Source organism: Phocoena phocoena, chromosome 12, assembly GCF_963924675.1.
Source record: "Phocoena phocoena chromosome 12, mPhoPho1.1, whole genome shotgun sequence".
Lineage (NCBI taxonomy): Eukaryota > Metazoa > Chordata > Mammalia > Artiodactyla > Phocoenidae > Phocoena > Phocoena phocoena.
In genome coordinates, this window is record NC_089230.1 from 24,546,139 (window position 1) to 24,690,317 (window position 144,179).

The following is a 144,179-nucleotide window of genomic DNA, read 5'->3' on the forward strand; positions in this document are numbered from 1 at the left end:
CCTGCATTGCAAGAAGGAAGGAAAAGAGTACTCACCGCATCATAATTAGGTGACCACCACACCCCTGTTTTTTAACACATCAAAATGAAAGGCTTTCCTTTAAACATAATTTCAACCTTAGACCCCTTCTTAGAATTGCTTTGTGATCAACAGCAGAAGTGGAGCCTCATGACACTCAGGTAGGGGAAAGGAGAACTCATGAGCCTTAGAGAAGAAAATCAAAATCAAATCAATCAAAAACTAACACTAGGGGCTTCCCTGGTGGCGCAGTGGTTGAGAATCTGCCTGCTAATGCAGGGGACACGGGTTCGAGCCCTGGTCTGGGAGGATCCCACATGCCGCGGAGCAACTAGGCCCGTGAGCCACAACTACTGAGCCTGCGCGTCTGGAGCCTGTGCTCTGCAACAAGAGAGGCTGCGATAGTGAGAGGCCCGCGCACCGCAATGAAGAGTAGCCCCCGCTTGCCACAACTAGAGAAAGCCCTCGCACAGAAACGAACACCCAACACAGCAAAAAAACAAACTAATTAATTAATAAACTCCTACCCCCAACATCTTAAAAAGAACTAACGCTAAAAGTGTTAGTTACCAAACCTCAAAAAAAAAGCTATTTGAAAGAGATGCTTTTGGCAAACCTTTGAAAGGAGGCACAGTGCTCGAATGGCAAAACACCATGGATCTATCATTTTTGGAGAACTGATTCCTTTATTTAACTATTGGCAAGCAGTGCTGTCTTATTAGGAAGGGCTGATTTTTTTTTTTTTTTCATCAAATCTCATCTACCTGAGGATGGATCAGGGTGGCTCTGGACAGGACCTCTGAGTCCAAGGGAGGTGAGAAGATGATCTGTGGGATCCCTTCCCTTGCCAAGATTCTGCAGATGCCACTATAACCATCAAACCCCAGAACAAGGAGGAATGAGAAGAGGGGACGGAGGAAAGAAATACACCTGACAGTCAAGTCCCAGTGCAAAACCACAGGTCCTCAAAGTTGGGAACATCAGCAACTGACATTTCAGTCAGTCTGCATCATTGCCTTCTTGTCATTAATTTTGGTATCTTATGACCAGAGTTCTTTCAGAAGGGATATATTTCCCAAGTCTCCTGTGGGGAACATGAGCCAGAGGAAGTGGGACACCACGAAGTGACTGTAACCCTGGAGTTCGGGAATTCTGCCCCCAGGGTTATGCTAGAGTATTCGAATGCCAGCAGGATTTTCCTGCCAAGCTGCAGCAACAAGCAGACCACTACCCAAAATAGTATCCTAGAACTCGGCTGGATAAACTGTTAGTAACACAGGTTTAGACAGGATGGAGGGGAGAAACATCACCATGCTTCAGCCATACGGTCTTCCAGCCCTTGCCGGCAGGTTAGAACAGTGAAGCCTGTTCTGGAGAATGCCATTGCTGCAGTCCTTGGTGGCCATGAAAACTCAGCTCTACCCACAGTGCACACATTTCATGTGAACAAGGCAGTACACAGTCCCATGCTCCTGGGTCTCTACTACATTCAGCAATGCAGTAGGGAGGGACTCTTCAGAGATGAATCCAGTATTACTGCAATATGACAGATTTTATTCTGACCTTCCTTGAACAAAATATTGACATGAGCCAAATCTCCCTTGTGGAATGCATGCAGCAAATCTTTTTAATTGAGATCAGAGAATCTGTGTAAAGGAGCTTACTCTCAAATTTATCTGCATTATTTATAAGAAGAAATTCATGATTAAATTGTTATCATGAAAAAATATTTAAGTGTAAATATTTTTACACTTAAGAAGTGGAGTTCTTCTTTCCAAGTGTGGCACCCAATACTTATGCAAATTTCAAATGATTTATTTTATTTGTGAAAGCTACTTCACATTGCCCTTTAACAGAGACAATCCTTGTTTAACTAATTCTCACTTTAAAGTAATAAAACTAAATTCTTTTCATAGGGTATGAATCATACATTTCACTTCTGGAGACCATCTACACACAACTAGTACAAATTAAAGAGGTATCACCATAGGAATCGAATATTGTAACTTGCTCCATGGTTTTGTATTTAGACTAATGGAAAATAATCTCTGCTTGACCACAAGCCCACACTTTCTCCTATTCTAGAAACACAAAGGTGATGTCTGCTGAGGAAAACAGAGTGTACAGACTTGCTCCTTACCCCAAGACAAATCTAACCCAGGTCAAGTGTATATATATATATACCAAGACCAAGAAATGATAAAATAGATTCTCACACTTAAACTCGATTCTAAACAGCAACAATTTCAAAATGCTATTAGTTTAGAAAATATTAATTCCCATTTCACAGGCTTGACTTAAATGCATCATTACTGGAATTAGTTAACATAGATTAGTGTTCATTACATAGATCATATTTACTGTGTTAATCTCAGATCAACCGTATAAAATAGGTAGTCCCATTTTACAGAGTAAGAAATTAAAGCTGAAGAAATTAAAATAGAGCCTAAGTAAAAGAACTGGAATTCATATGGAGGCTGCCTAATTTTCAGGATTATAGCCATAATTATTATATGATTTCTGCTTCTCTTAAGCCCGTGGTATAATTCATAAACTCTTATATTTGAAAGAGATCGTAAGTGAGTCATTTAATCTAATCCTCCCCCACTGCTCCCACCATGCAGAAATTTCTTCTTCAGTATCTTTAAAAGAAAGAACCACCAGGCTTTATTGGATATTTCCAAAATTGGAGCTTGTTTCTTTGGAAGATAGTTCATTTCATTGCTGGACTATTATAATGGTTAAGTAGATCTCCCTGAATCCAAGATGACATTATAAAGATTTTTTTCTGACCTCTTTCTCCTCTAAAACTCACTAGCAAACAAGAACAAGAAACAGAAATAGAAACTCTAACATCAACGAAATCAGAAGAACTGAATCCATAAACCCCAAACCACAATGAGGACTACAACACAAGACATAATGGCAAATGATCCCACAGAAAAAGTGTGCTTGACAGAAACAGGGTTGGATGGCCACAGGAAAGGCAGTGAGAAAGTGAAAAGCAAGCTAATTTGCCGGGTAGACTCTGAAAAGACTAAAGAATTTCAAGTTAATACTCAGCAAGCGGTGATACTATCAAAAGTAATAGTAAGGCAGGGGACTACAATGGGATCGCTTGATGGCTAGTCTTTTGTTTGGCTGGTTTTTGTATTTGGTTTTTTAACTAGGAGAACAATTAAACCGAAGGGTCCCCAACTCCACATCACAAAGTCAAGTAACCTCTCTCCACCTTTTTGGGATACCTGAGGATTGTTCTCTGGAGAAGGTTAACCAAAAAGGTTCTGGACTCAGGGATATGAGGCCCAGAGGAGGACAAGGTGAGAACAAATTATAAAGTGGGAAGGAGGTTAAATATATGAGTCTCCAGATTTAAAACCCATTAAGCACCCAACACAATAAATGAAAAAAGGCCCACATCAAATTTTATTATTGTGAAGCTTCATGATATCAGAGTAAAGAGTAGATTCTAAGAGGTTCCAGAGAGGAAAAAAGAAATAGATCATACAAAGGACCAGGAATAAAATTTTAAGAAAAAAATTTGAAATGAATAGACAAGGGAATAATGCCTTAAAAACTTTGATAGAGATGTAAAAACGTTTTATCCAAAATTTTTTTTACATTTTGTAAAAAGGTTTATATCTAACCAATTAATCAAGTAAGTACAAGAGTAGCGAAAAGGCATTTGAGGCGTACAAAGTTTCCCATAAATGCGTTCTCAGGAAGCCAACAGACAATATGTTTCACTAAATGCGGAAGTAAACCAAGAAAGAGGAAGAATGGAAATTAGGAAACATGAGAAAGGTAAAGGGAATTCCCAGGATGACAGCAAAGGAAGTGCTAGCACCACAGCTGCGCAGCAGACCAAGAAAGTTACCAAACTGGACCAGAGCAGGAGGTCAAGGCTCTGAGGGTACTGGTATGTGGAAGTGACATCTCCAAGAAATATTAGAATGTATAAAATTACCTGATAGATTTGATCTTGGAGGAAACTGCATAGAGAGGTATTTTACAGAGTTCTTGTACAGGTTGGGAAGACAGAGTGTTCTCAATACTAAACAAATAAAAAGAAAACGTAATCATTAACTCCAGGAAAAACAGAACATTGCCAAAGAATGGAACTATTATCACAGTGTTCTACCTGATTTAGCATTGAACTTTATTTCAATAATGAAAACATAGATATGAATTAAAAATTGAGATGTAATTTTCTTGAGAAATAAGGAAAGGAAAAGTGGTGTAAATAATTTAAATCTTTCCCTATCATTATGGGAAGACAGTAGGTAATGTCAAAAACTGATGAGTTGACAGATAGCAATCTAGGCATCTTATTTACAAATGAGAAAGTAAATCACAGAAGCAATATCTGTAATAGTTTAATATTTTTGCCTGGGGAGCTTTGGGGAGCATGGCAAAGTTGGAGGAAGGGATAGTGGGGAGAACAAAGGAATACCGTTTCTCGTGATAAGCTTTTTAGTATCATTTTCAACTATTTTCTTGTAATACTTACATAACAATGTTATTTTCAAAAAATAAATTTATTCCTTACAGTAGCTCCAAGATTGATTGATTTTATAATAAAACACTGAGCTCTATTGATTTGTCTTTTTAGTTGCCTACTCCAGTTCTTTGAGCCTGTACCACGTTACAGATAGATTCTTGGGAGTCACTAGTTAGTGTGTTTGTATATTCATTTTAATTGTAATTAATATGTACAGGCATACCTCATGTTACTGAGTTTTGCTTTACTGTGCTTCACATATATTGTATTTTTTACAAATTGAAGGTCTGAGGCAACCCTGCATCTAGCAAGTCTATTGGTACCATTTCTTTCTAATAGTATTTGCTCACTTCATGTCTCTGTATCACATTTTGGTAATTCTCCAAATATTTCAAACTTTTTCATTATTATCATATTTCTTATGGCAATCTGTAATTAGTAATCTTTGATGTTATTATTGTAATTTGTTGGAACACCACAAACCACGCTCACATAAGATGTGGAACTTAATGGATAAGTGTTGCTTGTCCACCGACCAGCTGTTTACCTGTCTCTCTCCTTCTCCTCAGGCCTCCCTATTCCCTGAGACATGACAATATTAAAATTAGGCCAAGTAATAACCCTACAATGGCCTCTAAGTAAAAGGAAGAGTCATACATTTCTCACTTTAAATCAAAAGCTAGAAATGACTAGGCTTCGTGAGGAAGCCCTGTTGAAAGCCAAGACAGGCTGAAAGCTAAGTCTCATTAACAAGTTGTGAATGTAAACTTTTTTTTTGCGGTACGCGGGCCTCTCACTGTCGTGGCCTCTCCCGTTGCGGAGCACAGGCTCCGGACGCGCAGGCTCAGCGGCCATGGCTCACGGGCCCAGCCGCTCCGCGGCATGTGGGATCCTCCCGCACCGGGGAATGAACCCGCGTCCCCTGCATCGGCAGGCGGACTCCCAATCACTGCACCACCGGGGAAGCCCTGTAAACACTCCTGAAGGAAATTAAAAGTGCTATTCCAGTGAACACATGAATGATAAGAAAGCAAAACAGCCTTCTCACCGTTAGGGAAAATGTTTTAGTAGTCTGGATAGAAGATCAAACCAGCCACGATATTCCCTTAAGCCAAAGCCTAATCCAGAGCATTAACCCTCTTCAATTCTATGAAGGCTGAGAGAGGTCAGGAAGCTGTAGAAGAGAAGTATGAATCTAGCAGAGGTTGGTTCATGAGGTTTAAGGAAAGAAGCTGTCTCCATCATATAAAAGTATAAGGTGAAGCAGCAAGTCCCTCATATAGAAGCTGCAGCAAGTTATCCAGAAGACCTAGCTAAGATAATTAATGAAGGTGGCAACACTAAACAGATTTTTAGTGTAGACAAAACAGTCTTATATTGGAAGAAGATGCCATCTAGGACTTTCACAGCTAGAGAGGAGGAGTCAATGCTTGGCTTCAAAGCTTCAAAGGACAGGCTGACTCTCTTGTTAGGAAGAGAAGTTGAAACCAATGCTCATTTACCATTCCAAAAATCCTACGGCCCTCAAGAATTATGTTAAATCTACTCCGCCTGTGCTCTATCAGGGGAACAACAAAGCCTGGATGACAGCACATCTATTTACAACATAGTTTACTGAATATTCTAAGCCAACTGTTGAGACCTGCTGCCCAGAAAAAAAGACTCCTTTCAAAAGATTACTGTTCATTGACAAAGCACCTGGTCATCCAGGAGCTCTGATGGAGGTGTACTATGAGATTAGTGTTGTTTTCATGACTGCTAACAAAACACCCATTCTGCAGTCCATAGATCAAGGAATTATTTCAACTTTTAAGTCTTATTATTTAAGAAATATATTTTGTAAGGCTACAGCTGCCATAGATAGTGATTTCTCTGATAGATCTGGGTAAAGTATATTGAAAACTTTCTGGAAAGGATTCACCATTCTAGATACCTTTAAGAACATTCATGATTCATGGGAAGAGGTCAGAATATCAACATTCACTAGAGTTTGGCAGAAGTTGATTCCAACCCTCATGGATGACTTTGAGGGGTTCAAGACTTCAGTAGAGGAAGTAACTGCAGATGTGAAATAGAATTAGAAGTGGAGTCTGAAGGTGTGACTGAATTGCTGCAATCTCACGGTAAAACACTTAACATGAGGAGTTGCTTCTTATATATGAACAAAGAAAGTGGTTTTTTGAGATGGAATCTACTCCTGGTGAAGATGCTGTGAAGACTGTTGAAATGACAATAAACGATTTAGAATTTTACATAAACTTTGTTCATAAAGCAGCAGCAGGGCTGGAGAGGACAGACTCTAATTTTGAAAGCTCTACTGTGGGTAAGATGTTATCAAACAGGATTGCATGCTACAGAGAAATCATTTGTGAAAGGAAGAGTTAATCGGTGTGGCAAACTGTGTCCCCTGCATCGGTGTGCCGATGCAGGGGACACAGGTTCGTGCCCCGGTCCGGGAAGATCCCACATGCCGCGGAGCGGCTGGGCCCGTGAGCCATGGCCACTGAGCCTGCGCATCCGGAGCCTGTGCTCCGCAATGGGAGAGGCCACAGCGCTGAGAGGCCCGCGTACCGCCACAAAAAAAAAAAAAAGAAAAGAAATTACCCCAGCCACCCCAGCCTTGAGCAGCCACCATCCTGATAAATCAGCAGCCAACACTGAGGCAAGACCCTCCCCTCCATCAGCAAAAATATTCCAACTCACTGAAGGCTCAGATGATGGCTAGCATTTTTTTTATCAAAACAGTATTTTTTAATTAAGCTATGTACACTGGTTTTTTTTAGACATAATGCTATGGCATCCTTAATAGACTACAGTACAGTGTAAACATAACTTTTATATACACTGGGAAACGAAAAAGTTCATGTGACTTGATTTATTGCAATATTAGCTTTATTTTGGTGGTCTGAAACTTAACTCGCAATATCTCCAAGGTATGCCTGTGTAAGTCAATGCTGGATTATCTGGGTAGCTGTCATTTCGGTGTTACCATGTGTATCGTTCATTTTTGTGCCTTCATTATCATGTGTACATCTAGTTAAGTTAGCACCAATTATTTTAATAATTGCAGGAAGATGAGAAAGAGCAATAAATGATGCATTAATATCAAAGGAAGTCCAGTTGAAATTATGGCAGGTCATATGAATGAAACTTACGTAGTAATCTGAATGGACCAAGTGTTGATGCAATTGAGTCATTTCATAAAGCCTATTGTAGAAGAGTGCCAGGAACTCAAAAGGACCAGTAGCCAGTACCATATTCATGTTGCAAGTAGCAATCTGGGTTCAGCAAAATATTATCAGTCACATAAAAGTAATGTTATTTTGAATTGTATTTATTGGTTCTGTAGGGTTTTCTAAATAATATTTTTTTAATTGTATCATATAATAACTAAGTATCAGAAGTTTATACCTATTTTTACATCAGTATATATTGGTACAAATAATAATATAATTTGTTTCGGTCATGGTGAGTTCTCTTTCTTCCTTTAAATTAATTTCAACATTAAGTTATTCTGTTAAGAGAATATGTACATTACTTAAATTTGAGAAGCACTGACTTATTGTTTGTATTTACTGAGAGATCTCTCCGGGCTGGTTTGCTACAATCCAATATGAAATATCACTCACTGTGGCCCTCACCAAGTACTCATTAACTTCGAAGGAAGGAAGTACTTTTTTCTCTCACCCATTTTAATTCACCAACTTTATTATCAAATGATGCAGTAAACAGCTTCACTGTCTTCCTCTCTGGAATTTCTTTATCCTGACCTCCACTTACTGGGTACTCATCTGTCTATAACCTGTGCCTTCCCTGAACTCGGAGAAAGGGGTGAAAAAAGTTGGGGAGTAGGATTATTTCAGTTTCCTTTTGCTACTATAACAGGTTACCACAAATCTAGTGGCTTATAAGCAACACAAATTTCTTCTTTTACAGTTCTGGAGGTCAAAAATCCAAAATGAGTTTCACTGGGCTGAAATCAGGTGTCAGCAGAATTGCATTCCTTCTGGAGGATCTCAAGAAGAATGTGCTTCCTTGTCTTTCCCAGCTTCTCGGGGGTCCTCACATTTCTTGGCTTGTGTCCCTCCATCACTCTGACCTCTGCTTGGATCATCAAATCTTCTTTTCTGACTCTGACCCTCCTGCTTCCCTCTTTCATTTACAAGGACCCTTGTGATTACAAGGGACCCACCCAAGTAATTCTGGATAGTGTGTCTATCTCAAGATCCTCAACTTGATCACATCTGCAAAGTCTGTTTCACCATGCAACATAGCATATTCAAGTCTTTCTGGTGGCATGATTCTGCCCAACACAGTGGCTATCAATATGCCCAGCCAGTCCCAAGAGCAGAAACTCTGATGGGGGAACCCAACTTGGAAAAGTGTGGGAACACATTCTCCAGAAAGAGAAGAAAAGGGGAATGGACGTAGGTTAAGGGAAAGAGGCATTATACGGTGAATGAAGAGGAGGTTATTTTTCTGAGGAGGATTAAGGAACAGGTTGAAGGCTTGAGATGGTGGGAAAGACTTGGAAAAGTCACTGTGGAAGGTGGGAAAGTCTGCAACTAAAGAAAAAGCAACTGCTTCCCCCGGGCTTACCTGAGCAAAGGCAGTTACCTGAGTAAGACGTGGGGTCTGAGGTCACGCCAATTAGCATGTACATGAAGATGGCACTAAACCCAGTGCCAAAAGAGCTGTCTAAATTTTTATTTCAAATTTTAGGACAAAACCAAACAATGACATCAGAATTAAAGTGTTTCTACCATCTCCTTTTTGTTATGCCATGTTTCTTCTTTTTCCTTGATTCCTATAAGAAACTTGACACTAATTAAGCTAGCATAAGAAGGTGGTAAAAAAAGAAGAAGAATCATAGACCACACTGGAAATAAATCAAGAAATAAGAAAAACTGATCTCTGCCCCAAAGAACAACAATGGTGAAAAACTGCGCTAGCAAAGGGGCTATGTACTGAGAGTTTAAATATTTTTTAAAGGACAAAACGTGGAGTCTGATAAGATGTACCAGCTGCTTCTCTTTTCTAAGACATTTGCCCAGGAGACAGCTACTAAAGCTTGAGTGTATTTCTCTCTTGCTGTGTCACAGGATGTTCCTCTCCCCTCCCCACCCCCTCCCTGTTCTCCTGCTGCGTGTGTGTGTGTGTGTGTGCGTGTGTGTGTTTGGTTTCTCTCTCCCTAGTAAGAACTCAGCCCCCGCCTGTCTCCTGCTGTTGCTGCTGCTTGACTAGCCTGCTGCCTCTCGCCTCTCCTTTCTCTCTCTGCTCAGCACCTTGCCTTCTGGTAAGTATGACAAACACTCCCCCGAGCCCTGTGAGATGATGTAGGGTGCGGTTTGTGGTGTTCAAAACTTGCAACTTTGAGACTGCCAGTGAACTGTTTACAATTAAAATGTGTTGCTCAGGAAGGGATGTATGTGTGGTAATCTGTTGGGACTGCCAGGACAAGTGAAAACTTCTCTCTCAGAGGAGGCAAAAGATGGGCAATGAAGTTTATAGAAGATAAAACAGAAATAATTTCTTGCTGTAAAACTGATTGATATAGAAAGAGAATTTAAAAGTAACAGAGTTCTTTGACTGTTTTTTTCCTCTTGTGGATTTGTTTTGAGGCTACTTTTAGGAATCGAGTTGTCCTGTGGTTTACAACAATTCAGTTATTCTGTTTTAAAGTAAATGTGGAGCATGAGTTTAAAGGAGATCCATGGACTTAATATAAAAAAATCAATGATTATGGCCTCTGATGAATGAAGAATAAATCAAATACAAACAAAACGCTTGCATTTAGACTAACCACACTAAAATTCCTATGGACAATCGGTTTTAAATTCATTGCTTTAAAGTTTGGTTTACTTTAGATTTTATTTCATCCTCAGGAGGCTTCCTAACACTTTAAAACCCACATATGGATTTAAACCAATAAATGTTTACTGTTTTCAATTTGATTTAAAAAGTATTCTCTTCCCTTGATTTCCAAAGACGAAGTGCTAAAGGCCAGGGCTCCTTTTAGAAGAGCTTAAAATAACTTCTGGCTGGACAGCAGGTGCCATGTGTCTTTCTCCAAGTTCAGGGGAAGCATAAGTTATATATAGATGTGTGTGCCCAACAAGCAGGGGTCAGGATAAAGAATTCCAGTGATGAAGACAACGAAGCTGTTTACTGCATCGTTTGATAATAAAGATGGTGAATTAAAATAAATGAGAGAAAAAAGTACTTCCTTCAAAGTTAATGAGTATTTGGTAAGGGCCACAGGTAGGTGGCAACGTCTGTACATTGAATTTTCTGTTCTTGTTTGCATTCGAGCATTTGACATTGCCTGCCCTAAGAACCAGAGGAGGAAGCTGCATAGTACATGGAGCAGTATGTTTTAGTTTTCGCTCTCATGCCACCACAACAGCAAAACCTGTGTGTTATTAGGACCCTGTCGTAACTGTATGCTGCTAATTAGCAGCATCACCATTAAATATTATTTACAAATAAAGTGCACCATAACTTAAAGGTCTAAGCCAAAGGTACTGCAACACTAGAAATGGTGATAGCCAGAAACCCTCAGCCCATTCCTCACCCCCTATTTCCAAAGAGCCCGTATTATACCTGGATTATTCCCCTAGTTCATTCCCTCCCTGCTTTTTAGACATTTCTATTTCTTAAAAAGTACTGTTATCCTAGAGCTCCTTGACTGAGACATGAAAGTTGTAATCTGTTTTTTTTTCTAAAAGAAAGTCAGTTTTTATATCAGAACAAAAAGGTACAGAAACCCAAGGAATTGTTATTATGAGCATCACCACGTTTCCATACAAGTTCATTAGTTAATTTATACCTTTCCTCATTCTCTCTTATTCCAAAAATGAGGCTGGTTTGAACCTCAGAAAATAAAAAGTGTTTTTCTGATTGATAATTACATGTTGCTCATTTGGGAAAAGGAAAATACCAGACAAGCAAGTATCTCCTGTATCCAATATAATAATTCATTTATATTAATGGACTCATACTAATCAATATGGATTAAAATAGAGTTTAGAATGTTATCATTATGAATGATTTTAGTAAGGTCAATGGCTCTTGGATTCAATGTTTTAACTTTGGGGAAAAATGCACCAATTTAAATTTAAACATTAAATGTATACATCTATGTATTTATAACGATGTATTTGTAAATCTACATAGAATTATATAAGAGAATGGTAACACAAACTGGCTATTCTAAGCAAAATGACAAATATGACCATGAAAAACGGTATCTTGAATTACTCTGTTAACATCAGTAATAGGAGATACTATCGGAATTTAAAGACCAAAACCAAAAATATGCTAATGGTATGACTCGATTTGGAAAGATTCTTCTCACTGTTCCTACTCAACTAATTGCAATATTGATGGTTTGTGGAAGTACATTCATTCTATGTTAGAAACTGTAATTAGTAGGTGCCCATGTGGGAATAGCCTTACCATTTACCTGTAACTAGGTTAACCACATCAACGCTGGCTGTGCTTACCACCAGATACCACTCCCAGTATGGAGACCAATCAGTCTGTACAGCTGTCGGGGGAGCCACAGTCAACACCTGTGGGGGACAGTTCAGTATCGCCCAGTCAAAATGGCCTTGAGAAGCAAGATGATCAGGATTCCTCAACCCCACTCCTAGCACCTGAGGAGGAGGCACGTGTGCAGCCTGAACAGGGAGCCCATGATATCTCTGAAGAACTGAACCGACAACTGGAAGACATCATTAACACGTACGGGTCTGCTGTCGGCGCGGCAGGGAAAGAGGGTCCCACCACGGCCAAGGAGCAGCCTGAGAACACAGCACCACCTGACAATGAGGACAGGGCCTGCGAGGAGGCCGCTGAAGAGACGGAGAGAGAATCTCCGGCCTCTGGAGAGCCGCCCACATCCAAAGAGCCTGTCAGCAATAAAGAGCAAAAACTGGAGAAGAAAATTCTAAAAGGATTAGGCAAGTAGTTACGTTCTAATGTATGACTTTGCTTTGAATTATTCCTAAAAAGGGGCACTTCCTCCAATCTTGCTAAGAGCCACATCTCATACCTGGATTTTACCACAATAGCTTCCTTCAGGATCACCAGTACCTTACTGTACTTATCCTCAGCCCCTTAGTAGTGTGTTCCATTACTACATATACAAAATATTTTTTAATTTAACAAAGCTCTTCAGAAATGTATTAATTATAGAATGTTGAAAATCTCAGAAAACAATTTTACTCTCATTAGTTCACTGGTTCAGCAAATATTTACTAATGCCTAGTCTTTATGAGGTACACAAAGATAAAAAAGTCTTTGGTTAAGGAGCTCTAGGTCTGGAGAGAAAAATAAACATGTACACTAATTGTTATATAGGATAAGTGCTACAACAGGCACAGGAAAATTGTTAGGAGAGCATGGAGGATTGGTAACACCAAAAATGGATGTGAAAGAAGGATGAGAGAGTTAATTTTTTAGCTATAAGTGAGAGCATGTTACTGCACATAGGAGCGCCCCTCTGCTTGTCTTGGTGAATTTCACTGAAACACTCACTACAATCACCGCCTCCTATGTGATACATTCCCTGACATGCCCAGGTAGAGTTAGCATCACCTTCCGTCGTTCTCTATGAAATTTTCTGCAGCAATCATTTGTTTATATACCTGCCTCCCAAGCTGGAGGGAGAATCTATTGAGACAGTGGTCACATCTTTCTCGTTTCTGGAAGACAGTGTGGAAAAGTAAAAGATCATGGGCACTGGAATCAGACTCCAGTGGACAAGTTACGTGTAAACCCCAAAGTATGTCTATGCTGTCACAGGACCTCACTTTGGCGCGTGAAACCACTGCTGGCAACGCTTTCAAGAAGAGCTAAAGGACACATTCAGACAGCTGCTTTACCTACTTAGCATAAAGATTAACCCAGATAACACCAAGTTCTAAAGTGCAAGATTAGAATCACTTTAGTGTTTTGGAACTCTGGGAAACAGAATAAAGTTGCTCTGTGTTACAGAGCTATTTTTTCTTCCCTATCCAAGGCATCTCAGAAATAACCTTTTACATTAGTCATTGTTAAACTTTCCATAAGATAAAACAAAATCACATCGCAGAGGTAAATGATTTTAAGTATTCCTAACCAGGAAAGTTCTTTGGCTTTATCACTTTGAAACTACTTCTACATAGGAATTCCTATGTGTTATAATGGGGGGATAGGTATGAAGAAAGCAGGGGTGAAGTTAAACATGACCAATTTTGGTTTCTATTCTGTCTTCCATGAGTTATTTCAAAGTCTGTATTAACCTCATACTTACCAAATAATCAAAAAAATTCTTAGAGAAAGAAAAAATTTCACAACTAATTCTGCCACTTTCAATAAGTTACCAAAGTTCAACTGAATGTTTATCAGAACCAATGTTTGTGATCAGAGTGCCCAGGTGGGTCCACTCTAGTTACATGTGTATAAGCTGCTGACACTTTGATGCTGTTCCTCTGAACACTATCAGTATATTCTTCTAAACACTGTACTATTTCAGCTATATTATGAGTTAAAACAATATTTTTTTTAATTAATTAATTATTTTTGGCTGTGTTGGGTCTTCGTTTCTGTGCGAGGGCTTTCTCTAGTTGCGGCGAGCGGGGGCCACTCTTCATCACGGTGCGCGGGCCTCTCACTATCGCAGCCTCTCTTGTTGCAGAGCACAGGCTCCAGACACGCAGGCTCAGTAGTTGTGGCTCGCAGGCCCAGTTGCTCTGCGGCATGTGGGATCCTCCCAGACCAGGGCCTGAACCCATGTCCCCTGCATTGGCAGGCAGATTCTCAACCACTGCGCCACCAGGGAAGCCCAAAACAATATTTTTAAGCTAATTTAAATATTTTAAACATCATTTCAATTATCTGCAAGTGGTTTTAACAGGTTTCTTGGCTATTTTTCAATTAAATGATACTACACTATGGTCTAGACCAATGATTTCAAACTTACTGTGCATTGGAATCAAATGCAGAATTTGTCAAAAATGCTGTTGCTGAGCAGAGAGATTCAGAATTGGTAGGTGTGGACTGGGGCCAAGGCACCCTGGGTAATTCTGACACAAACAGATTGCGGAAGCAATGGTTCTGATGCTTCAGAAAGTTCTTCCTCCACCCATTTGGAGAAAATATAAAGTGCCGGCTGTGGTCTTCTTTTAGAAACTATTTGAAGCTTTTATAGAATATTAGTATGTCATTCAATCCATACCTGAAGATGTATCTCTAGTCTTTGCTTACATATTTGATCAAAGATGAGTCTTTAATTATTGTATGTTTATCAGATAACATTTGCTTTATTGATACATTTGAGATACTGAAATGTTCTGACTCAATAACCCCAAATTTTCCAAAGTATATACTTTGGGATATTTGAGATTTCAGACCAAGCTTGTTTCCTAACTGCCAGAATTCTCTGACCTCTAATATATACAATAGTGAAAAATCTCCAATAGTGATGGGCACAGTTTACAACATTTCCTAAATTTATTGGACCAAAAACACCCATCTTTCACAGAACACCTCTGAATATTTGGGAAATGTCTCTACAACCCAAGCACTCAAGACTTGTTTTTCCTTTACAGGCTGCATATCCTCCCACAGTTAACATATTATACACTGGAGCAGCTGGGGGAACACTTTAAAATCTCTTTAGTTGGTGGAATCACTTTCTCCTTGGCATTGACCAAAACAAAAAACAGATTCCACATTAGACAGCACCATGACATGTCCTCTTAACATCTAAGTGTCCCCCTTCCTTCCCCCCCCATGTTCCAGCTCACAAGTGTCTTATTAATCTCTTCTCTGTCAACGTTACATGGGCTGCACAAGTCCCACGTAGTAAGAAGCACAAAACAATGATAAAATGTAATATCCCTTCTGATATTTAGATTGATAACTGATTGAGTTGGAATTCATATGTTTGAAGCATAAACCCACGAGAAAAACAAAGCTGATCCACAGGTCCATTCTGAGCTCAGAATCTATCTAGTCAACTCACTGATTTACTGAGAGGGAAATTAAAGCCTAGAGAGTTTTAAAGTCTGCCCCCAAAAATTATTCCACTAATTGATGTGGTTGTGAGATTAGCCATAAAGAAAGCAAGGTGCAGACCTGAAGTCACTAATATTACAGGGCCAAAGATATATAAAAATAATTGATATGTTGGTTGAGGAGCATTTAATTGAGCTACAGTTCAGTTAATTGGTTTCATCTTTCCAGTGACAGGTGAGTTTCAGTTCTACCTTCTGAGTAGCATCTTGACTAGGACATTGATTTTCTAAAATCTTTTCGGCCATTGACTTACTCTGCCTTAGAATGGTCACCTTCCCAGGTAGTCTATTTTATAAGATTTTTAGCTTGATTTTTTTTCTAGTTTCACTCTGAGAAGGAAATAAACTGTTGCTTTGATATAAATACTAAATTTTCTGGAAGAAATGGTAGAAAACCAGAAGAATTTAGGAGAGAGAGAATCCACAGAGACTGAAGGGTCCATGAGTAGATTCATAGAGAAGCTCAAACTTAGGCCAGATCCTGAAAGGAAAGGAGGGTTTAGAGGAGTAAGTGAAGTAAGAGAAAAAAAAAATTTGTCTTGGGCAAAATGATGAGTACTTTCTTCTGACCCAAGTTGGGAATGGATGTATTTATTTCTTACTGCTTTTTCTGATATTATTCTTTTTTATTGTAAGGTTTTGCTTTATTTTGTTTTCCCTGGAATAATCTCCTCATTATTAGGCTCAAAGTTGTTTTCTTTTTAAGAAAGTTTTCTTTACAGTTATATCTAAGAAATTGCTAGCACCTTAAACACATAAAGCCGATTTTTCCTCTTGTGTCAGACACTGTCACCAAATGACCCCATTTCCTAAAATTGTAAATTATAGCCTTTCTTAGAAGATGAGTGGGTCTCTGTCTATCCCCCTCCTCAACATAATCCCACACAGCACTCTAGTCCAGTGAAACCAATGGAAGTTTACAAATTAAGCTCTCTGATGTTACAAAGTTACGTATTCCATACATGCTTGTCTCCAGTTTCTTGGATTTTTTTGTTGAAATCATTTTTGAAGGGCAGACTGATGCATCTGAATGTTAAACTTCTATACAAAATAAGAGAATATGAGAGCAGAAAGACACCTCAGTGAGTGTGACAATTAAAAAAAAAACAAAAAACACCTGTTCTCATCATTAAAGAAAACAAAAGGGGGAGAAGATACTGAATGTGGAGAGAAAAAGAGGGCCACTGGACTCACTCAAGACACGATACGGTTTTCTATGTCGATACTCACACTGAGAGGTATGCTAAGCAAACATTAAATGTCACAGGGGAGGGGAAGACCTGTCTTTCCTCTAGCTGATCACAGAGTTGTCTTCTGGACAGCGTTTACTTGACTTACATGATATTAGTGCACAGGTTGGCTTTGTTCCATTATTACCAAGATTTACTAAACACTTGCCATGGGCCAAACACTGTGTGGGGTCCTGGGCCAAATCTGACCAACAGTGCAGTCTCTTGCCTTTAATGGATGATCCTCCAACTCAGGACAGCAGTCATCATGTGAGCACAAACTGAAGACAAGGGTGAGGGGATGGCCTGACCAACACAAGTCTGTCCCTGCTGCTACAGAAATCACTCAAAGCCACGCCTGGTGGCGGCGGAGCGCAGAGCTTACCAGTTTAAAGGCAGTGTCATGCCACAGGCCATATTGGATTGCTGGTGGGGCACCGCTCACCCCCACCTTCTCCCCTGTCTCAGACTGTGTCTCTAATCTGAGCTGATTCACTGGGCAAATATAGATGAAACCAGCTGTTAGGAATGAGGTCACTTTTTTCAAAAAAAGTTTCCTTTAATTTCTCTAGGTTTCCCTGGCATCAAAATTCCACATGGGAGTGGAGTGCTTTAGAGCAAGTAGACAAACCTTGGATTCAAGCCTTGGCTCTGCCAGTACCGATTATGTAACTTTGGACTTCTCTGGGCTTTCGATTCTTAATCTATAAAATTAACAGTTGTCTGGGTACTCTTTGAAGTTCCTTCTAGACCTAAAATTCTTTGATGCCGTTAGAGTTATCAGTTTGAGCAAATGAAAATACAAGCTGCCCAGGGAACTTTGAATTTCAGATAAACAAACCATTATTTTTTACTACGAGTGTGTCCCATGTCCTGTACTTCATCTGGCAATCCTAATTCCATGATATATCTGCCTCTCCAGGATGAAAGCAAAAATTCCAGCAAAGGAGACATGGCTGTTCTTGGGGGAGAGGTTGTCAAAGTTGTTAATATTCTTAAGCAGATTTATATCAGGAAACTTGGGCTCCACTGTATGGTCTGACCTCCCAACCCTGATTAGAAAGGGTGGCTGTCACAGGTGGGTGAGGATGGGGAAGCTGCTCCACCTTGGCCCTACTGTTTGCAAAGATACATTCAGTGGTACATACACGTAGGCCTCAGGGTCTGGCTCCTGCCAACAATGCTCAGCCCAGTGGGCACTGAAAGACAAGATTTCCAGGCATCACAGAAAGGCTAACCAGGCAGTTTGAGCTGAAGAGGACAAAAGGAAGAACAATGGGGAAAGAAAAGAAAGAATCTGAGGCTTACTGTCAAATAATCATGAACAGATGAGTTTTTAAATGTAGCATAAACTCCAGCTGGAAACAAAATAAAACTGCCAACAGAGATTAAGGCCTGGGTGAGAGAAGGGAAGACCCAGGGAGGCTAAATCTGCAGCCAGAGAGACACAAAAAGGCCTGTGAAAAAGGCCCTGCATGTCTTGGGTCCATTTTCTCTATATTTTGACTTTATTCCCCACTTGTTAGGAAATACAATCAGAGTCATTCCACCCAAACTTCATGGAGTAGGCTCATGCACAGAAACAAGAGAATTGGTCCCCCCCCCCCCCACAAAAGAGCAAAGAGGTACTAAAGGAACAAAACCAAAAAAATGGGCAGACTAAACTGTCATGTTTCTCTGCTTTGGGCTGGAATTTTAACAGCTCCATGTATTAATGCTGGCTGTTTCACAGTAGTCAGATACTTGGATAGGCTGGTTTGCTTCTTTTCTTAGATAATTAACATGGGGAAGTGGATGATTTATTCTTTCATAAAGTCAGTGTTTTTTATTCTTTTGAGTATTTTCAGAATGTTCAAAATCCCTTGGAATATTTAGAACATGGGGGGAAGTAACAAGAATGGATTCTTGGGATGAAAATTTGGGGACTACCCTTATTATAGCAGACATTTATTGAGAATCTACCACGAGCCTGACACTGTACCACACATTTTTACAAACTTCTCATCTAATCACTTATTCTGCAAAATAGGTATCATTCCTTCATACAGGGGAAAAAAAACAAAATTACATCTGCGGCTCAGACAAGTGAAGTGGCTTGGCCAAGGTTGGATAGCAGCTAACAAGCAGACAACCTGAGATTCTAACTCTTATCATTTGACATCAAGTTCAACACTTATTTTTTAAAATGTCTTTATGGTCTTTGTTTTCTTTTAAGGCAAAGAAGCCAATCTGCTAATGCAAAATCTGAACAAGTTGCAAACTCCTGAGGAAAAGCTTGATTTTTTATTCAAGAAGTATGCTGAATTGGTAAGTTCTTGGATTAGCCCTTTTTGTCAGAAAGATTCAAGCTCTGGTTAGAGCTGAGAAAAGGATGCTGTTAGTTTTTCAGGTATATCATTATAGCTGGTTACCTCAGACAAATCAAAGCCAGAATTCATAAAGGCAGAATTTTAAAAAAAGAAAGAAAGAAATAAAAAGAAACAGGAAAACTGAGGAATAACAGCAAAAGGAAGAAAGAGGATACAGTTGGAGTCTACTCCACCTTCAATTATGTGCATAATTTGGGAGATGGAAGAATCATAATTAAAAATTGTGAATACTTAAAAGTTCTTTTTGCCTTTGCAATAAAACAGAAATATACTAGAATAAAGGCAAACTTTCATCCGGTCCTTGTACACAGATTTTTTGAGGGGGTGGTCCCCTCAAGAAGGCAGAGGGTTGAGTTAATCCCACCCCTCAGTTTGTGACACATTCTCATTTATTCTTGATGACTTTATTGATTGATTCATTCATTCATTCTCTTTGATCTACATTCTTCTCCTTGTCCCCCACGATGGCAAAGCATTTGACATGGATTGTTTTGTTTCCAGTTATAGGTCCTCCCATGCAGTCTCCCTCTCTATAAGGTAGGACCACTGGCAGGAAGGGAAGCCACTCCCAGACTTCAGAGAATCTGTGAAGTGGATGGTCTCCTCGCCAGTACTCTTATAATAGGCCAGTTGTAAGAAAGAGGAGGGTTTAGTGAAGCCAGCCCCCCTAGTTTCAGTGAACCCTCACAAAAACTGGCTAAAGGAGTAGCACCTGAGGTCCGTGCACCACCCCTGAGGTGTACGAGACCCACTGAGGAGATGTGGTGTCCTCTCAAGTGAGGCTGGGCAATGTACCTCTCTCTCATTTCTGCTTCTTTCCCTCATTTTTTTCCACTTTCTTATTTCTTTTGGAGAAGCAGTGACAGGAAAATGAAACTTAAGCCCCTACACACAACAAAACAATTCCTCCAGGCAGTAGATTGAACTGCCCCTGAAGGCAGATTTACCTTACAGCAAAGAAGCTTAAAGAGTCAGCGCCTCTCACTTGTATGGGCCCCTCTGAGGCCCTGAACATAATTCTCTTTTTTAAATTTTTTCCTTTTTTTTTTTTTAAAGGTCTCCAAAACTGAGACCCACAAACCCCTCAGGTCTCTGGCTGCATCTTATCCCTATTGATGGAGTAGAGTTTAGTGAGTGACTTGTTTTCCTTCTTTTTTTACTCTAATTATAGCACTGTGATCCCTATTTATTCTTTCCTTTCTTCCTTGTACCTCAATGCGTCCTGTTATGCTGAACTGTCATGCAACAGACCCAGAGAAATTCTGAAACCCTGAATGACTAGTGATTGCTTAACTCTACCAACAATACTTTTATTTTTTAATCACATAAACCACATCACAATAATATAAGGAAAATGCTGAATATCCAAGTAAAAATATCTCAAATCCTACAATCTAAAACACAATCGTTGATTTATCTATCTTCCTTTCCAGTTCTGCCATACATTCAGAGATACCTTTTGTATAACTACCATCATAAGGTGCATATAATTTAGTATCTGTTTTTTTGGCTCATATGACAGACATTTTCCCATGTACTCTGTAGTCCTCATAATTATATTTTGTCACAGCTATGTAATTTTCCATTAATTGACTTTATCTACTGGTTCTCTAATTTGGGGACATTTAGACTCCTTCCAGTGTTTGTTTTACCAAACATTCAGGCAGTGAACATCATCATGCATGAGGTCTGTTCGTTCTCTTTTATGATCCTAGGAAAAAGTTTCAGAATTGGGATTACTAACTCAAGCAGTATAACTTCTTTTTTTAATGGCCATATTGTTGTCCAGAAGAATGGTAGAAATTTATAAAGCAAGTATTAGTGTATCAATTTTATTGCAACTTGTTTAACATTGGCTGTTAACCACTCATGAGCAATTTCAGTGACATTAAATGGTAGGTGTCAAATTTAATATTTTTCCCCAAAATCTGGCCCCATCCTCACCTGTCCATCCTTACTCTTTTCAATAATTACTACATTGATTTCCCTTTGCCCTTCAATTTACTCACTCATACCAAGGCCATTCATATTTAGTTCCTAGTGCCATGTTCCATACTTGGATGAACCGGGCATCTTTCTAGACTACTACTCTTTATGGTGCTGTAGCCCCACAGCAGATTATTGGGAAAAAACCACTTACGCAGTCCTTCCAAGATTTTCTTCATGAGCCAGGGCTGTTCACCCTGGTCTCCAGGAACTCCCCAAGCCCACTCACTCTCCTAGCCAAGAAGTCAACCCCACAGAGGTTATTTTTCCAGAAATTCTACTCAATTCAAGTCTTACTATACTTTGGCATTTGTATCATACCCTATAATAAACTTTTAAACTCAAAATATCATTCTAGAAAAAATGAATAAGAGAAAATTGACCCCCAAACCCCATCACATATCCTTTTCAGAAAGGAAAAATTATGAAGAATTTCAATCTTTTACTTGGACACTTAAAAGCTATTTTCCCTGCTCACTGATTCAGATATTAATATAGAGAGTGTCTGAAATACAAGTGTTAACATAGAATAAATCATTAAATTCAAGGCTGTGAATCAAACTGTCACCCTAGCTCACCCATCCTTACAGATTCCAAATCCTGTAATATCATCAACTATTGTATTTACTAATAAATAAGGATAAGTTCATTAATAAATAAGGATACCTCATGACTAAATTAAGAAATGACCTGGAAGAAATATTTTTTGCAAATTTCCTCCATTTAAAAGTAGTTACAACGTTACTAACTACTTGGCATTAATTTTACTTTTTTAACTTAATAGTAAAAAAGAAAGAGAGAACAAGAGAAATTCCAGATAAAAATCTTATATGCCTGTTAGAATTGTACAGAAGACACATGTCTAAGGGTATTATTAAATCACAAGGCCAGCATTTGACTGAAGTTGACCCAGCTGCAATACGTTTGCTTTCATTCATTAAGAAACCCCATATGCATTCACATAAATCTGAAGTATGGAACAAAATTAGCCACACTCTAAAAAAAAATCGTCAGCAAGTTAAGGGGTTCTATTTAGAGCAAAGCAAGACAGACCTAGCTATATTTCAGATGTGTATGATCCTGCCTTAAAACTGGGCCATTTAAATGGCCAGTGAGGTACAGCACAAATCCTCTCTTCCAACTTATGAAACACATGCAAGGTATCCTCCTCCTGGTGCTCAGATAAATCCACACATAGGGCAGTGTCCCCCAAACAGGGGAAGCTGTGCCAACCACGGGCCAGTAGGCAATGTCTCTGGAGAGACTCTGGATGTCACAGTTGGGGGTGCCACTGGCATCCGGTGGGTAGGGGCCGGGGATGCGGCTAAACAGCCTACAATGCAGGGGACAGCCTCCACAGCAAAGGACGATCTGTCCCCAAATGTCAACAGTGCTGAGGTTGAAAAACCCTGACAAATGGTTTAATCTTCCAAAGGTAAAGTCTGAACCAAAACGGCAATAACAATAACAACAACATATAAATGTCAAGAAAGGACAATAGGTCATGTAAAGTACGAACACAAGTATGAGAAGTTTCACCCCTGTCTAATAACTATGGTGCAAAATGAGATTAGCACGAGAAATATATAATAAAATATAATTGGTTTTCCAACTGAACCTCAAGAAGGATACCAATTTCAATCGATATTTATAGTAATATGGACTTAGTTTTTCCTGATGCTAATTCTCACTAATAAGTAAAAAATGTCCTGAAGTATGAAGATAGAATATCATGTATGAATAGCCCCGGCTTAATCTGGCAAGGGTTTATCATGGACATTTCAGGCTGATGGGAGGGAGGGAGGAAAGGATTAAAATAAGATGTAAACTGAAGAAAGTGTGACAGTCCTGTTCATCTAGTTCAGAAAGAACAAATGCTTTTTCAAGACAGGGTAACTGAGGCATGTATCAGGGCTCACACTGTGTGTGTATCCATTTGCATCTGGCTCTGCGAGGTACCAGGAGCACCTGGGGTCCAGAAGCACCCAGAGGCTCCCAGGCCTTTTCCTCTTCATTAGCCAACAAGGTGATTATTAGGACGAGTACCTTCCTGGCCTTTGCACCATTCAGGTTCTAAGGGAACTAAGTGCAGTAGAGGAGATGGGTCTGGAAAAAGGCTCCAGCTTGTTTGTGGCCACACTGATCATCAATCTGGGATCCACACTTCTACTACGCTAGTCTCTGGAGGCTGAACCCCCAATTCCCCCCATTCCAACAAGATTTCCGTAAAAATGTGTTGCCAAATTTACCAGACAAAAATACAGAACGCCCAGTTAACTCTGCATTTCAGGTAAACCAACAACATTTTTTTTTTAAGTAAAAGTACCTTCCATGCAATACTTTGGATATACTTTTACTAAAAACTTATTCACTATTTATTTGAAATTCAAATTTAACTGGGTGTCCTACACCTTACCTGGCAGCCCTACCTCAGAACTTTAGCATCCCGAGATGGAAAGCCCAGGGGTTCATTGGTTTCATTTTCCATGCCACCCCTGATTTCGATACTTCAGCTGTGGCTGCTGGAGAAGTGAGAGAAGAGGCCCCACCTGTGCTCAGCAGATACAAGTGTCATGGTTTATTCACCATAAGTACAGAGGGTGAGGGAGATGGGCAGGGAGCAAGGCTTGTTAAGGATACTTGCCATGTGTGCTGTTGGGTTGTGCAGTGGCTATTTCTGAAACTTTGGTGACAGATCATCAATCCTTAAGTAGTCGAGGGGTACATTCTCCGTTCCCCCTTTCTCATAACCACAGACTTCATCTTCTGTCTGCTAGGAAGCTGCTTTTCACTTTCCTTTTAAAAATAGTTACTAAAGCTTGTCTTGAGAAAGAATTGTGAAAACTAAATGTAAACCAAGCAGACACACCATTGACTATCCTCCTAACGCAAGGCATTATCATGAATTCTGAGACATGCTTCTATACTGACTGACTTCATTAGACTCAAGAAAGATAAAACTGTTTCTAGACCACCAAGAAGATCAAAGCAAAAGAGATCAATAATAAGAATGATGAAGGAAAAAAAACCCATAAATGTTATGTTCTTAAAACCATATCTACAAGTACTGCCAAGTTAACATTTATGAAGTTCTTTTGATTCCAGAGAGACAGTGATAATAGCAAAACATTTTCCAAACAACCATACAGCGGTCTTTAGGCGTTTCCTCTTTGGGTCCTTTTCTATCAACTCAACAGAGATCCCTGCCGTTTTCTTTCACATTTGCATCCCCACATCCAGCTGGATGAGCATCGCTCTGAGCAAAGGAAGTTAAAACTCCTACAGAAGAAACAAGCACAGGTCCAAAAAGAAAAGGACCAGTTACAAGGTGAACACAGCAAAGCTATCCTTGCACGAAGCAAACTGGAGGGTCTGTGCCGGGAGCTGCAGAGACACAACAAGACACTGAAGGTATGTGTCACCGAGGCCCCACATAACACACCTTCTTGCATGCTCTGTAGGCACAGGCTTCTGCTACTTACGGTAAGGTTGTGAGTTTTAGAATCAGAGAGAATTGGGTTCAAATACTAGCCCTGCCACTTGCTCACCTGTAACTTGCAATAAATTATTTTACCTCCCAAGCCTGTTACCTCATACATAAAATGAAGATTATATCAACTCTGCTGCGTGGTCAGGGAAAAATTAAATGAGGCCACACATGTAAGGTGCTCACATAGTACCTGATGTGGAGCAGACCTTTAGTAAAATGTGTGCCATTCCTCTTCCTTATGTTGAGTTTGTTTTGTTTTGTTTTTTAAGGTAGGCCTTAGTTCTACTCTTTAAAATACAAATTTATAAAAATTCAACATTTTTTGTACGATAATGAAATCTGCATGACATGAAATAAATTGACACAAAGCTAACTGACAGAATAAGGCAAGATTCAGAGCTAAAATGTCAATAGTCACCTGAAAAAAGAAGCTACTCGAAAAAACAGTGAAGCTCTTCAAGCTTAATTATTCAATCTAAAAATAATAGACTGATCACTTCAGTCAGTCTGCATGGGTTTCATTAATTACAGCGTAAGCCGCTAGCAGTGTGGTTAATTTGATTACACACAGACACTAGCTCCATCCAGTGAAGCAAGATGCAGGGCTCTCCAAGATAATACTGCATGCATCCACAATCCCCTTTCCAGCTGAAGATCCTAAAGCTTTTGATAAACAAGAATTAATTAGATAGCAATATTCTTGTGAGACAGTTATTATTACACGTGTTTAAAAGAAGATACTTTAAGATACAGAGAGATTAAGATCATCGCTAAGTTTTTACAATGGAGTTAGGAAGAAAAATGGAAGAGGATAATGGCTCCTCATATCCCAAAACTGTTTTCCGATATCTGGGAAATGAGAGGCCAGTGTGATGAACTCTAACTCTCAAATTACGAGTTGTAGGAGATGGGCTTCTGACATCTCTTTAATCATTGCACTGGGACAATCGAAACCCAGGTTATACGGGAATGGAGTCACCATCCTCAACTTCAGATATGTAATCAAGTAATAGCACTCTGTGCTTACATAAATCTCCTGGCTTTCAGTAGTGTTGTATAGTAAGGAGATAAAAGTTAAATTTCCTTTAATGATGTGGATGGAATGATGTGGCTTGATCTCTTTGGACAGCATTCAATGACAGAATGACGCAAGTGGCAGGAGATCCTGTAGCTATACCCACACACCCTCGGTAATGGCTTCCAGTTATGGAAATGGAATTAAGTAGCATTATTATGCCAGGACTTGTGCTGAGTGCTTTTACATACACATTAGGTGTAATGTTCCATAAGTAACAATTAGCTCTAGATCATTTATGTCTTTACTGAATTTTTGTCTTGTTGCTCTATCAATTGCTGAGGGATGGGTGTAAAAAATCTCCTACTGTAACTGTGAAATTGCCTACTTCTTTCTTTTAATTACATCAATTTTTGACTATAGGAATCTTCTAGTTCAAGCTATTCATATGTCTATATGTAAATTAATAATTTATTGATTCATTAAATAAACATACACTGAATACCCATGGATTGTGTCCCAGGCATAGCACTGGTTCTAAGATGCACAGTGATGCTTGAAAAGTTTTCTTAGTTATTTCAGATTTTGTCCCTCAATTTTCTTTGCATTATTGATTTTCACTTTGAATTTTGTGCATGATAAAGAAAATTTTATCTCAGACATTGTCCAAATGATTGCATTTTCTTTACCAGTGGACTCAAATTTTATGACTGCAGTACATTTATTTTTCTCTCATTGAAAAACAATGTAATGTAAAATGCAAGACGCCATTCTGTGGGCCAGGATTGGGTGCTATGATGGTCTGACATGTGTTTAATGCCATATTAACAGCCATACCTTCTTTCTCTAGCCAGTGGCCAGTGAAAAACTCAGACTTGCTGGGTAGCATGGGGTGGTCCTTTCATTTACTCATTCATTCATGGATGGAACAGTTATAAATGCAAATGACATTCAGATCATGGAGTATAATTCTACGACTAGGAGGTTGTTGGCTTCTAAACTAATCGGGAACAATAAGGAGACAATCACTATCACATGTATATTCAACTGCTCTTAACAGACGCCAAAATCACTTTTAGTGAAATACATATAGTAAGTGTTAGCATTCAAAGTTCAGGGAAATAACATCTCCGATAGTTAATTTCTTCAGATTAGGAAGTGTAGATTTCTTCTACAATATCCCTAAGAAATTTCCACTCAATAAATGTTTATACTATGAATAAAGTATTCTGATATCAGGAGTCATATTAGAGTTAGAAAATATGCAAATATTGTAGAAGAAAGGGGATACGTAATGATAAATTAAAATATTTCCAGAGCATGTATTTTCAGCATCAACTTTTATTTTGATCACATTATTCTACTGTAATAATAAAGATTTGCACAATTACTTGTTTCAATCGGCATTTCTTTTTAAAAATCCTGTTACATAATTTGATCACGGTAGGCAACTAAATGCAGTATAATTTTACTTGCCAACAATGAAGCAAGCTTTCATAATAACAATTAATCAGAACTAAAGGAATCCTAAAATGTCTGTAACACTTGTCAGCAGTGTCTCTATCTTTGGTACGATGTAGCAAGATTAAGCCCTTTTATTTTAAAAGAATGAGAGGAATAAGTACAACGCAAGTAATTCTCAATATAGATATGGGTAAAATTTGGGTACACTGTCAGCAGTTAGCAATGAAGGGGGACTTCTGATTTAGGAGAAAAGAGAACAGCAATGATATAAAAGTTAATTTTCAATTCTTAAATGTTAACAAAGTAGAAGAGAATATTAGATATTTCATTTTAGAGTTAAAGGAGACTTGAAACATAATATTGCTTTCAAATTCAAAATTTACACTGAACATTTCCATTACCCTATGAGACACAATGGATGATTGTTCCTTCAAAAAATATCCAGCATAGGGGACTTCCCTGGTGGCGCAGTGGTTAGAAGTCCGCCTGACAATGCAGGGGACATGGGTTGCACTCTGGTCTGGGGGGATGCCACATGCCGTGGAGCAAGTAAGCCCGTGCCCCAGAACTACTGAGCCTACTGAGCTCTGGAGCCCGCGAGCCACACTACTGAAGCCTGCGCGCCTGGAGCCTGTGCTCCGCAACAAGGGAGGCCACCACAAAGCCCATGCACCGCAATGAAAAGTGGCCCCCGCTCGCCGCAACTAGAGGGAGACCACGTGCAGCCACAGGGAGCCAACACAGCCAAAAATAAATACATAAATTTATATATATATAAAAAAATCCAGCATATTTTCTAAGATTTCCTTTTACATTCCTGAATTGCTGTAATTCATCTATGGTTATCTTAGTTTCCTTTTCAAGCTTTTTGATGAAAGTTCTTTTTTTTAACTAAAAAAAATTTATATTGTGATCACTTATATTTTAAAAACTTGGGCAATACAATTATGTGATTAATATGCCATCATTTTTATAGAGGCATAAGATCTATTGTTCTTCTTTCTATACCAAACCAAAGGAACACATGATATGTCCCATCAATCAGTAAAACCAAGTGGCCTTTTTTTCCAGGCTACAGCCAAGAGATCAGAACCTTAGGGCTGCATGTCTGTTAGAAATCCCTGCAGTTTATTCACTCAACAGGGGACCCGTTGTCTTTAAAACAAGCCTACTCATCACCAACTATTAAATTCAAGGCCCTTGCTGCACCTGCTCTGAGTGACCGTGTATTCACAGCTGAAACCTTTGCTCAAGCATTTATTTTGGGGCTGAGCAATGTTATCTCTAGAGAGCTGAGGAAAAAAAATCCTTCTTACCCTGCACACTAATCTCCTTTCATTGACCAAACCCTGAGTTCTGTAAACCCTGGTGCGTGTAAACCAGCATAACAAAAGAGTTTGCTTTCTATCCACAGGAGGAAACCCTTCAGAGGGCACGTGAGGAAGAAGAAAAAAGGAAGGAGATCACAAGTCATTTCCAGAGCACACTCACAGATATCCAGGCCCAGATCGAGCAGCAGAGTGAGCGAAATATGAAGCTCTGTCAGGAGAACACTGAGCTCGCAGAGAAACTAAAAAGCATCATTGATCAGTATGAGCTCAGAGAGGAGGTGAGAACCACATCAAACAACTTAGAAGCACTGCATATAAAACCAGATCTGGGTTGTGAAGGTGGGGAACTTGGTTAATGACAAAGTTATGGCCAGCCCTCTCGATTGATTAATATTTAGGATTGGATTTCTTTTACTAGCCAAAACAAAAACAGACAGTATTGCAAAGTACCTGGCTGAAAGGCATACAGGATTTCTTCAAAACTGGAATCACTGCAAAGCAAAGGTAACAAATAGCAAGTGGTGGGCCATGAACACAGTTATTCTTGAAAATAGTATTTCTCAGCCTTTTTGAAACTCTCTCTACAGAACCAAGAAATACCTCACACACTCCCTCTTAAGAATTACTATGTCACCTAAATTAAAAGTCTGCATTGTATATACCCCACAATCAAATAATATATAAAATATTACTATACAGTAATTATAGTAAGAATGGCATTATTATTTATGCTTAGCTTGTGCCAGGCAATGTGCTAAGTATTATACTTTACATACAGTATGTCATTTAATTGTCTCAACAATCTTATGCACCAGATGATAACATATTATCCACATTTTATAGATGGGAAGCAGAGGCTACGAGATTCAATCACTTATCCATAGACACAAAAGCCAAAGAGTTTTGTTGTCAATGGTTTACATTAGGGGGACTATAAGGATCTTTTATTATTCCAAAATTAAACTTTAATATTCAATATGTTTTTAAGACTCCAGATGCCCCCTCAGGATTTTGATATATCATATCCCTTTTCCCATCCCACCCAAATTTTAAATATCTGCCTTAAAATGTAATATAAAATAGTCAAAGTAGCCCTGTTGGCAACATGCTAAGGTTTTATCAAGAAAAAAACCTGAGCCAATAGAAGGTGGTAATAGCAGTTAGGTAAATCAAGAAACTCCTCACAGTAAGCCATAATGCCATGCTACCGTTTTATCTTGTCACGAAGACCAATCCTGCTCCAAAGTGGAGGTTCAGGAGAAAACAAAACGGAAGGAGCTAAAAAGAAAATGTCCATACTCTTCAGAGAGATCTCATATGGGAATGGCCTGGTAGACTAGTTGTATATTCCTAGGATTGGTTCTAGGTAAGGCCCAAGGATGGAATTCCACATGCCCTCTTGCCAGTGGGACCTCCTAATGACCAAGAAATTCTCCACACTGAGGTAGAGTTGGAAGTTTCTCTTCACCAAGGTAGTCAAGAGGTCAAAAGGCATGGAGGAGGCAGTAGCACATCTACGTGTCAATTCACCTGTGACCCTCGGCCTCGTCTTGCCCACCAGCGAAACAGAGCTGATGTCAGGGGTTCCTGTTTCAGTCCCAGACCCAAGGCCACAGGCTGTTACCTCAGGGCTTCCTCACCACCCTTTGAGGCAGGCATGTAGAGGAGAATTCACCATGATAAAGTGAATTAATGTTGTGATTAAAAGTGGTTTTATATTCACAGAAAGCACCAAAATACCAAGTGATAGTGCTGTAGCCCTTGCAACATACATCATTGTCTGTGCTGCCTACCATAATTACTAGCGCCATATCTAATAGTTACCAAATTTAGAAAAATACTGTTCGGACCTTTTGGAGTTAGCACTGCTGAACTCTGGCACCTCCACCTTTTGCAGCCACTTTTGTGTAGTGCAAAATGCAGGGGACTCCACCAATTTATGACTTTCATATAAGACCATAAGCGATGCCAATGCATTTATTCTCTTTTTTTTAAATCTTAAAACCCAGCGAACACGTGTTTATGTCAACATTACTTTTTTTTTACATTGTTTTCAGCACCAATAATAAGTCAAGCTTGATAATGTGCACTTTATTTTTCTTAGCACCTGGACAAAATATTTAAACACAGAGAACTGCAGCAGAAGCTGGTGGATGCAAAACTCGAGCAGGCGCAAGAAATGATGAAGGAAGCAGAGGAGCGACACAAACGTGAAAAGGAATATGTACTTATCACCTGAGTCTGTGTGCTTGTCTGGTCTGCCTTGGGGTCAGAGAACCCCTGAGAATGTTGTTTCTGACAACAGTCATAGAGCACTAGACTGATGGAGAAAGAGCCTAAGCTTCCCTGGAGAATGAAATTGGCTAGCCCAGTAGGAAACACTGTACTACACTGTTTTTTACCTAAAACAGTCATGCACCCATTCACCAAACCTTTTCAAACACGTTTCATGAGCTATGCACCCTTCTAGGTGCTGGGGTGTAGCGGTGAACAAGAAGAAGGCCACACTCCAGCATGAATCTAACTGGGAAGAGACGCAATAGACAAGAAAACAAATAAGGATAATTTCATATAATAGTAAGTGCTACTAGGGAAATAAGGAGGAACCTCGAATGGGGCAGAAGGAGAGGACCTACTTTAGACTGGGTGATTAGGAAGGCCTACCGAGAGGAGGACGCTTGAGCTGCGCCCTGCCTGATAAGAGGGAGGGAGTCAGAGAGGAGGTCTCCAGCAGCAGTGTCTGCAGAAGAGACAAAGATCCTAATGCTGGAACCGGCGTGGCATCCTCCAGAAATTGGAAAAGGTCAGGGTGGCAAGAGCAGGTTGACCCATGGGAGAAAATTTCAAAATAAAATTGTAGACGTAAACAGGGGCCAAATTGTATAGCTCTGTAAGCTTGAAATGTAGTTTGGATTTTATTCTAAATGTAATAGGAAAGTACTGGGTAGTTTTAGCAAAGGAAGTGACATGATCTGCTTTGCATCTGTAAAAGCTGAATTTGGCTCGTAGGTGGAGAGTGAACTAAAGAGGGACAAGAAAGCAAGAAGAGAGCTAGGCAGCAATCTGGGCAAGATCTGATGACGGCTTGGACTGGGGAGGTGGCAGTGGAGAAGGAGAGCTGGATGTGGATAAAAGTTATGTTTTTAATGTAAAACCAACAGGCAATGCTTTGAACAGGAAGATGGTGACAGCGAGGAAAGGAAGGAGTCAAGGATGACTCCTGAGTTTTTGGTTTAAGAAACTGAGTGGTGGCTTTTCCAAACACTCCAAAACAGGTGAGAGAATTGAGGCTCAAAAAGGATATGTGACTTGTTTAAGGTCACACACTACTAAGTGACCGAGATGTGTTGGTCACGTCTCCAGTGTATCTGTCCCCAAAGCCCAAGCTCTGTGATAGTACATCACACTCAGAGATGTGTTTCAGAGGCATGAGTTAAAGCAGTGTCTGTTGCTGGGGAGAGAGAGATTTGACACAGTCAATGGACCAGTTGTTCAAATGTAGCCATTTAACAATTGATCACAAGCTCTGTATTTACCTAAAATCAGACTATAATCATTTCAATTTGTTAGAATAGGAATTTTTTTAAAACTTCGGTTTTCAAACTTGGCAACAAAAGGATAAATTCTGGAGAACATAACCTAGTGGACATTGCATAATTTCAAATCAGATGTCCATGTGCTCTTAATAAAAAGATTAATTGATTAAATCCATCTAAAACCTAGCTCTCAAAGTAAGAAGTAAAGCATTTATTTATTATTCAGAATCCAAGAAAACGGATACTCCACTGTTGATGTAATTACTCTCAGGTAAGATATGCTTCCTACAGAATATCAGTACCTTTGGTATTTAATATATGAGGCATGAGAGAGGAACAACTAGGAAAAGATTCATGTGAGAGAGACTGGGGGGCAGACACAGAGTGACTCAACCTTAGCAAGAAACTAGCATGCTGCCCTCTTTTCCTTCCCTGATTTAGCAAAACAGCAGGTACAAGTCAAAGAAAGGTAGTCTCCCTCAGTTCTTCAAAGCTAGCGGCTACCTTCCTGGGTTCCAGCTCTGACACTTCTTTTTGAAACTGATGAAATATCAAGTCAGAGCTGCGGGGTAGGGGAGGGACCGTTCTTCATTTCAAGAACAGGCAGCCTCCTTCTTCCTTCTTCATCGGGAACTACCCATCACAACAGGGCCCCTGTGTGTCAAGCAGGGGCCGGCCGTGTACATTGCAGCCACACAGCTCAGATGGCCAGAGGGGGCGCTGCAGGTCTTCCACTCCGCGGCTGCCTCAGACCTCTCTCTTAACAGTGAGTCAATTGTGCTTCTATAATAATTGATCCTCACTGCTCACTGGGAGGCATGGAGGGACATATACAACCCCCTTTTACAAATGGAGAGGTCAAGACTAACTTGGATAAGAAAAAAGTTTTTACAAATAATGATTTTATTATTTTTGGTTCTGATAGCAAAAATGAACATTTTTTTACAACATGAATAAACAAAAAGAAATTTATATCAGCCTATCTTGAAATAAAATAGAAACTTCTTAACTGACAGCCACCTGACTGACTAACCAGGTTATCCATGATGTTCACCATTCTCTGGAAGCACGCTGACAGGTGGCCATAGCATGCTGAATCCTGGGGCTAGTTAGCCACTCTGGAATATCTACCCGTGGTTGCCCATGTTAAGTAAGATAGAGCTTACTAAGAATCGGGTGTTTGCTCCCAAACCTTTTGTTCCCAGTTATCCTTGGTTTTGTATTATGTAAATCAACAGAATGATACATAAACTGATGAAATATGTTAAAATATGTTAAAGGAAATATGTTAAAAGAAAGAGTTGCTTTCTAAAAACAAAAACTATGCTTAATGAGTTGAAAGCCTAGATGTAGGCCAATAGCAAAAAAAAACTGTCAACTTAGATGTGAGCAACTATAAAAGACTGGAAGAAAGCTGTAAAACTCTAGAGAATTATCCAATCAAGCTGCTTTACAAATACCTTAGGTCTTTAGGTTCTAGCAGTATTGTTTTTAAAAAATTATAAACCTTATATGCCATATTATAGATATGATTTTTGTAAAAACAAGCAAAAACCCTCCGAATTCCAATCAGAAGATCCATACCTAAAACAAAGATCACAGCCCTACATCAAAATTGATAAATAAATGAACATACATCTTAAGTTAAAATAACATGTCTTACATATGTATGTGTCATTTTTCCGCCTAAAACAACTTTTTCAATTTAACCCATGAGTTCCAGTTCTGATCGTGTTTGACATGAGGGCCTTGGTTGTATTTGAAGGGCTGCCTTATAGAAGAGAGGTGAGGCTTCTTTTGTAAACCTTATATAGGATTTGGAGTAATAGGTCAAATTTCTAACCTGGTGTTTCTCAAAGTATAATCCATGGACCACCAATATCCAAACCATCTTGGGTATTTGCATTAAGTACAGATTCTAATCACACCCTAATACTTCCTAACTTATTTTCTCTGAGAAGGATCTGCAGTTTAACATGCCCCTGAGGAGATTCCAATGCATACTATGGTGGAGAACAGTGGTCTAATATAAAGGAACAGTTGGTCACAATGCCCCAGGTGGTAATATTATGGAAATGTTCAAGCAGAGGCTGAATGATAGTTGGCCAGAATTTCTACAGACGGGTCCAGAATTTGGTGGGAGGTTGAAATTTTGTGTGATTCATGCTTGAGTCGGAGACTTTTTTCCTCTTTTTTTTTTTTTTTCCATTGGAATCACTAATTTTTAGTTAAGAATCAAACTTTTTAAACTAGTTGTTTTCTTAGCTTTCTTAGATTCTTTGCAAAGTTCCCCCAAAATTACTTAAGAGGATTACTTAGCAAGTAATTAAGTTTACACACAAGTTACAACAAATGGTAATCTAAAAGATAATTTGAGTCTTTCCATGCATTCTCTTCTCACAGTTGCTGAACCAGGCAGCAGAGTGGAAACTTCAGGCCAAAGTGCTGAAGGAACAAGAGACAGTCCTGCAGGCTCAGGTGAAGTAGGGGGACAACAATGCATGGGTGTGTCCTCCTTGCTGTGAACCAAAGGTAGTCTGCAAGAGGCCTTCCATGTGGGAGGGGAAATAGGGACAGGAGTTGGAAATGAAGAATAACTTCATATTTATTATTTTTAAGTAAAAATAAAAGTACAATGTTATATCTAAGGAAAATAAATGCTCTGCACCAACAACTTCTAGTCAAAAGGTCTGCTGACATATCAATACAAATGAGGGACAACCAGAATAAGCTGGTGGCCAGGTCCTTGCCTACCTGTTCATATGTCCTCTCTCTCCTCCCCCATTAACCTGTCAAGGTAAGGGTAAAATGTAACTGTCCAGATGCACCATCTACAATTGTCAATACTGAAAATTTCCTTACTTGTTTGACATTATTTATAATAAAAGGAAATTAGAAAAATAGAGTCAGCACCCACGTTTTTGTGCTATCAGAGGTTGGCCTTGTCAGTGTCACACGATTAAAGATGGCAGACATCAGAAACCATTTTGATTTGGCTTCGTGATGTTATGTGTATGTTTTGATTAGACTATGGGAATTCATATTTCAGGCTCAAAAATAAAGCCTCAGGCAACAGCTGGCTCTGGAGGAAAGCCAGACCTATCCATCTTTCTGGTGCCCTTGGGGCTCTGCCCCTGCTGGCAAATGCTCCCTGTTAGGTTCCAGGAGAGCCATCCTGCCACAGGCCGGGCCACAGAGGGGCTCTAGCTCCCCTGCTGGGAGAAATGCCCAAGTGCTAAAGGGACTGTAAAATCTCACAGAAAGCGAGAAAATCAGAAGCCTTCCAAACTGGGCAGCATTAATTTAAGATCTGAATAATTCACTTGTAAATGTTTATGTGCTGACTGCTGAATATTTGTTCATTGTGAAAAAAATTCTTCACTGTATGAATGAACAAGTTCAATGAACACGTGTTCATTTTTTAAAAAGGAAAGTAGGAAAAATAAGAAACTTAAAATCACAAATTATACCACTACACAGACAAAAACAAAATAACATTTTGATATCTAACCTTCCTAAAGCACACCTTTCCAATGTGTGTACAAAACCCAATGATGAATTGTTTCCCCCACTAGTAGATCAAAATAGTTTAAAAATATTAATTACATAGAAATACGAACCGTAATTTTTTTTCACTATTAATAGAATTGAAGGACTAAACTCTAAGGTTACAAACTCAAGGTGATCCTTTAGGCAGTCATGGAACACATCACATCATGGTGTGGGGTGGGTGGCAGGCAGTGGCAGTTTTCTAACCAGAGGCAGGCAGGGGGGAAAGGAGGTGTGACCTCACTGTCCAGTGGTGGGGGGCTGCTGGGGGGAGAGTCCAGAGAAGCAAATCAGGGCTTCTGGCTCTATCCCTGTCCCATTCACAGCACAGAACCTTGAGGGGTACAACAGGCAGTACTTGAAGCTATTCATTGTTCCATCTGTTATAAGCAATCTCTACTCCTCTATGTTAAATGAAGAACAGATTAATACCATTAGACTCTGGGCTAGAGAGTGACTCACTTGGCTGGTATCAGAATCTAGGTCTTTAATAACCTGTGAAATAACATAAAGGTGTGATCCAATTTCCCACCTATACCCACTCAAGTTTGAAAAAGTATGACCCAGGGTTCTAGACTTGCCAGTGTTCCTCGTTCATCCCTCAATACTGGGTCGAACCCAGGGACCAGGGTCAGAGTCCTGGCTCTTCTACTGAAGCTGTCTGATCCTGTGCAGCTCACCTAAACCTCCCTGGACCTAAATTTCCTGGTCTGTAAAATAAGGATGTTGTAATGGATCAATGATCCCAAGCTGGAGTCCTCTGACCTCTGGGAGGCCCATTACTTTTCAGTATTTCCAAAACCTAACAGCACATTGGGCAGCAGCTACTATCTAAAATGTAGCTGTTTCTGACATTATATCAGCTTTTGCTTAGCAGCATGGATGGCAGTTATTCATATGTTTAAGTTTATAGAAGGAAAATGAGTTAATTAACATGTAGTATATGCAGTTTGTTTTCAAGTTATGCACTCAAAACACTTAGCTCAGGGCTTCCCTGGTGGCACAGTGGTTAAGAATCCGCCTGCCAATGCAGGGGACACGGGTTCGAGCCCTGGTCTGGGAAGATCCCACATGCCATGGAGCAACTAAGCCCGTGCACCACAACTACTGAGCCTGCACTCTAGAGCCCACGAGCCACAACTACTGAGCCCGTGTACTGTAACTACTGAAGCTCGCGCCTAGAGCCTGTGCTCTGCAACAAGAGAAGCCACTGCAATGAGAAGCCCGTGCATCACAACAGAGTATCCCCCGCTCGCCACAACTAGAGAAAGCCTGCTCATAGCAACAAAGACCCAACACAGCCAAAAATAAAAATAAATAAACTAATTAAAAAACAAGAGTAGACACATTCAACAATTAAAAAAAAACACTTAGTGCCTGCCCCCATAGTAAGCATAATTAATTCAACTAATATTTATTGAGCATCTAAGTGCTAGGCATGGTTCTAGATGTTAGAAATATAGTACTTAATAAGAGAATCAAAAATCCCTGCCTAATTAAACTCACAATCTAGTGATAAATATTAATTAAAATGCTAACAACTGATTAGTGTATGTGCTAACATTAGTATTATTTCATAGGTAAGGATCCACATAGTGATATATGAGACAAAAGAAGTCTTTATTTGAAAAAAAGTTTAAGAACCACTGGAAAAGATGATCTCAAAACCATGTTCAGCTCTAGTTTATGAATGTAGAGAATATCCAGAGCTGAAGAACTCAGCTAAACTAGATAACCCTGCCTCCTCCATCACCTTTCTTTCCATGGCACGTGGCTCTCTCTGTAAGGACCCTCCCTTGTCTATCTCTTTTGTCTTCAAGGCATTTTCAGAACTGCAATAATTACTTAATCATCACGAAGAATACAGAGGCCCCAAATCCCTGTGTGTAATAATGTTTAAATGAGCTCCTCTTGAAAAATATCGGCATTATATTTTTTAAATGTTTAAACCTTGAAAAACAAAGTCTATCACAGATGATCTTGCAAGGCACTCAAACACTTCCTTTGGTTTGACAATTAAAGGAGTCGGATGGGGCTTCCTTGGTGGCGCAGTGGTTGAGAGTCCGCCTGCCGATGCAGGGGACACGGGTTCACGCCCCGGTCTGGCAAGATCCCACATGCCGCAGAGCGGCTGGGCCCGTGAGCCATGGCCGCTGAGCCTGCGCGTCCGGAGCCTGTGCTCCGCAATGGGAGAGGCCACAACAGTGAGAGGCCCACGTACAGCAAAAAAAAAGAAAGAAAGAAAGGAGTCGGATGGTAGGAAGGAGAGGCCTTAGTCTCCATTTCTATGGTCTTAGCAAAGGAAATATCAAGGATAGATTGTGTTTTCCTAGGCGGAAGTCACTTTTCAGTCATAAGACAACATGTTGCCAATCTGGGGCATGATTCTCACTTAGGGAAGAGATGTCTAGCTTTCAATTATACAAACCAAGGCAATAGAGTAAATGTCAGATATGATCGATGGGATACAATTGTGGCTACAAATAGAGTGTTCATTGGATCGATAAGGATGAAGATGGTAGTAGATGTGGGAAGTCAGCAATAACCACAAAACACAGCAGCACAGACACAAAATACTACCCCAGGGGGAAGATCAGTGAGTCAACTGTTAAAGATGGGTATTCATAGTCTTTAATCTCAGAAGGCCTCACCTTATCTATATAAGATGAAAGGAGATTCCTCTGCAATTACTATTATAATTGGACTAGTTCCCAAACCAAATCTCCCAAGTTGGCTAAGACTATTCCTGGACACGTTTCTGTTTCATATATGCTATGAACGTTTGTAATTAAAATTTGTGCTCAGGTAAAGGAATGTGTGTGCCGCTCCGCCCATTTAAAAGTGAAACGTCAGGGCAACTGTTGTTGTTACTAACCCTAGAATAGTCTTTTTCTATTTCTGCCTCTGGTAAAAATACTGAGGAAGACCTCTGGATGTTCCTTCCACGTTTCCCTGAAATACCAAAGTGAAAGAGGGAATATGACACATCAAACATGCATCACGAGCTTCCCTGGTGGCGCAGTGGTTGAGAGTCCACCTGCCGATGCAGGGGACACGGGTTCGTGCCCCGTTCTGGGAAGATCCCACATGCCGCAGAGCGGCTGGGCCCGTGAGCCATGGCCGCTGAGCCTGCTCGTCCAGAGCCTGTGCTCCGCAACGGGAGAGGCCACAACAGTGAGAGGCCCGCATACCGCAAAACAAAACAAAACAAAACAAAACAAATAAAGCATGCATCATGTCAGCATAATCGTGAGAGGGAAAATATGACCAAACACATATCCATAAAGTAAACAGGAAGTGTGCATTTTAGTTCGTATCAATAAAGAGTGACAGAGTTGGTTACTTGAGAAAAGTACAGTCCATACAGGTTTTGCCACCTATGACAAAGAGGTCAAATAGGAAGAAAAGCAGACTATTAAAAACAGTCACTAAAAGGAAGAAATGGAGAGCTATCGTTTAACAGGTGTAGAGTTTCAGTTTTGCATGATGAAAAGTTCTGGAAATTGGGGTGCACAACAATGTGAATATACTTAACAATATTGAACTATATACTTAAAATGGTTAAGATGGCAAATCTTATGTTATGTGTATTTTACCCAATTTAAAAGATGAAAAGAGAGAAAAAGTTGATGGTCACTAGAAAAAAGCCAGAAGTGGTAATGAAGTGAGACACTACTCCTTGAACTCTGGTATATCTGTCTTCTCCATGCCACAAGAAAACATGGGGAAGGGAAACAAAATCTGCCGAATTTATACACCAAAAGAACATTTTGCCCAAAGAATGAGGAGAGAGCTGGCCGGGGTGCGTGTGGTTGCCCCCGTTAAGCCTGTCAAGGTTGTGCAGGTGAAATGCACCGCACACATGCCCACTCCTTCCCTTCCTGTCTGCAGCCTACAACTAGAGAGAGGGTCTAGTTGTGCAGGAGAGGGTCTGGGAGGACCAGCTCAGGAGACCATATCTGCGATCCCCCTGTACTTCTGCTGGAATTACTGAAAAGCTGGAAAAAGAAAGAGGAGAAAGTAAGGAAAAGAAGTTAACAGGAGGCTTGGCCAAAAATACAAATGAATGGATTTTGTGATAGATGAAGAGGATCAGCTGGGGGTAGCTGTCCCCACCCTACACCACTAGACCATGGGCAGTACAGGCAGCCAGTCCCACAGGAGCTTACCCTCAAACTGAGGGACTTGACCTATTCATGCACCCTGAAATCAATTCAGTGGATCTCAGCCAGTACTTTGGGAAAAAATGAAACAATTAAACAGACTATATCAAGAGTGCACTGCATATAATGATCAAGTACAGCTGACACTTGAGCAACATGAGTTTGAACTGTGCTGATCTAATTACACGTCGATTTTTTTCAATAGTAAATACTACAGTACTGCAGTATCCAAGGTTGGTTGAATCTGCAGATGGGGAACTGCAGATATGAGCACCCGGGAGTACAGAGGGCTGACTATAAATTATACACAGATTTTGCACTTCATGGAGGATCAGTGTCCCTATTACCCTGAGTTGTTCAAGGGTCAGCTGTATTGTCTTATGCACTATGTGTGTAAAACCCCAGGGTACCTTCCTGGCCATGAATTCCCTTCTGCCACTTTACCCAGTCTTTTTAAATCTGTATGCCAAAGAATCATGAGAAGAATTTTAGGCCACTAGAGTTACCTCAAGTTTTATCACATATCCACAGAGTTAATGATTGATTTCAAAATGATGGTCAGCTGTTGTCTGATTTGGGAAAATCTGTGTCCTATGAAAAGTTTTACGTTATTTTGTTGTTCTTGTGTACTGCAGTAAAACCCTGCTATTCTGAATCATGTGAGAACGAGCCATTCTAGATAAGCAAATTTTCTTGGTTCTAGGGGTTGTTTGATTCCCACACCCTCCCTCTAACTCCCATCCCCAAGACTGGGAACTCTCCAACCTACTGGCTTTCGGTCAGTCACTCTTCTCTGCTTTTGAAAGGACAGTCTCACAAGTATCACCAGCCAGCTGGCGCCCAACTGAGGACTTGAGGCTGTTCCAGACAGTTAAGAGTACCAAAGTCTCATTTGAAAATGGAAACTTTCCATGTTAGTCAACAAGAATCATCCATATTAAATCTCCACTCACTCAAAACGTGCTATCCTAAAATTATTTTCAAAAGATTTTACTATTGTATCACTGTCAGTAACAATCAAGTATTTATACACTCTCCTTCCCTATCCTGCCCTATTCCTACCCCAAATACAAGCCTCGGAATTAAGGATGTAGAGGTACAAAGGCTCTTCTCCACACTCCCAAGCTAACCCGTATGATGTTTTATTGGTGCAAATTAGAAAAAGGCATTTCTTCCTCAAGACTCATTATTTCCATCTATAAAAAAATTGGTATAATAAACCGATTTTGTTGAAAAGGGACAACTAACTGCTGTTGGCTAGAACACTGTATTCATAAATACCCAAAACCACAATGTCAAAAAGGGAAATGACGATTGCTTATAATAGCACAACCTGCATAATGGCAGCAACCCTAGTCCATGTCTGGCCCATACTTGTCTTCATTCTTGCTTCCTTCAAGACCAAGTTCAAGGCTCACCTTCTCCAAAAAACTGTGGCTCAAATGATCATGGGCCACACTCACCTCCTTCTCTGATCAGTACTTAACTGACTTGGTACTTTGTATTCACTGTCCTATAATCAAGTTGTCTTTGGGATTATCTTCCCGTCAGGAGTGCAGGTCCCTCAAAAACAGGAACTACAGGTTAAATGCTTTTGTACACAGAGTCAGTGCTTATGTTCAGTGCTCAAAAAATGTTTGCCGGTAAAAGTTATAATGAAATGGTGATGACGTATTTTATTATTTCATTTTTCTTTAAAGAAGTACTTCAGTCATACTCACTGACCTAGGCTGATCTCGTAGTAAAAAGAATTGAACATATCACTAACATTGTATTAAAAATTACCTTATATCATTTTTCTTCTCAAACAATAAACAATGACATGTTGTTTTTGTTCTGGAAGCATTCTGAAAGCAGTCCTAAAACAAATCTACTCTTTCCCCTGTTTACAGCTTACTGTCTACTCTGGAAGGTTTGAAGAGTTTCAGAACACACTGACAAAAAGCAATGAGGTGTTTGCCACCTTCAAACAGGAAATGGAGAAAGTGAGTATTGCTTATCCCCCACGAAATACTGACATCTTCTAGTTCGACACGCAACACTCCTTTGGGTTCATTTTTCTCTTGCTAAGATATTTCAGTGCATTTCATGAAGTAATGAACCATTTATACACGCAAATGTGATTTGGACTGTATTTTTTTTATCGGTAACTATTTGGTGAATTAGTCTTAGGAAGAGTCTGAAAACACTAGGATACATTTTCACTCTGAGGAAGAATATTTTCTTTTTCTAGGCCATGGAGAGGTGTAAAAAGAAAAGATAAGAGCTAGAAATTTAATATTATGTTGTTTATACTGAAATTAAAAACTAATCTTTTAAAGATTAAAAAAATTAATTTTCATACAAATATGCAAAAGCAGAATGTTAGAGTAGAAAATACCATTTCATAGGATCCTTCTCAGAAGAGAATATATGTAATAAGATATAACGGACAGGGTGTTGAATGAGGAGATGAAGTCTGGGTGTGTTTTTACTCAAGCAGCAGTGAACAGTTCACTTAACTTCCCCCTTATCTATAAATTAAGAAACGATTTCCCTTGCCTACTTGACAAGATTGTGAAGTTCAAATAAGTTAATGTATTTTTAAGGGTCTTAAACTTTTTAAAAGTCTTTTACAGATATGAGGTGCTAATATTATTGTTGGACATACTGTTTACATTTTGTTTAATTCAGTGTCTTCCCAAAATAAAATCAGCATCAGAACTGTGTTTCTGAACAGGCACTGGCATTAACCCTTTTTAAGTGTAGAAAGCATTCTTTGAAAAAATTTTCATAAACTGATATGATAAATTTCACAATTCATGAGCAAACTTAATGGGCCAACATTTGTTAAAAGTTACAGCTTTCTCACTCCACGATGGATCCATCCATTTAAAAAAATTTTTTTTAATTACAGAGTTTTAATTTGGAATAAATATTAGAGTAGGAAAAATGCTGTTATTTATTGCAAAATTACATAGTTTTAAGATTGGAATAAATATTAAAGGAGTTTTCTATCTGGAGTTCATTTATAGACTCTTAGCAGAATTAGCAAAAAAATTTGATATGCATATTGCATTTCTTTAGGTGTGGTCCCATGGATTTCATCAAATTCCTAAAGGTGCTGATGACTTTTAAAAGTTTAAGTCAGTTAAGAAATGATCAAAATAAAAAAGCACTCAAGGCTCACGTAGCTTCTCTATAGGGCCCAGGGGCCAAAGGCCTGGGCCCAGACTCTAGCCTCCAAGCAGACCCGCCTCAGGCAGGTTAGCATGAAGCAGCCAGTGCCCAGGTGTGGTTCATCCAGGGAAACTGCACCTGAACACACGCCTTGTCCCTCACTTCAGGCAAGCAAAGAGGAGCTCCTATAACCAGGAACGTGAGTAGTTTCAGGTCTGAAAAAGCCAGACTTCATTTTATTAACTTCTGGATGCCCTACACCCAGCCCGGCCTGGCAACTAGCATGCACTCTGCACATGTTGCATTAAATGAAATAACTCCAGCCTTACTCTTCTGCTAACTCACCTGAATATTACTCCATCTCTCTGAACCTTAGTTTCCCCGTTTATAAAGTGGAGGTGAAAACAGAACCCTCCTTGGGGGACTGTCTCAAGGATGAAAGCAATAACGCATGTAATCACATTCTGTGAATCCTACTGCACTCTACAAATGTGAAGGCTGAGAACATAGAAAGTTGCCTTTGTGTGGCTACTTCTCAGATGTGCCCAGATATTATCAACATTTTAACATCTGAAAAGCCAGGCCGACCTTCTCACTAATAGTCTTCCATTCAGTACAGTAAATAATCTAAATTTCAAGCTTATTCTTGGAACTCAATAAGGCTATTTTTATTTTAAGCAAAAGAAAAAGCAATGACAAAACAGAAAGGCCTTAAGTAGTTTTCCTTTCTCCTTAATTGGCTCTGGTGCAAGTAAGTTTGTTCACCACTGACCTAGATGGTTCAAAAATAAATCATGACTCTCTCCAATCAGTCATCATTTCTTGACATCGAATTTTTGCTTGCTTCAGCAGCTGGTAATGAAAGGACTTTTCTTGAAGTCACATAGGGAACTGATAGTTTCTTTGATATATTAACTCTTCAGAATTAACATTAAAACACTCATTTTTGTAGACCACTAAGAAAATGAAGAAGCTGGAAAAGGACACAGCCACGTGGAAAGCTCGGTTTGAGAACTGTAACAAAGCTCTGTTGGACATGATTGAAGAGGTGAGGAAGTTTTTCCCCTTGTTCATCTTCCCTTGTCTAGTCAATATATTTATACTCAGAAAATAATTATGGTCTAATACCACAAAATAATTACTTTTGAAAAAGAGCAGAATTTTTCTGGGATGTGGTATATGATATTGTAATAAAAATAATTAGAGCAAACGTCAATTTAGTAATTTAGTCTCAGGTCCAGACTCATAAAGAGTGTTGTGACCCTAAGTCACACGCCTACTTGTTGATTCCAAAGCTGTCCCCAAAGCAGCACCACACCTGCTGGACCGTGAATTCCTTAAAGGCAGGATGAGTGTTTTACCTGTCCTTGAATTTCCCTGGTGCCTGACACATTACAGGCGCAGAATAAATTAATTAGTTGATTTGAACATAACTGAGAGAAGACACTAGCCCAAGCACCCAGGGTATGTGCTATTTTATAGACAGATACATATTGTTTAATTCCTCCAACAGGCATTTAAATACTGATATTACATCAGGCTCTGGAGATTCTGAGACCATAAAGGCAAAGATACATGGTCCCTAACCTGAGAGGCAGGGCTTTCAAGTGAAGGCCTCTCGACGTAAAGAAGTGGGGGAAAAAAAAGGTACAGAGTAGCACAAAGGTGGGGCTGAAGGATTAAGATGATTTCCTGCACAAACACACCAACATTTCTAGAGGAAAGGAGAACTGAACAGTTCAAGCAGCATCATGAATGAGCGTGTGGTGAGTTTCTCTGGATATAATTACTGTTCTAACAATTCATTCCAAACTGCAACCAATTCCAAAGAGATGTGCTTATTATGCATAAACATAAATCAAACAGTTGCTGGATTAGCATATAGCAGTTTATCTACAGAACAGATAAGGCATTGCTGATGGCCAAGACCCAGTCCATCTCAATCATTTTGTCATAAACTTCTACTTATGCCTTCTAAGTCTTAGAAGCAGAAAATTCATTATAAGATTTTAAAAGCCCTAGACTGAAGCAGAGAGAAGCTTTGCTATCTTTCTTTTCTAAAGAAAAGAATACGTGGCTTAAAATTCTACCAGAGTCTCCAACACAGTACAAAACTAGAAGTGATGTCCCTGACCGAGTATCTGTCCAGCCACCACCCTGTGGTCAGAGCCTAACAAATTCCTGGACAAATGGTTTTGCTTCTCTCCATAGAGCATCCTGGCAATTTTGCTTTTCATGTCGTTTTATAAGTGTGTGTGTCTGTTTAAATCACAGAAAGCATTGAGAGCTAAAGAATATGAGTGCTTCGTGATGAAAATTGGAAGGCTAGAGAACCTCTGTCGAGCTTTACAAGAGGAGAGAAACGAACTCTACAAAAAAATTAGAGAAACAAAAATGCCTGAAAAGGATGACCAAGGTCAGCTCACCTCTGACGACGACGAACCGGAGTCAAATACCTCCGTGGGTGAAGAGGCAGATGCAAAGGAAGCCAACAGTGTTCACAGTGCTGTGCAAAATCTGACCGCGGCCTTCATGGTCATTCATCGTCCGGAGTCAACCCTCGAAGCGTCCAAAGAAATCCAAACAGAACTCAGCAGTCCTCAAGGGGGCGGCGGCACGGCCCTCAAGGGGCTGGAACAATCCCCTCTGAGCCCAGCATGCCATTCAGGGAGTCCCCTGCAACCCCCAAGTCCTCAGGCTGAGGCGGAGGGAGGCAAGGAGGCAGAACCTCCCCTCAGATCAGGGTCAGGAGCACAGGCCCAAGGCAATGGCCCCCCTGCTGCACCACTGGCTGATCCGCCGCCCCGGAAGCCAGAGGCAGCATTTTCCAGCCAGGCGCCGGAGCCTCCGGCAGAAGCGTTTCTACGGGAGATGGAGGCCAACGAGCGGCCCCGGAAGCCAGAGGCAGCATTTTCCAGCCAGGCGCCGGAGCCTCCGGCAGAAGCGTTTCTACGGGAGATGGAGGCCAACGAGCGGCCCCGGAAGCCAGAGGCAGCATTTTCCAGCCAGGCGCCGGAGCCTCCGGCAGAAGCGTTTCTACGTGAGGTGGAGACCAACGGGCGGTCCCGGAACTCAGAGGCAGTATTTTCCGGCCAGGCCCCGGAGCCTCCAGCAGAAGCATTTCTACAGGTGATGGAAGCCAACGGGCAGCCCCGGAAGCCAGAGGCAGCAGCTTCCGGCCAGGCCCCGGAGCCTCCGGCAGAAGCATTTCTACGGGAGGTGGAGGCCAACAGGCAGCCCCGGAACCCAGAGGCAGCATTTTCCGGCGAGGCCCCGGAGCCTCCGGCAGAGGCTTTTCTATGGGTGATGGAGGCAGACGGTCGTGCCCCCCCGCCCGCAGCGGGAGAGCACGTGCCAGCTGGTGAGTCTAGATGGGAGCCCAGGAGGCAGCCCCCAGCAGCAGCAGCAGCAGCAGCAGCAGCAGCAGCAGCAGCAGAGGGACTGCCAGGAGGGGCCTCAGCTGGGCCCCCGCTGCCCAAAGTGGCCGACACCAATCTGGAAGGAGCCGACTAAGCCTCCTCTGCCTTCTGAGGCTGTTCTTCCCGACTTTCCATCGTCCTAACAGATTGCCTCCTGAAAGAGGCGTTAAGGGCTGGGGACGTCTAATGGAAGAGACTTATTTAGAATCAAGACATTTTAATATGTTATGCGGAGTACCTTCAGCCTTTGCTATTTGTTCTCAACTTATAACTGATTTGGAGCTTTTCTATTTAACGCTGATAGGATAATTTTCTCAAATGGCGACAAAACATACGAGTAGCAAATTTATATTAATTTGCCATTAAGATGGTACTTAATTCAATTTCTTAATCAACAGTAAGATTTGGTGTTTAAAGACTCCCAACACAATATATAAATACTGAAAATGTGATGCTTTATTTATTTCCATAGAGTTTAATAAGTGCCATAGTAAGTAATGGATGACCAGGTTCCATTTAAACATTATATACATTGTGTGTGTATATGTATATGTATGAATATATACATATTTGTGCTTATGCACTTATATACACGTGTATATTTTATACACATGTATGCAGATATATATTACACATATATTCTATCATCTCTTTTTGGCTTTCTGTCATGCAGAATATTTAGATGCTTATCAAAAAAATTATCTCTTACTTGCACCTGGGACTACAGTAGAGTAATGCTCTGTGAACTAGAAATAGGTTCAGAACACAAATATTAGGCTACATAATGTTGGGTAAAAATAAGTAACCCAATGGTAGGTCAATAAATTCAACCAATGGATTAAATGACAGAACAGCACTGGGTTAGATTGCAAGGCTATACATAGCACATAGACACAAAGATGGCCAAAAGAGGCCCTAAAAAATGGGGGAACAATCACAGCAGTAGACTGCTCACCTCTTGCAGCTGCTTCTCCTACACAACTCGGCCCCTTGCCTTGCAACACCCTCATGTGGTGAAGCAGCCCACTCACGCCTTCCTGCAAGGAAAGGGTTGGAAGTGGGAAAGGGAGGTGGGAATAGAGGGATTGAGGGTCCTCAGGCTGAGAGTCTGTGCTCTGGTACCCCGGCTTTTGAGCTAGAGGTCTGGAGAGAGCATATTCACCTGGCCCTGCCAACTCTTCAGTTGCCTCCCTGTTGTCTACCACTCTCTCCAGAGGGTTTCCCCACCACCTCCTGCTGTCACTGCCCCTAATCTATATTCTCAAAGCTTCTGCTCCTTCTTTCCAACCCTCTCCTTGGCAGCAGGAAATTACATTCAGCCCTCATCTCAATTATGGCTTAGTAAAAGCTATTATTTTTCCAAAACAAATCCACACAGAGTTTAAATATGAGTGATGAGGCTTGCAAGCCAACACATTTTCTGCTTTGATGAATTCTGTACAGCCAGAAGTTCAAAGCAAAGGACACGTGGGTCCCTACTCAAAATGACTTGAAAAATAGGTGAGGATTTAGGAGATGCAAAAGCTAGAAACACCTGGGGTTGTCTACATGAGTATTACATTATTACTGCGTGACAAGAACCTCTAATAATACTGACAGCATGAATTACTCTATCTAGAGTAAAGAGAGACTGCAACAAAGAAATAGGAGGGAAGAGAGGGAGGGAGGGAGGGAAAAAACAGATCTAACCCAACCCTACCTTAAAAGTTGAACTCAAGTAGAAAAATGGTTTAAAGCAAGATTCTCTACTACTCATCCAAGAAATCATTTTTCAGTGTTGCATGTGGCTGTCTGCTAAAGCACACAAAGTGCTTGTAGGCAGCAACCATATGCTATAAGAATTGTAAACTACATAATATTTGTTTGAAGCAGACAGTGAGGGTAGTAACAAAATGCTAGTCAGGAAAAAAAAATCAGGAAGAAAGCATATGCTATTTGAGAACCCATGTATTTTTAAAGGCTTAAAATTTTATAACCACAGGGTATCCAGCCAAATTCAACATTAACTGAAAATCTTAGCTATTTAAACATTCATTTAATTCAGAGCCAAATATGTACTACAGCAATCCAGGAGGGTCTCCTTTCCCATTATTTACAGAGGCTGAACTTCCAAGAATGGGGTAAGATTAGATAATCATAGTAAAGTCTCACTCTGAATGTTTAGCAAGAGAAACAGGCAGGAGAGGAGCCGAAATCCAGTAAATCAAATATTCTAATAAATATTCTAAAAAGTCCATTTTTTTTCAATCCAAAAGCTTTCATAGCAACACGTTACTCACTAGGGTATATATCTTGGGCAGATTTTCAGATACAATAACTTGCCTGAAATTTGCAAGGCTTAATACAGGCTTTGGAAGAATTATTTTAATATTCAAAGAATGTTTTATTATAGTCCTTTGGCCTTACTAATTATAACAATAACTCATAAGGCCCAAAAGAGTAAGGAATTTCTGTTCTTTATCAAGGTCATATAACTATTTCTAGAGATGCCAAGTCTACTCTCCAGAAACACTGAAGTTATTGGTGTTTTCTAAAATAAATAACTGTAATTTATGTATTTACTAAAAAGGCACTTCTCTTCCCAAATGCTCCAGTAGTGGTTTTATTTTAAAATTTTTCACTTATATTTATTTTTACTTATGTTACTTCTATGTTTCAACGATACCTAACAAAGATTGTGGTTATATTCTCTTGGTTGAATTTTTGGTCTATGAGTAGAACGTACATGGAATGAACACTTTGAAAATCTTGGTGTGGGTGTGTGCGCACGCGTGCGCTCGGTGAGAGAAAAGAGGGAAGGAGGAAGGGAGAGAGAATGTGACGGCCCAGGCCTAATGAGAGAGCAGAACCCAGGCTCCTCAGCCTGGCCGTCCGCTGCTGCAGACCTATCACACTTCAGTTCCAGTCTCCCGTGAGACCATGTTTCCACAAACTTCTCTGGCATGTGCCCTCACAGAAATATTCTGAGGAGTAAGGGAGGGAGTGTAGAAGGTGTCAGCTCATATTCTCCTTTTTCTACCTGCTTCAAGACTTTTCTCTAACAAGATCGGAAGAGGCCCACTGTTCTGCCTTTTGCTTATTCCCTCTCCCCAACCCATCTTGATCCGGGAGGGGCTTCTGGAACACAGCATTTCCTAGCATGCTTGGAGAAGAGGGTTGCTTAGCTAAAATGAAAAAAAAAAAGATTAAACCTTGCTTTTTTCATGTGGTATAGATACACATTTTTAAAATAGCTCTTTTTTTTTTAAATAATGAAAGTATTATGTGTATGTTGCAAAACTGAAGCTGCTTTTCAATAAGACTAAGAGATAGCGAGGAGAGAGATCATTTCAGGAAAATTTCCTTAGCCCCTGCTCTAACCAGTAGTTAAATCCAGTATTTAGAAAAAGTGAAAGTAATTTAAATGTAAAGGATTCACTAAAAGAAGATATGAAATAAAAATGATAACTCTGGTCTCTAAAATTTGTTCCCATCATAAACCGGCAAGTAGGATTTAGGAAGTAAGTAGGCAAGTAGAGTATATAGGTTAAATTTTCACAAGGCTTAAGTAATTTCCGTTTCTGAACCTGAAAATTAAAGTTATCATTAGATCAACCATGAGCATTCCATGAGAATAGAAACATTCATAAGTGATAGCAATAAAGGTTTTCCTCAACACTGTTCAGTTGTATCCTCAATACCTGAAGTCGAGTCTCCTTGGTGGTATCCCCTGATAGAATTTCCACAAATGCTAGTTACTGATGCATATGTGTGTGAATGTACACACACACATGCACACAACACACATGTATAAAATTTGACACAGATTTAATTCCGTTCCTATAGGTGAGTCTTTACACCTGTATTTTCAAAGGATACCTACTATCATTTTTCCTGACAAAGACAAAGTATAAAAAGGAATCATTTTCTTCATGAATAAGGATATTTGACAGAAACATTTAACTAGCAAAAGAAACCTACAAATTCATTGATCCATGGCAGAAAAACTATTCACAGAAGCTGTTTCACTCTATCTGGAGATAAGAAACAAGACAAATCACTTCAGCAGGACAATCAACCTTGGCAAAATCTGAATGCAAGTACTTCCTGCTGGATATTAGAGCCTCAGACTTTCTATTAACACCGACGTTGATCCCATTTAATTAACTTATTTGCAATATATGCAAATATTTTTGAATGAATGAATGAACTGTTTAATATTAAAAAATTTTTTTACTCTCTTTTAACCCCAAATTAATTTTTTAATTAAATCCACTTTTAAAAATTTTTATACAGTTTTTAAAGGTTACTTTCCATTTATAGTTATTATAAAATATTGGCTATATTTTAACTTTGAATTTTTTTAAGTGGCATATCATAATGTTCAATTACCTCATATCATAATTAAAAGATACCTAGGTGTCAGAATCATTATTTCAGAACTGACAGTCACTGGATGACATAACAAATAACACAAAACCACCATAACAAGAAAAGACATATGTTAAGAGAGGGGAAGAAAGAAGGAGAGAGAGCTATTATATAAAAGAAAAAATAAAAAGATAAAACTTTAAGACTATTAAGAGCAATAAAGGAAGTGGCACATCAATTGGTGGTCCCTTTTGTGAAAGCAGGATTATAATAAAGGGCAAGAACCATAATGACATTCACACACCTCCACGCCGTAATGTCAACTTGGGGAAATTTTTACAAACATGTTTCTCAGTGTTGTTTTTATTCTTTCTTCTTGTTTGCCTTTCTTTTAAAATAATAAATGTGGTCTTTATAGCATTAAAATAATAAAATTATAGGACATTTAGAAAATAGAGAAAAGTGAAGATTTACCCAATACTCTATCACCCTAACAACCACTGTCAGCATTCACTATATAATAGTGTATTTTATTTTACTATAAATTTATTTTATTTATTTATTTGTTTTTGGCTGCGTTGGGTCTTCGTTGCTGCGTACAGGATTTCTCTAGTTGCAGCGAGCGGGGGCCACTCTTCGTTGCAGTGTGCGGGCTTCTCATCGTGGTGGCTTCTCTTGTTGGGGAGCACAGGCTCTAGGCGCGAGGGTTTTAGTAGTTATGGTGCACCAGTTCAGTAGTTGTGGCACACAGGCTGAGTTGCTCCGTGGCATGTGGGATCTTCCCGGACCAGGGCTTGAACCCTTGACCCCTGCATTGGCAGGCGGACTCTTAACCACTGCGCCACCAGGGAAATCTTATCATAGTGTATTTTAAATTACCTATATTTTTTATTTAACGTTGTGTTAGTTTGTCTTTGGGGGAGGGTGCAGTAGTTCAAGTGAGAGTAACAGCTGTTAATAGCTGCCAGCTTTGTGCGTTCACACTGTTATTCAAATTTTATATGCTTACATGGAAGCATATTATACTGTTTTTAGAAGAAGCATGACTGTGCAAATACAGATACACAGCACACTCATATGTTGTTTGAAAAAGTTATGCCATGCAATGCACTTAAACGTTCCCCCGCACATATACAAATTTCCAGGTAAACCTACTGGACACGGGCTAGAGTAAGACATCTAAACTTAACACAGCTCAAAAAATTATATAAATATCAGAAACCAACTCTAGAGAAATACAAATGCCTTAAATAACAAAACAAAAAAAAGTCCAAGTCCAGTTTATGAAGCAACAGGAAACATATGATAATACCATAAATCATTACACTGGCTAAATAAAGGTCAATGATCTAAAACAAATCTAATCTCTTTAAAGTTAATGAGACAGTTAATGGCTTTGTTGCTCTAATGAAATGATGGTCACCATCACTAGCTATAGCATATCTATTAAGTAGGGCAAGGCTAAAAACTGTTGTGACCTGAGATTGCTCTAATAACTACCAGGCAGATGCAACCAACCATGGAATATTCAGGGATCCCATATACTAAGAAAGTCAGAGTTGAAATTTATAGAAATAGTACAACAGGGATGCTTTCATCACATCTAAAGTCACAAGGTTAAACATATGTCAGATTGAAGGACTGGCAGTGTGATAGTATAAGCAAGATTTATTAGAATACAGCTAATGCTCTACCCTAACCAGTATAATTTCTCATAGACAACTGTAATATAGTGTATATTATATGTTAAGACTTGTTTTCTTAAGAGTCTTATCAGGAAGTTATTCCCTGGAATAAAATCAGTCACGTCCAAAGTAAAAAGTGTAGGATAGCACTGGTCCAGGAGTCAGGCTGTTGAGTCCCTTGTCCCTGTTCTGCTACCAACTAGCAGGGTGACTTTGGAGAAATCACTTAATATCTCGGGGGCTCAGTTCACTCATCTATAAAATGACAGCCTTGGATTAGATGAGCTCTAAGGTTCTGACAGCTCCGATTACATTCTCAAAAGATTTAGGAAGTTATGTGGGTTTTCTACTCTCCAGAGAGGGTTTTAGTATAAGAGATTTGCATATCACCTTGGGCATGTCCATTAGAAGTTAGGCAAGGGGAAAGAGACAAGAAATTACTCTAATAAAGAGTTGTTTTTAATTTTAAAATTTAGACAAAGAAAAGGTTATGGGGTAAATCACAAATTCTTTGATTTTTCTCAATAAATATTGAAGTCTTTCTATGTGTGAGGTTCTGTGGTCGCCCCTGGTCAGAGCACCAGTCAGAGCTCCCAGTCAGAGCACTTGGTCATCTGACTTAGGCCTGAGTGTCCCTCCCACTACTTGTCCCACAAATTTCAGCAGCCAAACAGCAGGAAGGAAACTTCTGAGAGCATTTCTATTACAAATGCTACCCAGATCTCCAGGTGAGAAAGTGTGTGTTCCTGGTAGAGAAGGAAGGTTATATGAAATGTGTGTGTGGTTATTTGTGTGTGAATGTATAATGTGTGTGAGTGCGCACCTGTATGTGAGGGCATGTATGAGGATGCATGTGTAACATGTATCAGTGTATGTGTGTAGTTTTGTGCAGGTGTGTGGTATGAACTAGTTCTATGTGAATGTTTATAATTGTATGTGACTATATTTCTGCGTAATAAGTTGACGTGAGCCTACATAAGTGTGTGGCTGTGTGAGAGTTTCTGGCGTGTGCAAGTTAATGGTGTGTGCGCGATGAGGCTGGGAATGGAATAGCTGAAATACTATAGATGAGGTTTTAGGCATGTGGCTGGCTTGTTTTTCATAGGATCATGTCTTGTTGCAGACTTCTGTTTGCACAGCTAATCCTTTTTTTGCTTGCAGTGTCACAGGGCTCATTCTTTTTTGGCTGACAATCTGCCTCTGAACAAACATGCAGGTGGGTGGGGCTGAAAGTGGTAGTGGCAGCTATTCATGAAATACGTGCATACACCACCAGCCCAAGGTGACGGCCACCACTGACTCACAAGTCCCATCCTCAGGCAAGGCTATGGGTATGTCCGGGGAAATTCACAAAGACCAGCCATAGCTTGAGCAAGGAACATAAGCAGTGGCAGCAGAAAGGCTAACTTTATTCTGGTCTTTCTACATGCAAAAGAAATTTCTCACGTGGTCACTGTTCCTAACAAAGGCGGCATCCTTGGAGGCAGAGTTATAATCTCCTCTACCAACCCCCTGAATATCAAGAAAGTTTCTCTGAACTAAAAGCCAAGATCGTGCCCAATCTATTTATGCTTTAATCAGTGAGTCAGAGGGTAGCAAACCAGAGTTGATTGCAGATGCTAGCAGCCAGTCAGTCATGCCCATGACTCATCCTTTGCGCAGAGAGATTTTTTGCTCCGATACAATTCATCTCCCAAAAATATCTAGTATTGACGAGCTGTGCTGTCATAGCTAGACCATCTGGCTGCTCCCTTGTCAGTCATTAGAAAATGGATCCAGAAGTCCTCCAATTCAGTTTGGGAGTAATTTAAAGCAATGCCCAAAGGAAGGAGAGTGAGAGTTTTTAAAACAAATTAAGTGCCTACCATACAAGTTAACTGATGATCTTCAAAAGTTAAAGGGAACAAAACACCTAACCATAAATAAAATTAAAAGACAAGAACAGAATGGGAGAAGATAGTCACAATAAATACAACAAAGCATTCATGTCCAAAATACAAACAGAAAAAAAAATACAAACAGAAATCATACAAAGCAATAAGACAAACAACTCAGAAGAACGTGGGAGAGACAGTAGGAGCACCCCACCCAGGCACCAGCGATGAGGGAGAGGGGGCATTGTCTATAGAGAATTTTAAAATGGTAATAAGACCAGCTGCAAGCCAGTCTTCTTTTTATCATCATCATGCACAGCAATCCTGAATAGCATCAGTGGCAAAATTGTCCTCCCTGGCAGAGAGGATCACTCTTGCTGTGTGCCCCATCCCCCATTTGTACACCACTGGCATGGAATAGGATGGGCAGTTCATAGAAGAAGAAATGCAAATGACTGAAACACATCAGGCCAATAAAAAGTAAAACAATGAGATGCTATCACTTTTGCTCATTAGACTGACAAAAATTTCAATATCAATAATATCAAATATTAGCAAGGATGAAGCAAACCAATAGTCATAACCTGTGGGTACAGTATTGGGTGTCTGTCTTTTTCTTGTCCATTTGGGCATTTTGGCAGTGTGCATTACACTTTTTCTAATGTGCAAAAGTAAAAATTATTTAGCAAAGAGCAGACACATGGCTCTTGCCTGCCCGCATCCTTTCTCTGGAGGAAGCACTGTGTCCTGGATACACAGAGTCTAGGTGGGGCCGTCAATCACAGACCCTTAGGCCCCCTCACCCATCCTAGCCTCCGGGGCAGCCTGAAGCAGCATCACACTCCATTTGGTATTTAGTTCACAGACAGCAGCAGCTCCAGGATTTCCACAGAGGAGGGGGTTTAATCTGCTGTAAAGAGGGGCGGGAGGCTACTTGACATGTCATGAAGTTGCATTTGCTTCATGGCAACCACACTGTTTTTACTCTTATGTTATCTTGGGGTTTGTGGGTACGGAAGCCCCTTGAATTCAGTGCGCCTAAGTTTACCCAGAAGAGCCCAGAGAAATCTACCTCTTGGTTCTTTCTGCCGGAATTCTGTCTACCACGTGAAGATGGTCTTCGTGCAGAACAGTGTCAAGAGGAAGGGAGTGAGGGGCTTCCCTGGTGGCGCAGTGGTTGACAGTCCGCCTGCCAATGCAGGGGACGCAGGTTCGTGCCCAGGTCCGCGAAGATCCCACATGCCGCGGAGCGGCTGGGCCCGTGAGCCATGGCCGCTGAGCCTGGGCGTCCGGAGCCTGTACTCTGCAACAGGAGAGGCCACAACAGTGAGAGGCCCGCGTACCGCAAAAAAAAAAAGGGGGGGGAAGGGAGTGGAGTTGCAAGATGAGAGAACAGACATAATCCTGATAACCATATTTGAGCCCCTGAATCCAGTTGGCCTTTACAGATCAAGCATTTCCCTTTTTGTTTAAGAGGGTGTGAGTCAGGCTGCTGCCCGTCTGCACTCAGAGAGCCCTGGGAAAGAAGGATAGGAGAAAGCTGAAATAATTGAAGTGCGGCACACCAAAAAGAAGAGTTTACAATGATAATCATTGAACTTACATCAAAATGTTTTTAAAATCTCATTTTTCTCTTTAATTTCTCAACATATCTTTAAAATCTGTTTATTGCAAAAATACTGAATTAGTACAATGAGAATTCTTTCGTGTAAACTACCACCCAGGTCAAGAAATAAAACATAGCCGAGTGTCCTAGAAGTTCCCTCACCTCCACACCTCCAGAGGGAGCGACCTTCCTGATGTACAGCAACAGGGATTTGTTTTACTTCTTTGTGTATATATGTGTATGTATGCTGTTGTTGTTGTTTGGGTTTTTTACTTTATAAAAGTATTCTTCTGTGTCTTCTTCTGTGATCGAAACTATACATGTGAGATTATCCATGTTACACATCCATGATTGTAGGAGTAGTTCATTCATTTTCACTGCCATACAGTAATCTATTATATGACTATTCCACGAGTTATTTATCCATTCTAATGCTGGCTGACATTTAAATTGTTTCCAATTATTGGCTGCTACAAATAACTTTGCTGTGACATTTCCTAACTATATACTTAGGAGAGGAATTGTTGGGTTATATGGCATGTGCCTCTTCAGCCATAGGAGATACTACCAAATCGTTTTCCAAAGAGATTGTACCAATTATTTCAACAACCAGTGTATGAGAGCTGCTGTTGCTCTATGTCCTCCTCTTGGTATCATCAGGCAGTTTAATTTTAGCCATTTGGGTGTGTGTAACAGTATCTGATTGTCATTTTAATTTGCCTTTCCTGGATGACTAATGAGGTTGAACATCTTTTCTTATAGTTACTGGCCAAGTGGATGGATCCTCTTTTTGGACATGCATGATTTTTTTCCCTTTTTTTCCCGTTGGGTCATCTGTCTTTTTCTTGTTCATTTGTAACATTCTCATATTTCTGGAAAGAAATGCTTTATTAATAACTGTAATTGCAAATCAATTCTCCTATTCTGTGGCTCTGTGAATTTTTATTCTTTTAATGATATATTTTGATAAACAGAATTTCTCGATTTTAATGTTGTTCAATTTATCAATATTTTACCTTTTGACAAGTACAAGTGTGTCCTCTTTAAGAAACCTTTGTCAACCCCAAAATAATGAAGATATTCTCTCACATTATCTTACAGAAGCTCTGGTGTTTACCAGAATTACCAGTCTACCCAGAATGAATTTTTGAATAAATATTGACACAGGGGGCAGATCAATTTTTTTCTACATAGATAGGCCATTCATCAAGCACCACTTATTTAAGCAAAATATTTTTCTCCATTGCTCTAGTGCTATCTTAGTCATAAATTGAAAGTCCATATGTGGGTGGGTCTTTTTCTAGACTTCTGTTCCACCGATTGATTTGTTCATGCTTGCATGAACACCACATTGTTTTAATTACCGTAGCTTTATAATAAGTATTTATAGCTGATAATCTACGTCTTCCTACTTTGTTGTTCTTCAAGGTAGTATTGGCTATTCTTAGCCTTTTATTTCCATGTGTAATTTAGAATCAGCTTATCAATTTACACACACATGTATATACACATACACACACAGGGATTTTTCATAGGGATTGGATTTAATCTATAAATCAATTTGGGGAGAATTTATACTTTTACAATATTGAGTTTTCCCGTCCATGAATGTAGTAAGTATTTCCATTTATTTCAGTTTTCTTTAAATATTTTCCAATAACAATTTATCATTTTGGGGGTGTTTTTGCTCATTTTTCATTAGGTTTAATTCTAGGTGTTTTGTGTTTTCTGATGATATTGAAAACGACTTAGACAAATTTTACTTTCTAATTGTTTGTTGATTTTACATAGAAATATAATTTTTTTTACATATTGACCTTGCAGCTAGCAAGGTTATCAAATTCACTAGCTAATTCTAATAGGCCATTTTTAGATGCTTTTGGATCTTCTGAGCACATAATAATGTTATCTACAAATAATGTCATTTATTTCTCACTTTCCATTCATTACACCTTTTATTCATTTTTCTTAAGTTATTGTACTGGTAAGGACCTCTGATAGAATTTGAATATGTCTGGTGATAGCAGTCTTCTTTCTTTAGTTTCTGATCTCAAGGGAACACATATTTCACTATTAAATAGGATGTTTGCTGTTATGACTTCTGTAGACATTTTCTATAAGATTAAGTATGATCCCTTCTATTTCAAGTTTGCTATGAATATTTATTGTAAATAGATGTGAATTTTATAAAATGTTTTTTCTGTATCTTCAATCATGATTTTTCTTGTTTTCTTCTGTTAATGTGATAGATTACAGTGATTGATTTTCAAATGTTTGGCTAAATTTACATTTTTGGAATAAATTGAACTCCGTCATGAAGTAATATCCTTTTTACATTAGTAGATTCGGTTTGCTAATGTTTTGTTTAGGATGTTTGCATCTATGTTCATGAGAGAGATTGCTTTAACCTTCTCTTCTTATAATGTCCTTGTCATTATGAGCTGGGGAGTGTTCCTTATTTGTCTATTCTTAAGGAGAGTTTGTGTATGTTAAGTGTTCTTCTATCTTTAAATATTAGAATTCTTGGGTTAAGTTATCTGGGTCTGGAATTTTTTGTGAAAAGGATTTAAATTATGGATTTAATTTTCTTTAATAAATTTTCCCATTGTTTCTATCAGTTACTGAATGCCATATTTTCAAGAAATTAATCCATTGCACCTAAATATTCAAATTTATTGCCACAAATTATTCATGATATCCTCTTAAATTTTTAAAAAATTTTGTAATATCTGTAGTATTTTTCACTTGTGATACGGGTAATTTATGCCTTCTCCCTATGTCTTTTATAAGTCTTATAAGAGGGTTATCAATTATATTGTTCACAGAACCAACTACTGGCTTTTTGTTTCATCTATTTTATCTTTTTTAATTGCACATTTTGTTTTGTTTCATTAATTTGTGTTAATTTCTTGATGTTTCATTTGCTGTTTTTTCTAACTTCTTGAGATAGATGTTTAGATTACTTTCTTCCTTTCTTCTTTTCTAACATATGAACATATGAGTTAAAGATTACTTAAGAATATCTTTAACTGCATTCCACAAGTTTTGATCTACTATATGGATTATCATTCAACATATTTTCTAATTTTCACTAGTTTTTCTTTGACATATGTTTAAAGGTATATTGATTCATTTCTAAACAGAAAATTTTCTATTTATCTTTTCTTAAGCTTTTAATTAATAGTTTAATACTGTTATGGTCATAAACCATATTCTGTAGGATTTAATTCATTTGAAATTTGTTGAAATTCTTTATAGCTCAGCATAGGTCAATTTTTGGTAAATGTTCTGTGTGTAGTTGTTGAGTGCAATGTTCTATATATTCGGTATACAACAGTTTGGTCAATTTTTTTAAAATTAATCAATTAATTTATTTATTTTTGGCTGCATTGGATCTTCATTGCTGCACACAGGCTTTCTCTAGTTGTGGCGAGCGGGGGCTACTCTTCGTTGCAGTGCGCAGGCTTCTCATTGAGTTGGCTTCTCTTGTTGGGGAGCACGGGCTCTAGGTGCGTGGGCTTCAGTAGTTGTGGCATGCAGGCTCAGTAGTTGTGGCTAGCAGGCTGTAGAGCACAGGCTCAGTAGTTGTGGCACACAGGCTTAGTTGCTCCATGGCATATGGAATCTTCCCAGACCAGGGCTCGAACCTGTGTCCCCTGCATTGGCAGGCAGATTCTTAACCACTGTGCCACCAGGGAAGTCCCAGTTTGGTCAATTTTGTTAATCATGTTGTTCAAATCTTCTTTATCCTGGTTGACTGATCGATTGATTTTTGGTCACTGGTTCTATCAGTTACTGAGAGAGGTATGTTAAAATCTCCTACTATAATTGCAGATTTTCATATTTCTCTGTTTTGTTCTACCAAGCATTACCTTATACATCACCAGGTGTATATAAATTTACAATTGTGATATTCTTATGTTGGAATGACCATTTTCTTATTATGAAATGTCCCTTTTTATCTTTATTAACACTTGTTGCCTTAAAGTCTACTTTATCTGATATATGTACAGGTAAATGAGCTTCTTTTGGTTAATATTTACATGCTATGTCATTTTCCATCCTTTTACTTTCAACTTTCCTGGATTCTTATACTTTGCAACATGCACTTGTGTACAATATAGAGCTGGGTTTTGTTTTGATTTAGTTTTTTGTTTGTTTATTTGTTTTATTCATTCTGACATTTTTTCTCTTTTAATTAGAATTTTTATTTATTTACATACAATAAGTGATATATATAAAATCAAACTCACCATCTTGCTATTTGTTTTAAATGTGTTCTTTCTGCTTTATGTTTCTTTTTTCCCTTTCTTCTTGTGTCTTCCTTCAGACTATGAATTTTTCTTATTTTTATTATCCCATTTCTCCCTCTTTACCTGACTATTTTTAATTATACAATATTGCATTATGTATTTAGTGGTTACCATAGAGATTTCAGCATTCATCTCTGACTATTAAAGACTAATAAATAGTATTAAATTTACCACTTTCTGGCCAAAGCAGGGCCTTAGTCCAGTTTAACTCCATCTAATCCTTTTCTGCCTTCCCCTGATTCATCTTTCAGTTTATATTCTCTCTCTTCAACTATATCTAAGCCATTGTGAAACGAATCCATTGAAATCTTAATTTTAGATATTAACTTTCAAGTTTAGATATTCCATCTGATTCCTTATAGTTTCCAGTGCAATTTCTATCTCATCATTTCAATTCTTGAACATACTAATCACAATTATTTTAACCTCCATGCCTGATAATTGCAATATTCAAATCTCTTGAGTGTTTCCCCACTCAGTTTTCAGTAATTTTCCCTTGAGGTATACTAGATAATTTTTGTCTGAATGCAGGTCATTTTCTATTAAAAATTTTTGAGATAATTTAAAGCTCTAGATTGCATTATCTTCCTGAAGGGAGTTTATTTTTGCTTCCAACAGGCAGTTAACTTGGAGCAGATTATCTGACCCAATCATAAATTGAAGTGATTTGAAGTTAGGCTTCTGACTTTTTTTAAAGAGTATTCTATTTCCTATGGTATAGTAATTTGAGGGTCCCAACCTAAAACCTGACTGGTGCCAAGACCCTAGATCACTGGCTGTCCCTAAACACCAATTTTTGCTCTTCGTGCCCCATAAAACTATTGGAAGCATAGCTTAGCTTCTCAACCTCTAAGCCACAGCTTGGATATTTGCAAGTGCCTTGAGGGAGAAAACCAGTCCGAATGTCACTTCATTTCTTTTTTTCTTTTTCTTAAGGGCCTTGTCCCTTCAAATTTTTGCTGTCTGAGTAGCACTCCAGTGCCTTCACACAGGTATTCTATACATTTTCTCCATCTTTGCTAGTTGTTCTTGGAGGGAAGGTTACCCTGCAACAAGTCATTCCACCCTCACCAGAAGCAGAATTCTCACCCAGCTTGTCTTTTGAGCATCAACTTCATCATCTTGAGATTCTGGAAATTCATCATACTTCCTTTGAGCTCTAAAATTAAATGATGCCCTATGGCTTTCCTTAGAGTTTCTGTTTCTTTAAAGAACCAACTCTAAGGGATCTGTTTTTTTGTTTCAGCTAATATTTTGACCTTTATTATTATCTAATACAATGAAAATATTAAAGATCAACCATAGTTGAAACCAGACAAATAAGTTTTTTCCCATGTGCCAAAGCACCTGAGGCCACAACTGGTCCAGCAGGAAAGTGTGCCATGATAAATTAATAATGCCTACCCTAGAGAGAAGTGGTGGCAGCATATTTACCAGGCATTTGTCAGACACAAAGGAGATGATCCACAAGTGGATTCATCTCTCTGAGAAGTTGCTTTGTATCCATTCAAATTTTAAAAAGACAGCTACTGCCTCTCTCTTCAATGTGGACAAGGATTTGCTAACATGGCAGGTATTCATCCCATAAACTGAGACTAGCAAACACCAAATCCCAATGGCTGATGGTTTCCCATCGTCTTGTATAAGAGTTTAAGTTTGAATTAGATAGGAAGAGGGGGCAAGCCAGCAACTGCAGAGTTTGACATAGAATACAGTTGTCTTAGTTCATTCAGGCAACTATAGCAAAATACCTTAGATTGAGTGGCTTATACACAATATAAATTTATTTCTCACAGTTCTGGAGGCTGGGAAGCCCAAGATCAAGGTGCCACCAGATTCAGTGTCTGGTGAGAGCCTGCTTCCTGGTTGATAGATGGCCATCTTCTCACTGTGTCCTCACCTGGTGGAAGGGGTGAGAAAGCTCTCTGGAGCCTCTTTTCCAAGGGCATTAATCCCATTCATGAGGGCTCCACCCTTACGACCTAATCACCTCTCAAGGGCACCACCTGTAAATACCATCACATTGGGGATTAGGATTTCAACAAAGGAACTTGGGGGGAACACAAACATTCAGTCCGTAACATTGCTTGAGACTCAGCTGTCAGAAAATGGAGGATAATTATGGTGACCACATTTTCTATACCCCAAATAGAGGGAGGCACTGTCTGAGAAGGGCTAATGCTCTTATATTAGCAATAAGACAGAATGTTAGAAATTAAGACTGACCAGAAGCCAGCACATAAGTATAAAAAATATAATTGTCACTGGTTCAAGATGCTCTTGATTTTCACTAATTTGGTTCCAAGACAGGACTTTAGAGAGTTGGCCACATTGATGAGATTTTCCAGAACAGAGTTACAGGAGGGAAGAGCCTCCCTGCAGCCTGGTCTCAGCCTCCAAGCCGCTCTCGGACTCTCCTACAGGGAACCAGAGAGCGGACTCCTAACCTGCTTATTTTAGACAGTGGCTTTGCTTCTTGTCTCCAGCCTCACAGATTCCAGAGGCCTTTACTTTGAACCAGCCTGCGAGCAGGGACAGTCAGAAGCGGCTGCCACCGCGCCGATCATGGGTTTGTGCAGCTGCTTGCCCAAGGAGCTGCTTTGAGTTGACCTTCTGGACCAAACCCACGGCCTCCGCGCTGGCTGCCGCCGGCTCCGGCACAAAGAGAGCACGAGCGCCACCTACTGAACACTGCAGATGTAGCCGGCGTCGCGGCTAGCCCGGTCGGCCCGTCACCCAGCCACGGGCCTGAACCACCTTTATACAGAGGTTAAGGTGGCCTTGTCTTCTGCCAGAGTTAGAGATTGTTTACCATGGTTAGGCTGAAAAAGTCTCAAGAAAGTTTATTTTGCTCTGAACAAACGAAACTAAACTACAGTTGGGATCCAGGCTGTATTCCACTTAAGTGAGCCGTGGGCAAGCCAGCCAGGGCAGAGTTTGACATAGACCACAGTTATTAAGGACTCACCCTGAACCAGATGCTGGGTGAGGCACTAGGGACAGAAGGATGAATGATCTACACTAGACCAACAACAGAAAGATGATAAAGCTGTATCTGTACTCCACAACTGGCAAACCCACTAGAGGAACCCAGCCACAATTCACTCCACAGAGTATATCTCAAAGTATGGAACTGGGGGGAATCCAGGTTTCCCATCTTTCCCTGTGTTCTAAATAACCCCCCGTCACTAAACTTAGATTAAGAAGTCATGATGAAAAAAAAAAAAAGTCATGATGACTTCTTTTTTGGTTTGGTTTGGTTTGTTTTTTGAGTTACCAATTAACAAATAAAATATTTGGAATTTTGTTCTCAAAATAGCTGTTTTGCAGATGCCCTAAGCATCCTCTTGGCCTGCCTTTCAGAAAATCTTGCCAGGAAAACTCTCAAAGTGCTAAATCCTTTCCCTGTATTCACAAACTCCTCTACATGTGCTAATAGCACATTTCTGACAATGATTAGTAAAATACATTTTTAAACGTTTTTAGTGCCTAATGACATCAGGAAATCTTAAAATACAGACAGACAGACAGACATTAGGCTAGTTAGTAAGTAAACACCCTATTAAATCAAGACCCCAACACACAGTGATGCGGTCACACTTTTGCAGCTGGGCAGCAGAACCTGAACACCCCGGGGGGCCCCTTCCCTACAGAGAGATCCTGGTGTTTTAGCCACGAGGCACAGCCATCATCCAGGCATATTCTAATAAGCTGTACGGGTGAGCCTCCTCCACTGGGAGGAGACCAGGTAAATGCAAATGATAGGAAATGGACAAAGGAGTGCCCTGTTGGACACAAGATACATAGACTTAAGGGAGAAATGAACATTCACAAACTAAAATTTCTTAAGCTACTAGTGTGAGAATTGTATCTGAGGCCCTGCTAAAGTTTCTGGTATTATACTATGATTTTACTTTTGAATACAGTCCAGGTGAGCAATAACTTGAGTATTAGGTATTAAATATTTATGTTCGCTCCTATTTTTACCCATAAAGATTCATTCATCATGTTTTCCATCCATCCCAACCCCCTTCTTTTTGCAAGGTTCTGTGCAAAGTAGTTTTGAAAATGTTTCCATCCGATCATTTTGACTGCTGACCTGATAAAATTTCTTATATGCCTTATTCCTACAATTCAGTTTAGACAGGGCACTTACAGCAACTATCAGCTACTACAAATCCACAGTTAGCCATTAGGTGAGCTGCTGGGAGGACAGGCATACACCACTCTGGACTTCTCTCAGAACCTGCCACAGAACCCTAAGGCTGCTCTGGCCCTCGTCTTTTCCAGAATACCTGCACTGGTCTGAGGATTGGCCTTATGCTTCTCTAGTCTCTTTTTGAGGAGTGCCGACTGGTGGGTACTGGGCAGGACCCAGAGGCTGAGGCTCAGCCTTCATTCATCCTCCTTCCCTCCCTTCCTCTCCCTCCTGCTCCATCCCTCAAGGTCAGCAAGAAAGTATGAACTGTCACCTGACAGAGTCAAAAATGCTCAAGACTTGGGGACAGCCTTGGTGAAAATAGACAGAAAACGAAACAAAACAAAATAACCGTACATGCTTATACAGGAAGGAAACTTAATACTCCAACTCAGCCTCTTACTCAGAGCTTCAGTGCCCTCCATACTCCCTGCCCAACAACTGTCATCACAATAAACATCTCCAGCGAAGGGAACTTATAACCCCAGAGCAGCTCATTCAGTGTTTAGATGAACTTCCTTATATCAGCCAGAATATGACATAATAATACTAGTTAACTTGTTATTCAATTTTGTATATATAATATTTTTTATTCTCCTCAATAAAGCAGTGAGGAAGATACTAATATGGTCCTGTCCTACAGATGAGAGAAATGGAGCTTAGAGAGGTTACATAACCTGCCCAAATTCATCCAAAAAGGAAGATTCAGTGCAGGATTTGAACACAGGCTGTCTGACTCCAGAACCCCTCTAAATTATTGAGTTTGCATAGCATAATGATTCCTGCTTCCTCTAACGTCCACTAATTTAGTCTTTGGTTTACCCCTTGGGCCATGAGGGCAACTCCTTCCTCTTCCTCGTGTTAGCCTTGACGTTCAGCATAGAGGAGGTACTGTCCCTTCTCCTAGCTAATTACCCAGGTCCTTCAACGTGCCTCGTAGGGCATGATTTTCATTTCTCTCATTTTCCGGGCCCTCTAATCTCAAATGCTCTATTTGGTCTATGTCCCTCTGAAATGTGTTACTCAGACCCAGCATAACCATATCCTTGATGTGGTAGGACCAGTGCATGGTAGAAAGACGTGACCACTGCCTGGACTCTAGACTAGCACCATCCAACACAACTTTCTGCAATGACAGAAATGTTCTACAGCTGCACCGTCTCACTCAGTAACTACCAGCCTCCCTGGGCTAGCAGGTGCTTGAAATGTGGTTACTGAAACCAAAGAACGAAAATTTGTGTTTTATTTTATTTAACTAATTTTATTTTGCACAGCCCGGTTTGTTAAATGGATACCTTGTGGAGAGTGTAGTTCTAGATTCCACATTTCTGCATCACATCCTAATCCATGTTGAGTCAAATGTTCCCAATAAGTATGTCATCCCCATCATAACATGTAGCTGGCTTTTGGAACCCCTGCACACACTTTACATTTATTTTTGACAGATGTCTCCTCGTGATCATTCCAGTTGTCAACTTAAAGAAAAACACACAACATAAGAGTTGTAAGAGTTGTAAGAGTTGCTGAGGAGTATAGCCCAGGAGACAGCCTTTCAGTAGCTCTGAGGGAACTGCTCTGAAGAGGCGAGAGAGAAGCCAGTTTATACATGATTTTTGGCAAGGGAATAGTTCAGTCAAGCATACATCTTGGTAAAAGGCTACTACTGCTAATCACAAAGAACCAATATCTCAAGTTAATGATTTTAGTGCTTTTCTATGTATGGGAAGATGCAAGAATCTGGGTTCATTCAAATTCTTCCTGAGATATGCATCTAACTGCCTAAGGGGGCTTCTTGTCCAAAGCACAGAGGGCCTCATCCTGTCATCATCTTAACTTCTTCTCAGGGTGCCTTGTCAGTCAGTAACTGCAGCTGGTTATGACTTAACCCTTGTAGAACTGGGTGCTGAGTAATGCAGACGGAAGCAGTGTTGCTAACCAGCTGACCTTAAAGTAGGGAAATTATTCTGAATTATTGGGTGGGCCCAATGTACTCACAAAGGTTCTTAAAAGTGGAAGAGGGAGGTAGAAAATGATGTTGGAATGATGCAATATTAGGAGGACTCAACTCACCATTGTGGACTTTGAAAATGGAGGGAGGGGGCCTTGAGCCAAGGAATGTGGACAGCCTCTAGAAGCTGGAAGGGCAAGGAAACAGATCCTCCTCTGGAGCCCCCAGAAAAGAATGCAGCCCAGGCAACACCTTGATTTTAGCCCAGCGAAACCTGTGTCAGGCTTCAGACCTACAGAACCGTAAGCTAATAAATTTATGTTGTTTGAAGATGCTAAGTTTGTGGTCATTTGTTATATCAGTGATGGAAAACTAATGCAAATGGAAACACATTGGTAAGTTAGAGAAATAGCAAGGAAACATCACTGAAACAAAGTAAACAAGGGAAGGCGTGGTAACATATGCACTAGAGAAGTAACTGGGGGCCAGACCATGTAGTTTCTTATTGGCCAGTCTAAGAATTTTGACTTTTACTCTAAGAGAAAGGCGGAAGCATTACACAGTTTCAGGTGGGACTGTTATGCTGAAAATTCACTGAGAGGGCAAGGCAGAAGCAGTAAGAGGGACTGGAGGGCTACTGCAACGAGCTGAGCAAGAAACAATGACTTTGTCTCTTGACAGTGACATTGACAATGACCAAGGAGCAGCACTGGGCTGTGTGAAGTGTTTGGATTCCAAATATATTTCAATGGCTGAGTTGACAGTACTTTCTAAAATATTGGATATAGAATATGCAAAAGAAGAGTCCAGCATGATCCCAAGGATCTTGGTCTAAGCAATTGGAGTTGCCAGTAACTAAAACGGAGAGGGATATGGGAGGAGCAGTTTTGGAGGGAAAGATCAGAAACTCGGTGTGGGACATGTGAAGCCTGAAATGTCTAATAGACAATTCTGCTAGATTGTATTGTTCGACATCATTCTCTCCCTTTCAGCTGATGGAGTATACTTCCCTATTTTATTGACTTTGGTCTTGGCCATCAAAAATCCCCACCTACCCTTTCATTCCTGCTCTCTGCTACAAGAGAATAGACCAGACCAGACAGAGGTGGTGCCTTCAGACTGGTACCTAGAATGAGAAGACAGAGAAGATCCATCTATGGAACAAGGGAAAAATCTGAACCCAACCTATAGCCTGGAGCTGAGATGCAGCTGAACTACAAACCCATGAGCAAGAAATAATGTGTGTCAGTGTAAAAGCCACTGAAATGTGGGGTTCATTTGTTTTTGAACTAATGCAGCCTAGAGTTAAGGGAAGAAGTCTAGGCTAGATATGTAATGTAGGTATCCTCACTATATGGTTAGCATTTAAAGTCAGGAGACAGGATGAGACCATGAGTATAGATAGAACAAAGAAGAGGATCAAAGAGTGACCACTGGGTACTTCACGGTTAAGTGAGTGGGGAGATGAAAAGAGCCAGGTGGGGAAGGATTGAGAGGAAGCTAGCCAGTAAGGTAAGAGGAAAAACTGGAACCTGTGGCATGGTGCCCTGACAAAGGGAGTGATCGCTGTATTAAATGCTCATAATTTAAGTACGGTGAGGACTGAGAAATGACCACTAGCTTTAACATATGGAGGTCACTGATGAACTTCGCAATAGTCTTAATGGAGTGATCAAATGAAAACATCACTCTTTGTGATCCTGGTCACCTATTTATTCATTCATTCAATAACTACTCAGAGCACCTACTCTGTGACAAAGCACTATTCTAGACATTTGGCATATACCAGTGAAACAGACACCCACACCCACCCCAGAAAAAGACATGCCCTTAAGGGGCTTAGATTTTATTAGAGACACACACAATAAACAATAAGCATAATAAATAAGACAGAAGGTGATGACTGCTATTAAAAAGTAGTGCAGGAAAAGGGAAATGAGGGATGCCAGAGGATTGCTGTTTAAATAGGGTGGTCAGGGTAGGCTTCGTAAAGGTGATGTTTGATTAATAGCTGTAAAGAGCTTTCTGAGCTAAAACTATACTCCAAGTTTTATTTCCCTCAATGTCCTTAGTTTACATCCCTCAGCTGACATTAAGTAATCAAGTATATCTACAAGACCTGTGACTTTAAAGGAGTCCCCAAATGTTAATTAGTTGAATAAATAAACCAGGAGTAAAAACCAGGATTCAGCCTCCACTTATTTCACTGTTACTCAGGATAATCCAATTAGTACTGCGATCTATCAGAACCACTCAACAAAGAAAACTCATCTTGGATTAAGTCTTATGAAGGTTCATAAGATATTATCAATTCAAAAAAAAAGCCATTAATGATAGATTATTAAAAACTGAATTACGGGGACTTCCCTGGTGGTGCAGCGGTTAAGAATTCACCTGCCGATGCAAGGGACACGGGTTGGAGCCCTGGTCCGGGAGGATCCCACATGTCACAAAGCAACTAAGCCTGTGTGCCACAACTACTGAAGCCTGGGTGCCTAGAGCCTGTGCTCCACAACAAGAGAAGCCACTGCAATGAGAAGCCCGCACACAGCAACGAAGAGTACCCCCCCCGCCCCCGCTCTCAACTAGAGAAAGCCTGTGCGCAGCAACCAAGACCCAACGCAGCCAAAATTTAATTAGTTAATTAATTAAAAATTAAAAAGAAAACTGAATTACGTGTACGTTTAGCTACTCGTAGAAGAGGCTTAGTTAAGCAGACTTGCTAAATAAGAACACCAGCATTAGGAAGTTACTTTCACATGACACAGACCTGAAATTAAACTTGGTGTTTCACGTGAGGCAGGCAAGGGCCAACAGCCAGTTTCCATTCTGTCTGGGGAACATGCTCTGTGACTGCTCATTCAAGACTGTTGATGTCTGAACCACACACACTCCATGCGGCTCCCGGGTACACCTCCCTCCTAGGAGAACCAAAAATGCATAATAAGTAACAGAATCATTTCACACAAGGTTTCCAATCTTAAATTCTTTATTGAAATATATGACCCAGTGCTGGGGCCAATCATCAGGAACCTGTACATTAAGGTTTTTCATGGTAGAGAGAAAAGAGTTGTGTTGAAAAAGTCTAGTCCAGCAAGGTCCAACAGAACTTTCTCCAATGAGGCACAAGTTTTATAATTGGCCCAGCCCAGCATGATAGTGACTAGCCACACATGGCTATGGAGAACTTAAAATAGCGCAACTTGGGAAGGGGATTTTTATTTTAAAATTTAATTAGAATGGCCACTTGTGGCTCTTGGCCACTGGACAGGATGGGATGGCTCTGAAGCCCTCGATTCTAAGTGATGCTTGTATCTGTTTCCCTTTCTATAGGAGGCGGATTGACAAAGAGGATTTTTAAGGTGACTTCTATTTCTGACATTCTCTAATTCTGAGTTTTTAATCGTAACCACTTAAACAATCATAAACATGATCACCTTTCTTCTAAATATGTGAGAGATGAAGTGACTTTTTACCAATGCCCCAGAATAAATGTCAGTTCTTATGACCTAGGTATTTCTTTCCTTTTAATATTTTGATATTTGATTTTCTAAAAGGAATCCCCAAAGGAGCAGGCATCACAAACACAAAACCAGGGAACACAGGATACTGTATGCTATGGTATAACATGTGAAAAGAAAAACTCTTTGAATTCTCCCACAACTAGCTCTTTCGTGTCTCTGGCATGCAGAGCTGCTAGTACATTCAACTGTTCATTTAGTTGATGGGTAAGGCTCTGTCCTGGGCATTATGAATACAAGATGTTGAAAACAGAGGGCCGGCCCTCAGGGCATAATCAGAGTGGTATCTGCCTGGAATCCTATCACATGGTTTCCAGAGCACAACAGTCTAGCATCATCTCTGTACCCCACATCTGGGCAACTTCATAACAATAAGAGCATCATTGCTAAATGCTGACACTGCAATCGTATAAAGCTCTGTTTTCATCTGGCTCTGCCCTCCCTGCTCCTGCACCCCCTGACAGCTGCAGAGACAGTATTGTTTTTGAAGAGTTGAAAGCCTACTTCCTTGGCCCACATTAGAAATCTGACCTGGAAGTGTATATTTTCAAAATGAGCACATCTTCACAAGCAGACCATTTACTTCAAGACATTTCTGATTTTCTTTCTTTGGGGTTTAATGATAAATTTAGAAATCTTTACATTCATAATTAGTATCTTGTTAACTAAAATTATATGTAAACCAAGAAAACTAGTAGTACCAAAGTACTTGTTCCAATCTCAAAATAGAAGTTCTAAAAGAAAAAACTTCAACTTGACTATCCTAAACATCATTCTTCTTAGATAAAATCATCTCTTTTGAATTTTAGCAATTTTGAATACACTTTCTTCCATAGCTTAGATGATTTGCTAGAGATATTTTCTTAAAACTTTGAACTAGTGCAAATCCAAATATGCACATCAGCTTTAAGAGAATCATAAACTTTTTAGCAACAGAAACAATATGCCTGTCACCTCCTTTGCAATGTTTTTACCTCGAAAGCTATAATAAAACATTAGTACTTCTTACACTAAGCATCATATAAATGCTTAAAGTTAAAATCCCAATTTCAAAAGAATAAGAACCAGAGCCTATATCCCGCCTACACAGACACCAGATTAAAGACATCTGGAACATGACTGCGATTCCAACACAATTCTTCAAAAAGCTCTTGCTTCCCTGCACACAAAATGCTACATATGCATTAATAAACCTGACAAAAATGTAAACGAGAGACATGCCAGGAGTGAAATTTCTCTTTCAGAATGTTTTCAATCTAATAAAATTCTTATTAATTGAAAAACACAAACCTTGTAAGTCAAACGCTTTGTTAGAACTTCAATTCATTATTTTAAAAAGGATCTACATTTACAATTTCATTTCGGTGTCAGGGTAATCACAGATGAACACAGTAATTTTGAGCAAGAAGTATTTTAGTTGTACATACCTCGAGGAGTCTTGTCACCTCTCACGGAATACCACCACTTCAAAAGTAGAATTCAGCAGAGTTTTCAAAAGATGTTCACAGCTATTGAAGGTGATCAGCCTTCTGAACAAATAATCATGACTCCTTTTGGCTCCTACTCCTGCACATAGTATGTGCTCAATAAATGCTGAATTGACTAGCATTTAGCATGTCAAGAATGACATGTGAAAGATTTATTTTAGTGAGAAAGTCACAGATGTTTAACACCAAAAGTTAAAGGCAGGGATAGATGCTTTTTTTTTTTTTTTTTTTGCCATGCGGCATCCAAGATCTTAGTTCCCTGACCAGGGATCAAACCTGCACCCCTGAAGTGAAAGCATGGAGTCATAACCACTGGACAACCAGAAAAGTCCCAGATGCTTTTTTTTTTTAACATCTTTATTGGAGTATAATTGCTTTACAATGGTGTGTTAGTTTCTGCTTTATAACAAAGTGAATCAGCTATACGTATACACATATATCCATATCTCCTCCCTCTTGCATCTCCCACCCACCCTCTCTATCCCACCCCTCTAGGTGGACACAAAGCACTGAGCTGATCTCCCTGTGTTATGTGGCTGCTTCCCACTAGCTATCTATTTTACATTTGGTAGTATATATAAGTCCGTGCCACTCTCTCACTTTGTCCCAGCTTACCCTTCCCCCTCCCCATGTCCTCAAGTCCATTCTCTACATCTGTGTCTTTATTCCTGTCCTGTCCCTAGGTTCTTCATAACCATCTTTTTTTTTTTGGATCCCATACATATGTGTTAGCATAAATTTTTTTTTTCACTTTCTGACTTACGTCACTCTGTATGACAGACTCTAGGTCCATCCACCTTACTACAAATAACGCAATCTCGTTTCTTTTAATGGCTGAGTAATATTCCATTGTATATATGCGCCACGTCTTCTTTATCCAGTCATCTGTCGATGAACACTTAGGTTGCTTCCATGTCCTGGTTATTGTAAATAGAGCTACAAAGAACACTGTGGTACATGACTCTTTTTGAATGATGATTTTGTCAGGGTGTATGCCCAGTAGTGGGATTGCTGGGTCATATGGTAGTTCTATTTTTAGTTTTTTAAGGAACCTCCATAGTGGCTGTATCAACTTACATTCCCGCCAACAGTGCAAGAGGGTTCCCTTTTCTCCACACCCTCTCCAGCATTTATTGTTTGTAGATTTTTTGATGATGGCCATTCTGACTGGTGTAAAGTGATACCTCACTGTAGTTTTGATTTGCATTTCTCTAATGATTAGTGATGTTGAGCATTCTTTCATGTGTTTGTTGGCAATCTGTATACCTTTGGAGAGATGTCTATTTAGGTCTTCTGCCCATTTTTGGATTGGGTTGTTTGTTTTTTTGATATTGAGCTGCATGAGCTGCTTGTATATTTTGGAGATTAATCCTTTGTCAGTTGCTTCATTTACAAATATTTTCTCCCATTCTGAGGGTTGTCTTCATCTTGCTTATGGTTTCCTTTGCTGTGCAAAAGCTTTCAGGTTTCATTAGGTCCCATTTGTTTTTATTTCCATTTCTCTAGGAGGTGGGTCGAAAAGAATCTTGCTGTGATTTATGTCATAGAGTGTCCTGCCTATGTTTTCCTCTAAGAGTTTTATAGTGTCTGGCCTTATATTTAGGTCTTTAATCCATTTTGAGTTTATTTTTGTGTGTGGTGTTAGGGAGTGTTCTCATTTCATATTTTTTTAAAGTAGAAGCAAATGGAGTCATTACTGACTTGCTCACTTTAATAACCTCTTGTGTCTATTTCTCATTAGAGTTTATAAATTCATGAAGCTATTAATTCATTAAACCTCACTCTAAGAATGTTAGAAAGTTGGTATTTACGTTTTCCTGTTGTAACAGAAAGCACGATTCCAAAGGTTAAGTGATGGGCCTGAGTGTGTGAGAGGCACAATTTAAACCCAGGCTTCCTGCCTCCGAAGCCAGGTTACTGGCCCTGGTCGGCTGAGTGAGTTCAGATGCCTGTCAGGGGTTAACGACCCTGCAGCATGTCAGCAGGTGCATTGCAACTTGGATCCCTCAAGCTGCATCGGGCCAGTAGAGGCAAACACCAGTACCGAAGGGCATCATCCTGGCCAGCACAGGGTGACCATGATCTGTTTCCGTCACATTCCAAGTGTTAGCATTTGCAAGTGATGTTCACTGCACCAAGTCTGGAGTGTGGATGCCAGCCTCCATGGGCAAACTTCAGATGAAAAATACAATCCCTATAGCACAACTGGTAGGCCGGTTTGTTTTCACCATGAAGGGGAAAAAATGGATCATTTTCCAGCCCAAGAAGGCGTAGGTCTTAGTTTGAAGCTACACCCAAATGGGAAAAAGCAAACGTGGGTTTCATAAAATTTCTAACCCACCTTATTAAATCAGATTTCATCTGTTTATTAGTCCCACAACCTCCTGACTCCCTTCGCGGCTCACTGAGGCCTGGTTTTAGCTCGCTTCACACACCCACAGATTTCAGCTGTGTGAAGGAATACCGACACTTCAAAAGTAGAATTCAGCAAATGTTTTTAAAAGATGTTCACAGCTATTGAAGATGATCTGCCTTCTGAACAAGTAAGGCTGCTCTCAAAAGAAGCTCTTTTATGAGTCTGACATGAAGTGTGCAATTCCTCCCCTGGTATTAAAGAACTCTCTAGATTTTCAGAAGCCCCTTAGGAAGAAGCCTCCTGGGAGGCATCCTGAGATTATCAACTTGTTGGCGATCGCGTGACCTTCAGCCCTGCTTGCCAACGTGTGTGTTGTTCAGCCACTTTCCTCATCTGTAAAATAAACGGATTGAGTCAATCTCTAAGGTCCTTCCTGCCCTAATGTTATAAAGATGTTTTCTGAAATAACACACATGATCAAAATTAGGCACATTTTTAGCACTTACTACATGCCAGGATAAGTGCTAAAGCACTTTATTGCACTAAGCACTTTATTTACATTACTTCACTTAAACCTTAATAATACCCCAATCCCCAGGCAGAGACTCTTAATACTTACAGCTGAGGAAAGTCAGCATTAGCATGCTTGAGCAGTAGAATCTTCCTCAATCAACTTTTCCTTAGCCAATCCAGCAAATGCACTGACTCCAATTCATTTTGTAAAACTGCACGGTGATGAATGCCTTCAGTACAGTGGATGCTAGCGGCTGGTAGCTTCTATTAGGCAGGGTCTGCATACAGTTTCCCCCTGCAAAGCTGTGTGCTTACCAAAAGTTAGTCATGTTTGTTCCCAACCTTGTTTATGCCAGTGACACTTGGCACTGCAATAATGTAATTTAATAAAAATAGTACATAAACCACTGACATCTAATTATATAAAGAAAATACTATTTCAGTAACTCAGTAGCATGCTTTGGAACGATAGGACAAATCATACACACACAGAAACATTGTTGAGTTAAACATAGGAGATAATACAGTAAAAGATTAGGGGACAGAAATCCCCAAAGTCTAGAGAGTTGGTAAATTTACACTGTTTCTCATATGTCTTTAAGTTCTTATTCCATTTTGAAGAGAACGAGATGGGGGGTTTCTTAGATAATGCATCACAAAAGGAGATTTTGCAAGAAAGGAAGCATGGCCCTACAAGTGCAGGAATCACACATGAAAACTAACAAAAGAAGCAAATCTGTCCAATGAATGTGTCTTCCTGATTTAAATAAAATGTTTATGGTACATAAGTCATTGGGGGTGGGACTTCTTTATGGAGGGGTATAATTAATGTAATAAACTACACATATTTGAAGTATACAGTAAGTTTTGACATATATATAAGAAACCATCCTCATAATCAAGATTATGAACACATTTGTCACCCCCCAAATTTCCTCATGCCCCTTTGTAATCATTTTCTCTACACCCCCCCATTAATATTCCTCTGCCCATCCCCAGGCAAAATTGATCTGCCAATACAGGTTCATTTGCCTTTCCTAAAGTTCCACATAAATGGAATCATGTAGTATATACTTCCCACACCCATCCCGGCTTCTTCCTCTTTAGTGTAATTATTTTGTGACTCATCCCTTTTGCTTGTATCAAGTTTGTTCCCTTTTATTGCTGAGTAGTATTCTACAGTACAGATATCCCATATTTTGTTCATCCATTCTCCTGTTGATAGACATTTGTGTTGTTTCTGTTTGGGGCTATTACAAATAAAGCTGCCAGAAACATTCATAAAAAAGTCCTTTTGTGGACATGCTTTCATCTCTCTTGGGTAAATACAGAGAAGTGGAATAGCTGGGACACAAAATAGGTATATGTTTAACTTTTTTTTTTTTTACATCTTTATTGGAGTATAATTGCTTTACAATGGTGTGTTAGTTTCTGCTTTATAACAAAGTGAATCAGTTATACATATACATACGTTCCCATATCTCTTCCCTCTTGCGTCTCCCTTCCTCCCACCCTCCCTATCCCACCCCTCTAGGTGGTCACAAAGCACCGAGCTGATCGCCCTGTGCTATGCGGCTGCTTCCCACTAGCTATCTATTTTACATTTGGTAGTGTATATATGTTCACGCCACTCTCTCACTTCGTCCCAGCTTACCCTTCCCCCTCCCCGTGTCCTCAAGTCCATTCTCTAGTAGGTCTGTGTCTTTATTCCTGTCTTACCCCTAGGTTCTTCAGGACATTTTTTTTTTCTCTTAAATTCCATATATATGTGTCAGCATACACTATTTGTCTTTCTCTTTCTGACTTCACTCTGTATGACAGACTCTAGGTCCATCCACCTCATTACAAATAGCTCAATTTTGCTTCTTTCTATGGCTGAGTTATGTTTAACTTTTTAAGAAACTGCCGAACTGTTTTCCATCAGCAGTGTATGAGTGTTTCTTACTTTGCTTACATCTTTGCCAGAAATTGGTATTCTTTAAGTCATTCCAATGGGTGTGTAGTGGTATTTCATTGTGGTTTTAACTTGCATTTCCCTAATAACTAATGATGGTGAGTACCTAATCATGTGTTTGTCACCTTCATTTTTTTGGCAAAGTGTTCAAATATGTTGCACTTTTTTTAAAATGGGTCATTTGTTTTGTTACTACATTTTGGGAGTTTTTAATTATTTTCTGGATACAAGTCCTTTTCTTCCAGTCTGTGGCTTGTCTTTTTATTTTCCTAACAATGTCTTTTGAGAAGCTCTTAATTTTAATAAAATTCAATTTATCCATTTTTTTAGATTTTACATTTAGATCTATGATCCACTTTTAATTTTTTTTTAATGAGGTATGAGTATGGATCCAGGTTTGGTTTTCACAAGTGGTTATCAAATTTTCCAGCTCCATTTGCTACATTATCCTCTCTTCATCGAATTCTTTTTACACCTTTGTCAAAAATTAACCCATATATGGAAGTGTGGTTTACTTCTGGACTCTATCCTTCCATTGATCAACTTGTCTATGTCTGTGCCAACTGGAGGAATCTACTCTTTTTAACTTTTTTTTAAAGTTTTTTTTTTGATGTGGACCATCGTTAAAATCTTTATTGAATTTGTTACAATATTGTTTCTGTTTTATGTTTTGGTTTTTTTGGCCCCAAGGCATGTGGGATCTTAGCTCCCCGACCAGTGATCAAACCCGCATCCCCTGCACTGGAAGGTGATGTCTTAACCACTGGATTGCCAGGGAAGTCCCTAACTAACTTTTTTGATTTACTGACCAACTCATGTCTAGGTTTGTCAGGTGGCTTTTACCGTATTCCAATGGTTAAGAAACTTGATACAACAGGAGAGGCAGGAGAAAGGACAAGATAGGAAAGAGAGATGGGCGGGTACAAAAAAGATAAAACAGAGATATCACAACAGGTAAAAGGAAAATGATTAGGAAAAGCAGACACTTTTAAAAAATGGCTTTTTCCCAACTCTGCGATCACCAAAGACCACCCCCACCTAATATAACTCTATCTTGTTTTGAAAGGTTACGTCTGTAAAATAAACAACATTTATTAGGTATTAATTCATTTATGTTCTCATATATTATTCATCAAAGGCATACACTACTGCCAGTGTTTCTGAGCAGTATGAGATAACCAAGGTTGCTACAACTCCTGCCAAAAATAAACTGACCTTATAGATATTCTGTGCAGCTTTGTGGCAGGCAATGTTCTGATCTCCATTAAGCTTTCTGAATTATTCACAATAGCCCCCGGGACTACCACCATCTCACTCTCAGCCCAAACTACTTTCTTCTTAGAGCCATGAGGCTCTGGAGCTTCAGACAAACCCTAGCCTAGGGGCTTCCCCTGGCTTTACTTTCTTCATCAACCACTTGCTGTGTCATCAGAGTTTCAGAAAAATATGTGATTCATTAATGTGATGCAAATAACAAGAAAGTGTAAGGCACTGATTGCCAACCCATGGTTTTGCAATAACTAGGAATATCACTAATTATTAGCTCAAGAGATAACCCCTACACCATGAAAAATTTTAATTGTCTCAGACATGTAACCAGCGCTACAAATAAACAGTGATCAGGTTTAGCAACTCAGAAAAGTCTGAAATACCAGAGCTTCAGACAGAAGAGTACTGAAGAGAAACTCAAAGTGAAACACACCAAGGGCAACTGTTTGAAAAGTTTGAAAAGGAAAACTCTGCCCCAATTGGGTTGTCAGATCCGACAGCCTGACAAGGTTGAATCCAGAAACATCTCAAAGTCAGATCCCAAAGTGAACAGAATGATGGATTCTTAGTGTAGATTGTTAAAATGTCACCTTACACTAAGACGCAGTTCTCCTCAAGCAATGACTGATCTTAACAAAAGGGAACAGAAGTCAACAAATGAATGCACAAAAAATGAGGTAAAAGACACAACTATTGATTTCAAATATTATTTCTCCCTTTTAGAAGTTAGAAGTGTTCCATTTGTTTTCTTCTTTCTAAAAACAGGGGATGCTTTCAAATGTGCTCACCCTCATGCAGGGGTCTCAGCAAGGCCTCTCAGAATTACTTCCACCTGGGCTGCTGAAGCAAGGGCTACTGTACCTTTTACATCCAGTGCCCTGTAACAACAAACCCAAAGTTCTCAACCAAAAACAAAGTACCTGGGCTTCCCTGGTGGCGCAGTGGTTGAGAGTACACCTGCCGATGCAGGGGACACGGGTTCGTGCCCCGGTCCGGGAGGATCCCACATGCCGCGGAGCGGCTGGGCCCGTGAGCTATGGCCGCTGAGCCTGCGCGTCCGGAGCCTGTGCTCCTCAATGGGAGAGGCCACAACAGTGAGAGGCCTGCGTACCGCAAAAAAAAAAAAAAAAGTACCCTCCCGCTGATGTCATTTTGAGGACTAGAAGGAATCCAGACTTAATTCCCAGTCAGCCGTGAACTACACGGACTTATTTATATAGATTTAAGTTCTCTGGGCCTCAGTTTAACTCTACAATGAGTACAATAGTCAATACGATTTAAACACACAAATGAATGTAACAAAACAGAGAACCAACTAGTGGTTACCATCGGGGAGAGGGAGGGGGGAGGGGCAAGATGGGGCAAGGGATTAAGAGGTACAAACTACTATGTATAAAATATATAAACTACAAGGATATATGGTATAGCACAGGGAATATTGCCAATATTTTATAATAATTTTAAATGGAGTATAATCTATAAAAATATAGAATCACTGTTGCACACCTGAAACTAATATAATGCTATAAATCAACTATACTTCAATTAAAAACAAACACACACACACACACACACTATGTGAATACGACAAAAAACACAGTCCCTGCTTTAAATTCTGGTATCTCTAATTCTATGACTTTATGGCTATGAGTTTTCTATAATACTTTGAGGCTTGTGAGAAATGCAATTAGATAGTTCCAAACTTGACTTTAAGATATGATCTAAACTTTCAAACAAGTGTATCAGAACCACTTGGCATGGTGTCCATCACCAGGAAACAGTGCTGTAAGGGCAGATTCCATTTGGACACTGACAAATGTAATCAATGTTTTTACTGAACACCATGAGACAAAGTACTTTGCTTATTTTTACAATGTTTTTGCTGTCCCTGAGGCTTAGCAATACCAAATCGAGCTTATAGAAAGTGATTATCACAATGCTAAAGGCTGCCATTAGAAGAAAAGTATTCTTTAAAAATACATTATTTCTATTACATCTATACAACACTTTACTATCTTCAAAGATATTTCACATTCAGTAGATAACATTTATCCTGTGTATAGAGAGCTGAAAGAACATGAAAAGAACAAAAGCTCAAGAAAAGCTTTTTTTCTTCCAAAATTTAACTCTTTACTAGAGAAACAGCCTATATAATTAGCAATCTAATTGCTGCTAAATTGAAGTCAAAACAATATAAGCAAGGTTTAAAGAAATGGAAACCACTAAGAACAAATAAGATTCTCTTCCATTAAACTTAATTCTTAATAATCACTGTTTAACTTTAGTTTTTTTCTATAATAGTAAGAACTGTATTTTCTTTTCAATTGCAAAGGAATTTTGTTGATATAAATTACACTACCACAGGTGTAATATCCCAAGTCGTTAAGGCTTTAAATGAAATAAAATTTACGCCTCAGATGTCTGTAGTAAATAATGGTAAGACAGGCTGTGAATCCACTGGAGACTCTTTCTTCACCCACGTTTCCTGTGTTCTTATGACTTTGTGGATTTCAATCCATTGGCTGAGTATAATACCTGAAATGAAGGGGATGAGGAAATTTGAAAGATAAGCTAAACTAGATCACAGTGCAAGTCAGCAAGAAGTTTAACAGCAACTCAGTTCTCATTTTCTTATAATGAAGAAGGATATAATCCAGTCTTTTTATTATGAAAATTGTTACAGGCCTAGAAGCAACAACAACAAAGTGTAGAATAGGATTATCTACTTAGTCAACAGGATTCCCTATAACCAGAACAATAATTGTGGATTATCCACATGGAACAAACTTTGTTATACAGAATGTTTATTTTGTTGCAAAGGGAATTTACATGTGGTACATCACTTTCAAACAGCATAAAAAAGTTCGTAGTTTTTTTTTTTTTTTTTTTTTTTTTTTTTTTTATGCGTTACGCGGGCCTCTCCCGTTGCGGAGGACAGGCTCCGGACGCGCAGGCTCAGCGGCCATGGCTCACGGGCCCAGCCGCTCCGCGGCATGTGGGATCCTCCCAGACCGGGGCACGAACCCGTGTCCCCTGCATCGGCAGGCGGACTCTCAACCACTGCGCCACCAGGGAAGCCCAAGTTCGTAGTTTTTATTAGCTGCAGTAGTGACTTTGAAGTGGCTACCTGAATAGTGATCAAACTCTCAGAATGTCTTCTCTACTACCTTTTCTTATCAAACAATCCCAAGTTCAAAAACCTGGAATCCCAACAAAAAATAAAGTGACACACTAAAGAGAGAATACAATGTTAGTTTCTGAAATTTTATTATTTTTAATACATACATTTCACAAACAGAAACCTTCTAACACCACACAATTCCATAACCAAATGTTTCAATTTTATCAACATTCTTTAACTATTTACACTGTCTTCCCTCAACAAAAGTGCAATCCAAAAGACATTTGACAAGAAATCTTCACTGATAAGAATACGTTTTTGAGCTGGTGTTAATGATGCCCATTCATTATATTTTCTTGCAATTACCTGGAATAATAATAAAGTCAACAGGACACAGAGATGAGCTGGGTTAGGCAGCATCCTTTTATAGGAAACAAAACACTGAACAAGAGCACTTTCTCCTCACCTCCTCCCCAACCTCTGACTAAAATTACCCAACAGCTGCTACCATGAGACTAAAGAGAAGAGCAACCTGGAGTTACTGACCTGGGCACGGGAGGAGAGACTGCATGTTAAGCATTGATCTTACAGGACAAAACAAAAGATTTCAGCAAGTTAGTTTGGGTGATCTAATAAGTTACGTATCAGTTTAATCTGTTAGTTTTAGGACTTAAACACCTAATAATATATTCCTGATGAGTTAATTTCCCCCCAGACAGATACGAAAATACTTTTTACTCAGAAAATGAATGAGCTTCTTCTAGAAAAACTGGGAATTAAAGACTGTTTGGGGAAAGCTCTTTCTTAATTACAATGGGATAATTCACCCCACTCCCTAACTTCACAGCAAATGTCTATCTTTTAAGGTGTAAACCCAGTATACCAACTGCTTCAAGTGCAACCAGAAGAGAGTGAAGAACTAAGCTGGCCTGAGGAGAAGAAGATGAGATGCTCAGAAATAGTCTTCCCATTAAACTAAAGCAGGTGATTTTATTTGTTCAAGGTATAACGCTTAAAACTAAAACAAGCTGAAGTAGATAAAAATCACTTATTAGTCACTCATGAGTAGGTTCATGTTACTGAACACTATCAGAAAAACAGAAAGTGGATCTCTTGGGTGACTAATACCCTTTAATATCCAAACCACAACAAAAATAATCATCTTTTCTGATATATTCCAATTCCTATCAAGGTACTCAGAGCAAAGTACTTTGAGAAAGTGTGGAGAACATATTAAGGTCAGCAGATTCTAAAATGAAATTTATTCTTCACATGGCTGCATACTCAATTACATTTTATTCTCAAATCAGCCAAATTTTCCATTTTAGACAAGAACGCAATGCCTTAAAGGCAAAAGATACTCTTGGATATGATACCTGTGCCTCTCCTTTTATATCAATTCAGCATCCATAGAATCCTAACTTAATCATCAAAATAAAGGCCCAAAGCAAATTTTACTCACTTACAGTGAAACTTCCTCACACTTATTTCTCAGAGTAGACAACAATATGAGGAGAAAATAGGGAACGCATCAGACGCTACACTTGCAGGAGCTTTAGGCTGAGGAGCTTGCTGAATGTGATCTACACGTAAACTTGAAGCTTCAGAACAACAATACAAGCAGGTTTCTCTTTAGAAACTGAGGTGGGTTAAAGAACAAATATTTTACTATTCATTTTAAATTCAGAAATAAAATCCAATGGTACTCTGAAGACAAGAGAAACTCACCAATTTTTATAACTGGGTACGTGAGAGAATCAATAGCAAAACAGCTAGTTCAGTTACAGCTTTGTGTATTAAAGACAAATTTGCAACGGATGTGTCCTATAGACCTCTTTTCCTTGCATCAAATACTGTGAGAGCAATAACAATTTGCTGCTTCTTACAGACATTCAGCATTTCCCCTCACTGTGATACTCTTCAGATCATCAAACATCAAACTGGATGTTGTCAGCCGAATTACAATCATGCAAACCGAAAGATAAAGAATATTAGTCAATCTCTCACAGTCAGCTGTGTTCTTTCTAACAAAACATCAAATATTCCATGTAGCAGAACTGAAACTCACTTGCAATGATGCCTAAACACTTCTGAGAGGAAAAACAACTGTTTTTCTGAGAAAAAAAATGGTATAAACGAAATAATAGAAAATATTCACATAACCCCAAATTTAGCTACCCATAAAAGGATCATATTTTCAACATTCTTTTAGCATATATGTGTATTATGGTTGAAATTATCAAATTCATTTTTGAGAAATCATATTCCAATTCCAGTTCTCTAAAGGTATGGGGTGTCAGTCTACTTAAATCAGAAAGCTCTAATAAACAGAAGGCTGGGATTTTGGAAAGCTCAATGCTCTGACCAATCAAGTTCTGTAAAGTATCATCTTCTTCACCAATGGTAAGGTATCATGGAGATCTTCAGAATAATCTATTTTCAGACATATTGTTATGCATTATAATCAGTGATTTTCCAAAATGAAACACTTTAAAAAGAAATACTAAAATTATTCTTTTCCTCAAAGGTTCACAGATAATTTTTTCCTTTCCTTCCTAGGGCAAAATCTTTGATTTGGGAAACGCAGCATTAAAGGGGTAAAATGCAGCCATAAGCAATTTGGGGGGAAGACAAGTACGGCAATTGGTTCTGAAACTCACCAGTCAGGGTCTGTGGCTGTGAGATTTACCTGTGAGAAGGATCTGACGTCAAATGGCACTTCGACAGTGCAACCTATATAAATCAGTACCGCTCAAATCATGTTATTCTTGGATTCTCCTTAAGAGCTTGTTTGACCAACTTCAAAGACACAGTTCAAATGACAGCGTTCTGCCTGTTTGCCCTCTTGAGTCAGTCTGCATCATTTCCAAATTCATTTAGCATATTCTCTTTGTTATAGGTCAGCTTACCTAAAAATATATACTTTCATATGCCTTATAATTTGGATAGTATTTTCAGTATGAAAACTGCCTGCTAAACTACAACAGGGATAGAATCAGGGCTCATGTCCACCTTCCAATGATCGGTCAGTGAGGGGAAACTGCAGGCCAGCATGCACTGCGGAACACCAAACCAAGGTGGACAAACACACCATCAGCTCTCCAGGCACAGATTACATTCACTTGTCACATGTTTTTTCCAAGGCCCAGAGAAGATCTAAAAGTGGGTCTTTAGACAGTTAACATTTTAGTAAGAGTTTCTTCCCAACTCCTACCGTGCTCTCAGTTTACGACCACATAATCCCTTTCCTAAATTCACCCCATCTTCCCCACCACCCTAAAAGCTGCCCGAGAGACTCTTAGTGATAGTTAACCACTCCCCCAAGCTCACAGGAGTACCGGCTGGGCTCTGGTCATGACCACAGACTAACACTCGGGAGTCAAGAGAAGGCAAGGGGCAGCCCCCCTTTTAGTGGCACACATACACAAAGGAACTCTCCTTTCAATTAGAAAAGAAATGAATGTCACAGAAGGCTTCCCTAGAAAAGATATGTAATAAAGTAATAATATCAATAAAATAGCTATTACTAAAGCAAAGCTTTCATCAATAAGCTTCGAGAACTTTGAAGGAGGAAAATGGCTTCACGAAATGGTAGTCCAGGTTGCCACAGTGTGGACACTGCTGGACGTTGCTGTACTCGGAGAAGTACTGCATCCCAATCCGCACGTCGATCACTGGCTTCCCGCAGTGCTTACAGTTCAGGCGGGCCTGGGGGGGGAACACAAGATGCCGTGAGCCACAGTACCCCTCTACGTCACAGCACTGCCAACGTCAAACCAACGAAAACGTGAGACTGCTCTACCTGGGAAACTGATCAAGAGTTTAGTAAAGTATCCCTTTTATTACCCAAAACAGGGTACGCAGAGCATCAGATAAGCATGAGATATACACTCAAATATTCACCCATCAGCCTGAAAGATTAATGACTCTTCTCTCCCGATGTGCAGCACTGCTAGTAATTACTACTACTGGTGGGAAGAAAATTCTCAACTTGTACTGCCTAAACTTCTCCGGTAAAGTTCCCCTAACAACTGGAAATCTCTGCCCCCTGGATTTTAAAAAGTGACTGAAACCAACTTCCCTCATCCAAATCTGCATGAAATTTCTTTGAAGATTTTTTTTGTTTATTTTTAAAATCCATATACATTTTTCATTCTACTGGTTACTACATTTCTGTTTTCTTTGGGGTAAAAATAAAATTTCCCTAAAATACTCTAGTAAAATTGAGGATCCAGGAATAAGGGCCACCTTTACCCTGAGGCTTCTGGAACCTGCGAGCACACTGTACCTTTATTCATGCCCCAGCCTCCCTCTAACAGCACAAGACCCAAGCTTTCAGCAATAGGTCCAAGGACTTCAGTGAATAACCAGAAATTATAACAGACTCGCAATTCAGACTCATTCTAAAAAGGTAATAGAGAAGTATAATGTCATTTTGCCCTCAAAACGATCCTGTAGGTAGGTAGTAGTATATGAATTTTAGATGACGGAACTGAGGCACATGGTGATAAAGCAGAAGGGCTGAGATCTGAACCACAGTAGCTTACTCCAGAGCCTACCCTCTTAGCCATTACATGGACTACCTTTCTGTAACCTGAGAAAAAGTCCCTTTTAACTGACTAATCTCTCTGAACAATATTAAAAGTGAGATTCTAAGCAAACCTCTCTCTTTAACCACTCTCTTTAACCTATTATTCCTTTCTAATAATGAATTCCTGCTTATTTTGGTCTCGAAGTCTTATCGGAAGATACTCCTTGATGCCTTAATAGTGTCTAACACTTGTACCTTCTCAGTGAACATAGTTAATTGATTTTTTTTTAAGCCAGAAGTAATCAAACCTGTTTTCCATTTCAGTAAGGGGCCAGAAAAGAAGTGTTTGGGCTTAAATTGTTTTAAGGAAGAAATATATAATGAGGAACAGCAGGCTGGATGTGGCAGGATGCCATTCTGCTTTTCTCCCTGAAGATGAGGAAATAACCCCAGTGCCTTTCAGTGGTGGAGCAGAAAGAGCACCGGACTGGGAGTGACAGAGGCTGTGGTCACGGCTGTGACACGTGTGGGTAGACCTGGGAAAAACATTCTAATTGTTTAGGCCTCCACTGTATGTGGAAAGTACGAGTCTTTTCCAGTGTTAACACTCTATGAGTTATAGGCCCACACATTCTTTCACTTCCTTACTTCTTTAAAAGATAACCCTGTCTGGTGTGTGTGGGAGAGAGGCATCCCTTCCTTTTGTTCCTCTCATTTCAAGAGCTGGCATCAAGGAACAGTGGGTATTATAAAATGCTACAGTGAATAACTAAAAGACAATGATATCTCACTTCCAAGGCTAAGTTTTAAATGGAAATGTGGTCCATGTATGAGAATAGCGTAAAGGAGTCAATCCTATCTGGAATCAAACGACAGGCTACAGATGGCCATTCAGGTCTCTCACGACCATATTTCTCTTCTAAGATCACTAGTACAGACACAGCATAGCTGAAATACCAACTGTGCCAACCTTTTAATTCAACCAACACAGCTTATCTTCTGAATAAACTAATAATGGTAAGGATATTCTCTTTACAAAAGTCAAACCATAATGCTAAAGATATAAAACTGTGTAATAAAACTAATGAAATGTTTATCAGGTATTTATATTAAAGACTTAGCCACTTAAGAGGGAAGGAAAATACCTCTCCAATCCATGAATATCGAAGAATTATATAACAAGTGTTTTCTTTTCCAAAGCACTTGGAAATAAATCAAGATACTTCCAAGGATTTTGTTTTGTCTCCTGTGTTTCTATGGACTTATGTAAGGCATTTTCCAATGTTAATACTTCCCTCTTTTCCTCATGACAGCTAAAGTTCAGATGCTTTCTTAGCATCAGAAGATGCCCCCCCTTAGCAGAGCTTTAAGGACTACAAATCTTTCAAGTCAACCTCAAACACCTGACAGGGCAGGCAGTTCCTGGATAACTGCACTGTCCCACAGAAATGAAACAAAAAGAAAATCCTGTCTATTTAAGAAAGTGAAACTTTCTTCTTTCCTTTTAAATGACAACTTTTTCTTACTAGAAACTATGTTAATCATATAAAACATTAAAAAATATAAGTAAGCAAAAAGAAAACTAAAGGAACCACTCAGCATCCCACAACCCAGAGACAACCTCTGGTAATAGGCTAGCCGGTTCCTTTTCATGTTCACTTTTTACAAATGGAAGCAGATTATTCTGCCATTTAAAGGCAGCTTTTTTTGACTTAAAATACTGAAAATATTTCCCACATGATTACAAGATCCCTTTTAATGACTGCCTAGTATTCCAGTAACAGCAGCACCGTGTTGCAGTAAATCAACCATCACTGCTGGACTTCGGGGAGTCGCATGGCTGCTCACTCCTGAAGCACGTTCTCCACACCCTCCCACCTCCACCAACATAACTGCAGTGCTGCCTCTCACTCCTCTGCATTCATCTGGGGACAGAAGCCTGATAGCACCCACTACTCGCTCTGAGGGGTAAATACCAACCTGACAACATGGAGAGGCGGCCAGGATGTCATAGGTGTACATGGTGCCCAGCTGGTGCCAGCTGCCATCCCACCGCGACTTACACTTGATGCAGATGATCTTGTGAACCCCTTCCAGGCAGTCCACGCACACTGCGTACAGATGCATGAGCCTCCCTGTACACAGAAGACACGATGCTGAGAGTGGCTGGCCAAGAAATCACCTTTTGTCACCAAAGGGGATTAAAACAATGGCTCATCTATCAGTTATAAGCAAAACTTTATCATTTGAATAAATATATAAAGCAAAATAGATGATATTTATCATATATCCCCAAGTTGTCCTTTTACAATAATGATGGATTACTAACTATTGTCAATGGGACACATACTTTAAGTTCAATCTTATTAAATACCTGCTTCAATTCATTTTTCCGAAAAGTGCTGCCAGGTTTATAATACGGACGTCCAAACTCAAAATGACCAAGCCACGGATGCTCAAAAGCAGCTGTGATCATGCAGGACTTTCTGCTCAGAGATCTACTGTGGATTATGGAGGCTGAACCAGCAATGTTGGTCTGTGTTCATGGGCTCTCGTCCATCAACAAGTCCCATCATGAAAAAGTCCGAAGTCTGTCTTGGTATTCGTAGCCCAGAATTATACCATAGTCAGAATTACTATGTTAACTGTTCTTGTCTCCAAAATTGCTCTTCCATCACCACATCCAATTTAGGAACCAGAATTATATCTTACTTGTGTGTGTTTTGTTTTTGTTTTTCAAAGGAGTTCAATGTCTTGTTATTTACTGGGCTCTTGAAAGTCATAAGCCCATTCCTCCACTATTTATCAATATCTAACGCTCGTAAAGGAAAGATGTCACGCTAGTTTATATGGAAGGGTTCAGGTTCAAATCGGGGAAAAGCTGGAATGTCCAGCATCTGTCTGGGCAATGTGTAACAACAATAACACTGCTCTCTATGTGGGGATCGGGGTTCCACTGTGCTAAAAAACTACCAGCAGCAGAATACATACTCCTAAGGGACTTCTTATTCAGGGTGTGCTGCTCGTTGCCACCAGCCAGACCATGCTCTTCATATTTTCAGTGGTTAAGGACCAGCCTGCTCCTTACACATTAGGAAGGGGTATACAGTACTCACAGGGAAATCTTTCATTTCATTCATTTATGAGACTCTCTCTCCCCCTCCCTGAGGGCAGGAACTATGCCCTCCTTGAAGGCTCCGTGTCTTGCACAATATCTGGGAACGCGGAAAGCACTCCATAATTGTACATTACATGAATGGATGAGATATATTAACAGCCTAAGACGTTAAAACCTTGGAGGTCTCTATGCCAAAAAATGGGAAGGGTGACAAGAGCTTCTTACAATACTGCCCACCTCTGCTGTAGGGCACTGAAAATAAAACAATCTCACACTCAGAGTGGGCTGGGGCATTTCAGGATGTCATTTCAATATCTAGCAGCCACTGGAAAAGGCTTCATTTCCAATCTCCGTCCTAGACGGAGTTCTCAAACACTGCAGATCTCAAACATTCAGAGACATCAAGGTGGCTGCTAGGAAGGGTGGGGACAGGGACAGACAGAGAAGTCACATGTTGGTAGCAATGACCATGATGATGAAGTTGACAGGGAACTTTCACTGAATGCTTACCAAGGATCTGACACTGTGCTAGGAGGCTACGTGAATCATTTCATTTAACCCTCACAACAACCCTCTAAAGTAGGCATTACTGTTATTCCCACTTCAGATAGGAGGAACTGAAGCTTAGAGAGCTGGAATAGCTTGCCCGAGTTCAAAAAGATAATAAAGAGCAAAGTCCAGACTTGTCTGACTCAACCTCCAGGCTACATCACGGGAAATTCCTGGCTGGGAATTTGTTTCAGTTACTGTTATATATTGTCCTAAATACTGAGAATTTAAAATTTCTAAATTCTAGGGTTGTGAGTTCAAACAAAAAGCAGATTTCTGAGAGAATCATTACCTATGGTTCTAAGTGGTAAAGAACTATTGTACCAAAAGAAATTCCTAACTCGATCAACCTTAATAAATTATTAAAACCAAACAAAAACATCTTCTTCTGGAAAAATGAGGGAAGAGAGGCTGGAGCTGGAGGCTGGGGAGGGCACTGAGGGGGAAAGGGCCCAGAGCAAGGGAATGACAAGCCACACGGTCCACCACTGGAAATTACACATTATTTCAGCAGTGTATGATCAACTGCAGCCTGGAATCCTGTGGCCTGGAATGTGCCTTCCTACTGGAACCGAAAATGCTTTAAGGAATACATGGTTGAAACTCTGTGATGGAAGAAATTATTGACACTGGCTTGTTATAAAAGAAGACGGCATGGACTTCGAGATGTGGCAATAAAAACACGGACACATGCCAAGGCCCCACTTACGGCATTGACTTGTCTGGTGCTGATAAAACAACCAGATCCTCAGATTTTATCATCAACAGTTAAACTTCTCAAGACTTCTGTAGTGCACACCTAACACATCCATTATCTATTTGGATAACGTGTGTATGTACTTAGGTGTGTACACACAAACACACACATACACAGAATTCTTAGGCCTGTCTAATTTTTACCTTTCTCCATCCACTCTGATGGGTACCCTTAAGATCTGGTCCTGGGCTCTGTCTTTTCTTTCTCTTTTCTCCCCATTCAAGGCCTCTTCCACTCTTTTACCCACTAATCTTATAAAATAAGCTTCAGTGTTCATCCTAAATGTTTATTTCTAATAGCGCTTGTGAAAGACACCTCCACACAAAAGTTCCAACATCTCTTCAAACCCAATACACACAAGTACCCCATCTTCCTTCCTCTAAGATCAGGTCCCTTCCCCAACTTTCTCTTCTCCTGTTTGTGACAATACTGTTTACCTGGTCTAGAGCCAAAGTAAGCCAACAAGGACACATCTTTATCCCGTAGAGTAAAGCTGTCCCCAAAGCTGTGATCTTCCCTTTAATATAATCTCTTACAGCTGTTCCCACCTTTCAATCCCCACCATCACCACCCAGCTGTCTCTCTTCTCCTTGCATCTAGAATACAGATTTAAGTTTCAACTATATCCACCCCTTTCAAACAACTTTTCCCCCAAGCAACCACTGGCTTTAAAAAAAAAAATTGTTAAACGCTTCAATTCATCAATATGGCAAAGCTCTTTGTTATGGCTTGAAAGGACACCCACAATCTGTTCTCCACCTACCTTACTCATTTCCTACTCTAGAACCTCTGCTCCAACCAGATGGTGCTCTTCGGTTCTCTCACTGTCTCCTGACCTTTTTATGAACAACTATTCCTTTGCTTACATTACTCCTTATCAACAAACCCCCAGTGTAGTTAGACCGTGTACTTATCATAGTCCAGTGCCCCTCTTGACATCTGCCTTCACATTACCTCCTTTGACGACCCAGGCCAAAGTGTCCCCTTACTCTTTGGAAACGATAGGTTGCTTCACGTACATAATATCCAGGCGATACCAGTTCCAAAGGTGGTACTAGTGCCTTAGGCCTGGTAAAGTTAGTTACACTCTTGCAAATGCATCTTATATCCTAAGATTATAGACTGATGAGTGGCAAGGACTGATAGTACCCAGTACAAGTATGCAATTCATAAGTTTGATTGATTGGTGAACAGATTAAATGAAAAGGATTTGTCCATCATTAATAGAAAAAGGACAACTCTCCTCTCATGTACCCTGTACCCTTGTATCCTCATTCATCTTCATGAAGAATATTTCCAATCATAAAATGGTGAAGTGAAGATGTTTCCATCTACTTCCCTCTAAAATTATCCCCACGCAGTATAAAGTACAAGTAACAAAATACAAATTCTATCTTCCATGAAACTATGAGGTACTTGCAACCCTGAATATGAGATCAGAAATTAGATGGAGAAGTAATAAATGGTTTAGCTCTGAAACTGGAAAACAAGCACAGGGGAGGTTGAGATGAGGTGCTGAAAGAGCAAGAGTGGGGAATAACAAATTACTAAATAACCACACATTCTATACAACTTTTTTCATCAAGAAGCAGAGTCTGTTGGATCATCCCCTGAATCTGGGATAGCCTTACAACTTATTTTTTTGAAGAACAGAATGTGATGGAAGTGATGTTACTCAGTCCCAAGCTTAAGCCTCAAGAGAGAGAGGCCATGCAGCTCCATTCTCACCATCTTTAATGCTATCCTGAGAACACCATGTGAAAAAGCCCAGGCTAGTCTACCGGCAGATGAAAGGATATATAAACAGGGATAAGCCATTCTAGCTGAGGCTCCCAAGGCCAACCAGACTGCCAACTGCTAGACATGTGTGAGAGGCCATCCTAACCAACCAACTCATAGAATTGTGAGAAATTATAAATCATCACTGTTTTACACCACTAAGTTTTAGAGTGGCTTGCCCTATAACAAAGGCTAAAAGACACAGGACAGTAGGCAAAACTCTAGCAAATGAATGAGACCACCCCTCGCAAATTCAGCTCCCTTTTCCTGCTGAGAAAGGTGAAGCAGAAATAGCATGCATGAAACAAGAGCAGGATGCTCTTAAAAAGAACTTTTGGAAATTACAAATATAATAGATAACAGAAAATCTTAAACTCAGTAAAAATACTGGAATATAAAATCAGAGAAATCTTCCAGAAAGCAGAATAAAGATAAAGAGATGAACAGGGCCAAAAATATACATAATAAAGGATCTTCCCCCTCCTCAAAAGAAAAAAAAAGGGGCTTCCCCGGTGGCGCAGTGGTTGAGAGTCCACCTGCCGATGCAGGGGACGTGGGTTCGGGCCCCGGTTCAGGAAGATCCCACATGCCGTGGAGCGGCTGGGCCCTTGAGCCATGGCCGCTGAGCCTGTGCATCTGGAGCCTGTGCTCTGCAACAGGAGAGGCCACAACAGTGAGAGGCCCACATACCGCAAAAAAAAAAAGGATCAATCTAAGAGGTCCAACATCTGATTAACTTGTTCTACAGAGAAGAAAGAAAGGAGGGAAGGAAGGAAGGAAAGAAGGGAGGGAGGGAGGGAGGGAGGGAGGGAAGGAAGGAAGGAAGGAAGGAAGGAAGGAAGGAAGGAAGGAAGGAAGGAAGGAAGAAAGAAAGAAAGAAAGAAAAAATGAAAATGGGAGGAAATCATCAAAGAAATAAATCAAAAGAAAATTTCCCCAAATTGAAGACTATACGTTTACAAAATCAAAAAGCCAAGAAAGCATCCTGCCCAACAAATGGAAAAAAAGACATCATGGTGAAACTTCAGAATACTAGAGAAAATCTAAAAACCTTTGGAGGATGGGAAGGAGAAATAAAGGGCCAGGAATAAGAATAATATTAGATTTCTCAGTAGCAACATTGGAAGACAGGAGACAGTGAAGTAATGCCTTCAAAATTCCAAAGGGAAAATAATTATAACTGGGAAGACTATGGGAAAATATTCCAAAGGGAAAATAATTATAACTGGGAAGTGTGAAGATAGAATCAAGATACTACCAGACTTTCAAAAACTCAAAACATCTATTCCCATGCTTCCTTTCTCAGAAAGCTCCTAGGGGATGCTTCTTAACAAACTGAGGAAATTTACCAAGAAAAAAGAGAGTATGGGATCTAGGCAACAGAAGATAAAAAATAGGAAAGAGATGAAAGAATTCCTAGAAGGACAGCTATGTAGTACAGCAGGCATTAAGTGCAGCAGGACAGACAGGAGCAGGAAGATGAAAGGCTCCATGAAAGAAATTTTTAGAAAATAATTCATAAAAATGTTTGACAGGTATGTGGACACGTTTTTGAAAGGTGGTTTGTAGAGCTGCTGGAGAGTTAGAAGCACCAGCCAAAGCTTCAAAAAAAAGGCTAAGCAAATGAAAATGTGAAGCAATTATTAACTTTGATAAAAACAAAAGGAGTCCCAGAACATACAGTTCTCTAAACAGGAAATACATCTATACTTCTTGGCTCAGCACTAAATATTTATATACTCATAATCACAAAATCATTAAGGATTTAACTAAGAATTGTGATGGATTATCCTGAGAGAAAGGGGAAGATGCAAGAAAGCATGAACCATCATCCACCTTAAAAGTAAATCTAGAGGTAATATGTAAAATCGGAGAATGAAGATAGCAGTTTTAAAATTATGATGGTAAAAACCTGAAGAACCAGTTAAGATTTGAAAGTGTCTCACTCTGAGAAGTGAGACAGCAGGGGTGGGTGGGAAGAAGATAGGTGGGGATATATCATTTTTACTATAGGCTTTTTTTTTTTTTTTTTTTTTTTTACTATAGGCTTTTTAAAGCACACTTTTAAAGTTATAAACGGGTTATATGTCATGGATCCCATATTTAGATAAATTCAGTAGTTTTACATGAATTGACAGATTTCTCTGTCAACTGACCCATCCCGTTATTCATTTTCTGGCTGAAATGTCCCAGTTGTATGTCATCCACAGCGCTAATAGTAAGAAGCTCCCCACGTCTCTCCACCAGGGTAATATCTGAGCTTTCATTTTCCTTTTGCTGCTATCAAGAAAGTCTCACCTTTCATACATTTCAAGATTAATTCAACTAATCTAAAAACACATTGACCCTTCCCTCGCTGTGTTATGTTTACAAGGATCAGAGAGAATACACAGCTTGCTGGGCACAGTAACATAGGTTTCAAAGGCACCTATTTTATAGCAAGTGAAACATTTTTATGCAATTCCTTCTCTAAAGTTCCTCCCAATTACGAAAAACTATACACCTGAATCCTCTCTTCAAATTACAGCAAGACAGAAACATAAAATTACCCACCAGGACCACTGTACTTGGTATAGTGTGACATCCGAGGAAAGGACACCACCTCACTGGGCAGAGCTGAAATATTCAAAAGTTAGCTAGCTCCTGACTAGAACAAAAACACATCATCAGTTAAAGTTAAGCCCCAACAGAGCCATCCCTTCTTGTTGGCTTTTCACTTCTCACAAACAGAAAACAGGCAAGGTGAGCGAACACCTGTACCTTGAAGGTGACAGGGAACATCGTATTCGATCTCATCGTGTCTCGAGGGGCTTAAGAACAGAGTTCCGTCCACCAGCGGGAACTGCTCGAACACCGGGAGTGCCCGGTGGCACAGGGCACAGTTCACCACGTTCCTGTGGCTGGCGCTGAGGGCCGCGAGGATGAACTTCCGCAGATCCTCGCCCTGGCCCATCTGGGCATCGTCCTCCACCCGCACGTGGAAAGTGTTCAGCTTGTGCCGGGGGATGTGAGTGAGGAGCTCGGACAGGTCCAGGCGCCGCAGGAACTGCACGGGCGCGTCGAAGTGGCCCCCCCTGTGAACTGACAACCCGGCCGGACTGTAGTCAAAGTGGGCGTTTCGGAACACGTGGCCCCCCGCCAGGGCCTTTTTGTGAGGCTCCAGGTGGATGGCGTTCTTTAGGAACTCCCCGAGGTACCTGGAGGAGCGGGGGCCGCTGAAGTGGGCGGGGGAGAGGATGGAGTAGCCGGTGGGCGGGGACTGGCCCGGGGAGCCGCAGGGGGAGCGCGCCCCGTAGGCTGCGGCCCCGCCGCCCTTCTCCTGGGAGTTCTGCCGGTCCATGGAATGCCGGCGGGGCAGGTCGTGGCTCAGGCCTTTCTGGGGCTTGGTGGGCGGCCGGCACTTCTTGGCCTCCTCCACCGCCTCACCGGGGGGCCTCCCGGTGTTCCTCTCCGACCCCGACTTCTTCTTTTTCTCATCCTGCATCCGCTTCACCTGGTACCAGTCCGTGTCCTTCTTCAAGTGGCCCTGGCCGCAGCGGCAGGAGCAGAAGCGGAAGGCCAGGTCGTAGCCCTTCTTGGTCCACATGTTCTGGCGGCACTGCTTCTCATTCCAGCTGCGGGCCCGGCCGATGCAGTTGAACTGGACCAGGATGCTGCTCTCCCACTCGTAGAAGCACTGCAGGTGCATCCAGGTGCTGTGAGGGCAGTGCTCGTTGTTGCACACCACCTTCTGGTAGTCGTCCTTCTCCAGGTCAACCGGCCTCCCAAAGCTGCAGATCAGTGGCGTGGCACAAGGGGCTTCTGGGGAGAAACAGAGAGAGAGAGAGAGAAAGTCAGCTAGCGGGCTGTGGGATTCCAACCCATGGCCAAGTGTGAGATCAAAGCTACCATCCCACCTTAGCCCATTCACGCCAAAGGTACGATTTTTCTGGTGTGGAGATTTCTAATACTGGAATAACACCAGACAGGGTTCAAAAACATTCACCATTTTCTTCTGGTGTGATGTTGTACCAAGGGAATTTATTTTCTGATTATCCGTTCTCTGCTGAAAAACATACCAGTAAGCTTCAAAAAGTCCAAATCCTTCACAGTGCAATTAGCCATATGTCAGTACTTGTAACAGTGTAGTATGAGGTCTTCCTGAGACGTGGGTGTAATGAAAGGCAGTTTCAGGGTTCTTTTAAAAATGAATCACTCCTGTGGCTTCCCTGGTGGCATAGCAGTTAAGATTCCACCTGCCAATGTAGGGGACACGGGTTCCAGCCCTGGTCCAGGAAGATCCCACATGCTGCAGAGCAACTAAGCCCGTGTGCCACAACTACTGAGCCTATGCGCCTAGAGCCTGCGCTCCGCAACAGAGAAGCCACCGCAATGAGAAGCGCAAGCACCGCAACGAAGAATAGCCCCCACTTGCCACAACTAGAGAAAAGCCCACGCACAGCAACAAAGGCCCAGTGCAGCCAAAAAAAAAATAAATAAAATGAAATTTTTTAAAAAAACCCACACCATTCACTTTATAAAAACAAACATACAAAATGAATCACTCCAGTGAACTAGGAAATATGACGGAGCCACTGAACCAACAAGTTCAGATGGTAGCTCCAAAAGGGCCCTCGAAACACTATCACGGGATTTAGGTTATACTGAATACCACAGAGAAAAGAAGACAGACTTGCCTCATATAATACAACATGCCACCAAACGAAGCGGCAGAGATGATGGGACCCACAAAGCCTATGGCTATGTTACAAATCATCCCTGTCAGTGTCGGATTCCAGGAACTTAGCAAAATGGCCCAAACTGACCTGTCTACCCCCGTGATCACCGTGGCTTCCCCATCTACCTCCCGGGTGTCACAACGCTTAATCTTCACTTCTCCAAACTCCAACCGCCCAGTGTAGCAATTCACAGCATGGACTCTGCAACCAGACTACCTCGGTTAGAACCCCAGCAGTACCACTGATGAGCTGTGTGCTCAGTGAACAAGTTACTTTACTTCTCTTTGTGTCAGCTTCCTCTGTAAAAAAATGGCAGATAACAACTGAATGTACCTTATATGGCTCTTAAAAGGATGAAATATACGGATACACAGGTGGTGCTTAGAGCAGGGACTGGCACGTAGTAAACCTTTTCCCCTTCCTCCCAGTCTTCAAGGCCCATCTCTAGATGCCACGACTCCCCTCTTCCCTTGCATCCTGATCTCCCCACCCCCAGGAAGCTTCTGGACTGAACCTTACCTGAGTCCCCACTGTGGTTGGTCCCCACCGGGTGATGACTCAGGAAAGGACGCCTACTACTCAGCTTTGTGCTCCTGGCACCACTGGGCTCATGCCTTGCACAAATCCAGTGCTGAATAAAGGTGCACTGAAAAGACACTGGCACATGAAACCCACACATGACAAGCAGAGCAGAAGGAAGAGAGAGGGCTGTAATCCTAGGCAGAAAGACTAGTGCAGGGAAGCACACTGAAAAGAAGGAGAAGAGTGGTATGTATAGTGGGCAAATTAACTGTAGTCACCTGAAATGTAGACACCTTTAGTATCTTAAAATGTTAATTAGTCAATTAAACCAAGTTCAGTTGCTTTTATCTTTAATCCTTCAGAGGAACAGCCTCAAAGGCAGTGACTCTGTAATGTAATGGCAATAACCAAAGTGATATTAACCCAGGACTAAGGAAATCAAATTTAAAGAATGACCTAGCAGTACCTTTGCATTCACGATACCCAAAATTTTAAATGCTGAGATGGACTTGATATTTCTTTTAAAAGTATTTTCACATTTCACAGACTAGGTGTTTAGAAAGTAAGTAAATGAATAATGTCATGCCTCTTTTTCAAATTCCTAAGTCTTACAATTTACAGAAACATATAGGAAACTTTTTTTTTTTTTTGCGGTACGTGGGCCTCTCACTGTTGTGGCCTCTCCCGCTGCGGAACACAGGCTCCGGACGCGCAGGCTCAGCGGCCATGGCTCACGGGCCTAGCCGCTCCGCGGCATGTGGGATCTTCCCAGACCGGAGCACGAACCCATGTCTCCTGCATCGGCAGGTGGACTCTCAACCACTGCGCCACCATGGAAGCCCAACATTTTTTTAACTGTAAAAAACAGGACTGGTGGCATTCAAAAATCACACCTATAACAAATTAGCCATATTATAGAAATGTATTTGATTGTTTCCTGAAAGCTGTTTCTAAATTTACAAAGTTCCTAGCTCTTAAGAATAGCAGGCCCACAAAGGTATAAATGGAATACAAACACCTGATACAACCAAACCTTTAAGGAGGAAGTGGAAAGAAGGGAATCCCACATTCAGTGAGGTCCTGTGTTACACACCTCCCCTGGGACATTAGTCTGAGCTGTGATAGCTTGACTAACAAGCAAAATGAGAAACGGTCCCTTTATACAAAGTCAGCATGGTTTTAAAGATGTATAGGAGGGCTTTCCTGGTGGCGCAGCGGTTGAGAGTCCGCCTGCCGACGCAGGGGACGCGGGTTCATGCCCCAGTCCAGGAAGATCCCACGTGCCGTGGAGCGGCTGGGCCCGTGAGCCATGGCCGCTGAGCCTGCGCGTCCGGAGCCTGTGCTCCGCAACGGGAGAGGCCACAACAGTGAGAGGCCCGCGTAAAAAAAAAGAATGTATAGGAACACTCCAGTACCTGTTTCTACGGCTTCACCGCCAAATATTCCATACTCAGCTTGTATTTCTCCCTGCCCAAGTGAAAATAATCAGGGCTCACCTCATTCTGGGCACAAATCTCAAGTAGTTTCAAGTCTGGACAATAAGATAATGAGGCTGACGTCACTTGGGCAATGTCTGTCACTCTCTTTCTCATCCTGTATCCTTCCTCCCCACTCAGGCCTCGGTCCCCCCCCACCCAGTAAAAGGGAAGGACCTGACTGTAGTCATTTACACTGGCTGCCCAACAAACCCAAAGCCCCTGACAGACTCATCCACGCTCACAGGAACCCCCCAAAGCAGACACTGCCATTTTCAGCTTCTCAACTGTGAAATTTACTGTTTTCACCACTCTTAAAGTAGTTTCAGGCATCACAAGAAGATGGGGAGTTTGGCGGGGTGGAGGGGCGAGGAGGGGCTTCTGAAGTCACATGAGGCTTCCTAGACAAAGCCTAAGGTAGGGACTCGGTCATTTTCATCATTGTAAACCCACTACCGTGAAGATGGTATCATGCCTAACAAACGTCTTGTTGAAGGCAAGTACGGCCCAGTCGGATTTAGGACTCTGCAGCAACTGGGTGCTGGAGGAGGGACAGGGGAGGAAGCTGGCCACTGGGGAGCACAGCCCGCTGCTCCGCCCCTGAGTTGCAGCAGGCCTTCTAGACACAGCACAGGATTCTCTCTGGGGCAGAGCCTGGCCCTCACCCTCACTTCCTCAGACTTACCATAATCTATTCTACCCTCCTTCGGCAACCAGCTACCAAGTGCAAAATTTAGGGTTTCTGAACAACTATTTTATTTTACGACGGGGATCTGTTCCATACACTAATTCTTCTTACATGGGAACACATCCCCTTGTTTACAGGGCAAGTTCCCCTCCGGGTATGACGGTTCTGACCAGAGGGTCCTCGTCGCTGAGCTTCCTGCGAGGCCAGAGCATGGTGACTGCGGATACGGACTCTGGAGCCAGCCAGCCAGCCTGCATTGACTCTCAGCTCTAAACTTGTTAGTTTTAAGACCTTTGACTAGTCACTTAACCTCCCTGTGCTTCTATCTTCTCAGCTGTGAAATGGCAGAAATAAGAGTGAGCACCTACCTGAAAGGGTTGCCATGAAAATCAAAGGAGTTATTAAGGCAGTTTGAACAGTGTCCGGCACATAATGAGCACCAGTTGAATGTAAGCAATTATTATTAAAAGCTTTATCACTTTATATTACCTGATGGAAAAACCAAAGGACTTTGAATGTGTTTAGAGCAAAGCTACAACCAGGAAGTGACCGTCCTCCTTTCTCCATCTGTAAATAAGTGCAAGAAATGTTCTGCTTCCCTACAACGAACAAAGCAGGGTGGTGTGCGTAAAATAATTCACTAAATAGCTACTGAGAAGTTTTAAAGAAGAAGGAAAATTTACTTCTTCTAACCCCTTAAAGATTTTCTACTCTGTGTCAGACAAATAAGTATCTTGCTATGTGTATTTTTCAACCTAAACAATCTTTTCCAAGCCTGGATAACAGGGATTCATAAAAGGCATGGCTGTACTTGATTCATGAGATGTGTTCCTAAAGAACTTACATAATTCGAGACCGATTACCCCCTAGTCTGGGGGTAGAGTGTGGGGAAATGCATCCTCAGAATGCATAAATCTGCAGCCGTGTGCTGTATTTTTGCTTTACTGGTGCTTTTTAATATCAGCATTACCTCTAATATTTCTCAGTTGTGCCTCATAAATTGACAGCATGGCATATCATAGTGTTTTATCACATTTCTGTCCCAAAGTTACAGATTTTCAGGATGTTTTTCAGTACCAGTATTAGCATACTTGGATATTTTGAAAGCTATAATAAAGGTTTAAATTATAAGTTAATTTTAAAATAATAACACAAATGTCACCAAAATCCATGAAAAAGTTCTATAAACAACAAGGGTTCACATAATATTGCCAAGGGTTAGTAAGTATTTCTCTTTAAAAGAAAAGGTAATGACATTGGGTAACAAAGCATTTTTATAATTCAGTTGACCTGCTGGCTTTGAAAATATGAGATGGCTTGATGCATAACGTAGGGGAATGTGTCTGTTGAAATTTTCCATATAATGTGAAGCTTTTATTATTATTTATGTGTCATTAGTTGAAATTTGCATAATTCAGTTCGCATATAATGGGATCACACTGTACTAGGAAATAAATTAGCAGGCTGCCTTTTCTCCTGCTTGGAGATTTAGATCTTGAGGGCGCTGTATCAGGGAGAACTACATAGCACCCTAGCATTTCATGTACTGCATGCACTCACCCTGAAGGAGAGGTCGGTCCAAGAGCCCTCGGAACCAAACCACAATACCATAGGATGGGAACAGAACTCCAGATTAAGTATAAGTGTATGTGCACTAGTGTGTGCATGTGTGCCTGTATGTGTGTAGGCATAGAACTGCAAAGAGACTGCCCAGTTGTTAAATTATCCCACTGTCAAAGACTTCAGAAAAGACCTCACGTCATCCTCAAGTACTATAATCCAAATTTAAAGCACTTTCCTTGCTTCTCTGAAACACTCTAGAACCTGATTTTGATTATCCTTGTCAGTGGCCTCCCCTTTACCTGCACAAATATTCAAAATATGGCCATAATCAAAACTCCTAAATAATACTTTTTATATGTAATTCCCATTTTACCACCTAAGTTATAAGCACAGTGTGCCCAAAACGTTGACCTACTTCTCTCTTGATGCACCCAGAATGGTGCCTGGAGACCAAAGGCCACAGTGGAGTTGTCCCCTCCCCTTGCCTCTGGATTCCCAAAGCCCTCAGCTTAAAAGACAAATGGCTTCACCTCCCCTCGGTCTGCCCAACAGGTAAAACATATGGCTGCATGATTAACTGGCAACATGGGTTATCTGCAGACCAGGTACCTGTCAAAGAATACGATCCATAACTCACTGCTGTTCAATGTCTTCCAAAAGCTCAACTGAGAGAAACAATTTTTAAGAAAGAGTCCATAGATGATGTCCACACATTCCTCTAGATCAGAGTTCCAGCGGGGTGGTCTGGCCTGCAGTGCCTTATTAAACAGGGTTTTTTGTTATGAAGTGTTAAGTGCCTTTTAGATGTATCATGCCCTCTCTGGGTCATCCAGGCCTTCACTCCAGCCCCGTTCATATACTTACTCATATGCCAGGACCCTGGATTCATTTGGGTGCGTGAGCCGTGCGCTAGATAAAAGCTATCCCTTAGTTAAGCCAGGTGTCCCAGAGTTGGTTACTTGGACCACATTGTTTTATTCCCTGGACAGGCTGTTTTGAATGACATGAGCAGGCCTAATTTGTTTTATTTGTTTTATTTATGAAGGGACATTGTCATGGACATTGCTCAGTATTTTATAACATCTTATAAGTCCCTGGTTTTGTTTTGCTTCATTTGTTAATCTGATGGACACTGTAGCACAGGCCACTGCTTCTGTTTGCCTCTTTCCTCTGTGTGCTACAAATCTGAAAGCCACATTTGTGACCTACCTCTTGTAAAGCCTCAAGACGTCCATTATTTTTCCCAACAGTATCATCTCTATTACTAATATTCTCACTTATTTATTACTTCTTATAGTATTACATGTATTTTTGAAAGCCACTTTATTTTTAGAAGAAGGAGGCTATAAATGATCAAAACAAAAATCTGTTCCCCACCTCTCCTCATAACCTTCAAACCAGCTTTGCCTAATATGTGTCAAAATTTGGACTTGATGGGGGCCCAGGTGTTCCCCTCCCATCTCACTTTCCAAAGTCGGCCATAGCAGGGTGCAAAGTGAGAGGGGAGGCCGGTGCTGACCCACAACCCCAGGAGCCCCACAGACACAGCACCTTCAGGAAAGGCTGCCCCCTCCGCCTTGCCTGCGGCACAAGCGGTGGGTCCTGGAGCCGCTCTGCTCACCCGCTCCGTGCCTCTCCCCCATCCCACAGCCCACGCCTCTCACCCACTTCCCCTGGGCCCAGCTTCCCACTCTGCTATTCATACCCAAGACTCTACTGTTCCCAGCCCACCTGGCTTCTCTCAGACACATCTCGGGCTGGCTCTGCCAGCCAACCTGGCTCCTCTGGCCTCCTTGCCCCACCTGGACCGTGCAGGTGCCTCCCCCATCACCTGCTCCCAGCCTCACTGGTGAAATTAGACATGGTGAAGTGGGCTCAGACTCCCCCCAACTCCACCCCGCCTTGTCTTCTTCTGGGGGTGTGTGGAGGGGTCTCTCTCCTGGGGTCTAACCCACAAAGTCTAGACTCTTCCAGGCATTGTCATCCTCATGTGGGCCCAGTCTTGCCTCCGCTTAGCTCTTCCCAACAGCAGCCTCTTTACCTCCCCTTCTCCCCTTCTCCCCCCTCACCTAGCAAACCCAGGTATTCAGTTCTGGAAAATATGAAAAGGAGAATCCCATGTTCACTGCAGAGACTAGCTCTAAGGGGTGAGGCAGAAAAGAGAGCAATGAACTGAGAAATTGCAAGTATTACAGATGTGGCCACACAATCTGAACTTGCTGCAGGGTCACATCACCACTGACAACTACAAAAATCCAACCAACTCCATCTTCCTAGGATGGCTACTGAAAAAACGCCAATGTAAAAACTTAATAGCAAGAATAGCAGATTACTGTAGTCATCTCGATTTTATTAATGGCATTAGCAGTTATAATGACAACTTGTTTTAATCATAAAAGTCATATTCATTGGTAAACTAATCATAGATACATGTACTCACATATAAGAATATAAGAAAAAATAAGTTTATACCAGGTGCCAAGTGAAATAAGGCACATGCGGTCATATATATGTGTACATGAGCGTATCTATGAATAACCAGATATCACCTTATCAATGTAATTTCATACACATGCACGTGTACACACACACACGCCTACTCTAGATGCAATATTATTTCCACAGTGAACAACAACAAAAGACCCTTGCTTTTGCTAACCAAGTTCTTAAACAGTTAAATTTGAACCTCGAGATCCACTGTAAACCCATCCTTCTGGCAATTACAATTGCCAGTAAACAACTGTTTGCTTTATGGGTTGCCCTTCCTCATGTCACTCTTTGAATACTGGCCAGCTCAGCATTAGCCACGGCAGGAATCTGTCAACACCTTTTGGAATTCTGACCACATTCTCTAAGATATTAATCATCCCTTGCTCCTCTGCTTAGCATCAAAGCAAATTCAGTGAGCATCTTCTCCTTGCAGTGACACAGGGCTTTGAAGCTTGCGGGTCCAGCAGGTTTGCTTCATCTTTTTTACAGACACTGGAATAAAAAAGAATGATGAAAATATAGAAAAATATACACAAATGAGTATTTGGAACCAGGATATATTGTTCCACTCTGTGCACAGATGTGATGCCATCAGCATTTCCGCTTTCCTCCTTCTGCTCCTGGAATGAATCAGGGAACATCAATACAGTGCATGACAACCCTGAATTTCTTCCATCGTCGCAATTGATCATGAAAATGGTAAAGGTTTTTCATCTGCAAATATTATGGATTTGAGGCCAGATTTTTTTAATCAGCATATCCTGATAAGTAGACTTAACACCAGTTTACTAGGTCTGACAGAGTAAAATCTTCTGAATCTTTACTATAAAGAAGTCAAATACAGGATAATATGAGTACTTGACTACAGGTCTCTAGAGATCTGGACATCTGCAAAACAGTACAATAGTTATATTCTCAAAATGCTGTAAAAACTCAAACTATACAGATAAACTTCATATAGGAAATATTTCTAAGTGATCTGGTCTCTGAATAAGTCAGTTTTCTTAGCAGGTTTATTATACATAATTACCTAAAGAAAGAGCCTTCAAATTTTCCAGGATACTAATAAACACTCATTTGGGCAAATGTATGGCTTCTTTTAGTAGCTATCATTTAATAAAGACCCTGTTTTAGAAGACGTAATAAAAACACCAGGGTTTGTCTTAGGGTTAAACACTTAACTACAGAAGAAAGAAAATACATGGGGTCTCTGAAAATCAGCTAATAACAAGTCAATTCAAATAACGTTTTTAAACACCTGTTACGTGTCCCGTTCAGAGTCTAACATAGAGGCTGCAAGTGTTGAATAAATTTGTAAGCCATACTTTCCTATATCTTTGAGTATCTTATACTTTTTTGTTGAAAACTGGACACTTTAAATAACATAAAGTGGCAACTCAAAATCAGATTCTCTCTCCTTGCAGGATATGCTTCTGTTGTTACTGCTGTTTGTTTAGTGACGTTTAATTCTGTAAAGTCTCTATTTTTTCGTCAAGTGTAGCCACTGAAGTTTCTGCTCAGTTAGTTTAGTGGTCAGCTAATAACTGGACAGAGGCTTCCTTAAATGCCCTAAACCAGTAAGTGTCCCATCCTTCGCCAAGGGGCTGTGTGTGTGTGTGTTGGGCAAGCCTTCAATGCTTCAACAGTTTACAACCTTACTTAGCCTTTACTCTCTGCTTACTCAGAGCCTCAAGGTCAGCCAGAGGTGAGAATGAGGGCCTCCTCAGGTCTTTCCTGGACATGCTCAGAGCGCTGCCATGTGCACAGTCCTCTAGAGCACCAGGAATACACCAGAGCTTCTCAAAGCCCCTGACGGACCTCCTACTTCCAAGACATTCTTTTTAAGTTTTTTGACCCATTTCTTGTTTGCTCCAACTGGTATCACTGCTGCAGGCAGTTGCAGTGATAAATAATTGCTGTTGAGTGTTTTCAGCAGACATCCTAAGAGGGCTTCCAACACTGGGTGACCTCTGAGTCAGGTCAAATGGTGAGAGTTCCCTAGGGCTAGGGCTTTTGGGGAAGCTCCAAACCTGTCCTTCTTCCTCTAGTGACTACGAGGTTGCTCGTTTTAAAGCTACCATGCATACTACTATATAAAAAATAAACAACAAGGTCCTACTGAATAGCACAGGGAACTATATTCACTATCTTGTAACAACTTATAATGGAAAAGAATCTGAAAAGTATATACATATATACACATACATACGTATGTGTGTATATATATATATCTATATATACACACACACACAGACACACAGACACACAAACACACACACACACACATATATACAGCAAAGTGATTCAGGTGTCACTCTGCTGTATACCTGCAACTAACACAACATTGTGAATCAACTATACTTCAAATATATATACAACTTTTAAAAAACAAAGCTACCACAGAGCTAGGGAGAAGGAATGGGAAAATAAAGCAAGTTAAAAGAAAACAAAATTCACTGTTCTTACTACAATTCAATCATTTCCCCAAATAAACACTCCTAGGATTATTGCAAGCCTTTAGTTAATTTCTAGAATTTTGAAAAGTTGATTTTGATCATTTTTGCCAGTGTTCTCATTGTTTCTATGGAAAGGCAGATTTCTAGATGTCCTTCTTCTGTCATTCCAGAAGTGCTTCTTAATATAGATTTAAGTTTAAATACATATTTTGTTACAGAAAAATGATAAGATGATCAATAAGAGAGTTTCAAGCAGGACGATACTCTTTCTTCGGATCAGACAGATTCTGGGTAAGAATTTAAAAATAAAGAAAAAATGTAAAATTTCTGACCATTATCTTTTAAATGGCTGATAATGGTTAGCAAGTTACTATGATATTTGGATTCTGTTTAAATACATTAAAATGACACCATTTACAATAAACTATGATATTTGGATTCTGTTTAAATACATTAAAATGACACTATTTACAATAAACTGGAGACTGTATCTTCTGCATTTACTTAAACCTTTAAAAAAACTGGGTGTGACAGTATTAATATGCAAAAGAAATTTTGTTTTCTCAAATTCTTTTAGAGGATACACAAGCAAAAAAGTTTTATCACCACCTTCAAGTCAGCCTTCTAAAAATTACACTTTGACGACATCATACACACATTCAGGAACCTCGGAAACTCCCAGACTGAAGCCCCATGTCCTTTCGCTATGATCAAGGAGCTCCAAAACTAGGTCCCCAGGCTGGATCTCCCACCTGGTCACCCACCAGGCCCTCGCCCCAAGCCTCTGCTTCAGCTGCCATCCCTCCCTGTGGGGCAGTGCAGACTGCAGATCAGAAAGGGAAGGAGTGGACCCGGACCACTGTGCCCACACCATACCTCAAACTCACCAGGGGGTTAAAACTCATTTCTTGATTAATTGGTGAGTATTTGAAGTGAAAACGAAAAAAGTTTTAAAGTAAATGTTCTCAAATATTTTGAGATCTTTCTCTACTAAAAATTTTTAAAAGACACTAAGTCCTGTACAAAAGGGAAGCTAATACTTTCAAAACATTTTGTCAACTTGTTTTAATTAGTATGGGAGCTATAGTAAAGCTCACTTAAGCATATCTGTCTTAACCTCTGATTTAGTTTATCCTCCCTTATGTTATTTTAGTGTGTGAGACTGTTCCAAAGAGGGTAGCAAGTTGAGTACAAGGAGATTACGTTCAGTTAAACATGTTTTTATGCTTTGAGTAGGATTTAAACACAAGGCTTTTCACTCAGACAAATCTATCCAAATAAACATGGAAGCCTCACATTCTCCCTCAACCAAAAAACAAAACAACAATGTGCTCTTCAACTATATTTAACAACTTGAGGTTTTAACATTCTCTTAATATATTGGATTTATTCTCCTAGACTCATTCTTTCCTTACGTTCAGTTAAACTCACAAGCCTACCCAGCCTCAAGTTCAAACTAAACAGAAAGCTACAGCCTTCTATTTCACCCATTTTTAAATTTCCATTCTGGCTCCAACACTCTGACATCAGTAAGAAATCTGTATAAATCATGACTTTAAAGTAGAAAATTCATATTTTTTCTTGTCTACCAAAGGCCATGTCATGACCTAAAAGGACATGGACCCAAAATATGTCTGGTTTAGGCTGAATATCAGGATGAAGATAATGGTTTCATAGTTTTCCCTGAATGTCTCTTAAAAATACCAACATAGGGCTTCCCTGGTGGCGCAGTGGTTGAGAGTCCACCTGCCGACACAGGGGACACGGGTTCGTGCCCCGGTCCGGGAAGATCCCACATGCCGCGAAGCGGCTGGGCCCGTGAGCCATGGCCGCTGAGCCTGCGCGTCCGAAGCCTGTGCTCCGCAATGGGAGAGGCCACAACAGTGAGAGGCCCGTGTACTGCAAAAACAAAACAAAACAAAATACCAGAATAGAAATAAGACAATCCCTTGGTTCAGATTCTACAAACACGTCCTGAGCCCACAAGAGGATTCTTTAGTGATCTGCCCAAGTCATTCAGCTGGTAAGGGGCCTTCCCTCTTCCATTCCCACCCATACTGCACACAGATCAATAAAGAACACAGAGCCAGTTTATAAGGAGAGGAGGCAGTGACCAACAGCTTTGTGTAACCAGATCATAATAAGCAAGTTCTATAATTTGGAATAGTGTCTCATTCAAAATTTTAGAACTGCTTACTATGATCTGGTTACACAAAAGTTTATTCAATATGGTCAATGTCCATATTAATCCTCAGAATTATTTAAAAACTAGGTCTACAGAAAGTCAAGTTAAAGAAGCAAGTGCTTAGGGCTTCCCTGGTGGTGCAGTGGTTAAGAATCAGCCTGCCAATGCAGGCTCGAACACGGGTTCGAGCCCCGGTCCGGGAAGATCCCACATGCCGCGGAGCAACTAAGCCCATGCGCCACAACTACTGAGCCTGTGCTCTGGAGCTCACGAGCCACAACTACTGAAGCCCGCGCGCCTAGAGCCCGTGCTCCGCAACAAGAGAAGCCACGGCAATGAGAAGCCCGTGCACCGCAATGAAGAGTAGCCCCCGCTCGCCGCAACTAGAGAAAGCCCACATGCAGCAATGAAGACCCAACACAGCCAAAAATAAAATAAATGAAATAAATACATTTATTTAAAAAAGCAAGTGTTTACACCCAATTACAATATAAAGGTTTCCCAATCTTTGCACTCCTTAAAAACAAAGATAGACAATGAGGTAAATCTACTCTAGCTAACAGAACTGCTAATTTCAAAAAATAAATAAATAAATAAACCATGAGCAAAGGCTTACTCGTTTCTTAATGAGAATAAAGCAACTTTTCTTGGAAAGCATGTAAAGAAACGGCACTCTATCAGTATGGAGACTATCGAATAGGGCAGCAGAAAGAGCACTGGTGTTGAGAAACAGAAGCTCAACCTGCTTCTCCTGAATCCTGTCTGGGTCAACATGCCAACTCCCAAGAAGATTTTTAGGGTTACTACTGTATTTAAATCAATAAACTCCCAGCACAACGTGGTTAAATTCATTTCCGTACTCTATCTGTACCCTAAACTAAACTAAATCCTTACACTCCTTTGTTTTCCATGTGCCTTTTCTGTCCTGCTGAACTCCCTGAAAAATACACTCTTTCAGCTCCCCTGCCTTCCCATCAAAATAAACCTGGGAAAATACTTTATAGCAGTGGTCCCCAACCTTTCTGGCACCAGGGGCCAGTTTCCTGGAAGACAATTTTTCCATAGACGGTGGGGGGGGGAATGGTTCAGGCGATAATGCGAGCTATGGGGAGCAATGGGGAGCGGCAGGCGAAGCTTCGCTCACTCATCCACCGCTCACCTCCTGCTGCACGGCCCAGTTCCTAACAGGCCGAGACTGATACCAGTGCACGGCCCGGAGTTTGGGGACCCCTGCTTTACAGCAATCCTTCCCACACTGGCCGTCCCTCTGCTGTGATCTAGGGAGAAAAGACAAAGCTTTTGCCTGTGGGCCACACCACTCAGCCTATTTCTAAAATGATGCATCAGCAACCAACAAGCAACTTAGAGAATCTGTTGCAACAAGGAAAGACTTGTCAAAGGAGAGCGCGTGTCTAAGTCTTACACAGACCTCAGTAAAAGTGAAAATGAGACTCAAAAATAAATTACGTCTATGTCCAAGCCCAGTAGTTCACCATATATACACACTCAACACAGCTGTTATAATATGACTTGTTTTCAGGAGAGCATGCCATAAAAGTTCCTACTGCAGAGGAAGCTCGACGTTTAGAGCCCAGTGATATATTAAGCCAATGATGTCATTATAACTAGACATTCATTCCTTTTCCAATTACTAACTTTTGTGGAACACAGATATAATCTCATAGTATGACTATTTTCAAAGACTCAAAACTATTCATTTCTAGGCTTCCCTTGTGGCACAGTGGTTAAGAATCCACCTGCCAATGCAGGGGACACGGGTTCGAGCCCTGGTCCGGGAAGATCCCACATGCCACGAAGCAACTAAGCCCATGCACCACAGCTACTGAGCCTGCACTCTAGAGCCTGCAAGCCACAACTACTGAGCCCGCACGCCTATAGCCCGTGCTCCACAACAAGAGAAGCCGCCTCAATGAGAAGCCCGCGTACCTCAACAAAGAGTAGCCCCAGCTCGCCGCAACTAAAGAAAGCCTGCACGCAGCAGCTAAGACCCAACGCAGCCAAAAATAAAATAAAATAAATAAATTTATAAAAAACACGATTCATTTCTAAACTCATTTATAAAAGAGCTACCAAATATATCCAGAAGGGCTTCCCTGGTGGCACAGTGGTTGAGAATCTGCCTGCCAATGCAGGGGACATGGGTTCGAGCCCTGGTCTGGGAAGGTCCCACATGCCGCGGAGCAACTGGGCCCGTGAGCCACAACTACTGAGCCTGCGCATCTGGAGCCTGTGCTCCGCAACAAAAGAGGCCGCGTTAGTGAGAGGCCCGCGCACTGCGATGAAGAGTGGCCCCAGCTCGCCGCGACTAGAGAAAGCCCTCGCACAGAAACAAAGACCCAACACAGCCAAAAATATCCAGAAATTTGTCTTTTGCCATAAGAGAATTTGTCCAGTTAAATATAGTTCTATTAAAATATATAAATATATACAAATGTATATATGATTATATTCTATACGAATTCTAAACAGTATTTCCAAGTCTGTCAAGAGAAAAACATTTCAAATTAATTCTTTAAAAATTCTTCCAAGTCATCTTTAGATCACATATCTCATGGAACATTAAAAAATAAATTATGAGGAAAACTGATATATTCCAAAGTCAAAAATTTCAAAGCTGACTATCTCAAAGAGGAGGCTTGTTTTTAATCGACCAAATCCCAAGAAAAACAATGATTTAAAAAAACACATCCATACATTTACATAAACACACTGATACAGATACATACCCAGTATCACGTGCCTGTAGAAGTTATTTTGATAAAATCCATAATACGGTTTGGTACATTCACAATTCTTTAAACATTTAAAATGCAAAATGTGAAAGGGAGGTAAGGAAACAACTGAAAGTCTTAAGTAAGCATTCCACGTGCTTTTACAACACAAACTCCCACTCCATAGGACCCTAGAGGCAGATAAAGAGCAGAAAGCAGAAAGGCCTGAAGTGAACGGAGATACAAACTAAAGAAAGTGTGATTACAGATACAGGCACACCAGTGTAAATCATGAAGTACAACAGGCCAAAAGTAAGGCTCTGTTAATCAAATGGTTAAAATCACAGTACAGTCTGCGGTTATAATGAAACCTGGGGACAGATGATTCACGGATCACAACAAAACCATACACAAGTCAGCTCTCCTCAGGCTGGTGAAAGCATCCTCCCAAAGGCTTCAGCCTCCACAGTCCTTCCCCAGAGTGGGGTCAGAAACTCTAGAAGGAGCTCACTCAAGGAGTTGGGCTTGCCCTGAGACCAGCAGGTGAGCACTGCATATTCTCTGGGAAAATCCACATAGTGAGAGCTCCCAGACCTGAACTTGTAGAGAAACTAAAGGCTCCCCCAAGGAAGCAGAATAAGGATTTTGGAAGAGCAACATTCACTTCAAACTCTGTGGGGCAAAGCCCAGGTTGGCCCTGGGTTCTTTCAACAAATCGGAGTGTGCATTCATCACTAAGGGAAGCAGCCACACCACCACATGACAAACAAAAAACCAAACACCCAACTAGAAAACACTAAAAAACCCCAAATCATGACACAACCATTTGCTTTTTCAAACAGATCTATGGTTTTTTTGCAAAGAGTTAGTCACAAACAATAACATGTTATCCTCGTTTTCCACAGATAAGAATAGTTGGGGTCAGAAAGGTTCATCAGCCTTGCAAAATGGCAGACCTCAAGCTATGACCTGTGTCTCTCAAATCTCACACTCTTTAAACAAGCAATGCGTTTGGGAACCTCTTCCAAGCCACAGACATTTGAGAAGCACAGGGCAGACTGGATCAGCGTGACACACAGGGTGCAAATAAACTCTTGGTTCAATTCAGTACTACATTCTCATTTTACTAACACAGAAATGTAATTTCAGCGCAAGTGCCAGAAAGACAAAAGTGAGAACTTTCCTATGATTCAGGATTTAAGTTCATTATCACAAGGAAGTTATGGGTAATTTAGCCTTAAGAGGCCTCAGTTTGTAGCAGAGGCGATAAGTAAATAACAAGCCTTTATCTACAAGTTTCAAAGTCCTTGGAACTGGCTCGAATAAAAACCGCAGGGGATTTTAGGAATAAGCAGGAAATGACAGGTGTTGAGCACAGGAGCTTCAGCTGTCCACCAGACAGCAGTGGTCAGGGAGTAGGTCAAGGAGGGCGGCAGGAACTGTAACCAATTCCGAGAAACAGAGCTTTGCAAATTAAATACAAAAAGGAAACAGACCCTCACAAATGTAACAGCATTACTGTGCACTGATACCCAAATGAACTCAGTCACTACCCTGATGCCAGGCCCAAACTGCTTTTCCTACAAGTAATTTCACAGACAACTTTCTCCACTCTCCCCTTTCTCTTGAGGTTCTATCTCTATGTGGATGTTCTGTGATCATACAAAATTGTAACATGTCTAATCAGCAACACCTTAAACAAGGCAAAAAGATAAACAATAAGCCAGGGGAAACATATGTCAAAAAGTATGCTGAATATAAAAAGACTTTGTTTAGAACAATGAGAATACAACTATCCCGTTAGTAAAATGGACAAAAATCACAAACGGAAAAAATACAAATGAACCATATACATATAAAAAGACATTCATTTGGCTGGCAATCCAATAAATGCAGATAAAAATTATAGCGAGATGTGATTTTTCATCTATCTGACTGGCAAAGGTGAAAATGGCTATCAAAATCCCTGTGGAAGGGTGAGAAGAAAGAAGCACTCCATGCAGGGCCAGCATTAGTGGAAACAGGGAAACCCTTTCTGGAAAGCGGTTTGGCAACATGTATCAAAGCCTTGAAAGTCACACGCCTGCTGACCAGTGATCTCACTTCTAGGACTGTAGCCTAAAGAAGATAATCGCATCCTCACTATGAATTGTGATCCATTAAGAACAGGAAGTGTCAGTTCAAATGTTCACTACCGCCACAATCCCAAGACCAGGAAGTCCTCGTGTCATAACGGGAAGGATCAGATTGACAGGAGCATACAACCAGGAGCGTACGACGTGTCAGCTAAGTGCTTCCTTGGTCAAGTGTTTTCTTGTTTCACAAATTTAATTTCAGTTCAAGTACCAGAATAATAAGCATGAGGCCTTCTAAAAGTAATTTAAATAGCCCTATTGCCTCCTTAATGGTTTTATACTAAATTTAAGCCCTCTACTTAAAAACTTGTTTATTATTCATACACGTCTGGTATCAGTCAAGATGGAGCCAGTATCACATAGGGTCCAACTGCCACAGCAGGGTCAGGCACATCTCTCGGACACGAGTGTGCCTCTTCTGCAAAAAGGGAAGGAGGCTGTCCCTGGAGCTGAATGCCGCCATCCTCCAATGCAGACCGCAGACGGCTAGGTGTCCTGCTTGGCTTCCAGTCAGCACTCCATAAAGGGAGTCAGCATCATCACTGTTCCTGTTGCTGGCAACAGCTTCTCCTCCTTCTTATGGGTCCATGGGTTCTGTAGCCCTAACACACCTACCATCCAGGTATCTTACCTAATTTCCTACTGAACTGCAACACACCGTCGGCATTTGTAAAACTAAATGCCTAATACAGTGGAAACATATCATTATAGGGCTAACGTTAACCCCAACATATAAGCACTGCCCAATAAGAACAGATCTGAGGAGTTGGAAACAGAAGAATTCTTGGAGCTGCCCTGTGTATCAGACGTGCTCGTTTCTGCCTCTACCAAGGAAGCATGCTTCCCATTTCCCAGTGTCAGGCTCTCTCCATGGCTTCGGGCAGCACTGTGTCTGTTCGTTAACGACAGTCACCAAGCATCCCAGACTCAGCCTCTCAGATTACAGACTGCACCTGCTGCCAATCAAAAATAGCCAGACCTTGGGCTTCCCTGGTGGCGCAGTGGTTGAGAGTCCGCCTGCCGATGCAGGGGACGCGGGTTCATGCCCTGGTCCGGGAAGATCCCACATGCCGCGGAGCGGCTGGGCCCGTGAGCCATGGCCGCTGAGCCTGCGCGTCCGGAGCCTGTGCTCCACAACCGGAGAGGCCACAACAGTGAGAGGCCCGCGTACCGCAAAAACAAACAAACAAACAAAATTAGCCAGACCTTGATCCCCCCCATACCCCAGTCTCCATTTCTGCCCAGACACTGAGGTTTGTCAGGCATAACAAGTAATGTGTCACTTTAATAAGAAGTTATGTTGTAATACTACAGTTCTACTAAATATTATATTGACATAGGCATCACACAGGAGTGCTCATTTAGAAACCTAAAACAGTTTGTGATTTAGTTCCAACACTAGCATCAAAAGACTCTCCTGAGATGCTTTTATAACTTGAAGGGACATCATCTAAGATATCAAACCTATGCTAACCCCTGGGAAAAACATCCATTTTTTAAGCGAGGGAGACAAATATCTCCCTCACTTATAGGAGCAACTTGATACCCTGCTAACTGTTGCCTACAGTCATTCTATCAGTTTTATAAAGGCATATGCCTTAAGGCCATCTATTTCTAATAAATTTCCAATAAAATGAAAAATAGAAATCCGGATTTATGACACTATCTTTTGCTATCTATCTGTAACTGCTATTACAGGGGTGATACTGAACTGCAACAAATTTTGAAGGGGTCCAGAATATGCCAGTGTGGGCTAAAAATTATTTTGAACTTAAGGCATTTGAGTTCCTGAAATCGCTTATCTGCCTAAAAGCAAAGCCTCTCAAAAGAACTCAATTGTCATAAAGCCCCTCCCAAAAAGCAACCTGGGAAGACTGACTTTTGCCACCAGAGATAACTCTCCACACCACACCTAAACAGACATTGTCACGAAACTATCATCGCCCATCTATTCTCTTAGGGCCCATTTATCTTTTCAAAAAGTCATTTGTGGGCTTCCCTGGTGGTGCAGTGGTTGAGAGTCCGCCTGCCAATGCAGGGGACACGGGTTCGTGCCCCGGTCCAGGAAGATCCCACGTGCCGTGGAGCGGCTGGGCCCGTGAGCCATGGCCGCTGAGCCTGCGCATCTGGAGCCTGTGCTCCGCAACGGGAGAGGCCACAACAGTGAGAGGCCCGCGTACCAGAAAAAAAAAAAAAAAAGTCATTTGTTTTCTATAGGTGTCCTTTCTCCCCCTCTCCTACTCTAAGAAGCCACTCATTTTCCTAGAAGTGCCCTTCTCCCCTCCCCTTCACCTATTAAGATGGTATATAAGCCACAAATTATAACCACCCCTTTGAGTCACATTTCTTCTGTGAGTAAATCTGTCTTTTCTCTCGCTGCTCTGTCTTTTGTCAGTTTAATTTGCAGGCCCCAAATCCATAAGCCTAAGAGGGTAAAGTTTTTCCTCCCTGACAATTTAATTCAGTGAAATACACTGCACTATATGTGCATATGAGAACAATGCTAACATTTTTATTAATTATTCTAAACAGTTATAAGATTAACAGTTAACATTTCATTTTTAGGTTTTCCTCTTCCTTCACTTTTCTTTAAATTTCCTCTTAATATCTTTCGTTTCTAATTCTTATTGTTTTCAAGTATTATCCTCCTAAGTATAATTTAGCAGAAATAATTTGTTTTTTCTTTCTACTTCTGATAAATCAGAACATATAATTATTAAGTATTAGAAATGCTACTTATTTTTTGCCAGTTTATAAAAGCCTCTCAAATACAATCAAGCTAAAGCATCCTGTTGATTAAATAAAGCAAGTTACTATTTCACCAACCACTGAGAACTGGAAGCCTTCTGAAACAGACAGATTTAAAACACATAGTCAGGGCTTCCCTGGTGGCGCAGTGGTTGAGAGTCTGCCTGCCGATGCAGGGGACACGGGTTCGTGCCCCGGTTCGGGAAGATCCCACATGCCGCGGAGCGGCTACACCCGTGAGCCATGGCCGCTGAGCCTGCATCCCGAGCCTGTGCTCCGCAACGGGAGAGGCCACAACCGTGAAAGGCCCGCGTACTGCAAAAAAACAAAAACAAAAAACAAAACAAACAAACAAAAAAAACACATAGTCACTTTGGAGAAAACAATGACATCCCCCCTCACCAGTCTATCATTTGTTTCTGTTTTTCTTTTTTTGCGGTACGCGGGCCTCTCACTGTTGTGGCCTCTCCCGTTGCGGAGCACAGGCTCCGGACGCGCAGGCTCAGCGGCCATGGCTCACGGGCCCAGCCGCTCCGCGGCATGTGGGATCTTCCCGGACCAGGGCACTAACCTGGTTCCCTGCATCGGCAGGCGGACTCTCAACTACTGTGCCACCAGGGAAGCCCCAGTTTATCGTTTTAAAACTGATTCGATGAGGATAAAAATAAAATGACAAAGATAATTAGTCCAACCTGGCACAGAGACAGATACTCTTCCACCAAGATATGAAAAATAAAACACAGGGACAGCCCCTCCCTCCAGAGAAAGTCCTTCTGTTCAGACGGCCCCAAGTCCTCCCTTGGCGTTAGGTTCTCTGAAGTTCACCTCAATTAGCTAACCTCCCATGGCTCACAAAGCATCAGGATGCTGGTGCCCACAAATTAGGACAGACTTTCCAAACAGCCGCCTTGGGTGCTGTGACACTTTCATCTTGCTGTGCAGAAAGGCAGTGTGTGCAGTGTGCCCACTACTTTACTGAAAAATCACAATCAACAGTCCGCAACAGGTTGTACCACCAAACCTTGATTAGCTGTATTAAAAGGAAGCTTGCCAAAAGATACCCATTCTGTTAAAATATGCAATAACCTTACAAGCTTGCCAACAACATATGATTATCCCCCTTTGCAGGCTCAGCTGACCATGCCTTTGCTTATAAACCTCAGGGATGGTTCTGCACTGGTGACGAAAACATCTAGATTTGACTGTCCGGCCCCACTCCCTTTCCAGTCCCATGTCCTACCACCGTACCTCAAACCAGCCACAGACTCCTGGCAGCAACCAGAACTCAAGGCTCTTTCCCACCACCTCCTGCTGAAACATCCTTCCTCTGCTTTCAGAGCTAACTGCGTCTCTTCCTGCAGCACTCAGCTCAAATGTCCCCTCTTCCAGGAAACGAGTCCTTTCTTCCACTGGGCACCCACAGCTCATTATCACACCTCCCGATGTTTGTATGTCTCTGTCCCAGCTCCACCATAAGCCCAGCGGGGTGCAGATTCTGAGGCCTCCAAGTAGAATTCGACATTACACTTCCAGTCATAGAAGACAGTAGGCACATAATAAATGTTTAGTAAATGCATGAGTGCATATATGAACAAAATAGTGAATGAGCAAACGAAAGCACAAGCTAATGAATGAACTTTCAAGTTGTTACCTGGGGAGAGAGGAGGGTCTTTTGTTTACTTCTCAATAATATTAAGCCCCGGCTCATCCCGAAAGAACACCCTCAGTGCCTCACCTCCTCTGAGCTACCCTTCACTTCCACGTGCTCAGTTCACTTGCCCCTGTCCTCAGACACAATCCCCAGCTTTAATCCAGTATGTGACCAGCTCACAAGCTCCTGCTCTTTATTCCACAGCTGCCCTTGTGTAGTACACGCAATAACCTACCTGCACTTATTTCCATAAAGACTCCCAACTAGACCGTAAGGCCCCGGGCCCAATTCTTCTGTCCTTGTAAAGCCAGAGCCTGACACAGTGCCTGACAAATACCAGGCACACAAAACATATGAGATGGATAAACAAACGAATGAAGAAAGGAAGAGGAAACTGTTCTCACACTGTTTTTAACTTTTTTCTTTTGGCTAAATCATCTGATTTTTCAAGGTAAACTACGATCAGAGAGAGATGATGAGGGAAGAAGAGAAGACCCTGTATAGTCAAATCAATGCCTGAATAAGAACCTGTATGATACCACAGTCTTTTTCTATATTAACACAGAAACCATCTTACTGTCTCTCAGTGTCTGTTTTCAACAGAATAGTTTAACAAGCTTTGTAATTGGATAAGGCTGAACAAATCACAAAACGTATAAAAGATATTGTTGATAGTGTCCATATCTGCCAGACCCTATGCCAAGATCTTTCATATACACTGTTTTTCTTAATCTGCAAAAACATTCCAAAGGGTTGCATTTAGAAAATGAAGGCTGAGAGAGGTTAAGTCACTTGCCCCAAAGTCACTCTGCCAGTAAGTTGTGGCACCTTGGGTTACACCTAGGTCTATTGAAACAGCATGCTTTTTGACTAAAACTTTAAAAATTCTAGGCCTTACTTCTTAAGATTAGAATAATGGTGCAGACAGAATTTCAAAGGCTTATGCTTTCATCTTCACTAACTATCACTAGTTGCTAAAATGTCATTCACCATTATTAGGTACTTTGTTGAATCCTTGTGAGCCAGCAAATCACTAAAGAGCACAGGGGAAATAAATGCAGCCTTCGAAAAGCGTGGCAGCATCTGCTCCAGGCTCTTGATCCACATGGGGCCTTCCTACTGCTGCTACATTTGGGGGTATCAGCAATTCTCCAGCATGCCTTTAAAACAATAAGAACTAGGAACTCAAGAGGCTGTGGGGAAAGGGCACTCTGGCCACAGCCCTTCCACAGGGCAATCTGTAAGCATGTATTCATTAAAAGTCATAAAAATGTGAATATTCTTTGACATAGCAAGTCTACAGGTAAGAATTTATCTTAAAGAAGTAACTGAATAATGCCCAGAGATGTACAAATAAGAACTTAAAGATCAAACAACAGCAGAATGATCAGTTTATCCAAGATGCAGACATAAGATGGCATATGAGGCAATCATTAAAAATAGTGATGCACCTGTATTTACCGCTCTGCTAAAATGTCCACAAAATATTATACATGTTAAAAGCAGATTATAAAATATATGATCTGATCTTCCTTTTTTTCCCTGAAAATTGCATATGTACTTTTAAAAGTCTGTAAGAAAAAAATTTTAAAGGCTATAAGAATATGTATCACAATGGTGATCTAAGTGGTAGGATTACATGCTTGACTAGAAAGTCAAAGAGAACTTTGCCACCTTCTCTATTTAAAAAAATTTTTTTTCCACTACACCCATTCTATTACTGGCAAAATAATAAAATAATGAAATATTTTTAATTAAATCAACTCCTTAAAAATTCCAAGGAGCTGGTGATCAAAATCAATCAAGACAGACCTTTTTTCCTAAAGTCTTCCTTTTGATACCTTCAAACTCTTTAAATTGTACATAGCTAACAGCCTGGAGTAAGTTCATAGGAGGATTAAGCTGCAAGATATTTCCCACTTTATCTCCTGTTTTCAATTCTCTATGCAATGATATATATTCTTGGACTTAATAAGAAAGCTGACATTGAAGGCTCAGGTCCTGTAACAAGTAAAAAGAGAAAGAGTAAGGACTGTGCATAAGACACCATTAGCAGAGCATGGAATGGTTCTTACTACAATATACAAAGTACACAACATGAAGCTTTGATGGATGAGGGAATATTTTCTACCAATCTCCATTACAAAGGTGGATTTCAAAAGACAAGGTCTAAAGCCAGCAGATATTTTTAAAGACATAAAAAACTAACTTTTAAATAAGGTAAGAAAACTCCAAGAGGACAATGGTGTTCTACATACCTTAGACCCTCAAATAAATATTCCTTGATTTTAAAATAAACAGCAGGCAAACATTCTGCATTTTCCTTCTGATGGATATAGGTAATTTAAATGTAGTAAAGAGGGACTTCCCTGGTTAAGAATCCACCTGCCAATGCAGGGGACACGGGTTTGAGCCCTGGCCCGGGATGATCCCACATGCCGTGGAGCCACTAAGCCCGTGCGTCACAACTACTGAGCTGGCACGTCACAACTACTAAAACCCTTGCGCCTAGAGCCCATGCTCTGCAACAAGAGAAGCCACGGCAATGAGAAGCCCGCGCACCACCGCGGAGTAGCCCCGGCTCGCTGCAACTAGAGAAAGCCCGCAGCAACGAAGACCCGACGCAGCCATAAGTAAATAAAATATATAAACTTTAAAAATAAATAAATAAATGTAGTAAACATTTAAGTAAACACCTAAAAAGAGAAACTATTTAAAATATAATACAAACCTAGGACTATAAAAGTGTGTTTGATGGCCTAAGTATGAGAAAAATACAATTCGTGTTTACGGGGAAGAGGTGGCACTCCAAAAATCTATTTGTAAGCAGACGTATGAAATTCAGAACACATTTTCCATCAAAACAATGTTACTGTATTATGATGGTTACCTCCTGGCCTGTTCTGCAAAGATTTAGTCGTTCCTGAGAACTATTTATCCCACGCCTGCATTTTCGGTGAATGGAACTAGTGGTCTGAGTGAAGAATCTAATATGACCAGCAGCTCTCCTTCACTCACCACTGGAGGCTCTCAGCTCCCTCTGCACGGAGGCTCTCCAGCTAAGAGATGCCACCCCCCAGGTCACTCCCTCTTCTCCAGCTAAGAGATGCCAACCCCCAGGTCACTCACCAGTCCATGGCGGGGGTGGGGGAGGAGGTCCCTCCCTCATGCCTCAAGGTAAGATAACTCTGCAGGACCATCCTAGCTCCAGAGCTACCTGTAATCACTGCATCACAGTTCAACTCCTCCCTCCGCCCGGCCCTGCTTCCCTCACTCCCCCACCAGTAAAGATTCCAAGAACACATTCAGTAAACCTCTGGCAGGTAAATCTTTGTCTCAAACGCTATTTCCAGAATCTAAGACAAGTGGCTAACCCTTAGCAAGCTCATATCATATAAGTCAGTCACTGTGTGTGTGTATATATATATGTATATATGTGTGTGTGTGTGTGTGTGTATATGTATATATAAATAATACATAATAGATATAGATATCTTATTATATATGTATGGGTAGGCACTATAATCCCATTTTAAATATGCAGAAACTGAGGCTCAGAGAAGTCAAATGACTTGCCCCAGATCACAGAGCAAGTAATTTGAGGAGCCAGGTCTACTGAATGCAAGGTCAATCACCAGGTAAACTGACTCCATCTACTACAAAGAACTGTTGAACGAATGAAGGCAAACTCAGCAGCCCAGGGGTTCTGGTGGCAGTCAGGAATGAGTGGAGTGGTGAACCATGGTCATCCATAAAACAGGAATTTATAAAAGGACTTGGGATCCAGGCCCATTAAAAAGTAGATACTATGACCAAGGTTCATATATTTTTAGGCCTCAAGCAAAAAAGCAGTGGCCTGATGGAACCAGAATTCCAGAATGAAACTACGCGGGTATAACCCACTGCATGATTACTAGATCCTAAAAATAATGACTGGCAAATCTTGTCCACCTACAATCAAAATGTTGCAATATGTGCAGACAGATGTTTACTATATCGGAAGAGGACAGCGCTTTTACTCCAGTCCCCACAGAAATCTTCATAAACCTTCATATCTAAAAACAAAATAAACCTTCATATCTAAAATAAAGCTTCATTTCTAAAAATACTAATAAATTTCTTTTTAGGGCTATAAAGTCCCTACAATTGACGTGCAACTTACCCAAGAAGCACAACTGCAACTAGTTCAACTCCTTCAATTACAACCCCGCCCTGGCTTCCCCAAGCTTTCCCTAACTAGCAAATCTTTTTTTATAGAATCAGTAGTTATTTATAACTACTGACTAACAGTGAAAAACTAAGAACTAATATTATCCTACCCTGGTGTCCACGCTGCCCAAGAACCACAAGACATAAAACCATTCTATAAACTCCATACAACTACAAACAAACACTATTAACTTTAGGTGAAGTCATTAAGTTTGCATGTTTGCAGATGCAGATCACAACTGACTCGAACAGTGAGAACAAACTGTTTAAAAGATTAATAGAATGTAGATTTACTACACCCTTGGAGTAACTGTTTGATTGGTAATATTTATACTCACAAAATCTAATGTCACAGCTAAATAAAATATTGAAATATACTTAGAAATACCATAATAGTTGATTAATGTCATTTTTTAATTTAAAAATAATTGGGCCTTATCAGTTGATTCTGAGAGTTTGCACATATCAGTTGCTCCTTCCTTTAAAAATTCACCAATGGCACCTCCCCAACCCCTACATTATAAAGCACAGCTTTAAATAGCAAAAAACAAACAACAGAAAAAAGCATTTATAATTTCCTTATTTACCAATTTTGCACACAGGAGGCCTCAGCATCTATGTTAATTGTCATCAACTGCAGGGAGAGGTTCTTCAAATTAAGGTGCATCATTCACTGAGACTTCACAACAGGTCAGAACCAAGAATTTGGCAACATAAAATTCAACTCACTGCTCTAACATAACTCAAGTTTGTACCTTCTCTAACGGTAATTACTGCAGTGTTTGCCCCATTTCTTCCTCCCCCCCCACCCCATTCATTTAATAAAACAAGCTCCAAATCAGAAATACATACCTTCACACAGATATATACAGAACTGCTAAATATACCTTAGATTGCCACTTCAGAGGAGAGCAGTAATAGGGACACCATAACCGTAGCTTAATGTTTACGAATGAGGAGATACCACCAGCCCGAGAAAAACATTTCCTCACACCGCCTTAAAGTGGCCTAATCTTTTGGAGAAAGAAGAAGAGGAAACAGTCAACCTGAAGCTTCCACTCGGACAATAAAACAGCAGGGTAAGCCAGAAACACCCTGGGAATACCAGACCCATGCAGATGTCTTCTCTTGATTGCCACCTCTCCTTTAATACTTAACACAGCACTTGTAACACAGTAAATGTTTAATATCTTTTGAATGAGTGAATGATAGCTATCATTCACTGATCACTTACTTTTCTTGAGAAACTTTACTAAGCTTGTTACAAATGTAACAAGCCTTTAAAACAAGTACTGGGGCCTGGGTAGGGAAGGGACACTCTGAGCCTCACAATAACCTTATGAGGGAGCTAATACAATCAGTATATAATTCTTTTCCCCAATTTTACAGGTGAGGACATTGAGGCTCAGAAAAGCCATCCTTCCCAAGATGACAAAACTCTAAATGGCTGAGCCAGGAGTCTGTCTTCTTTCCTTTTGCCACATCAATACCAAAATGAAGTTTAGAGCGAGGAAAACAAAAGAACATGGAGAATACAGTCTGGCCAAAAGTTGTATTTTCAAACATTCACAAATGGGATGTTTCTGGAAAAAAAAAAAAACAACTTCCCATTTCAAAATTGCAGAGACACAGCCAATGGGGCCTAAGGTTCTGCTCCTAATAGGCTACCTTTAATCTCCTCTGTTCAATCACTGTCAGGTTCTTCTAAGTGCAGGTAACCTGTTTAAAAAGTGAGTGATCTGCGTAAAGAATGGCTTCAAAAGCTGAAACCTACAAGTTAAAAGCCAGATATAAAGAACCTAATCTCCCTTCATTAAAATACACCTATATTCCCTGTCCTGAAAAACTGCCTGACCAGAGGAATTCAAAGAACAGTCCAAGTCCGAAAAAGTGTTTGCCCTATAACTAAAATTATGTCTCTGCAGTGATAACGGCAATCCTGTCACATCTTCACTATTCCTTAAATGCACCCTCAAAAGGTGCATTCAGGCACTACCTAAGATTATTAGGCTTTCTTCTAAAAATGTGAAGCAGAATTAAATAGAGGATGATTTTTTTTTTTTTTAACTCCGGGCTGAGAACGGAAGTCAAGTTCAGATTCTCTTCCTTCCTCAAGCGAGCAAGAGAATTAAAAGAGCACACCCCCACCCCCAGCGACACACACACACCCTACAGTAAAAATGTCTTGGGGCCTCTTCACTTGTGGCAATCGACACAGCAAGCCTCGGTTTTCTGGGATTTTAGGCTCTCCTTCACTCTGGGGAGGGGAAGGCGGGTGGGTGAGGGGAGCAGAGGCAAGATGGAACTGGTGCCTAAGTTTTCAATCGGACCATTCTTCTCAACTTGGGCAGCTCTTTTTTTCCTTCCTTCCTTCCTTCTTTCCTTCCTTCCTTCCTTCCTGCCTGCCTGCCTTCCTTCCTTCCTCCCTCCCTTCCTCCCTTCCTCCCTTCCTTCCTCTCTCTCCCCGGTCCGGGGCACACGCTCGGCTTTGCCAGCGCGGGCACGAAGGGCAGGGCCCGAGCGGAGCGCCGCCGCAGCCAGGCACCCAGGAGTCCCTTGGAGTCTGGGGCGCAGGCTGCACGGGGCGCGCGACCTGTGCGCCGCGCGGACACCGAGCCGGGGCCGCCGATCGATCGCCGCCGCCGGGCTGTGGGGACCGGGAAGGGGCAGCCGCGGCGGGGCGGAGGGGCGGGGTGAGCACTTCCTGACTCTCGCATTGTCCACGCATCGCCCGCGCCACCCAGGGCCCCGTCGACGCGCCGTCCCCTTCGGCGAGTAAGTTGGCGCTCGCCCCTCCGGCCCCGTCTTACCGTTCTTGGCGTCACCAGCGGCTGCAGTCCCCGCGGCGGCCGCCGCGACCGCGGCGCCGGGCCCCGCGCCTCCCGCGCCCGCCGCGCCCCCGGTGCCCGGCACGCCCGCCGCCGCAGCTCCGCAGCCGGCCGCCGCCGCCAGGGCCCCCCCGGCCGCCGCGCCCGCCGCGCCCGCCGCTGCCAGGGCGCCGGCTCCATTTTCCTGCTCGTCCCCGCTGCTGTTGGCGCGCTTGTTTTTGCGGCCGCCTTTACTGTTTTTGGGGTTGGGCATCTCGCGAGTGTCCAGGTGCCCCGCGTCGGCGAAGGCGGCTCCCAGCGGCTCGGCGCCCGGTCCGGGAGGCCGAGAACGGAGGGCGCGGGCCGGCGGCTCCTCTGGCGCCCGTCTAGCCGCGCGGCCCGCGCCGCGCCATCCCGGCCGCCGCGCCCTCCCCGGCTTCCTGGAGCCGGCGCGCGGCCACCCGAGGCTCGCAGCCGCGCGGGCGCCGCGGGCTCGGGGCGCAAGCTAGACGCTCCCGAGCCGGAGGGAAAAGGCGGGTCTCGGGCTTGTTTTGATTCGGCTTCGCTGACACGCTCTGGCCCCGCCCCCTCCCGTGACGACACTGGGGATTCGGCCTGGCCGCGCCCACCAGGTGACCTCACGGTAGCCCGGCCCGCCCGCGTGACGTCACGCCCCGCGCTGAGCCGGCCACCTTGGAGTGACGTCATCGGGGCGCCCTCACTCTCGGGGCCCTGCTGCACCCCGGCGCCTGCGGACCGACCTTCCTGAAATGGCCCCGAAAGCCAATTCAATGGCATCTGGAGTTAGTCGGGGGCCTCCTGACCTTCATGCAACTGAGGCTTAGAACAATATGGTCTGGGAAAAATAGGCGGGAGACCAGAACAGGAATGGAAAGCAGAGGTTTTCTAATTAATCATCCATCGAAAGCCTTTGCTATTCAGAAACAATCGTAGATTCAGAAATTAAAGAAATAGAGTTGAGTTCCTAGACAATGGGAAAGCACAGCAGAGTCCGTGAATGGAAGGCCGTCACAGCCTAGTGGTGAAACCGCTCACTCAAACAGGACCCACCATTCAGGGATGTTACTGAACATCGCCTGGGACCGAGAAGCAGGTAGTGCCTGGAGGGGAAACCCAATCCCCTTGGATAGGACTGAGTTGTCCTGAAAGATAGGTGGCCACTGTTGTGAGCAGGTGGAGATTAGAAAGTGACACCTGTGATAAGGTAGTGACTTGAGGGGCAGGGGACCCTGGGAAAAGTTTCACATGGTCTCTTTTTCTGCAGCTCTTTTTCTGCTTTATGGAAAACGAGCTCTTTCCCAACCCTCCGGTCTCAGCTCAAACACATCACTTCCTTCATGATGATATAACTGACACACCTCCCCAGAAGAGCTATCAGAAGTATCACCTCATCCGTTTCTAATTATGTTGTCAAAGTATAAGTTTACTTATTTCCTGTCTATCTGCTTCTCAAATGAAAGCTCCATAGGTAGGAGATTTTATGTGTCTTGGGCACCCCAGCGGACAGCTAGCATATACTTGTTGAGTGTATAAATTAAGTACTCTCCCCATAAACTATGGAGCGAAAACTATGTTAGCTGACAATTTACAGTTCTCCCTTCCTATATAGTGTGATCTTCTTTAATTAACCCAGCTCTCCAGTAAAGAATCTTAGGCTGTGTTCTGAAGCATAAAGAGGTAGACAGGGAGGTACCCGCCCTGTGCCCACCTAGTGGGGAGACTCTGACTGGGAACTCTGGGCATTTATAGCAGAGTCTGTTCCAGAGCCTGGAGCTACAGGAAAGAGCACTGGATACTCAGGAGCAATTGGTGGTTGGGCTTTTCAGTAGGGAAGTGATGAATCTTTTAATTCCCTAATTTTGTTTGAGGAAAGTGACTCTTTATAGAGGGCCACCTCATAGTTATAATAGATATTTTGTGCCTATACTTTCATGTCTATTTCTCTCCCACCCCAACTCCCCTAAGCACTAGAAGAGCCGGGATTGTCTATCTTTCTAACTAATTCTGCAGAGTCTAGCATAAAGCCTGACCCACAGTTAGTGTTGAATAAAATTTTGTTGAATGGAGGATGCCTAAAGCATTCTTCTTCTGGATATATTTTTCTGAACCTTAAAGTCTCAGCTAAATCGTCAATTCTCTAGGAAGCCTTCTCTGATACCCCAAAGTTAGATTCATCCCCATGTGCTCCCTATACCTTGCCCACCACAAGAGCTTGCACACACAGTATTGAAATTGCCTATTTACTTGTCTGTTGTCTGGGCCCCCACTAGACTATAAGCTCTGTGATGGCAGAAGCTGTCTGTCTTAGTCGTCACTATATCCATGGTACCTAATGCGGTGCATGGTACACAGTAGGTAGTTAATGAATGCATGACAAATACATGAATAACTAAATGGACAAATGCTTTGAAGGTAGATGCAGCAGGATTTGGTGGCCACTTGGACGTGAGGGATGAAGGAGAGAGTTAAGAAATTCCGAATACTGGAGGAAAGGATGATGGTAGTTAATGAAAGGAAGACTTCAAGGGGAGGGTATTGGTGCTGTGGAGGAATGTAGTGAGTTAATGTGGGCCACTGGACTTAGATTAATTTCATTACTGATATCCCTCACTAGACATGGCTGAGAGATCTCAAAATATTTTGGTAACTTTGGCTTTGACTTTTTTTTTCTTTAAGTGTTTTGAGTTTTGGTTTTTTCTTTAACGGTGAGGATGAAGAAGCTTTAAAGTACAGGAAAATTTAGATAATTCTTTTCTTGAATAAGCGCATTGCTCTCATGCCATATTGAATCAGAGTAATCGTGCATGTACCCTGCAGACAGACATTCCCACCAGCTGCCTCCCACCTCTACATAACTGAGACTTCAGAATTGGAAACTTTCCCACAAAAATATCATAATTGGCTCAAAGCACACAGACACCCAGCCAGTTGCTGTTCTTGTTCATAGTGTGAGCCACCTCCTTCTCATTCAAACTGAAACAAAATGAAAAGGAGGAAGGAGAAGCGGGCCACTTCTTCCATGCCCAACCTTGCTAGTCTATTTTTAGCCTTAGTCAAATTTGACACACAGGCAATAGTTCTGATTTTATTGCAACAACAAAGAAAATGTACTAAATTCAAGATGTTAAAAACAAAACTTAGGTACAGTTAAAAGATTCCATTTTCTACTTTGCATAAAATGTGGAATTTCACAGGAATCCTACTGTTCTAGCCCTTTTATCTTTCCCTTTTCCCCACCATTACTGAAGGAGAAAGAGAGGGAGGAGGGAGGGAGGGACGGAGGAAGGAAAGAAAGAAAAGAAAGAGAGAACCAGGTTAAAAAGCACAAGATGGAAGAGATGACACAAAGCCCTCCCCTCAGATGCTTCCGGGGGAAGAACTCTAGGAAAACTGAGGAAGCCACTGAGCTCTGTAGAGCCACACTTGGCTTCTCTTTCTTTAATTTCCCTGATCAACTCATGTGCTCTGAAATGAACTTCAGAAAAATCGTACCTCTACCCAAGCTTTCCTTTCTCCAAACATCATCACTCGCTCCATCACCCAGGTCTTTGCAAAATTCAATAAAACACAGCAACAAATTAAGGTCACCGAAAGTAAACAATTTACACCCTGGAGAAAAGGAACAAGCTAATCTTCAGGGCTGGATGAGACTAAGTGGTCATTGTTTCAATGTTCTTATTCTGTTTGGTTTTTTTGTTTGAAATTTGTCCCTGTCTTCTGAACTCTCAGGGTGAACTAACTCATCTGGGCCAGAGTTAGCTTGATCTGCTAACATCACTTTAAGTAAATATACCTTGAACAATGTATATTATCTCTTTGCACCAGTTTCTTCCTCTGGAAATAGCTTCTCCTTTGCCCACAGGTTTACTTTGAGGAATAATGATAATTGTGATTACAAAGAACTTTGACAAAAATGGAATACTAATATAAATAATAATATGGATTATTAAATGTCATACATGTGCTCTCCTATTAGGTCATTCCCAATTATCAACATTAATTTTTTCTCAAATATGTACCCTCAAAATCTCTGTTCAGGCCTTTAGTTTGACTTTTACATTATTTCCACAATATACAAAAGCAGTCACATAAAAGGTCAGAATTCTGCTCTCAGTGACCCCTGTACTGGTTGCTGACTCCACTTCAGTGACTTCTTTGCTCATACTGTTGTCGCAACTCAGCATTAACACTGTCTTGGACCCCAGTAATCTAAACAGGATGCTCCTTTCAAGGAATAGGTCAAGTATAATCTTTTGCAAGACAGATTTCCCTGGACTCATACCACCCCATACTCTCATTTTCCACCTCTGTGTGCCTACCACCTGGCTCCACCAATGTTTTCCAAACTGTGGGTCATATTCTCCTGACAGGTTTTAAAATTAATTCAGAGGGTTTCTCTCAGGATTTTTTGTAAATTGGAATAGAAGAGAAAATATCAGAATGCATTGCATATAGAAATTAAGTATTGTTTTGTAAAACATACATATTATTTTGTAAAATTTAGTTTTACACACACACAAACCCAAACATATATATATATACTGAGTCATGATGTAAAGTCCGTTTCTCATTGTGGGTGCAGACAAATGAACAATGACAACAAAGAAGTCTGAAAGTCACCTGCTATACCATACCATGAAGTATCAGATTTTATACAGGCTGTCTTTCCAAGGTCTTCTCACCACAGGGAGAGCATTTTCTCTCTCCCATTATATTTTAAATTCTCTGAAGATAGGCACCATATCTCATCTTTTATATTTCCTCCGATGAGCCTACCATCAAGAGTGCTTTGCTTGCAAGTACAACAAACACATATGACACAAACAAAAAAAATGAATCACCTATTAACCTGAATGGAAACACTTCTTTTCTCATACAGTGGTCCCCTCAGGTCCCCAGGAGATAGGTTAGCAGAGGCTAGCATTGTCAAAGAAGTCTTCACTGGAAAGTGTTGAAGATCAGCCTTTTAAAAAGGCATGAAAGCAAGAATAAGTATGGAGCATACAAAGGGGAGAGAGGAAGCTGTAGACACTCTAGTGTTTGTCAGGTGGAGCTGGAACAATCAGATCACAATGGGCCCAGTGCAGCAGTGGACACACAGCTGGTTACAGACCAAACCTTGATAACTGCTAAGAAAGCTAGAACTCACCCTCCCTCTTTCCTTCCCTTGCTTTCTTTTTCCCCAATAGTACTTAATTACTATACTACATATTTTTTATTTTTATTGATAAATTTATATGATTTTATTGATAAATTTATATTTTTTATTTTTATTTAAATTTATATGATATATTTTAATGTTTATTTACTTTGTTTACTGTCTTTCCTCACTAGAATGTAGATTTCAAGAGGGTGAGGATTTCTCTGTTGAATCCTCAGTGCCTAAAACAGTGCCCCGCAGATAGTAAGTGTTCGACACATATTTGTGGAATAAAAGAACATATAGAAGAACACCAGAAAAGAATAGTTCAAACCAGAGGTCAAGTGGGGGAAGAAAGAGCCTTCTAAAACCATATTACTATGTTCTTGGTAGACATAACATCCTTCTCCCATAGCTGGTGTAATATTTAATCCAAAGGAGACTAGCTTTTGTATAACAAGGAGCCCTATGACAGCCATATCTTCTTCAGCAACTGCAGTGACCACGCTAATATCACTTTCGACACCTTATATCTCCTCCCAAACTGGCACTGAAAATTCCAAGACTCTTTCATCACCTAGATTTCCTCTTCAAGATCCTCTTTGTTTCTTCCCAATTAAATCAGTATTTTTCTACACTGCCACCCTAAAGCACGATTTCACCACTATGCTTTTGTCTCTCCTTCAACTGTCTACAAGGCTTGATTTAAATAATACAGCATTGGTCTTCTCTAAATACCTCTTTGAGTACTGCACTAGTTCTATTGCTGCCTACCAAATGATCCCACAATTTAGCAGCTCAGAACAACAAACATGCATTATTTCAGTTTCTGCATCAGGAATCTAGGCATGGCTTAGCTGGGTCCTCAGGCTCAGAGTGTCTCACGAGGCTCCAGTCCAGGTGTCAGCAGGGATGCAGTCCTGTCAAGTCAAAGCTTATCTGGGGGGAGGATCGCTCCTGAGGTTGTTGGCAGGATTCAATTCCTCAGGGCTGCTGGCCCGAGGCCTCCCTCATTTCCTTGTCATGTGAGTCCCCACAGAGGGCAGCAGCTTCATCCGAGTGAGCAAGTGAGACAGCAGGAGAGAGTAAACAAGACAGAAGCCAGTCTCTTGCAACTTAATCTCAGAAGTAACATCCATCATCTTTGCTGCCCTCTGTTCCTTAAAAGCGAGTCCCTGGTTCAGCCCACGCTCAGGGGGAGAGGATCACACAAGGACATGAATACCAGGAGATGGGGATCATTGAAAACCATCTGAGAAGTTGCCCACAAGTATGTTAATATATCGCTTGCAATCCAAATTCTAATTCCTAAGGGCTTCAAGTTTAGTTTATAAGACAAGAGGGGTAGATTGTGGTAATCACTTCATAATGTATACGTATATCCAAACATCGGTCTCTGTACACTGTAAATATAAACAATTTTTATTTGCAATATGACAAAAAGAGTGAGAAAAGGTACTGACTTGTTCTGGTTCTTTCTTTTTAAATTACTGTTTCAACTAATCAATCTTTGATGACTAAATTTCACGAATTTAAAACTTTTGCAAAATGACTTTTGTTTAAACTGTTTCAGTCGTCTTATTCAAAACACTACTGACGGGGCTTCCCTGGTGGCGCAGTGGTTGAGAGTCCGCCTGCCGATGCAGGGGACACGGGTTCGTGCCCCGGTCCGGGAAGATCCCACATGCCGCGGAGCGGCTGGGCCCGTGAGCCATGGCCGCTGAGCCTGCGCGTCCGGAGCCTGTGCTCCGCAACGGGAGAGGCCACAACAGTGAGAGGCCCGCCTACCACAAAAGAAATAAAAACCCACTACTGATGTTTAGAACAAACACACAGTATAGTATATTATTGGATCCGAATGCCTGCTTCAAGGACACAACTTTTTTAAGTGCTAAGGTTACTGCGTGCCTGTTTCCGGAGTTAATTTTGATTGATCTTAAATAGAATTCTCTCTCAAGATTCCTCTTCCTCCTTTATTTCCACTTAGAACAATTTCTACCAAGGGTATCCTGAGAAACACTGCTTATGAAAGATGTGCCTCTATTTCTATGGTTAAATAAGTGTAAGAAACACTGCATATTTTATGAGTCATGATATACATTGCTATAGTAAAGACCCTAAGAAGTCCAGCACTAAAGAAACCTGCTTACTCCTAACTTAGAATTTCCCAAGTCTATACAACCTATAAATTCCTTTACATGTAATACCATTAACATCCTGTAAAACTAGAGTTCTGCTAAATAGTTTTTTGGGAAAATAGTGCCTTTGAGCAAAAGATAACTACTTCTAGCATTAGCGATCAAGTGAATAAATACAATGGTGAAAATTCAAATGAAAGGTAGACAATGGATCCCTCTTGTATGCAACCAGTTCTTTGGAAAATGTCTTGGGAAAGAGCTTTAAAAACTCTATAAACTCCAGCTGTTATAATGATAAGGATGCATTAAGTACTAATTCTAAATTATGTAAAACAGCTGAACATTCACGCTACTGCTTCCATTTTCAGAAATGTATTTATGCTATCATTATTCCATTGAAGAACAAAAAAATTAGTGTCTACAGCGTACTAAGGACTACTTTTTTTTCCAATGGGGAGACATCTTTACCAATATTACAACCAGAAGTAGCGTCCAACTTTTGTTCAGAACTTTTGCTATAATAAATACTCTAGAATCTGAAAATAAATCTCCTGTACCCTCTGAGTATGATAACAGTTCTTTTCTTTGCCATCACATGAAGAATCAGTTTCACCTTTAGTCCAGTTATAAGGGTTGTTATGTATGTTGCTGGAGTTAATTTTGCTTGATAGTGAATAGAATTCTCTCTCAAGATTTCCTTTCCTTCTGCAGAATATTCATTCTGAGTGCTTGAATGTAAATATGGTACTGCATGTATTGAACATGACCACAAGTTTGCTACTCCTCTCTTCAAGAGGCCAAGTCTATTTCCCTCCCCTTGAGTCTGACTTGGCCTTGTGACTTGCTTTGGCCGATAAAAAATGTAGCAAAACTGATGTTGCTGCAGTTCTCATCCCAGCGTTTGCTCATCCTCTCTTAAAGCCAGACATTATGCTGTGAAGGAGCCTGAGCTGGACTGTGGAATGACGAGAGTCCAGTGGAGGAGGTGACAAAGACTCTTTGCTTTTGACCAAACTTGAATCACACTCCTCAGGGTCCTCTTGTTGATTAGGCCAGTTTATCAAAAATATCCCACCCTTGGTATCTTATTGCCCTGGCCTGCCCTCAGCAAGAATCCTATCAAGTTGGTTTAGCCAGACTCTCCCTACCCCTGATGTTTTCTCTCAGTAATTTTCCATCCACTGACCCCCACCCAGCTCTGCGGCTATAAATTCCTAGTTTTTCTTGTTGTGTCTGGAGCTGAGTTCAATCTCTCTTCCCTTGTAGTAGTCCCCCTGAATAAAGTCCGCCTAACCATCTTAAACAAGTTTCAGGAATACATTTTTCCTTAACAAAGGATCTTGGACAGCTGGAAGATAAGAAGCTGTCTTCCAGCCTCAGCCAAGCTCCTAGCTCAGCAGTTCCCAGCCTGAGCAGGTTTGCCCCCAGGGGCATTTTTGGTTGTCACTTCTAGCATCTGGTGGGTAGAGGCCAAGGATGTGGTTAATCCTGCAATGCACAGGACAGCCTCCACAACAAAGAATTATCCCAGCCCCAAATGTAGTGCCAAGGTTGAGAAACCCTATCCTAGCTGAATGCAGCCATATGAGTCACCACAGCTTCACCGTATAGAGCAGATTGTCCAGATGAGCCCGTTCAAGCCACAGGATTGTGAGAAATGGTGCCTAGCTGCCGTTCTAAGCAGCTCTTGGGGTAGTTTCAATGCTGTGCTCTTGTTTAACCACTGAGGAGGGGAAGGGAAGGAGTCCTGACTTGCAGTGTTTGCACCTGCGCAAGGTATAAATGCTCCTACCGCAGCCAAGTTCAGGCTACCAACATGAGCCACTGAACACAAGGCTATAAAGAGGCGTGACAGTTGGCTCTGTGAATCAGTAGGACTTGGTTATACTGTCATAGGCAACGGAGGCAACATGTAAAACGTCCTTTTATATCTGAATTCTAGGCAGGGGCTTTCCCATGTTCCGTTGACCACCTAGTCAGGGGTCTCTACTTATATACTGTCTGTGATCACATTTCTATCAGAAGCTTCTTTAAATGCCGAGACATTGATTCCAGTATTTCTGGCTTGCGCCATTTTTTACACCATTAAAACTGTCAAATTGGGTTTAGTCAAGAGGCTCCCACAGAGGATCACAGCATGGGCTCCACTCCAAAGTAATGCCACAGCACTCTCAAATCTGTAGTCCTGAGGTGAATGGTCTGATTTGGAATAAAATATTGCTCTCCCTAAACTGTGGGTTTTCTTTGTGAAATGTAACTTCTGAACAATAACTAGAGGATCCAGGCTAAAGTGGAAGCAGGGGTGGGGAGACAACCACCTAGGCCGGCTTTAGGTCCATGCTAAGGCATGCTTTTGTTCAGAAAAAAAAATATTTTTTTTTGGCCACTTGGCTTGCAGGATCTTAGTTCCCTGACCAAGGATCAAGCCCTGGCCCCTGGCAGTCAAAGAGCGGAGTCCTAACCACTGGACCACCAGGGAATTCCCCCCGAGAAAAAAAAATTTTTTTCCCAGTTAGATGGAATTTCTTCTAGCACATAAACCCAAAACATTCTTTGTTATTTCCTAGAGCACCCATTCGTCAGGTTTCAGGGTGGACACTGGATTTAGGTTCTCTTAAGTGTTATTAGAGCTGTGTGGTTAGGAGACTATGCACAGAGCCAAACTTCCCGGGTTTCAGGCTTGGCTTACTAGCTGTGTGACCTTCGGCAACATATCTGTGAAATAGGGATAATAATGGTATCTATTTCAGAGTTAAGACAGATAATTTTTGTGTAGTGCGTAGCACATAGTAAGCTCTCAATAAACAATAGCTATTATTTTTATTAGCAGGAACATTTGAAGTTTATATTCACTGTTGCTACTCAAAGGCCCTCCTTTTAACTGTAAACGCTATTTAACATTCTACTTTTTTAACTGTAAACAAGTTTTTTTTTCTAAAAGCAGTGCTGGTTCTAGGTCAAGGATAAACTGTTTTCAGCACACAACTTTAGTCTCATCCAAGAACAAACCACACACTACTTCCTGTTGTGTGCAAATACGGGTACCTTAAAGAGACAGTCAAAACCAGGGACACACACGGATGCAAAGATTGCAACAGAGTGCACTCTGGTGTACACAGCTGGCAGCCAGAATGGGAGAAGATTATAAGAAGCACTAGTTTCTTTGCCCAAGAGTTTGAAGTTGATTTGTGTGGATATAAGAAGTTATTGCAAGTTACTAGATTAAAAAATAATGCAATAAAAAGAGTATTTTTGGAAGAATAGTCTGACAGTAACATTCAGGACTGATAGGATAGAAAAAGTGGTGACTCGGAAGCCAGCAGAAAATCTACTGTATCATTTTGGGGATGAGATCATGAGAGTCTGGCATTAGGAGGTCAATGGGGAAACCAGAGGAAAGGATGTACATGACAGACATTTTGAAGGAAGAAATCATAGGCCCTAAAGACAAAAATCTTTGACCTTAAAGAAAGGCAATCTCATCACTATCTTATTTGGTTTAGATGGATACCATGAATTTCAATACCCACAAATAAATTGGTAGCACATTCCATTCTGGGAAAGCCCATAAGGGTAAAAAAGAACCCAATATTTACCCTATTGGTTTGTTTGCTTTTAAAGAACAAAATTAATTTACTATTAATCAAGATTTGAAAGCTCTAGTTAACACTGGGCATTTTACCACTAAAAGATGCTGCCCAGTGAGCTAGATGTCTTTTGTACCAACTCTGGATTAAGCCAACAATCCTGGGTTCAATGGTTTCTCAAGACATTTTTAGGTTTCAGTCTGAGATGTGCCAGACATTGCCTGCGCAGCCTTCTAGGTGACTCTATTTCCTAACCTAGTATCCAAAGAAGTAGATTTAACTACTCAACATGTATTTTTCTGGTACCAATTTTATGCAAAGCTCTGTAATAGTTGGCTAGCAAGCACCATTCATTTATAAGTCACGAAGGTGTCATGACCATAGCATGAACAGGTTAAACAGAAGGAACTTTAGATTTGTTCCGTCTATTTACCTTTAACTCACGTGTGGGATATCTTCTGACTTCTTGTCTATAGGTGACAATTTGATTCACAGTCTTTTCCCTTTGTCTTACCACAGAAGAGAAAACAGGCATGGATCAAATTACCAGCTGATTCTTTTCTATTTTATAATGACAACTGCATTTGGTTTATTTTCAAAATATTTACTGAGCATATAATGAAGGTCTGTGCCACATCCAACTGCAGTGATGAAGAAACAAACCCAGTCCACTCTCATGGAGTTCAGAGCCTGGTGAGAGAAAGCCACAGATAATGTCCTTATTCTCATGTCTTTCTTCAAAAGGACTTACAGAGAACAAAGAGATGTGCAACATAAGAAAATGAAGTATATTAGAAGAAAATGAGAAAGATAGGGCAAAGGGAAAGCAATGATGGGATCATACAACAGAGGTGGACTAATACACAAAATACATACAATGAAGGCCTACATGTATTTGCTAAGGATCCACTAGGAATTTGGCTCTAAGCTTTTTAGCAATCTCTGTAAAAGAAGAAACATGGTCAGTCACACAATCCACAGGTTCCACCAGATAAAAGCAGACCAACTACTCAAGAAAAATATAGCTAGTCCTGATATAAGGCCAAACAAACAAACCCCCAAGGATCCTACAAATGCAACACTATTGATATCCTGAAGAGCATCCTCAATAATAATCCTCATAGTGAAGGAGTGGGGCTATTTCTTATAGCACATCTTAGTGTGAGCTGATGTCTTATCATCAAAGTCCAGTTCAGTAAAAGCAATTTTACATGGTTTTGCCTAAGCAGAAAAATTCATTATAATGTGATAGAAATATGCATAAAGTACTATGGGAGAACAGAGGGGACACAACTGCAATTTCCTTGTTCAAACCGTTGGAGCGTGGGACTTCCCTGGTGGTGCAGTGGATAAGACTCCGTGCTCCCAATGCAGGGGGCCTGGGTTTGATCCCTGGTCGGGAAACTAGATGCTACATGCATGCCACAACTAAGAGTCAGAATGCCACAACTAAGGAGCCCTCATGCCACAACTAAGGAGGCCGCATGCCACTCCTAAGGAGTCCAGCTGCCAAAACTAAGACCTGGTGCAACCAAATAAAAAAAACCCAAAAAAACTGCTGGAGCAGATGTCATCATTGAGGAGAGATTCTGGGAATTTCTATTCAATTTCCAAAGGAAATATGCAAGTTTTGCTGCAAACACCTAACCTTCTTAAAACTCGAATTTTTATTATGGATGCAATATTGTTTTAAAAGGGCATTCTCACCATGGCAAAATTCACATTAAAAAATCAAGACACTTTCAATTGAAAGATTCTCATTTTCTCTACAGGGTACATATCTCAGCTCACCTTTAATATTAAATATAATGGACAATAAATTGAGGGGAAAAAAAGTGTCTACTAACCTGAGGGGTGGGTGCCCATAGAATCGATGAGAGGTTAGAGTTATATCAAGTTTATAGTAGGCTCCCCCGCCAACCCAAGACCACAGAACAAAGGGAGTTCTTGGGAGATGAGTTCTGATTCCATGTTAAACTGCATTTAAAAAAAAATGATATGGTCAGGAGTTAGATTTCTACCTGATAATAGAAAATGAAAGGACACACAGAAAAAGAGGTTGGCAACATAATTCACACATCTGGTATCAAAGAGTCTTAAATTGCTAATCCATTTAATGAAAAGGGGCGACAAGATTTGTCTTGAAGGGAAAGGAAAGCAAAAAGAATGTAAATGCTTCTATGGTTGGTTTTATGAAGGAAGTATTTTTCTTCAATATTCAAAGAGGTGTGAAAGGGAAGTGGCATTTTCCAGCTCTTTGTACCATGACCAGCTTCCTCATCAACAGGTTCAGGGCAGCCTGGGTGAACCAGTCAAGTGAGTGACAGCAGGGTCTCCATAGCACGGTGATTGAGACTAACACCAGATAGCAAAGGATAACGTTAAATCCCTGCAGATAAAAATGCACAAAACGAGAATGATTGGCACAGATGAGAAATCTACTTGCCCACCACCAGTTAAAGAGAAATGAGAACCATTTGCATTGATGCTCTATCTCCCAGTACCTGTGATTAGCTGCTGAGATTACAAAACAATATTTAAGATCTTCACCCAGCAGTGCTTTAGATACTAAGGTTGACAACATTGTGTGCGTGACAGAAATAAAAACCGAGTATTTCAAATCCATCTGCCACCCTGTAAAGAGGGTGGATCACTCAGCTTAAGAATCTTTTGTCTGCTGAGCACAAATGAAGTCATCCTTGGTACTACAGACACTTGGAGACAGTATTAAGTGATGGGTGAGGAGGCGTGGGCGTGAGATCTATTTCTAAGCAGAGAGAGGGGAAAGGTGGGCGGGAAGGAAACTAGAAGGGTAGGAAGCTGGAGGTGTTATGAAAGGGAGGGAAGAGGAAACACAAGGCGCTAGCGACGCATCAACTGGCGGGAGGAAGAGGGAGAGATCTGGGGGAGAAAAGAGATTTGAGGAAGGAGACTCGCCTCTTCGAGGAAATGTTTTGCCCTGTAACCAACTGCCCCAGTCTCCATATACGCGTATATCACAATGTAAAACCTCGTGTAAAATACCAGCCTCTCAACACTGGCTTCCGGGGTGGATTTTCTTTGGGGGAACCAAAAGTCGTGTTTGATCCTACTTCACAGCTGGAGTGGGGCGAGAATAGAGGCGGCCCTGAGAGGACAGGCACATCCATCCAGTGTATTTTCCTAACTCTGTGACGAGCCAATAAAAATCACTGAAAGCCTGCAGCCATCTTTGTCTCCACATCACTCTTCCCACTTCATCCACTGAGTGTCCAGATCCTGTAGATTCCGCCTCTCCAGTCTCTCACAAGTAGACCTCCTTCCTTTCTATTCCCACCACCATTTCCCCTGTATGACCTTCCCTGACTTCTGGCAGGGCTCAATCTCTCCCAGCCCTCAATACCCGCCACCCTTTTCTACAATTCACTTCCCCCTTGGATCTGTTCTAACTTATATTTTGAATTATTGATATTTACGCAGACACTGACTCTCTGAGTACACCGGCAGCTAAATGAGAGCTGCGTTCTCCTCAACTTTATAGATTTGACAAATAGTGTTTAGGAAATCTTCGTGAAAGCAAGGGAGAGAGAAGGAAATGGGAATGAAAAGGGAAGTAGAAAGGGATGGAATAAAATGAAAGGGGAGAGAAGGAAGGGAGTGGAAGAAATTCAGTAGCATCTTTTTATCCGGGGTATGTAATAGGTCTTCCGTACAAGTTTAATTTTGTTTCTTCTCAAAATAATCTTTTCCATACTTTTTCTTTTTTCATAACCGCATCCCTATTTTATTTGGAATAGGTGACTCACACAGCATTTATACATATTCAAATACCAGTGTTTAGCCCCACATTTCCCTCTTACCCTAATACCTCTTCTACTTTGATTTTCTTTACAATCAATGTTCTTTATTCTTAAGATAGTAGAAAAATAGACTAAAAAGTTTGGAGGCTGTTCTAAATAATTTTATTGTACTATATACTTCATTTATCCTTTCTGAGTATCAGAGGTATTTCATGAGGGCCAGTATGTTATATATTTCTAAAATGATTATTTTTCTCATTTCTCTGGCTCAGAGAAATCTGACAAGAACCTCTGCAGCTGCACTGGTTATAGTCTCAGACTGATCCCCAGCCAGGTGCAAGGACAATGGCTGTTTATTAATATACCCCAGGCCAGCTGTTGTCTTAACATGTGCAATGCCCAGGCCCTGGGGATGAGGACTCTATTTTATCTGCAGCCTCCCCCTTTTTGGTAAGGAATAAACTTTGCTATCAGTTTTGAAATAGCTTCTAATAAGTTAAAAGAAATAAATTTTGTTTTATGCAATATATTTTTCACCCAAAGCACCAATGATAGACCCTAATGTCTTCTGTGAAATGATGGGTGAAATGATGTATGTGATTTCACTCGAGTCTGCCATGGAAATCAATCCTCCATGAAAGTACCCTGTAATCAGGTATAATTGAACATAATGAACAGGTAAAACATGAAACAGAAGAACACATTGGCAGGTGATATGTAAGACGACCAAGGGAATAATCGTAAAAGGGAGACAAAACAATATAGGTGATATTTCAGTTTTTAAAACTACTAACAAAGTTCTCTAAGGAACACCCAAAATAGCAAGAGGGGCTCCAGCTTGCAAATAGGCCATACTCTCCATTCTGTCACTTTTAAGTTTGTGCCTTATTCATAAATACTTGATCATCATCATTCATAAATACTTATCATCTAAAATCAGAAAGGCGGCAGAAACTAAAGTATTCTGTGTCAGATTTATTTTATCCAAAGTCATACAATCTTACATTGGGAAAAGACCTTGCAATCTGAACTCCCGTTGAGCCCTGGAATTCCTTCTACCAAGTCCTGAAGCAGATAATCATTTAGCCTTAGACTGACTCCAAACTTGCTTCATCATTTAGCCTTAACTTGAACTCTTCCCATGACAGTGAGCTAAGGCAGGCTACTACACTATTGGAGATTTGTGTTTCCCAGAAATTTCTTTGTATGTTAAGGTGAATCTTGCTTCCTTATAATTTCTCTCGATTGATCGTAGTTTTGCTCTCTGGAAGATTCTATGTTATCATTTGTGGAGAAACCCTTGAGTAGATAGAGTGACAATTTAAGATATCCTATGTCTGAAGAGTAGACAATTAAGAGAGGTGAAATAAGATACATACTTATATATCCAACGATGCCTTTGGATCAAAGTAAATAGCATAGCTCATTATTCCAACTTACATTCACAGTACGTAGTGTATACAGTTAAGATTTAAAGGTATGTCACCCTCAAGTACAATGTGATACCATCTATAACTAGACTCAGCTGTCATCCCTCAATTTGTTATATTGTTCCAATTTCTGTGATCTCCCTAGCCTAAAATCAAGCAGGTGAAAGGCTCTGGGAATGAGAGACATAGGAAAATAATTTTTCAAGTATTTTTTTCCCTGAAAGTATTCGGGAATGGCATTTCTTTTTGCTTAATTTTTAGCCCAATAAGCTCGATGTGAAAATTTGTCACATATAAACAGAGAGGGCTTGGGAGACATCTGCATCACTCCAGACTCAGGCAAAACTACAGACTTTGCAAACAACACCTTGAAACTCTACCACTTCCCCTGCTTCTGAGGTTAAAAGCAAGTGCTTGCCCTCATTACTCTAGTTAAGATCTTATCTTCTGTTGTTTTTCTTCCTCTGATAGGCTGCCCTGGGCACAGTAGAAAAGTGCTTTGATATTTGCTTTCCTCCAGACTCAAACTAAAAGAAGACCATCAGGAAAATACACTCGCACTCACACATACACACGCACGCGCACGCGCACGCACGCGCGCGCACACAGCATTAGTCTATGCATTTCTAACTTTCCTTCCTCGTTTGTGATGGATAAATCACCATGTCCTCTGCTTTGGGTTTTTATAACCATAACTTCATAAAAGAGATTTGTTCACTTCAAGTAATTAACTTTTTCTTCCTCTAAACAAATTTCTAAAGGGATATATTTTCAACACTGTAGATTAGTTCTCTCATAAGTTACTAATATGCTGAATTCCTTTTGAACAACAACGGAGCATATATTTCTGTCATATGCTTCAAAGAATATAGCAGACTGAGTTCTAGAAAGCAGGAGTGCTTTCTAGAAATGGATACATTTTTTAAACGAAATGGCCAAATTAAGCCAGATTATGCTGGGAATCTGAGATATTTAAAAATCATTAGAATTTCCAGAATAAAGAAATACCTATTTAGGGCTTCCCTGGTGGAGCAGTGGTTGAGAGTCCGCCTGCCGATGCAGGGGACACGGGTTCATGCCCCGGTCCGGGAGGATCCCACATGCCAAGGAGCGGCTGAGCCCGTGAGCCATGGCCGCTGAGCCTGCGCGTCCGGAGCCTGTGCTCCGCAACGGGAGAGGCTACAACAGTGAGAGGCCTGCGTATCGCCAAAAAAAAAAAAAAGAAATACCTATTTAAATGCAAAATAATTCTTTTTCTCTTTACCTTTTTAAGGTCAGTGAAAGAGAGTTCTCACAATTTTACGACTGTTAAAAAAAATAAACTATATAACATCTACTTTCATAAATATTTATCCAGTTTAGTCTTAAAAAACAAGCCAGGAGGCAGTACTTTCCACATGTTTGCAAATAAGGAAACAGGCTGAGGAACGAAGAGCTGAGACAGCCTCAACATCCCAGGAGCCAAACTTGGCATCTCATGACATCAGAGCCCAGGTGTGTCCACTACAGCATCACTATTCTACTGATCTGTGGGTTCACTTTGGTCTGCTATTCCAAATAAAAAAGACCCTTGCATTTGCTTTCTAAATAGTTACATTCCAAACGTCGTTAGCTTAGTAAATCTTGAAAATTTTCAGATGATTCTTCATTCATGGACTAAGCCAGGTCCTTTGCAGGAGATTTCCAAAAATAAAAAATAAGTTGGAACAGATGAACTAAAAGACAAGTTTTAATTGTAAAACTAGTAATTCTAGGGACTTCCCTGGCAGTCCAGTGGTTAAGACTCCAAGCTTCCACTGCAGGGGGCACAAATTCAATCCCTGATTGGGGAACTAAGATCCCGCAGGCCGCACAGCATGGCCAAAAAATAAATAAATAAAATAGTAATTCTACGAGATTACACACAGACACACATCAAAGCAAGAAACAAACATATACTTAAATAGACAAATTAGGGTATGTAAGAATCCTGCTTTATGCAAGACAGACAAACATTAAAATGACCTGGAATTTTCAAAAAATAAACTGTGAGAGCCTCACCCTCAGAAATTATGATTTAATTAGCCTGGCAAAGAGCTCCCAAATTAAAAGTTTTTCTTAAACTTCTTAAAAAGAACTTCTTTAAAATTCCCTGGGTCATTCTAACGTGCAGCCAGGACTGTGTCTGTGGGGAATTTGGAGAATGGAAGCCAGGCAGAGGACAGTTCATACTTTCTCTTCTTGAGAGTCAACATTTCTGCTTGTATTAAAGAGGTTGTGGTGATAAATACCACAAGAGGCATCCACTGGTATTAGTCTTGGAAGGCTTTTAAAGGAGTTGAGGCTTAAGCAGAATTTTGAAAGAGAACAGAGTGTAATTTTGCTATGAGAATAGAGGAGCCCAGGTTAGGTCAGGGAGTTAGACGTGTAAGAGTGAATTATGTTCAGAGCTGAAACAGAGCTTTTAACTGAGAACAGTTAAGGAATACCAAGAAACCCATGATCAAAACTTCGTTTCTTCTAGGCACTCAGTAAATAGTAATTAAATTTCATTGTAATTGAATTGAAATAATCTTAATGGAAGATCATTAAGTGGCTCAGATTAAGTTCTATATTTATCACTGTGTCCCTGTGTCTGTTTAATCCTGGGTCTGCTCTCAGAGATTCAGAAATATTATGACCCAAGGATCATTCTCTTCACTCTCCCTTCCTACTGCATATTACCTTTATTTGAATGGAAATGCATACTCGTAGTAACATCTCCTCCTTATTTTCAGCAGACCAAATGTTACCCTGACCCCACTCAATTAAAGATAGTTCTGAGATAATATAAAATTTCCCATATCCCAAACATAGTGGGTAGCTCTTAAGGTCCTATGATGATGGTCCCATGACCATGGGGGGAAATGGATTATATTAATATTTCACTAAAACATTTCTGCTGAACTTTAGAATCTAATAATACCATTAGAGTTATACCTAGTTCCTTGTTAAAAATTGTAAAATATTTCTCATCCTGTTTTAAATATTACTTTTGTTTCCAAGAGAGAGTAGAGCAAAATAAGGATAGTTTGTGAGGTATATAAAGAAACTATTCACTGGCTAATTAACTGAGAGTGAAATTTTAATGAGACTTGCTTGAAAATCCAACATGACCTTCCTGTACCATCTTTCCTTGAGGACCATGCCATCAACGCTTAAAGATCGGTACCTGTAGCTCCAATAGCAAACACAGCAGCAGCTGTCATCAACAGGTAGCAAGACATGGCAGGATTAAACAGAGCATCCTTATCATCTTCAGGTGGAAACATGGCATAAGGTATGCTGGACATTAATAGGATCTGTGGGAATGGTGTAATCTCTGACCTTGCAAAATATTGAAAGAGTCACAGGCTGTCTTTGAGGCCACTACCCCTCAATCATAAGTTTATTAATTCACCCACTCATTCATTCAGCAAACACTGAGACTGCACTATGTGCAAGGCGCTGAATAGGCCAGGCTACTCTCTGCTCTCACAGGGCTTCGTGGGGGAAAACTGTCAATAAACAAGTAAACAGATTTAAAATTATAATTAGAAATTGAAAAATAAATATCGTGAAGGCAATAAACAGCGGGTAACGTAAGCGACTAATGAGAGGGCACCAGCCCTGCACACAGTCAGGAGAAGGAATTTGAGCAGAGGGAAGATTCTAGATGAGGCTGGATGGTAAGGAGCTCAAGGCCAGGTTGTACGGGACCTCTTTTCTGTTCGGCCCGGATCCCCTCTGCTGCCCAAGAACACCTTCTGCAGGATCCAAACCGAGTCGGTGCCTCACTGTCTCCTTTGTGAGAACTTTTCTGCAGTAGATTCAGCCTTGTATTGTGCGTACGCACATGCGTGTATGCGTGTGTGTGTGTGTGTGCGTGTGTTGGGGCAGATGTTGCTAGCATAATTCAGGTCTTGAAATAAAGTTAATTATTTTTTTTCTCCCGCGTTATAAACTTAATTTTTCAAGAAAACTACGTGGGCAATTACTGTTGAGTATTGCTTATCTGGGGAGCCCAAACTTACTGACAGTGAGAAAGCTACCCCAGTGAGACCTCTGAATCCTCTAATCTGCTGAATTTGGGGGGTGATTTGGGGTGGGGCAGGGAACAGGAGTGCTATAACAAGAGCTTAAAAGGCGGTAATGCATGTCAGCAAGTTAGGGAGTATCTCAAGGGAACTGATGTAAAAAGTCAGTTGTGATGGCTACACCATTTAGCTTTGATGTTCTCAACCATTTGAACCTAATATCTACTTTTGATAAATATAAAAAGCTCATATACTCTGTTATGGAGTGAATTGTGTCCCCTCCACCACCCCGCCCCCAAAATATGTTGAATTCCTCATACCCAGTATCTGCAAATGTGACCTTATTTGGAAATGGGGTGTTTGCAGATGCTCAAGATGAGGTCATTAGGGTGGGCCCTAGACTAATATGACTATATCTTCATAAAAAGGGGAAATTTGGACACAGACACA

At 40.9% G+C, this 144,179-nt stretch overlaps 2 protein-coding genes across 2 annotated transcripts; one reads left to right on the forward strand and one right to left on the reverse strand.

The window, feature by feature from the left end:
- Positions 1 to 8,075: 8,075 nt before the first annotated feature.
- On the forward strand, positions 8,076 to 46,386 carry TXLNB (taxilin beta). The gene is made up of 13 exons (XM_065888857.1): positions 8,076 to 8,087; positions 9,764 to 9,815; positions 12,031 to 12,483; positions 19,027 to 19,118; positions 24,407 to 24,577; positions 28,550 to 28,744; positions 30,571 to 30,690; positions 34,406 to 34,480; positions 41,607 to 41,699; positions 43,826 to 43,921; positions 45,148 to 45,780; positions 45,952 to 46,056; positions 46,144 to 46,386. Exons 3-13 carry the CDS (start codon positions 12,045 to 12,047, stop codon positions 46,384 to 46,386), a joined length of 2,262 nt encoding a protein of 753 aa, XP_065744929.1. The 5' UTR covers positions 8,076 to 8,087; positions 9,764 to 9,815; positions 12,031 to 12,044.
- A 37,644-nt stretch (positions 46,387 to 84,030) lies between these two features.
- On the reverse strand, positions 84,031 to 123,874 carry HECA (hdc homolog, cell cycle regulator). Its single transcript, XM_065889233.1, has 4 exons — positions 123,604 to 123,874; positions 93,982 to 95,022; positions 86,999 to 87,153; positions 84,031 to 84,195 (listed from the first exon to the last, which is right to left on the reverse strand). Exons 1-4 carry the CDS (start codon positions 123,872 to 123,874, stop codon positions 84,031 to 84,033), a joined length of 1,632 nt encoding a protein of 543 aa, XP_065745305.1.
- Between the last annotated feature and the right edge of the window lie 20,305 nt (positions 123,875 to 144,179).

Coding starts and splice junctions, on each gene's coding strand:
- TXLNB (XM_065888857.1), top strand. CDS start 12,045: ATGGAGACCAATCAGTCTGTACAGCTGTCGGGGGAGCCACAGTCAACA. Junction 28,745..30,570: donor AGTATGAGCTCAGAGAGGAG/GTGAGAACCACA, acceptor TATTTTTCTTAG/CACCTGGACAAAATATTTAA. Junction 30,691..34,405: donor ACAAACGTGAAAAGGAATAT/GTACTTATCACC, acceptor CTCTTCTCACAG/TTGCTGAACCAGGCAGCAGA.
- HECA (XM_065889233.1), bottom strand. CDS start 123,874: ATGCCCAACCCCAAAAACAGTAAAGGCGGCCGCAAAAACAAGCGCGCC. Junction 95,023..123,603: donor CGCTGGTGACGCCAAGAACG/GTAAGACGGGGC, acceptor GTTTCTCCCCAG/AAGCCCCTTGTGCCACGCCA. Junction 87,154..93,981: donor TGTTCCCTGTCACCTTCAAG/GTACAGGTGTTC, acceptor TTCTGTGTACAG/GGAGGCTCATGCATCTGTAC.